Source organism: Zingiber officinale, chromosome 9B, assembly GCF_018446385.1.
Source record: "Zingiber officinale cultivar Zhangliang chromosome 9B, Zo_v1.1, whole genome shotgun sequence".
In the NCBI taxonomy this organism is placed as follows: Eukaryota; Viridiplantae; Streptophyta; class Magnoliopsida; order Zingiberales; family Zingiberaceae; genus Zingiber; species Zingiber officinale.
This window is the reverse complement of record NC_056003.1, coordinates 103,870,084-104,014,262: the sequence shown is the minus strand read 5'-3', so window position 1 is coordinate 104,014,262 and position 144,179 is coordinate 103,870,084. Positions and strand designations below refer to the sequence as shown.

Genomic DNA, 144,179 nt, shown 5'->3' with positions numbered 1-144,179 from the left:
GATGCAAGCGGAGCCGAAATTGGAGGCCAGGAGAGAAAGTCAACAAAATGTTGACTTTTCCCTTCGGGGCGCTCGGAGCAGTTCGGGCGCCCGTAACCCTTCCGAGCGCCTGGAACCCAAGTTTTAGCCATTTCGACGTGGTCTTTGACTGTTGCATCGGGGATAGGTTTTTATCTCACTCTAGGCGCTTGGAAGGGCATGGAATCCTTCCAGGTGCCCCGACCAAGGCTATAAATACAACCTTGGTCCCAAAAGCTGTAAAATACGGTACCCAAATAATAATTAAATAATAAGGTTATTTAACAAATAATTTTATTGGAATTTTTAGAAATTTTCTGGGATTTAATTGGAGCTCGTATGACATAATCAAAGGGGATGCATTACTGGGCTTGAGAAAAGTCTGTTTTAGAATACCCGTAAGTAGGAGTTAATTGAGGAATGAATCTAGGGTTTAATTAGAAAATCCCTAAGTTATAAAAAGGGAAAATTCCCTTGCCCTAACTCCCCATACGACGCCAACTCCTTCCCGAGCCTTCATCGCGCGGCTTCCCTCTCCCTCTCGCGAGTTCCCGCAACCGAAGCCGTCGGCCTCTCCCTCTCCTCATGACGTCGAGTCCCTTCTCCCATCTCCGTCCGATCCCCTGCCACCACAAGCACGGAACGTCGGCTTCAAGCAATTAGTTGTTGATCACCAACATCATCGATTGCCCTGATCCACAGATTGGTCTTGCTAACGCCACAACAATTACTGGAAAAGGGGTTACTGCCGGATCTGAGAGAGATTGTTGAGGAAGAAAAACTGTAGGTAAGGATTTGATTACTCATATGCTGTCATATCTAAATCCTATTGTTAGGAGTAAACATATATCAATGAGTTTGAGATTATGATTTGAGGGCTGATTACCTTAGAGGAGGTGTTTGTGAGGATGTAGGAACATTTAGTTTGCTTTTAGAAAAGTAGGGGATGGGTGGAAAAGATTGTGCATTAGAGTAAGTATTGATTATTCGAATTTTGTTTTGATCTAGGTCATGCTACTTGGAATTTAGATTTAAATTAGTAAGTTTAAATGAATTTCAATAGTCTTGGTGGATGTGTAGGTATGATTTCGGTTAACAGTTAATTGCTCCGTGTAATAGGATTAAGTACTATCCTATATTTAGATTTGGACCTTGATAGTGTTCTATGTTGAAGGGTTGGATTGGATAATCAGGAATGTTAGAAGAAGGTGATGGGTTGCGAAGGAGATATGGATTAATTAGGGTTGATAATAGGGTTGACCTTAATTTGATTAATGGATTAGACTAATTGAAGTTAATCATTAATTAAGGATTAATTGATGAATGTTCGATTGGGGTTATCCCTAATTAGTTTGGGATTTGATTTACCTATTTAATTTATGTGTAATTAGCTAAATCTGTACGTTAATTAAATCCAGGGCTTTGATATTGAAGATGGATGTCTTGACATGGGATTCCTTAGCACGATCTACATATAAAGGCGGGTACTTCTTGCTTTGCTTTCTTTTAGTTCTTTGAACTGGTGCATGAACTATTTTTGGATAAGGACTATTTTACCTTGACTCCATTCTTATTTTCCTGCACTTGATACTTCCACATGATCTTTGAGAAACTCGTTTCCATATCTATGCAGTCTCTTGTCGTTGTCCATGATCAGTAGCAGATACTAGATACCATGTCTGTATGCTTTGATTGTTTTTTTATTTATATATTATGTTGAGCATGCTGGCTTCATGTAGCATACCTGTTTCTGCTTATATATATATGATGACAGTTGCATTGTTTGCATCATGTCATTGCATGCATGCCGCATCCTCGGTCACTCGAGAGAGTGGTAGCTGGAGTTGATGTCGCTTGTCCTGTCATGCCGCACTCGGCCACTTGTGTGAGTGGTAGCTGGAGTACGAGCAGCAGGGACCCTATCGCAGATGTAGCTAGTTAGCTACTATGCAACTGTCCCCTCGGCCACTCGTGTGAGTGGTAGCTGGAGTGGTGACCCGGCCTCTCGACCATACAGGGGTCATGGTGCGGAGAGGTGGGCGGGAGTGACCATCCGTGCATACGCTGTTTATTATTATATTTGTTTTGGCTGCTGCTGTCTATATATGCTGTTATTGCTTACTTACTGCTGTTGTTCGCATATGCTGATGTGCTTGTGTTGAGATATATTCTCGTTGCCGATGTTTAGTCATTGGAAATTTGTATATACCTTGCTTATTATCTCTGTAGTTATGAGCAGTACTGTAGCAGATTAGTACCAGTTCTAACCTACTATACCTAGCCTAGGATATGGTTTCAGGTATGAGCAGTTGTTTTGGTTCTTTTGTAGTATCTGCAATTTCTGTATGAGACTGTATACTCTTGGCTCACTTCCTAGTTATAGGTTATGTTCATGCACTATCTCTTTCCTTACCCGCTGAGTTCCAATACTCACCACCCCGCAAAATGATTTTCTTTCGCCAGGTAACAGGTAGATGAGTCATGGATGCTTGGAGAGTCCCAGCTGCCAGTCCCACGACACACTCGAGGATACTTTCTCTTTTCTGATTTTGGTTGCTAACGCTATTTATGTTTTGGTTTTGTGAACTTGGTATTGTATGCTTCGATATGGATTTTGGAGTCCCGTATGGTGGTTGCAGGAAATTTGGTTAGTGATTTTGTCGGTCATACAGTTGTTTTCTTTTTTGTGATTTCCGCTGCGTTTACATCCAGCCGTGTAGGCTGAGTATTTTTCGTTCTGTCTTCCGCTGTGTGTTTCTATTTTGTTCCAGCCGTTTAGGCTGATGGTTGTAGATGGTGGTTATGTGTTATTTCATTTTGTCCAGCCGGGTAGGCTGAGTATATTAAACTGCGTGTTCTGTTGTTTATATTTTTTTTCCAGCCGAGTGTGGCTGATGTATATTTTGTATGTAGTAATGTTTCAAATTGCCACCCGTACAGGGGAGATGTTGCCAAAATTTCTTCGGACAGGGACTCCTCCGGGGCGTGACAAAAGCTATGAACAACAAGAAATAGTGCAACAACACTTGTAGATGTTTTCTGTTTTGTTTAGCTTTCTTTTTCTGTGCATTCATTGTTGTAAGAGGCTTCTCCTCCTGAAGGAGATTCTTAGTACAATTCAACTTCCTTGGATTAACAACCTTCCCGATTGTAACCAAGTAAATCTGTGAGCCTCGTCTTTTTAGTTTATCTCTTATTTTTTTTATGCAAGTGTTTGTTTAAGTTATAAGCCTAGGAAGGTATTTTTGTTTGTTTTGTGCAAGGGCTATTCACCCTCTCTAGCCGACCGCTAAGGGTCCTAACACTTGAGTCTCTAACCTAGTGGGTTGACACAATTGAAATGGTATCATACATGAAAATATGACATTGGAGTCATATTTTATGAAAAATAGTTTTTGATGTATAGATTCCATATAAACTAATACTAGGGATACATTATGATTTAGTATGGACGATACATCAAGAGGAAGTCAAAACTAGGACTTTAGGTCAAGGTTTAATTGAACTATTTAGCTAGTTTTGAATTTTATGTCAATCTTGGGATCTATGATAAATATATTTATATATATATTTTTTCCAAGTGGACATGGATAAAATAGATCTTTCTACAAAATTTAAGATTTTTTGGAGGTCTATAGAATTTCTGATGCATTTCTGAAGTTGGGTCAGAAAGACTGATTTTTGTTGAAATAAAGTATCAGTCGACTGGTGTAGTTACCAGTCGACTGGTAACAGTATTTTTAAGCACAAAAGGTCTTTGTAAGCTCATTTTGATGAGGGTAGTCGACTGGAGTCAATGGCAGTCGACTGATAAAGGCTGGAAGTGTTTTTCAACATTAGAAAGTAACCAAAAGGATGATAAACATGTATCTAATCTTATAAGGGATTAATACATGATGTTTATGGTCATTAGAGATTAAAGAGTCCAATAATTGAGTTATTATCGGAGCTCTTTTTGATATATGGCAAAGGGGAAGAAGTGTTTGGTTTAAGTGGGAAACCTATACACCTTTGCAAGAAATCCTAGCTCAAGAGTGAGCTTAGGTGAAGGGGGAGTGATTGCTCATTTATTAGCAAAGGGGAAGAAGTTTACCTTTGCAAGAAATCCTAGCTCAAGGGGGAGCTTAGGTAAAGGGGGAGCCTAAGGATTTAGGTTCCATTATTTATGCATGGGTTGATTTGCATATTTATTTGCATATGTATTGCTATATTGTTTCCCTAACTTAGACGGGTTGCCAAACATCAAAAATGGAGAGATTGTTGGAGCAATCCAGGTACCCTAGGTTTTGATGTTTAGGCAAAGGTTTAAGTTAGTTTTATTATTATATTTGATATGCATTATGAGTGTGCAGGATACAGGTACAACAAGGAAAGTCCAAGGGTGAGTCTTGGCGGTGAAGTCCAAGCATGTAGTCTTGGCAACGTAAGTCCAAGTGTGACTTGGCAATGGATGAAGTCCCAGAGGTATAACCTCTTGGCAAAGGAAGATCTGACAATAATGACAAGGCCGATGGAAGCTCCAGAAGGCAAACCGTGAAGGATGGGGAGGCATCCGAGGGATGCAAGGCTGATGGAGGAGGCTAGAAGGCTAGGTCTAGGTTATGTAGGCAAGGACTAGTGTATAAGAGAATGTACTCAGGGTAAAATTCCAGTATGTACTATAGCAGCACTGTAGCGTTACTGTAGCAATCGACTGGTGTTTTCATCGGTCGACTGGTAGCCGACCGTTGGCTTGTAACGGTCGAATTTTACTTAGAACCAGTCGACTGGTGGTTGTACCAATCGACTGGTGGCGGGAAATACGGCTAGGTGTTTCCTCCTGAGCTCTATTTAAGAGAGCTCAGGCTGCTTGGCTATGGTTGACAAAAATAGAGGTGGTTAACCCCTATTAGAGTCTCCAAAGTACTCTTGTGTGCCTAGCATACTTGTGTGAGTTTGTGGCAAGGTTTCTCCACCCACAAGGAGCTACGTGAGCTAGCCGGAGATTTTCCGGGGAGTCATCCACCGACTGATCGGGATCGCCCACCTTACGGACAACCATGTAGTAGGAGTTTTATCTCCGAACCACGTTAAATCAACAGCTTAGGTTTGCTTTCTCTTGTTAGTATTTGTTCTTGTATTCCGCTGTGCATACTAACTATTGTAGGAAGCAAATGTTGGGTGAACCGCTATTCACCCCCTCTAGTGGACGTCAAGGTCCCAACATATTCTTCCGTAGGACCTCATCCTTTAAATGTACCGAACCCATCAACTCCCTTCTCGTGTCATCCTTCTCGCTGGCTACATCTTCCGCTCGACTTCTTATGTTCCTAAACTCCTGCACACTTAGACAAAAGGATCAAATACACAAGACCTAACTTAACCTAGTTAATCACAGCAAAACTAACCTGAGGTATTTACAATCTTCCCTTTTTTGATGTACATCAACTCAAGTTAAGTTAGGGTTAAACTTGTTGGGATCGTTGGGCCGGCTAAAAAGGGGGTTGAATAACCCTGCACAAATAAAAGAGAAAATACCCTTCTCGGACTTTTAAAAGAACACTTGTGTAAATGAAATAAAGAAAGAAACTAAAACAACGAGGCTCAAAGATTTGACTTGGTTACAACCGGGGAGGTTGTTAATCCAAGGAATGGATCACACTAAGTATCTCCTTCAGGCGGAGAGGCCTCTTACAGCAGTGAAAGCACAGAAATGAGTAGCTAAACTAAAAGAAGAGCGCAGAAGTGTTGTAATGCTAATTTCTTGTTGATTGAAAAGCTTTTGGACCAAGGCTTTATTTATAGCCTTGGTCGGGGTGCCTGGAGGGTTCCAAACGTCTAGAAGGGGATAAAACTTTATCCCCTTCGCAACGAATCACGGTCAAATGTGATCTGGTCAAAGTCGCATTCCGAGCGCCCGGACCCTTAATGTCAACATTGTTGACTTTTTCGGCCCGGACCGTTTGCTCCAGTTCTGCTCACCTCGATCCAGATCTACGGCTCCGGCTCCGCTCACTTGGGTGATTTCGACCAACCGAAATAAGGCTCACCCGAACCCAATTTCAGCCTTCTCGAGCAACCTTCTGCTCCGGCTTCTCGTCCCTCGAAAACGCTGAGCGCTTCCTTCTTGTCCGCCTGCGTACTCTTCCACAACACTTCGTCCCTCAGACGCACCGAGCCCATCGGCTCTCTCGTGTGCCGTCCTTCTGGCTAGCTCGTCTTTTGCTCGACTTCTTGTGTTCCTAAGGTCTTGCACACTTAGACACAAGGTTAAAACACCACAGGACCTAACATAACTTGGTTGATCACATCAAAATAACCTTGGAATTCCAACAATCTCTCCCTTTTTGATGTGAGCAACCCAAGTTAAGCTAGGGTAAAGAGACATAAAGTTAAAATAATATTTTCTGCAATAAAGTATAAAAAATAAAAAAGTTGAAATCTACCTCCCCTAGACTTAATCTTTTCCTTCTCCCCCTTTGATCACATAAAAATGGGGTACTAAAAAAAATGTAAGGGTAGAAAATTTTGAAATAACTCTATCAAATTTTGAAAATTTTGATAATACTAAAAAATTTTCTAAGTAAAAAATTTCAAGCAAAAAAATATTTTTGGCTAACTATTTAAATTTAAAAATATTTTTTGAGAAATTTTGCTAAGTTTTTGCAAGCAAAAATATTTTTGAGAATTTTCTAAAAAATTCAAGCCGAAAAATTTTCTAAGTAAAAAAATCTAAGTTAGACTTTTTTGCAAAATATTTTTGAGACATTTCCAAGTAAGAAAAACATTTAAATTTTTTTAAAAACATTAACTAATCCTAATTTAATGCTTTATCAGTTAGTTAATTAAACATTTTATTTCAATATTTTGGCTTCCATGCTGTGACAAGGCACTAGGCATTCTTGGTTATTGGATCATCAACCACTTCTCGACAAAGCCTCATTCAGAAATTAAACGTTTAATTTTCTTGCTGAAAGCACTAAGTCTAAATTAAGGTTCAAGTTAAACAAGACTTCGGAACCCAATACCTTCCAACCAACTGGATTAATTAGGTATTTCTTAGGAACATATTTCTTTGAAATATTTCTGATTTGTTCCTTATTATATCTAAAATACCAATTTAAATTATTGAATTTTCTAAAACTTGTATTAGATGAGCATGCATAAATTTTTTAATTATTTATTTCTTTTTGCAAAATCTCATTTTCAATTTTTATTTTGTCAAATTCTTCTAGTCGACAAGATTTTGCTAGAATTATTTTCAAATTTCTAATTTTTTTTCCAATTTGCAACAATTTTTAGTTAATAGTTTAACAAATTTAAATAATTTTTCGGGAGAAAGAGATCGTACTTGACTTACCTTGTCGATCTCGTTATTCGTGGCTCCCCCTGAACTGCTACTTTCTTCCGACATAGCTCCCCCTTCATCGATGCTCATTTCGAACGAGCTTGAATCGTTGTAACGCCCGAAAAATTCTCAAAACTATTTTAGAAATATTCTATGATTTTTCTGGAATTTTAGGATATTTTTATGGAATTTTTAGAATAGCGGAAGTAGCAAAAATAAATAGAAAACGAAAATAGCTTACGCGGGAATTGAACCCGAGACCTATTGGGTCCTATGACTTATGGTGAACCATGGTAACCAAGTGAACCCAGCAGGGTCGTACTAAAAGGAAAGGGAAGCAATTAAATTTATATTCAAGTTGGGCCGAGATTACCACTTAATATAAATAGGGAGGAATTAAGTGAAGAGTTATTTTTCTTTTAACGTGACTTTTATCCTCCTCACCCTAGGTTCCGCCGACCCCTCTCCCTTCCTCTTCTTCTCTCGGCGCCAACCACAAGCCAAGGCTAGGGTTCCGTCCCCTAGGCTAGGAGCACCTCCCGGCAACACAAAAGCACGAGGACGCTTCCCTCCGCGAGAAGAACGCATAGGCGCGAGAAGATCGTCGTAAGGATCGTCTCCTCCGGAGATCTAGCGATTAGAACCGTAAGAAAAATCCGAACAGGAGGTAAGAAACCCCTCACCTGCAGTATAAGTAGCTCTCGTGTGAATTTCATGTATTAGTTTAGTAATACGTAGACTACCGACACAGAGGATGTGAATTAGCGCATACCAAGTGTTCGATTGAAATTGTTTAGCACAGAAAAATGCAACCTAGGCATTTTAGTGGCTTAGATAAATGCAATAGAAGCATTTCATAGCTTATTGAGTCTTGCTCCAGTTTTACAGGACTAGATGTCCAATGGGTGGGCTCCCACAGTCGCCTCTAGGTTTAGATAACCTAGTTCTAGGTTTAGACAACCTAGTAAAAGCAAGACGAGAACTTATTAGCTTATGTTCAATATTTTACTTTCTCAATGGCACTGTACTGGATTAGATATCCATTGGGTTGGGCTCCCACAGTCGTCCCTAGGTTCAGATAACCTAGTAACCCTACTAATTCGGGACTTGCAAACCCGAGTCTAGTTAGGGATGCGCGCATAGCACGTACAGATGTCGGGCCCATCAGCAGCATGATTATTATTTTCATCTATTATATATGAAGTTTTTTTTTAACTCTCACAAAATAGTTAGTGAAATCAGTATAGCTTTAGCATTTGCTAGAATTAGCTCAGTTCATGCTTCAGTTCAGATTACTCTTATGATTATGTATGATAGCTCTATGTTCCGTTTTTATTACACATGCTTTAGATGATAGCATGTCATGACTAGCTTTGATTTCTATGTATGATAGCATGCCATGTTTTAGTCTAAACAGTACATATTTCAAATAGCATGTTTTAAAAGCATACTGCATCGAAAGCATGTTTTTTTTGTGAGGTAGATGGTTTCTTACTAAGCGAAATCTTACAGATACTTTTTCCTTATACTGCAGATAGAGGTAAAGGAAAAATGGACTAGTGGAGGCTGGAGGGCAATGCGATGAAGATGTGTGTGGATGGAACTTGGAACAAAGATCTTAGGGAATCGCAGCGAACCTTGTTTTGGACATTTATGAACTTAGCATTTCTTATTACGCTACTTTTACTCATTTAAGTGTGTGCATGCATGGAGTAATAGAAACTCTGCTTAGATTGTTAGTAAACCTGTTTAGAATGCTAGCTGATTATTATTAGAATATTTTCTAGTCATTTTAGAACTTGTAATGTGATTGAGGCACGAAACAGTGCTGAAATCATAGCTTAGCTGCAAAATCAGAAACCCCAATCGATCGGCTGATCGATTGGGCAATTTGTTCCGCGAACAGTAGGCTTCTAGATTGATCAGCCGATCGATCCAGCAATTTCTGTCGCTAACAGAGAGCTTCGGGATCGATCGCTGGATCGATTGACCAGACTGGATCGGTCAACAGATCGATCCAGAAGATTACCCCGAGCACAGTAGCGTGCTGGATCGATCACTGGATCGATCCAACCCAGGTCCCGCATACAGTAGCCGGCTGAATCGATCACTGGATAGATTCAACCATTCCAATCGATCTGTGGATCGATTGGGAGGCCTGAGATTTGCTGGGAAGCCTTTAGTTCAGTTCCTTGACCATGGGGGAGGTAAAATATGTCATGAATAGTTAGATTACACCCCTTAGCACGTGTAGAACCAAGAAATGATAATAGTTTAGCAAAGTTTTAATTAGTACAGCTTCAGCACTTAGATTTAATGATGGTCATGGAATAGTTAGCACAGCATAATGTGACGGTCCGACCTTGCAGCCTAGTCAGTAGAAGGCGGGTTGTTACAATCGTAGTCCTCGTCTTGATGACTTGCCATTAATGCAAGTCCAGAGAATGCCTCAACTTCCGATTCAGACGACATATCATCCCACGTCGCTTTTAGTGTCTTGAACTTGTTTGTTTGGACAAACTTCTTTCCTTTGTCCTTGTCCTTGTTCCTTAGCTTGGGGCAGTTATCTTTGACATGCCCTTCTTCATTGCAGTGGTAGCACCTAATCGTCCTTTTTTTTTCTACCCTGTGGGTGGTTAGTTTTACTTGAATTAAACAACTTTTTAAAGCGCCTTACCATCATTATCATTTCCTCGTCGTCGTCGAGAGAAGATTCTGACTCATGTTCGTCTCTCGATGCCTTGAGGGCGATGTTGTGCTTCGACTCCTTCGTACCTGCACATCTCGATTCATGCACTTCAAATGTAGAAAATAATTCTTCTAAGGTAATAGTTTCTAAGTCCTTAGAGATATAAAAAGTATCTACTAGTGAAACCCATTTCGTATTCCTAGGGAATGCATTTAAGGTGTACGTTAGTAAATCTCGGTTATTTACCTTTTCTCCGAGATTCGATAGTCCGGTGATGAGCTCCTTAATCCTCGAGTGAAGATGTGCAATTGTTTCATCTTCTTTAAATCGCAGGTTGGTAAGCTGGTTGTGAAGTAAGTCCCGTCTCGCGAGCTTGGCTTCGGACATCCCTTCATGTAGCTCAAGGAACTTCTCCCAAAGCTCCTTTACTGAGTCGTAGTTACCGATTCGGTTGATTTCTTGTGGCGGAAGGACGCTCAGCAGATGGAACTCTGCCTTTCCATTATCTTCTAGGTATTGTTAGGAAAATGTTAGGGAGATGATTTTTAGTTATTTATTTATTTTGTTTGCTTGCTCGAGGCGTGCAAGAATAAGTGTGGGGGAATTTGATAACCATAATTTGGTCATAATGTTTTGATTCATAAATGTATGCTTTTATGATCTTCTCATAGGTTTAACTCATATTTACATCACATTTCATGAATTTCATTTATTCTTGGACTTAATTACAAACTATCTCATTATTGTGATATTTGATGCTTATATTCGAATATGATCTTTGTAGGATCAAAAGGGCCAAGGATTTGATTATATCATACCAAATTTGGGCTCAAATCTAGGGCTAATTGAGGAGATTGAGCTCTGAAATAATCTGGACCGTCCATCTAAGATCTGGTAGGATCTAAGCCATTCATCATTATCAGACTCATCGAACTTAAGGGGAAGTAGATATGGACCTTTGATGAAGATCAGTGCCCTTGGATCAGATTTTAAGAGACTTTTCACTGTTGATCAAGATCTAAATTGTTCTAGTTGTCCGATCAAATCTAGTTCAATTGAGAAGCTACAATATTTACTGTGCTTCGTCCACAGTAGCAGGTGTTTGGAATTTGGCGTGATCGCGTCCTCTTCTTGAGGCGATCCCACAGCCCCAATCCACCTTCCACCGCCGGCGAGCAAGAGAGGTCAAGGATGTCCCTTCCTCCGGTCATCATCCACCTGTCACCAGCCGGTGACGCCACTTCAACCATTTGATTTCCAACTCAATTGCGGCTTCAAGTGAGGGAGAAGAGGTGGAGAAGGCGGAGGAAATCAATGATTTGAATTGATCCCTTAACTTTCCAACCGACGATCTTATTCCTTCCTCGAAGCTCTATGACCATCTGAATGGACAGGAGTGTTTGCTCTGCTCCATTCCTCTGATTTCTTTTCCATTGTCGCCAATCGCATTTGCCAGATCCAGAGATCATCTGATTGGATCGGTTCTTCGTCGATTGCAAGATTTTGACATCTTTGTCAAGATTAGTGAGTGCTTGGGGATTCCCAACTCACCTTGGTTATTATTTTTCTCCTCTGATTTCTTCATCTATGTTCTTGCAATTTCTAGCCATGTTTATGTTTGCTTTACTATTTAGTTTTATAGACTTGAATTAGTTTAGTTAGATAGAGTTTTAGATCTTTTTCCTTGTTTGTAGCTCATCTGAATGCTTGTTAGCTCCATTGATGGAGATCTGGATTTGAATTTGTAGTTCATGTTCTATTGGATTTAATTGCAGCAACTTGGTTGATTTAATTCTTTTATGCATTTGAATTTGAATATGATTGAGGTTGATTTAGTTTGTTGTTCTCCTATTTGTGCCCTTTTACATTTGAATTCTTGCTTAGTTAGTTAATTGCAGTGGCTTAATGATGATCCTTGTTTAGATTAGATCCATATCTTCATTAGTTAAGGTTAGATTAGATCACTTGTCTTCTTTCATTTCTATGATTTGGATTGCAATTGCAGTGTAGGTTGTTTGAATCCTTGTTAATTGCATGTCTTTAGATTCCTTTCTTAGTTATAACTCATTACATAATAAACTCATTAGAATCTCAAAATCTAATCCTCATTCATAAATAAATTGATCCTAGGTTTATCATGAATCCACTACATTACATTCCTTGAGAGAGACGATCGGGTCATTCCCTATGCTTTATTAGCTTAGAGGGGTTCAGTGATTATTTGATACCAATTCACTATAAATTGCCCATTATCACTCATCGTCTTGTTCCGTCTCACTTTCTGATTCCTGTCTGGATTCTATCAGCGCAAGGTAGTTATGATGCTTCTGATCTTTGATGTCCGATTCTTCAGAAGACGACTTGTCCCAAGTCACTTTGAGTGTCTTCTTTCTTTTGATTGTCTTGGGTTTGTCCTCTTTTATTTTTGGACACTCATGCTTGTAGTGTCCTTTCTTGTTACACCCGTAACATGTGATCTTTGCCTTCGCGTTGTTTGATTTGATCATCTTTTGTAGGTCGTTCTTCGTGAAGTTGTTCTTCCTTCTAATGAGCATCTTTCTAACCATATTCACTAGTTGTTCTTCGTTGACTTCTGAGACAGATTTAGATTATGGCTTCAGTTTGTTCTTGTTCTTGACTGCTTTTGAGGAACTTGCAAAAACTGCAATATCTTTCTCGACCTGCTTTGAGTTAGTCTGTTTGTGGAGTTCAAGTTCACAAAATAGCGCATCTAATTTTAATTTATTTAAGTTTCTCGAAACTTTATAGGCATCTACTATAGATGTCCATAGTGCATTTCGAGGAAAAGAGTTCAAGACATACCTGATTACATCTCTGTTCTCTAGTTGATGACTGATTAGGTGGAGCCTGCTCAGAATATCCTTGATTCTTGCGTGTGGCTGAGTAGTTATTTCTCCATCTTATATTTTAATGTTAAACAAATTATTTAATAATAAGTCACACTTCGTTACCTTGGCATCACTTGTGCTTTCGTGCAGTTCGATCAGTTTATCCTAGAGCTCCTTGGCGTTCTTGAATGGGTCGACCCAATTCAGTTCTTCCTTATTAAGTCCGCACTGAATTGTGTTTGTTGCCTTCGAGTCGATCTGGGCATTTTTCTTGTATTTCGGATTTTATCTTTTTGGGTCGATCGGTACTTTTATTGCTTCATCTATCGCTGACATGTATCCTCGTTGTATGGTAAACCATTGATCGATGTCAGTCTTTAGGTACACTTTCATCCGCTTTTTTCAATATGAGAAGTCATCCTCGTTGAAGAGCGGTGGACGAACTGTGATATATCCTTCAGTTTGGGTCATTTAAAGATAGAACCTTGCACACAAAAAAAAGAGAAAGAAATCCCAAGACTAGGTCTTGGATTAGAAGTGTGGGGGATAATAAAGGTATTACAGCTCGATTGGTGTTGCACCAATTCAGAGTATTTTGTAATGAAAAAAACTTGTCGAAAGAAGTAATTGTACCAATTTGGCCTGCCTAATTGGTGGTTGCACCAATTCAGAGCCAACCTGACTTTGATATCACTTGTTAGATTGTAAAGACACTATAGGGGGGTGAATAGCTTTCACTGATTTTTCAGAAAATTGAGAGTAAGTAGTGGATAAAAAGATAGCGAGAAAGAAGCTAGAAGGAAGAAGACAAGCACGCGCTAACACAAGTAATTTTTACCTGGTTCGGAGCCTTTGACGACTCCTACTCCAAGGCTCGCACTCGTTGAGTGCTTTCGTTAGATAATTCACTAATTGTTCAAAAAGTTACAATAATTAAGTACAAGAACTATAATGAAAGGTTACTAACAATGGAGAAAGCTAAGTAAAGCTTTATGTCGATTGTCAGTGGAGCGTTGCAGCGTCATAGGAGCTTTTTTGCAGTAGCGCACAGGAACAAAAGTTATAGTAGATGTTGTTCTAAAGCTACTGGTCGAAGGCCTTTGTATAGGTTCATTCCGGGCACCTGGACCGTTGCTGATGCGACAATCTCTCGTCGAAACTTGATTTGTCAAGTTTATCCACATCCGGGCGTCTGGACCCCCTCCGAACGCTTGGACCATTGACGTGGGTTCGACCAGTCATCACGCTCCAACTCAGCTTCTAGATGACTTTTCTGGTCGGAGCGCTTGGACCAGCTTCGGGTGCCTGCCTAGGCTGGCCTGGCATAGCTGGTCCAGGCACCCGGACCATCTCCAAGAGCTTGGACGGTCCGAGCTCTTGGATCGCTCCAAGCTCCCGGACACCCTCTTTTCTCTTTTTTTTTTCTGCAACAAGGTTAGCACACAAGTAATAATAGGAAAAAGGAAAAGTGACAATTTAACAGTCTCCTGACTATCCGATCTTGACCTTCGGTTTCATTGAAACTCCTGGGTTGGATTGATGGCTACTATTCCCTCGATTGAGAACGCATCCTCACTAGATGTCTCTTCCAAGTGCTTACCTCTTACTTACCACTGCAGTTGCTTGACTTGCCTTTGACCCACCAAGTCTTTCCGCCAGTTGTCAGGTCTATAGATCTAACTAGATTTCAGCCGATTGTTAGGTCCCGCGGATCCAACCGGACATCCCACCAGATATATTTGGACTTCGCACTAGCTATCAGGTCTCGTAGACCTAGCTAGATTTCAACCTGGTATCAGGTCTTTCAGACTCATCAACTTCTGTACACTTGGTAAAGTAATTAGACCATAAATACTCTAACTTTAACCCACTTATCATTAATCAAAACATGAGTTAGATCATTAGTGTAAATTGCATCAATAGCTAGGATTTCCACTGCCTAGTTCCCGACTAGGTCTTCACTGCCTAGCTCCATTGAACTTTCACTTCCTAGTTCCCAACTAAGTCTTCACTGCCTAGTTCCCAACTAGGTCTTCACTGCCTAGTTCCCAACTAGGTCTTCATTACCTAGTTCCCAATTAGATCTTCACTACCTAGCCTTACTGGGACTTCTACTGCCTAATTCTCAACTAGGTCTTCATTGCTTAGCCCCACTAAGACTTTCGTTTACCAAGTGTGATCCTTCTTGACTTACTTAGCTTTTCATCTTGCTTAACCTCAATTAGAGCTAGTCACTCGGTAGACTTCTACTCTGTCTAACCTCTAATTAGGACTTTTCCTAATCAATTTGGTCTTCCCTTGATCTACTTGACTTCTCTCACATATTGTTAAACATTGAAACTCAAGTTTGAGCCAACTCGAGCTTAGTTAAACTGGTCAACTTTGACCTGAGGATGATTGTACTAACACTACATAGTCGATCGTGATTAGATAATATTTATTTAAAATGTAGTGGTCGTTATGTAATCCGCTTAGTTTGTTTTGTTGGTTAAACCTAGGAAAACGTATCGGTTCCACTGTACAAAAATTTTTGTACAAGTGTCGAACCTTTCCTTAAATAACCTATTATGTTCTTTAGAAGTTAAATAAGGAATCACAGACGGAACTTAACATCATTGATTCCAAATTTAACTTATCTGTTCTTAATGGTTTAGATTTGAATCGCAAGCGGAACTTAACACTATTGATTCAAATCTACCTAGGTTATTAATTCCATAAATATTAATTTCCAAAATTAGCTTCCAGGACTGCATGGCGAGGCACATGGCCTTCTTGGATATGGGAGCAACCACCACCGCCTAGGCAAAGCCTTTTAAGGAAAGCTAATATTTATTTCCTTAAATAACTCTAGGTTAACCAAAAGGAACAATCGAATTACAAGTTCGAAAAAGAAGAAAACACAAACTCGAAAAACTATTTCGAAAAACTAGATCTAATTGCCTCTTGTATTTAGAATTCTTACAAAGAGAAAAACTAGCATGATGCGGAAAACAATTGCTAATTATACCTTCTCTTTGTAAGCTAATGACCTCAAGATCTTCTGCCGTATTCCTCGCCTCGCCTTGGACGTCGTGTGGGCGACGATCCTCCAAGATGAACACCACCCAAAAGCTTCCTCCTTCTTCTTCTAAAATCCGGCCACCACCACCACCAAGGAGAAGAGAGCAAAGGGAGAGGAAGAAGGGAGAGGGTCGGCCACACCAAGAGATCACCCAAGCAAAAGAATAAGAGTTGTGTCTCATGAAGCTCCCTCACCCTTTCTTTTATATTACTTGTCCAAGGTAAATAAGGAAAAACATTTTACAAAAAATAAAATTATCCAAGAGTTTTTCCTTTTTTCTTTTTATTTTTCCTTTTCTTTCCTCTTGATTGAATCAATCACCAATCAATGGTTGAGATCAATCCTATTTGGTTTAGGATTGGGATTGGTCGGCCCCTTGCTTAGACACCAAGCAAGGTGGCCGACCACCATATTTAGGAAAGAAAAATAATAATTTTTATAAAATTTTACAAGAAGAAAACTCTTATAAAATTTTACAAGCTCTCTTTCCTAGAGTTAAAAAAGGAAAGTTTCTAAAAATTAAAACCATGTTTTAAAATTTAAAAACTCTCTTATAAAATTTCCTTTTTTAACATGGTGATAGAAAATTTAAATTTTAAAACTTCTTTTCCCTTTTTTTCTTAAACCATGAGGATGGTTAAAAAAGGAAAGTTTTAAAATCTTTTAAACTCTCTATTTAAACATGTGACCTAATTCAAATAAGGAAAGTTTTAAAAATTAAAATCTCTCTTTTAAAACTTATAGTTTTCTACAAAGAGAATATTTTAAAAATTCAAAACACCCCTCCTATTTGAATTAATCTTGGCCGGCCCCTACAAGCTTGGTCACCAAGCTATAGGGCCGGCCCCTATAAGAGGAAGTGGCTGGCCATTGCTTGGTCACCAAGCAATGGTCCGGCCCCCTTCTTGGACACCAAAAAGAGCCTTACATTTGGATGAACTTGAGGCTATAATGAGGCTACGATAGGGACCTAGAGGAGAAATTGGTTTTGGCCTTCCGATGAGCTTGAGTATCCCGTGTTCGCCCCGAACACACAACTCAAGTTCATCGATAATAACTCATTCCACTAGAGAGTTATTACCGCACTACCGCACCAATCCCAAATTACATTATGGGCTCCTTCTTATCATGAGTGTGTTAGTCTCCCTGTGTTTAAGATTACGAATGTCCACTAATTAAGTAAGTTACTAACAACTCACTTAATTAATATCTAGCTCCAAGAATAGTACCACTCAACTTTATTGTCATGTCGGACTAGGTCCACCTGCAGGGTTTAACATGGCAATCCTTATGAGCTCCTCTTGGGGACATTCTCAACCTAGATAACTAGGACACAGATTCCTTCTATAATCAACAATACACACTATAAGTAATATCATTTCCCAACTTATCGGGTATATTGATTTATCGAGCTAAACCTCACCCTTTGATAAGTCAAAGAAATAAATATTAAATATATGTGCTTGTTATTATATTAGGATTAAGAGCACACACTTCCATAATAACTAAGGTCTAGTTCTTTAACTAAGTCAGTACAAAAAGAACATACCTAAATGATCCTACTCAATACACTTAAACTGTATTAGTGTAATTTATTAGTCAAGATAAACTAATACTTAATTACACTACGACTATTCTGATGGTTTGTTCCTTTCCATCTTAGTCGCGAGCAACTGTTTATAATTTATAGAGAACCGACAACATGATCTTCTGAGTGTGACACCACACTCCATGTTATCTACTATATAAATTAATTGAACAATTACATTTAACAAATAAATGCAGATATTGGCCAATGTGATTCTTTTATTTCAACAAATAAATGTTTACAAAAGCTAGGCTTTTAGTATACACTCTAACATGTTTTACTCATTGAAAATATTATTTTAATAGGCTATCACTCTACAATAAACAAAATCAATATAAGATAATGATAGTATTATTGAACCTAGCAACTAACTATTACAACACTGTTACATAACAAGTACCTGCTAGCTTCTATATAATCTATCGTGATCATATAATACGTATTTGAAATATAGTGGATGTCATGGAGTTTTGTTAGTTTATTTTACTCATGTAAAATATTTATTTTAACCAGGCTATCACTCTCTAATAAATAAAATCAACATAAGATAATGATATCATTGTAGAAGCTAGCAACTACCTGCTAATTTTTACATAGTTAATCATGATAAAATAAGGTTTATTTGAAATATAATGAGTATTATAATGTTTAGTAAATAAGTTTAAGATCTAATCATACACATAGTTTTGGTGCAGGGTGCACCAGAATCGAACCTGAGTTTTGATGTTGTCAAAGTTTTAAGTTAAGTCTTATTGGGATCTAATAAGTTATCTGAGTGTGCAGGTTGTTTACTCAACCAAGAAAGTCCTAGTTAGAGGCTAGGTAATAAAGACTTAGCAGATCGTGGAACCCAGGTGAAAAGTTCAAGTGGGTCGAAAGGATTCGACACTTGGAAGAGAAGCTCGATAGGTTTGGAGGATTGTAGATAGAGGGAAAGTCCTAAGTGTTGGTGCAGTTAGCACTAACGATTTAACCCAGGTTTTGATGAATGACAAATAGGTTAAGTTGGGTTTATTGTTGATCTAACACTCTGATCGAGTGTGCAGGATAAGTCCAGACAGGTCGACGGGCTAACCGGATGTCTGGCACGAAGCCCAGCTAGGTCGACGGGCTGACCGGATAGCTGGCACGAAGTCCAAGCAGGTCGACGGGCTGACCGGACGCTTAGGCACGAAGCCCAGCTAGGTCGACGGGCTGACCGGATAGCTGGCACGAAGTCCAGACGGGTCGACGGGCTGACTGGACGTCTGGAGGGGAGTGACTGCGAGGACGCGTTCCCAGGAAGGGAACATTAGGCGTCGATCCTGCTTAGATCCATTTCGGATATCTAAGTCGAGATCGTGACTAGATTCCGATCTCGGAAAGACGGAATCTAAGTCTTACTCTTTTCTTGTTAAATCATATTACTTTAGTTGTGCTAACAATCTGTTTTGCAGAATATATATTTGCCTCGACTAACTCTGCTTTTGCAGAAAGGAAGTTCGAAATAGAGGTCCCAAGGCCGGAAGGATCCGGCGCCCGAGGTGAATTTTATCCAGCCGAGTCGTCGCCACGTGGAGTTCACCGATTAAACCCGCCACGTCGCACTAGGGCGCCAGGGATCTAGGCGCCGAGCAAGATATAAAAGAAGCCCTGTGGGTGGAGCTCAATAACAATGAGAACTCTTCGATCGCTTGCTCACGCTTCTACGCCCAACGACGCTAACAAAGCTCGACAAAGTGCTCCTTCTTCTTTGGTTAACTTTCTTGTCAGTATCACTTTATTTCCATTAGCATTTCGTACCTTAATTTGTAATAGTATTTCAATTGCTAGTGAATTGCTCAACGAAAGTACTCAAGGAGTACGGGCCTCGAGTAGGTCACAGGCTTCGAACGAAGTAAAAACACCTTGTTCATTTGCCTAAGTTTTTATTCCGTCGCGCTTAACTCTTATTAACGCGATTTTTGAATCGATATTCACCCCCTCTATCGACGCTTCACGATCCAACAAGTGGTATCGGAGCAGGTACGATTTGATGCAACCACCAATCGACAGGGGTGAAAAATTAATCCTTTTTTTCGATTTTCGCTTTTCGTTAATTTCAAACTGATTTATTACTTTTAAATTTTTCTCGTTGCAATTAAATCTAAATTGGTGCAACACCAATTTAGATACTTCTATTATTTTTTCTTCTTCCAGACTACTAATCCAAGACCAAGTCTTGGGATTTTTGTTTTTCTTTTCTTTCTTCTGTGCGCAGGACTAAAATGTCTCGACCTCCATTCTTCAACGGGACGATTTTCCGTATTGGAAGAAGCGCATGGAGGTTTACCTCAAAACAGACTTCGACCAGTGGATGAGCGTTACGAGACCCTATAAAATTCCGGCGGACAACTCCGGAATATACTGGATCCTGAAGACTGGATTTGAAGAAAAGGCGTCAATAGAAAATAAAGTGATCAACACTCTATAGTGCGGATTAACAAGAGAAGAACTGAGCAGTCGGTCCACACAACAACGCTAAAGAGCTGTGGGAATTGCACGAGGGAACGAGCGACGCCAAGGTAACAAAACGAGACCTGCTTTTAAATAAAATTCTTAATATAAAAATGCAGGAAGGTGAAACGGAAAATCAGCTCCACGCGAGGATCAAGGACATCCTCAACGGGCTTCATGCGATAGGCCACCAGATGGAAAATAGAGACTTAATAAGGTACGCATTAAATGCTTTTCCACGTAATAGTTTATGGGCATCAATTGTAGATGCCTACAAAATTTCTAAAAATCTTTCTAAGTTAAAATTAGACGAGCTTTTCTGTGAATTAGAATTACATGAACAAACTAATGCTGGAGCCAAAAAAGGTATAGCTTTATTTGCAGGTTCCTCCAAAGAAAAGAAGAGCAGGCCTGAATATGAAGAAGATTCCGACCAAGACTCCGAAGACGAAGAACACCTGGTGAACTTGGTAAGAAAAATATTCACCAGGAGAAAAAGGAGCTTCAGCAAAAAGGACCTTCAAAAGATCAGTTCTCCCTCAGAACAAAAGAACGTGACTTACTTCGGCTGCAATAAAAAGGGACACTACAAGAACGAATGCCCAAAACTGAAGTTCGACAAACCGAAGCCAACCAAAAAGAAGGCTCTCAAAGCAACGTGGGACGACTCCTCGGACTCCACAAGTTAAACCAAAACTCCATAATTAAAAATCCAATTTCATCTCACAAAATCATAGGATTCCCTGATTGATAATATAGATCGGGTGAGATGAATAAGGCTTAAATTTGTTTAAATAAAATTTTAATTTTAAACTTAAAAATTAATTTCAAAATTTTAATTTCAAACTTAAAAATTAATTTCAAAATTTAAATTTTAAACTTAAAAATTAATCTCAAAATTTTAATTTTAAACTTAAAAATTAATTTCAAAATTTTAATTTTAAACTTAAAAATTAATCTCAAAATTTTAATTTTAAACTTAAAAATTAATCTCAAAATTTTAATTTTAAACTTAAAAATTAATCTCAAAATTTTAATTTTAAACTTAAAAATTAATCTCAAAATTTTAATTTCAAACTTAAAAATTAATTTCAAAATTTTAATTTTTAACTTAAAAATTAATTTCAAAATTTCAATTTCAAACTTAAAAATTAATGTCAAAACTTTAAACTTAAAATTAACTTAAATAACGCCTGCTCAAAAATAAAAAGACTAACTTTAAATCCTACTTACTGTAGGAAACCAAGTGGATTTTAGACAGTGGTTGCTCCAAACATATGACTGGAGATCACACCAAGTTCACTCAACTCACTTACAAAAGCTTAGGAACAGTTGCCTTTGGAAACAACAGCAAACTCAAGGTAATTGGTATAGGTAATATTGAATTAAAAATAGACTTTATAATTACAAATGTTTTACTTGTTGAAAATTTTAAATATAATCTTCTGAGTATAAGTCAATTATGTGATACTAGGTATAAGGTTAAATTTCTATCCACAGAGTGTTTAATCAAACATCTAGATAATCCTACCATAAGCCTAAAAGGTTTTAGAAAAGACAACATCTATGCCATCAACTTAACCACTTCTTCCATTAAGTGTTATTTAACACAAAAAGAAGAAACATGGTTATGGCATAGAAGAATGTCTCACACCAACTTTAGAAATATAAGCAAATTAAATGGATTAGTGAGAGGCTTACCAAAATTACCTAACATAGATTCAACCATATGTAATGCTTGTCAACAAGGTAAACAAACTAAATCCACTCACAAACCAATAAATCAGCCACAAACCAACTCAATATTAGAACTTCTACACTTAGATCTTTTTGACTCCCATGGAGTCAAATCCATAAATGGAAACTTATACTGTTTAGTCATAATAGATGCTTATTCTAGGTTTACTTGGGTAAAATTCTTAAAACATAAAGACGAAACTTTTGAAATCTTTACAAACTTTTGCAAACAGATTGAAAATGAAAAAAATCTTAAAATTAAAAGAATTAGGAGTGACAATGAGGGAGAATTTAAAAATCATAATTTTAACAAATTCTGTCTTGAAAATGGCTACCATCACGAATTTTCATGTCCTAAAACCCCCCAACAAAATGGAATTATAGAAAGAAAAAATAGAATAACATTAAATAAAAGACATAATAAAACCTTCTTTGAAATATTTTATAACAAACAACCTAACATAAAATATTTTAAAGTATTTGGGTGTCCAACCTTCATCCTAAATACTAGAGAACATTTAGGAAAATTCACCTCTAAAGTAGAAAATGGAATTTTTGTAGGATATTCTCTAAACAGTAGGGGTTACAGAATATATAATAAAATTACGCTAAAAATCAAGGAAACCACAAATGTAAAATTTGAAGAAACCCAAGGACAAACTCAACTTCAACCTACTGAAATTAATAATTCTGAAGAAACCAATCAATCCCTAGACTATGAAGAAGATGAACACACTCAAGAAAATGAACCCCCTAGAACTATAAGAGTAAATCCTAACCATCCAACTGATCAAATAATTGGTGACCCAAACATAAGGGTTCAAACCAGATCATCTTTTAGGAACCTGAATCAAATCTCCATGATTTCAAAAATTGAACCCAAAACTGTAGCTGAATCCCTACTTGATCCAGATTGGATCATCGCTATGCAAGAAGAACTAGCTCAATTTGAGCGTAATGAAGTTTGGGATCTAGTGCCACCACCTAAAGATAAGAAAGTAATAGAAACAAAATGGGTATTTAGAAACAAATTAAGTGAAACTGGGGAAATTACTAGGAATAAGGCTAGGCTAGTTGCCAAAGGGTTCAATCAAGTTGAAGGACTTGACTACGATGAGACTTATGCCCCAGTAGCCAGACTAGAATCCATTAGAATGTTACTAAGTTATGCAGCCCATAAGGGATTCAGACTATATCAAATGGATGTTAAGTCAGCCTTTTTCAATGGACTAATAAAAGAAGAAGTGTATGTAAGTCAACCTCCTGGGTTTGAAAATATAGAACACCCTGATTATGTCTTTAAGTTGAATAAAGCATTATATGGACTTAAACAAGCACCCAGGGCATGGTATGAAAGGCTAACATCTTACTTAACATCCAAAGGATTCAACCAAGGTCAAATTGATCCAACCTTGTTTGTTAAGTTACTAAATAACGACATATTTATAGCACAAATATATGTAGATAATATAATATTTGGTTCAACTAACTCAGACTTTTTAGAAGAATTTATTAATCTAATGGAACAAGAATTTGAAATGAGCTTAGTAGGAAAATTGACCTATTTCCTAGGATTACAAATCAAACAAACAAATGAAGGAAATTACATTTATCAACACAAATACACTAAAGAATTACTTAAAAAATTCAGAATGAAAAATACAAAAGAAATAAAAACACCCATGGCAGTAAACACAATCTTAGACAAGGACCCAAATGGAAAACCAGTAGATCTAAAGTATTATAGAAGTGCAATAGGCAGTCTACTCTACCTAACTGCAAGCCGACCTGATATCTTATTTGCAGTTAGTATGTGTGCAAGATACCAAACATGTGCTAAAGAATCCCATTTGACTCAAGTTAAAAGGATTTTTAGATATCTTAAGGGAACAACAAACGTAGGAATCTGGTATCCTAGGACTAGTGAGTTTGAATTAATAGGATATTCTGACTCAGATTATGCTGGGTGCAAATTAGACCGCAAAAGCACAAGTGGTGGATGTCAACTACTAGGCCCATCACTTGTTAGCTGGTTTAGTAGAAAGCAACATTGCGTTGCACTATCTACAACTGAGTCAGAATACATAGTCATAGGAGAATGTGTAGCCCAATTATTATGGATGATGTACACCTTAAAAGATTTTAACTTAAAAATCAAAAATGTAAAAGTCTTAATTGACAATATTAGCTCAATAAATTTAACAAAAAATCCAGTGCATCATTCAAGAACCAAACACATTGAAATCAGACACCACTTTATCAGGGATCATGTTACTAAGGGCGACATTGAGCTCAAATACGTTGAGTCCAAGTCAAACTTAGCTGACATATTCACTAAACCACTCCCTGAAAATGAATTTAGCCATTTACGTAGAAAACTAGGAATGTGCCTAATAGACTAGGAATTTTGAATTTCAAAATACTTTCAAAATTATTGCTTTCAACTTATAGGTTCAAACATGTGTCAGTTTTTAAAACCTTCCTATTTTTAGATTTTTAAATAAACTTTTAGCCTTAGACTAGTTCAAAATCCTTAGAGAACATGCACCCATAGGACTAGTTTTGAGCATCTCACCAAAACCCTAGGCTTACCTTGCTTGTGTTTGCCGAACAATAGAAAGGGGTGAGATGCATAGGCCACTTGCCTAAGACTTAAGATGCTTATTTCAGTGCATCGACATAAGTCTGGGCGTTAAAAATAAAATATCTATTAATCAAGTTAAGATTGACCTTAACTTGACTAACCAAGTGAAAGCTGCTATCTTTTGATAAGTCAGTCAGTAACTAACTGGTTAGACATTTGATTTGATGTCAGGTCCAGGGGGAGGGATCAATTAAAATTTTTCGATTTTTCACAACATTTTTATTAAAAATTTCTTAAACCTATTTTTGAAAACTAAGTTATTGAATTTCAAAATTAGATTTAACGTAGTTTTGAAAATTGAATTTAAAAATCTAGTTCTGAGAATTTGACTTTACTTAATTCTACAAAAATTAATTTTTGTAAACTAAGCGTAAGTTTATAAACTAAGTCTTTTTAAAATCTTTAATCTTTTACAAACTTAGTGTTGAAAATTAAACTTCAATCAATCTTGAAATATATTTTAAAACTTAGTTTTGAAATTTTGCTTATGTTTGAAAAGAGTTGAAACCTGTTTTAAAAAAAAAATTTCTTGAAATTTAGAACTTATTCTTAAACCTTAACCTTAGAAGCTATACTTGAAAAATTAGCTATTTTTCACAAAACTTAGCCTTTAAATCTGATTTTTTTTTTTATACATCTATTTTTTTATATAAAACTTGTCTCAAAACTTAGCTCTTTTACAAAACATAAATTACTAAGTTTAACTCCCCAGATTAACTTGACATGATTCCTTACTTTGTCTGAAGTCTGTATTTTTAATTACCTTAAGCATGCTTATTTTTGATGAATGCCAAAGGGGGAGGGTTAAGTGGGTTAAGTTAGCCAAACCAATTGAAAATACAAACTAACTTAAAAACCTCCACATAATGATGTTATCTGTTTTTTTTCTTGCAAATGTCTTCACTAACTTAACCAGGTTGTCATTCCATCAAAAAGGGGAAGATTGTTGGTGCAGTTAGCACCAACGATTTAACCCAGGTTTTGATGAATGACAAATAGGTTAAGTTAGGTTTATTGTTGATCTAACACTCTGATCGAGTGTGCAGGATAAGTCCAGACAGGTCGACGGGCTGACCGGATGTCTGGCACGAAGCCCAGCTAGGTCGACGGGCTGACCGGATAGCTGGCACGAAGTCCAAGTGTGAGATCTCGGAAAATTTAAATAAATAGGGTTATTTCAGAAATAGCCTTACAGAATTTTTCCGGAATTTTTAGAAATTTTCTGGGAATTTTTCGGAGCTCGTACGATGAGTTTTGAGGGGATTAATTTCGAGCGCGGATAAAGCCTGTTTGGGATACCCGTTTAATGGAGGAAATGTTTTATTTATAAAACATTTTCATTTTCTTTTTATTTCTCCCAAACGCCGAACCCGACCCTCCTCTTCACTGCGATTTCCTCTTCTTCCCCGACTCCCTCTCTCGGTTCCTCTCGCCGTCGCCGCCGATCGCCACAAGGTCACTGCCGGCAGGGGTCTTCTTCTCCGGAGCCTCACCAATGTTAGGGTCCATTGGCTGCTAGCGGCCTATTCTCCCTGCCCCAGCGACCGATTCTCTTTGTCTCTCTTGCGGACGGATCTGTGGCGATTGTCGACATCACCGGAGGAGCTCGTTGCCGGAGCTTGCCGGAGACCGAACCAAGAGGCTCGGATCATCCTGATCTACTATTCTCAAGTTTTCCTCGAGCTTTCCTCCCGATTCTACCGATCCTTTCTTCCCCGATTTGATGCCCTAGGTCGATCCTTTGCCATCCAATCGCCGGCTTGAAGATGCCCTAGGGTTTCGAGGGTACGCAACCGAAACACTTCTTTCCTCTTGATTCGTTGTTGGATTCTTGTTGATTCATGGGTTAGTGCCCTGTTTTGGTGTTGTTGTGATCCGATTGAATCCAGTGAGGAGGAATTCCGGGGAGGTCTTGATGAGGTGTTCTTGAGCTGTTGGGCAGAGGCTAGAAGGTGGGCTTGATCAGTCATCTGCTTGCTTGAGTCCTTCATGATCCGGTTGATTTCAGCAAGGCGGTTTCTGTGGATCCGAAGTTCTATTTCTGTGGAGTTTTTCTTTAGCTCCAGCAGCAGCTACCCTTCTTGGCAGCATCATTTCTTTGTGTGGATCAACAGGACAGTGCTAGGAATTAAGGTAAGATTAGGATGTTAGTTAGGTTGTTGCTTGATATGGTGTTGAACTTGTGATCTTCCCATCTTAATCCGATCCAAGGAGGTGAGGTTCTGTTATGTTCTTGCTGTGGTGTCTTTAGTTTCGGCAGGCACCTAATTCAACAGTAAGGATATGATCTGTGGAGTTGTTTTGGTTCCAGCAATCAACAGTGACTAAGTTTGAGGTATGTGTAGGGTAATTGTTTCATGTTGTAGGTGAATTATTCTAGATGAATTAGGTTAAGTGTCATTGGTTAGTTGATTGTGATTAGATATAATTGTTTGAATTAATCTAATGGGTTAATTAGGGTTAGGGTAATTAACCCTAATTAACTATTAGATTTAAATTAGGTAGATTGTGATTGATGTGATTAGGGTTTTGCCCTAATTTAGTTTTAGGGATTTTATTTAGCTATTCATTTGATTTAGCTAAATAAAATATATATATTGTTTGTTGACACAGGACTCTGATTCGAGACAGGCGTCTCGACGTTGGATTTGGCGTGATACTGTACCTTCTATTTGAGGCGGGTACCCTTTGACTTATCTTTTGATACTGTCTTATGATATGTATAGTTTATATATACTTACTAGTGATTGGTAGATTTAGCACTTCTCTGGATTTAGGGTTAGTTGATACCTATCACATGCTTCTACTGTTAGATGCTTTACATTAGTCTGGTTTACTTTTATCTCTTGCCATGTGTATATGTGTTTGTGGTTATGGTTACTTATAGTGCTTATCTACCCATGATTAGATGCTGGAGATACTTGTTATATATTGTTGGATTCATGTTGTTTATATCTCTGTTATATATCTGCGTTTACCTTTTTGGCACCTACGCATATGGAGGAGGATACATTCAGGTATGACATTCTGTAGCCGCATGCACCATACCGCATGATTGCATGCTGGGCGATGGACGACTCCATTATTGTTGAGCTCGTCGGCCGGCTACATGAGGGCCTGCACACAACGTGTCTACTGCATGGGTAGTGGCACAACACTCAGGGTGTGTATGGCAGATTGCTCGGTGGTGCACCGCCGGGGTGCTCATGGGTAGCACGATATAGCGGGGTTGCAGCCGGGATCCCTCCCCGTCATCGCATACCGGGAGTTGAGAGCATTGCGCTCCCTCACTATGTTTGAGGTAGGAGGATAGGTGTACTCCGACAGCATCCCGTCCACTCGGTCACTCTTCAGGGGTAGTGATGGCAGAGTGCACGGTGTCACAGCCCTACCCACGCGGTCTCACCATTGTGTGTGAGATACTGACTGGCGTCAGGGGTGACCATGTCATATTGCATCATATGCACAGATTGCATTTATTGTGATTGTTGCATATTGGATGATACATATTGGATGGATGCATATGATTGACATGCATATAGGGACATGTTATTTTCGGTCTGACGACTTTATTATCCTGATATAGGAGGTCCTGGTGAGTACAGCTTCTCCCTTTTATTTCAGTTATGCATTATTCATTACTTCAGGAGACTGTACATATATTTATTACTATTGATTATTTTCTTACTATGCATTTATTCACTATGCATATATTGTTAGGAGGCTGTATTGTAGGTCCTATGGTTTAGAGACTGTACCCTAGGATATTATTGGTAGTTATATGTTGCTGTACATATCTATTAGATTACCTGCTGAGTTCTTTGAACTCACCCGTTGTTACTATTTTTCAGGTTGAGGCCGTCAGGAGATTCCAATCGCTAGCCCCATTATCGCGAGGATTTTCGTTCGGATTATATTTTGCTTTTGCATCTTATATACTTGTATTGTGGGTTTGTATTGTGGACTTTACATTGAACATTCGGGTTTGCTACTTTTGTTTTCCGCTGCGGTTGTATTTCCATTACTTCGTGGATTTGTTTCTTCGTTGTAGTGGAGTAGGCTGTTTACATATATCTTCGAGGTTCTATACCGTCTTTCCTTATTAAACTGCGTGGATTGATCATATATTATATCTGTGTGGAATGTTGATATAAACTGCGTGGTTTATTTCTTATTTGTATTGTATTATTCCGGCCGTGTGTGGCCGAGGTATAGAGATATATGTATACTGAGCTTCATATTGTCCGCCGTACAGGGGAGATGCTGCCGAAATTTCTTCGGACAGGGACTTCCTGGGGGCGTGACAATTTTTGGTATCAGAGCTAGGCTCCGATTTCTGATTTTTGTGTGCTGGAGTTTGCGAGCGTATCTGGATTTTTGGGATTTTATCTGATACCAATTTATTTGGTATCAGAGCAAACTTTTGCGATATCTACTTGTCGGGTTTCGGATTTACGAGGCTTACTTTCGTGAGCATTTCTCGGTATTTTGGATTTGTACGGATTTCGTCGACTCACTCGTTTCGGAATTCCGAGGTATTTTTGACGAGGTTCTTTGTGGGGCTATGCAGCGACAGGACATCTCCGGACGGCAAATAGGTAAATGAGGTAATTTTATAGTTTTTATACCTGTAGTGATATCTGGGTAACATTTTGTTGACAGATATGATACATACACGTATTCTGGTACCGAGACATGATCGCCCCCAATAAGAGGACGATAGATTCTCCGGAGACAGGGTCTTCAGAGAGATCTACTCGGGTCGAGCTTGTCCGTTAGGGACAGACTCGTCAGGATATTTTAGGCACGTCGGATTAAAAGACTCCGATGGTTCCGACTTCAGAGGTACATACCTCGACTGTACCACTAGAGGTATCACCTTCAGTATACTCGGGGCACCCCCTCCAGTCGTGCCTATTACTGCGTACTTGAGGTACGAGACGAGGCAGAGATCTGGTGGGACCTGTAGCGCTCGATTATAGGCGAGCAACATATTATCTGGACGAGATTTAGGGAGGCATTGAGAGTCAGTATTTTCCTCCCGCATATCAGATGACACGTCGGCAGGATTTTCTGAGTCTTCGACAGGATAGCCGCTCAGTGATGGAGTATAATGCCGAATTTAATTAGTTGGCTAGATTCTGTCCTGAGTTGGTTGTCGAGGGCAGATCTCGTATGCTCTAGTTTGTCCAGGGACTGGAAGGGCATCTCCAGCTGAAGATTTCTGGTTTTAGTACTTCATCATTCACCGAGACACTGGATAGAGCTCTCATGATTGAGTCAGCTTATCAGAGAGTGAATGCAGACAAGAAGAGGAAGCAGACTGATCGGACTTCCGGATAGATTCAGCAGCCATAGACTACTGGACAGCAGCATCGCAATCGCACTCAGATGGGTCAGGGTACTTCTGGGTCATCTGGCCGACCCCGGAAGTCAGGACGATCTGCATCTGGATGTTCCCGGTCTTCTAAGCAGAACCGGAAATAGTCCACCGGTAACACTGCACCCGATGCGGATCACGAGATCACATCACCTCTGCAGGCACCATGAGACAGTCAGTTTGCTATTATTATAAACTGCTTGGGCACGTGAGCCGAGACTGTTCACTGAAGGCTCAGCATGTAGCTTCCGGGATTTCTGTTCCGGGAGGACAGTTTGGGTCAGTCCGGGACTCAGCGAGGTGGGCCAAAAGCTCAATCTTCGCATCGTCATCAGAGGACAGCTTCCTCTGTAGCAGCTACATATGGTATGCACAGTTAGGAACATTCCGGTGTCCTTGTGGAGAACCTCACGGTATTCCGCACTAGTGTTCTCCTGTACTATTCGTCAAAAAGAAGGATGGTACTCTGAGGTTGTGCATCGATTATAGGGAGCTGAATGCAGTGACTATCAGAAATAAGTACCCCTTGCCACGGATTGAGGATTTATTTGATCAGCTTAGAGATACATCAGTGTATTCTAAGATCGATCTGCAGTCTGGATATCATCAGCTGAGAGTAGAGATTCTGATATTCAGAAGATATCATTTCGCACCAGATACCGACATTACGAGTTTTTGGTAATGCCACTTGGGCTTACCAATGCTCCTGCAGTATTTATGGATCTGATGAACCGTACCTATCTGGAGTACCTAGATCAGTTTGTTATTGTGTTTATCGATGACATATTGATCTATTCACGTTCCGAAGAGGAACATGCGCAGCACCTTCGCATAGTCTTGGAGACTCTTCGACGACATCATCTGTATGCGAAGTTCAGCAAGTGTGCATTTTGGCTTCCCTCAGTTGGTTTTCTAGGACACGTGGTGTCTAGCCGAGGTATTTCTGTGGATCCTCAGAAGATCGAGGCTATCACCAGTTGGGAGCAGCCGAAGTCAGTCCAGGAGATTCGCAGTTCTTGGGCTTGGCTGGATATTACCGACGATTCGTTGAGGGTTTCTCCAGCATTGCTATGCCATTGACACGTCTGACTAGGAAAGACGTGAAGTTCACGTGGTCAGAGGCTTGCGAGACCAGCTTCCAGGAGCTGAAGCGGAGATTAGTATCAGCACCAGTTTTGGTTTTACCTTCTGGTGATGACGGGTTCGTACTTTACACAGACGCATCTCTTCAGGGCTTGGGCGCTGTTTTGATGCAGCACGGTAGGGTAGTCTCTTATGCTTCTCGTCAGTTGAAGGAGCATGAGAAGAACTACCCAGTACATGATTTAGAGCTAGCCGCTATTATCTTTGCTTTGAAGATTTGGCGACATCATCTTTATGGTATTACTTTTGAGATTCTTACTGATCATAAGAGTCTCAAATATATTTGCACCAAGAAGGAACTCAATCTCCGACAGAGGAGATGGATGGAGTTCCTGAAGGATTATGATTGTACTATTAGCTACCATCCGGGTAAAGCTAATGTGGTTGCTGATGCACTCGTGGACTTTAGCTGGGACAAGTCATCTGATCCGAGCGGACTTGATTGGGATTTTCCGAGTTGGGCCTTGAGGAGCATGGACAGGAGCAGGTATTCTTGTTACCATGGTTGCTCGATCGTCGATTAGGATGAGGATTCGAGAGGCCCGTGCCGAGATCGGCATTCTGATTCATTAGCGGCGGATAGCTTGGACGTGACCGAGTTTACGAGATGTCGGGGTATTGTTTATTTCGAGGCGATTATGTGTACCTCGGTCTCACCGGTCATGGAGGTACTTCAGGAGGCTCATCGTTCTAGATTTGCTATCCACCGGTGGGACCCGTATGTATCGTGATTTGAGGCGTTCCTATTGGTGGAGCGAAGAAAGACATCGCGGAGTTTGTAGCCAGATGTCTTGTCTGTCAGCAGGTGAAGGCTGAGCACCAGAGACTTGCTGGTTTACTTCAGAGGATCCCTATTCCAGAGTGGAAGTGGGAGCATATTACTATGGACTTCGTGGTAGGATTGCCTAGGACTCGACGAGGCCATGATGCGATTTGGGTAATCGTTGACCGATTAACCAAATCCGCACACTTTTTAGCGATCCGGAAGACTGATTCTCTGGATCGATTAGCTGAGTTATACTGTCGAGAGATTATCAAATTGCATGGAGTTCCGTTGAGCATTATATCTGATAGAGACCCGCGGTTTACGTCCCGGTTTTGGCAGAGTCTGCAGCAGGCCTTGGGCACACAGCTTCGTTTCAGTACGGCATTCCATCCGCAGACAGATGGGCAGTCCGAGCGGACTATTCAGACATTGGAGGACTTGCTGAGGTCTTGTGTCATGGACTTCGGAGGCAGTTGGGAGGACCATCTGCCATTAGTGGAGTTCGCCTACAACAACAACTATCATTCGGCTATCCAGATGGCACCGTTTGAGGCGTTGTATGGTAGGCCTTGCCGGACACCCATCCTCTGGGAAGAGGTTGGGGAGGCTCAGTCGGTAGGACCTCAGAGAGCTCAGCAGGATGCAGAGTTAGTTCGCACTATCAGACGGAGGATGTTAGAGGCTCAGGACTGTCAGAAGAGTTATGCTGATCGGCGACGGAGACCCCTGGAGTTCTCTATTGGTGATCATGTATTTCTTAGAGTTTCACCCATGAAAGGGGTGAAGAGATTTGGTCTTCGAGGTAAGCTAGCTCCACGATATATTGGGTCATTCCAAATCTTGGAGAGGATTGGAGCAGTAGCTTACTGTCTGGCGCTACCACCATCTCTAGCCGGCATTCATGATGTATTCAATGTATCTATGCTGAGGAGATACATATCCGATCCGGCACATATTCTGTCGGATATATCAGTTCCTATTCAGGCGGACGTTACTTACAAGGAGGTTCCAGTACGGATTCTAGATCATAGAGAGCGTCAGTTGCGGAACAAGACTGTCCGGCTGGTTAAAATCGGATGACAACATCATTCTGACGAGGAGGCTACTTGGGAGCTGGAGGATACGATTCGAGCTCGATACCCTCATCTCTTTACTTGAGGTATGTGGGTTAGAGTTTCTTTCGGCATTTATACTGTTTGGTTATATTATCGTGTTGGCTGTTGGTTATAGCGAAATTTGGGGACCAAATTTTTATTAGTAGGGGAGGATGTGAGATCTCGGAAAATTTAAATAAATAGGGTTATTTCAGAAATAGCCTTACAGAATTTTTCCGGAATTTTTAGAAATTTTCTGGGAATTTTTCGGAGCTCGTACGACGAGTTTTGAGGGGATTAATTTCGAACGCGGATAAAGCCGGTTTGGGATACCCGTTTAATGGAGGAAATGTTTTATTTATAAAACATTTTCATTTTCTTTTTATTTCTCCCAAACGCCGAACCCGACCCTCCTCTTCACTGCGATTTCCTCTTCTTCCCCGACTCCCTCTCTCGGTTCCTCTCGCCGTCGCCGCCGATCGCCACAAGGTCACTGCCGGCAGGGGTCTTCTTCTCCGGAGCCTCACCAATGTTAGGGTCCATTGGCTGCTAGCGGCCTATTCTCCCTGCCCCAGCGACCGATTCTCTTTGTCTCTCTTGCGGACGGATCTGTGGCGATTGTCGACATCACCGGAGGAGCTCGTTGCCGGAGCTTGCCGTAGACCGAACCAAGAGGCTCGGATCATCCTGATCTACTATTCTCAAGTTTTCCTCGAGCTTTCCTCCCGATTCTACCGATCCTTTCTTCCCCGATTTGATGCCCTAGGTCGATCCTTTGCCATCCAATCGCCGGCTTGAAGATGCCCTAGGGTTTCGAGGGTACGCAACCGAAACACTTCTTTCCTCTTGATTCGTTGTTGGATTCTTGTTGATTCATGGGTTAGTGCCCTGTTTTGGTGTTGTTGTGATCCGATTGAATCCAGTGAGGAGGAATTCCGGGGAGGTCTTGATGAGGTGTTCTTGAGCTGTTGGGCAGAGGCTAGAAGGTGGGCTTGATCAGTCATCTGCTTGCTTGAGTCCTTCATGATCCGGTTGATTTCAGCAAGGCGGTTTCTGTGGATCCGAAGTTCTATTTCTGTGGAGTTTTTCTTTAGCTCCAGCAGCAGCTACCCTTCTTGGCAGCATCATTTCTTTGTGTGGATCAACAGGACAGTGCTAGGAATTGAGGTAAGATTAGGATGTTAGTTAGGTTGTTGCTTGATATGGTGTTGAACTTGTGATCTTCCCATCTTAATCCGATCCAAGGAGGTGAGGTTCTGTTATGTTCTTGCTGTGGTGTCTTTAGTTTCGGCAGGCACCTAATTCAACAGTAAGGATATGATCTGTGGAGTTGTTTTGGTTCCAGCAATCAACAGTGACTAAGTTTGAGGTATGTGTAGGGTAATTGTTTCATGTTGTAGGTGAATTATTCTAGATGAATTAGGTTAAGTGTCAGTGGTTAGTTGATTGTGATTAGATATAATTGTTTGAATTAATCTAATGGGTTAATTAGGGTTAGGGTAATTAACCCTAATTAACTATTAGATTTAAATTAGGTAGATTGTGATTGATGTGATTAGGGTTTTGCCCTAATTTAGTTTTAGGGATTTTATTTAGCTATTCATTTGATTTAGCTAAATAAAATATATATATTGTTTGTTGACACAGGACTCTAATTCGAGACAGGCGTCTCGACGTTGGATTTGGCGTGATACTGTACCTTCTATTTGAGGCGGGTACCCTTTGACTTATCTTTTGATACTGTCTTATGATATGTATAGTTTATATATACTTACTAGTGATTGGTAGATTTAGCACTTCTCTGGATTTAGGGTTAGTTGATACCTATCACATGCTTCTACTGTTAGATGCTTTACATTAGTCTGGTTTACTTTTATCTCTTGCCATGTGTATATGTGTTTGTGGTTATGGTTACTTATAGTGCTTATCTACCCATGATTAGATGCTGGAGATACTTGTTATATATTGTTGGATTCATGTTGTTTATATCTCTGTTATATATCTGCGTTTACCTTTTTGGCACCTACGCATATGGAGGAGGATACATTCAGGTATGACATTCTGTAGCCGCATGCACCATACCGCATGATTGCATGCTGGGCGATGGACGACTCCATTATTGTTGAGCTCGTCGGCCGGCTACAGTAGTGACACAGCACTCAGGGTGTGTATGACAGGTTGCTCGGTGGTGCACCGCCGGGGTGCTCTTGGGTAGCACGACACAGCGGGGTTGCAGCCGGGATCCCTCCCCGTCATCGCGTACCGGGAGTTGAGAGCATTGCGCTCCCTCACTATGTTTGAGGTAGGAGGATAGGTGTACTCGACGATCCCGTCCACTCGGTCACTCTTGAGGGTAGTGATGGCGAGTGCTGTGTCACCCTACCCACGCGGTCTCACCATTGTGTGTGAGATCACTGGCGTCGGGGTGACCATGTCATATTGCATCATATGCATGATTGCATTTATTGTGATTGTTGCATATTGGATGATGCACTTGGGTATTGCATATGATTGACATGCATCTAGGATACATCATGTATTTGTTCGACTATCTTTATCTGTATGTCCACACTCATTCGCCCAAGCCTCGCAGGTGAGTACAGTTTATTTCGGTTATGCATTTCTTATTATTCTTCTTTGTAAAGCAGTACATATCGTTACTCATTCTGATTTATTCACTATGCATACCGTTATATTGTTAGGAGGCATCTTTGTAGGTCCTATGGTTTAGGAGACTGTACCCTAGGATATTACTGGTAGTTATATGTTTTTGTACATATCTATTAGATTACCTGAGTTCTTTGAACTCACCCGTTGTTACTGTTTTTCAGGTTGAGGCCGTCGAGTCGCTAGCCCCATTATCGCGAGGATTTTCTGTGTCGGATTATATTTTACTTTTGCATCTTATATACTTGTATTGTGGGTTTGTATTGTGGACTTTACATTGAACATTCGGGTTTGCTACTTTTGTTTTCCGCTGCGGTTGTATTTCCATTACTTCGTGGATTTGTTTCTTCGTTGTAGTGGAGTAGACTGTTTACATATATCTTCAAGGTTCTATACCGTCTTTCCTTATTAAACTGCGTGGATTGATCATATATTATATCTGTGTGGAATGTTAATATAAACTGCGTGGTTTGTTTCTTATTTGTATTGTATTATTCCGGCCGTGTGTGGCCGAGGTATAGAGATATATGTATACTGAGCTTCATATTGTCCGCCGTACAGGGGAGATGCTGCCGAAATTTCTTCGGACAGGGACTACCTGGGGGCGTGACACCAAGCGGGTCGACGGGCTGACCGGATGCTTAGGCACGAAGCCCAGCTAGGTCGACGGGCTGACTGGATAGCTGGCACGAAGTTCAGACGGGTCGACGGGCTGATCGGACGTCTGGCAGGTAAGTGAAGTAAGTCACTGGATGGGAGTGACTGCGAGGACGCGTTCCCAGGAAGGGAACATTAGGCGTCGATCCGGCTTAGATCCATTTCGGATATCTAAGTCGAGATCGTGACTAGATTCCGATCTCGGAAAGACGGAATCTAAGTCTTACTCTTTTCTTGTTAAATCATATTACTTTAGTTGTGCTAACAATCTATTTTGCAGAATATATATTTGCCTCGGACTAACTCTGTTTTGCAGGAAAGGAAGTTTCTGGAAATAGGAGGTCCGGGCGCCCGGAGGTGAATTTTATCCAGGCCGAGTCGTCGCCACGTGGAGTTCACTGATTAGACCTGCCACGTCGCACCAGGGCGCCCAGAAGGGATCCAGGCGCCCGGAGTAGCATATAAAAGAAGCCCCAGGGGTGGAGCTTCAATAATAACTGAGAACTCTTCAACTACTTGCTCTACTGCTCTACGCTCCTGCGACGCTAACAAAGCTCCGACAAAGTGCTCCTTCTTCTTTGGTTAACTTTCTTGTCGGTATCACTTTATTTCCATTAGCATTTCTGTACCTTAATTTGTAATAGTATTTCGAATTGCTAGTGAATTGCTCAACGAAAGTACTCAAGGAGTACGGGCCTTCGAGTAGGAGTCGTCACAGGCTCTGAACGAAGTAAAAAAACACCTTGTTCAGTTTGCCTAAGTTTTTTTATTATTCCGCTGCGCTTAACTCTTATTAACGTGATTTTTTCAAATCGATATTCACCCCCCCCCCCTCTATCGACGTTTCACGATCCAACACTAAGTAGCCAATCCAAGGCTAAGCGGTAAAGTCCAAACATGACTGGAGGACCATGTTTGGCAAGTAGGTTGAGGTAAGCAAATAGAGGAGCGATAGTGAGGTCGTGTTCCTGAAAGGAACAACCTAAGGTCGTTGATCCAACTGAAGAAACCGGGAAGGTTTTCAAGTTGAGATCAAGACAGTTCTACTGTCTAATACTCTTCATGCATTAAATATAGTATTACTGCGCTAACCTTTGTTTGCAGGATTATATTTTCTAACATTGTTTTGCAGATCCGGCCTGATCGATTGACCAAACGCAAGGATCGGTCGACCGAACCATCTTGACTCAGATCAGAGATCAGTTTAGACCAAAGCAGATCACGTTTCGATCTAAACTTGATTAGTCGACCGAACCAAAGGATCAGTTGACCAAACCCTGATGACTCAGCACAAATCAGATCAAGCCAAAGCAAAGAAGGAAGTTAGGCTGATGGGTCGACTGAATCAGAGGATAGGTTGACCGAAAGATCATCACATTTTAATGGGCATTAAGTGCGAATCTCGACGAATAGGGAATTTCTCTGTTTAGTCGACCGAATAAAGGGATCGGTCGACCAAACCATTAAACATCATTAATGCTGAGGATTAGATCTCAGCGAAGAAGGAACCAAACCCGTGGATCGGTCGACCGAACGTTGGTAAATTTTATAAAACGTGCTCGAGGTCTGAGGCTTAGCAACCAAGCAAGAAATCTATTCGAAGTTCTTCTCTGTGCAAGCTGCTATTCGTGCTACGACTACTCATCTTCATAAGCAAGCTACTACTTCAAGAGGTGCCGACCGAGCTTCAACTTTTTATATACTGTAGGTACAATTTTATATTGCTCGCATTGTACTTAATTTAAGTAAGATAGTAGGTTGTTACTATCTTACTCATCTACTTGTACGCATTGCTTCTTTCCAAGATTTTCAGAGAGAAGAGTTTTAGTGAATTGCCTAACGGTGCAATCAAGGATCGCGGGTCTTGGAGTAGGAGTCGACCTAGGTTCCGAACCAAGTAACCAAACGAGTCTTTTACTTTCCGCTGTATATTCTGATTGTCTTTAAAATACGAAAATAAAAGTTTTTAAAGTGCGATATTCACCCCCCTCTATTACACTCTTTCGATCCTATAATTGGTATCATAGCAAGTTTGCTCTGAAATTACTTAACCGTTTTTCGAGTAATTTTTAAAAACTTTTTCTTTTTCTTTAAAAGTTTTTTTTTACTCTTAAGTAATACTTTTTATTCTTTATCTCGCACTACGAATCCCAAGACGAGAGTCTTGGAAATATTTTTTCCTTTATTTCTTTGATTGCAAGGATGTCAAATTCCAACCAAGAAGGATACAACACTGTCCACCCTCCACTATTCAAAGGAGAAAATTTCAGCTACTGGAAGAACAGAATGGAGTGTTACCTCAAGTCCGATATCAAACTCGAGTTACCATACTCAAAGGATACACTCTCCCAACGATAGATGGAAAGCCGGTAGAACCAGAAGACTGGACACCTTCGATGATCAAGAAGGCGCAACTAAATTGTAAAGCGATCAACACCATTCAGTGTGGCCTAACGATGGAGGAGCTAAATCGAGTCGGACCCTATGAAGATGCAAAACAACTCTGGGACCATCTAGTAAAGCTACGCGAAGGAACCGACGAATCTAAGGTAAACAAAAGAGATTTGTTATTAAATAACTTATTTAACATTAAAATGCTTCCTGGAGAGACGACTAAGCAACTACATGCTCGGTTAAAAGATATTCTCAACGACCTACATCTAATCAAACATAACTTGGAGAACTGCGACACGATAGGTACGCATTAAATGCTTTCCCGAGAAACACCTTGTGGGCATCAATAATAGATGCATACAAGGTTTCAAGGGATTTTTCAATTCTTAAATTGAATGAATTATTTTGTGAATTAGAATTGCATGAACAATCTAACCTGGGCCAAAAAGAGAAAGGTATTACTTTGTATGCAGGATCAAGCAAAGAAACCAAGACTAGAACTAAAAAGGAACAAGAAAGTGAGTCTGACTTGGACTCAACCAATGAAGAGGAGCTAGTCAACATGGTCCGAAAGCTACTAATAAGAAAGAAGTTCAAAAGGAGTACTAAGAAGACACCAATCAACCAGATGCAAAACAAATCAGAAATGATTTGTTATGGATGCCAAATCGGAAAGAAGAAAAACCAAAATCAACAAGAAGGAAGAAGACCCTTAAGGCAACATGGGATGAGTTATCCTCCGAAGAGTTCGATGCGGAAGAGCGAAAGCACTCGAGCCATCTTGCCTTTATGGCAAGATATGAAGATTCTGATTTCGATTCCGAGGAAGAGTACGAGTCCGAAGCTGACATCGAGTCTGAGAGAAACCACAGATCTGCATTTGTTTCCGAAGGTCCCAATATGGTAACGATTTATTCCAAGTCAAATTTAATTAAAATAGTTAAATGTTTGTTTAAAAAATTGTCAAAATTTGAAAAACAAAATAACTTGCTACTTAAGGAAATAGACCACCTTAAGAAGCAAGTTAACTTAAGTGACTCGACTAACCAAGTTCAAGTTGGAACTTCAACTCAAGTTACAAAACTTGAGGAAGAAAATTCCAACTTGAAAGGACAAGTCGAGTGATTCAAGAAAACGTTGAAAAATTTTGAACTGAGATCCAAATGTCTAAATATGGTACTTGGGTCGCAACGAGCTGTGTACAACAAATCAGGACTTGGCTATAAAACAAACAAACCATATCTGTCCTTAATTAGCCAAAATGTTAGAAGTTAAGTCCAAGTATAGGTTCCAATAAAATGTTTAACCAAACCAATCAAACCAAACCTATACTTGATTCCTAAGAGTCAAATCCATTACTTAGATAGATCATATCTAAGCTATGACTCAAGGGGAGCAAATAGAAAAATGGTTCAACCAACTTAATCAATCTACTATACATGATTAGGAGTAGGTTTAGTTTTTCTACTTAGTTTAGAATGGTTAGTTAAAAAGGTTTACCAAACCCTAATAACATAGCATCGGAATGGATTAGAATGATAGTATATCAAGGAAGCTTTGTCGAAGGCATGTCTAGGCTGAATCCTGAATATTCTACCTGGTGCACTATACGTAGTGGATCTGACCGAAGCTATCCCCAGTCAAACATGGGCTAGTTAGGCCAAAACTTAGTATTAAGTTTTTTGGGCAGAACTATTTTGGAAAGTATTCAACAAGGGGTCCACCATTGATATACAAGAATACCATATGCCTCGCCACTCAACTGAAAACTTATCCTTAGAAAGCTTACTTAATTACCCCAAAGCTAAGTTTGAATCTAACATCGGTTGAACAACATTTTTATAGGCTTCTCAATTGATCTAAATCGAAACAACTTTAACTTAACTTGAATTATTAAAACTTAATTAAAATTATTTTAAAACTTAATTAAAAATTATTTTAAAACTTAATTAAAATTATTTTAAAAACTTAATTAAAAATTATTTTAAAAACTTAATTAAAATTATTTTAAAACTTAATTAAAATTATTTTAAACAAACATAAATTAAACTTTAAACTTTAAACTTTATCCAAATTTAATTTAATTCCTAAAACCATGTATAAATAAACCTATATTCAAACTTAAAACTTAAAACTTAAATCTTAAAATACAACCTAATAACTAAACTCACAACATTTGAAAATCCTTTAACCAAACTTTGATTTAACTCATGCGTTTTGTGTAGGAATTTAAAGATCTGGATAAATGGATCTTAGATAGCGGCTGCTCCGGACATATGACTAGGGACCAGCACAAATTCACCAATATTAAGTTCAAAAACCTAGGATCGGTTGCCTTTGGAAACAACGACAAGCTAAAAGTAATTGGTACAAATGAAATTCAATTACAATCAGATATATCAATTAAAAAGGTTCTACTTGTTGAACATTTTAATTATAACTTTCTTAGTATAAGTCAATTATGCGATTCTGGATTTCAAGTTAAATTTTTATCTTCTGAATATCTAATAAGTTACACTGAATCAATCAATATATTGCTAAAAGGATTTAGAGATAAAAATATTTACTCGATTAATCTACCAAAAACATTACCTAAGTGCTTTTAACACATTATGAAGAAACATGGTTGTGGCATAGGAGATTAGCTCACACCCATATTAGGAATTTACTAAAATTAAACAAAAATGGATTAGTTAAAGTACTACCAAAATTACGAAATCCTGAAAATAAAATATGTAATCTTTGTTAACAAGGAAAACAAATTAAATCAACCCATAAATTAACTAATCAAAATAGAACTAATAAAATACTTGAATTATTACATTTAGACTTATTGACTCTCATGGAATAAAATCATTAAATGGAAGTCTTTACTGCTTAGTAATAAGAGATAACTATTCTAAATATACTTGGGTTAAATTCTTAACTCATAAATATGAAACTTTTGAAATATTTAGTAATTTCTACAAATAAATAGAAAATGAAAAAGAAATAAAAATTAAGAAAATTAGGAGTAATAATGGTGGAGAATTCAAGAATCAAAATTTTACAAACTTTTGCTTAGAAAATGGTTATCATTATGAATTTTCATGCCCAAAGACTTCACAACAAAATGGTCTAGTAGAATATAAAAATAGAACTTTTCAAGAAGCTACAAGAACAATGTTAAATGAATATAATTTACCTAAATATTTTTGGGCTGAAGCTATTAATACAGCTTATTATGTCCAAAATAGAATTATAATTAACAAATTTTTAAATAAAACATCTTATGAGATTTATTTTAATAAAATTCCAAACATAAAATATTTTAAAGTATTTGGATGTAATGTACATATTTTAAACCTTAAAGATTACTTAGGAAAATTCACCTCAAAAACTCAACAAGGAATTTTTATTAGTTATTCATCTACAAGTAGAGCCTATAGAGTTTACAATAAATCTACCTTAACAATTGAAGAAACCACTAATGTAACTTTTGATGAAAATATTAATAATATCACAACTAATAATCAACATAGTTCTATAAATCAAGAATAAGAAAAAGAACAATTAACACAAACTAAACAGCCTGAAAAATCTAACTCATGTATAATAAAATCAAACTCTAATCATCCAATTGAACAAATCATAGGTAATCCCAAATTAAAGGTTCAAACCAGATCAACCTTTAGGAACTTAAGCCAAATAGCACTAATATCTAAAATTGAACCTAAAATCGTAAATGATGCATTGTCAGAACCCAACTGGATAATTGCAATGTAAGAAGAGTTAGGTCAATTTTAAAAAAAAATCAAGTTTGGGATCTGGTACCTCCACCAAAAGGAAAGACAGTTATTGACACCAAATGGGTATTTAGGAATAAGTTAGATGATCAAGGAGAAATCATAAGGAATAAAGCCCGACTAGTTGTCAAAGTGTTTAGTCAAGTAGAAGGACTAAATTATGACGAGACTTATGGCCCGGTAGCTAGACTTGAATTAATTAGGATGTTGCTAGCCTATGCAACATACAAAGGATTCAAATTATATCAAATGGATGTTAAATCCATATTCCTAAATGGACAAATTAAAGAAGAAGTCTATGTAAGTCAACCACCGAGTTTTGAAGATCTAGAAATCCTAAACTATGTCTTTAAGCTCAAAAAGGCATTATACGGATTAAAACAAGCACCTAAGGCTTGGTGTAAAAGATTGTCTAGCTTTCTAAATTCAAAAGGGTTTAAGGAGGGTCAAATTGACCCTATACTTTTTATAAAAACCCTTAATTCTGATATTTTCATAGTCTAGGTTTATGTCGACGACATAGTGTTTGGGTCAACAAATTCAAAATTCTTAAAAGAATTTATAACTTTAATGAAAATTGAATTTGAAATGAGTTTAGTTGGAGAGTTAAATTATTTCTTAGGACTTCAAATTAAATAAACTAAAGAAAGCAACTATATGCATCAAACTAAATACAAAAAAGATCTACTTAGAAAATTTGATTTGGAAAACTCAAAAGAACTAAAAACACCTATGGCTAGTAACATTAATCTACATAGTGACCCAAATGGTAAATTAGTTGACTTAAGACATCATAGAAGCATGATAGGTAGCCTATTATACTTAACTATAAGCAGACCTGACATATTATTTGTAGTAAGTATGTGTGCTCACTATCAAACATGCGCAAAAGAGTCTCATCTATCATATGTTAAAAGAATAATAAAATATCTAAAAGGAACCATTAATGTAGGAATGTGGTATCCTAGATCATCACATTTTGAATTAGTTGGCTATTCTGATTCAGATTATGCTGGATGTAAGTTAGATAGAAAGAGTACGAGTGGAGGATGTCAACTACTAGGACCTTCTTTAGTTAGTTGGTTTAGTAGAAAGTAACATTGTGTTGTCTTATCTACTACTGAAGCCGAATACATAGCAATGGGCGAATGTGTAGCTCAATTTCTATAGATGTCCCATACCTTAAAAGATTTTAATTTAGATTATAAAAATGTAAAAACCTATATTGATAACATAAGTTCTATAAATCTAACTAAAAATCCAATACACCACTCTAGAACTAAACACATAGAAGTTAAACATTATTTCGTTAGGGATCATGTCGCTAAAGGAAATATTGAACTTAACTATATTGACTCAAAATCTAACCTAGCTGACTTATTTACCAAACCTTTACCTGAAACTGAATTTAGTAACTTAAGAAGACAATTAGAAATGTGTTTTATAGAATAGGTTTCTTTTTCACTTAACATATTTTTAAAATTATTACTTAGTAGTTTTTCAAAATTATTTTCAAAATTTCCCCTTTCAAAATTGTTTTAAAACTGATTTCAAAATATTTTATCTTTTTGGAGTAGTTTAGGTCTTTCCCGTAGAATTGCATGATCCTATAGTTTTAGCAGCCAACATCTCACAAGTATAATAGGATTCCTTGCTTGTAAAACTTAGAATGGGTGAGATGCTTAGGACTTAGCTTAAGATTTCAGATGCTTATATCAGTACATCGCTATAAATATGGGCTTTAAACAACATATATCGATCAATTTGAATTAACTAACTAGTAACAAACTAGTAATATCTAAACGCTCAAATTGACCAACCCGAATAAAAACTTCTATCTTATGGTAGTTAGTGTTGTACAAAGGTTGGATATTTCATCATAAGGACTATTTTTTTAGTTTTCATATCATGCTTAGACTTTAGGTGAGATCAATTTTAGGGGGAGTTCCAAATTTATTTTTCAATTTTCAAAATTACTTATCTTTAAACCATTTTTAAAATTTCCTTTCAAAATGTTTATCTTACAAATTTTTCTTAGATTTTTCTAAATGAAATCCTTAGTACTTATTTTTCATATTTGTGTCTTTCAAAATATTTGTGCCTTTCTTAAAATTTTTCAAAATTTTGCTTTTCCTATATGTTTCTTAGCTTTACAATTTTTTTAAAAAAATTTTGCCTTTCAAAACTTTTTCAAACTTTCCCTTCAGAAATTTTTTTAACTCTTCAACAATTTGTCTCAAAATTTAAAAAATTTTCTCTTCATTTTTAGAATATTCTCTATATTTTCAAAATGTTTGTTTGTTTCCCCTAATTTTTGATGTGTGTCAAAGGGGGAGAGATAGTAAAATCAGGGGGAGTTATTTAACTCAAAGGGAGAGTTAAGTAAAAAATGCTTGTTTACTTTTGCATATATAAACTTAACTATGAACCTGGGTTTCCAAACATCAAAAAAGGAGAGATTGTTGGTGCATGACATACCAGAATCGAACCTGAGTTTTAATGTTATCAAACGTTCAAGTTAAGTCTTGTTGAGATCTAACAAGTTACCTGGGTGTGCAGGTTGTTTACTCAACCGAGAAAGTTCTAGTTGGAGGCTAGGCAAGTAAAACTTAGTAGATCGTGGAACCCAGGTGAAAAGTCCAAGTGGGTCGAAAGGATTCGACACTTGGCAGAGAAGCTCGATAGGTTTGGAGGACCGTAGATTGAGGAAAGTTGTGGGTAGTCGATCCAAGGCTAAGCGTAAAGTCCAACATGTCTGGAGAACCATGTTTGGTAGGTAGGTTGAGGTAAGAAACTGAAAGAGCGACAGTGAGGTTGTGTTCCTAAAGGAACAACCTAAGGTCGCTGATCTAACTGAAGAAATTGTGAAGGTTTCCAAATTGAGATCAAGACAGTTCTACTATCTAATACTCTTCATGCATTAAATATAGTATTACTGTGCTAACCTTTATTTTGCAGGATTATATTGTCTAACATTGTTTTGCAGATCTGACCTGATCGGTCGATCGAACGCAGGGATCGGTCGACCAAACCAGCTTGACTCAGATCAGAGATCAGTTTAGACCAAAGCAGAGCACGTTCCAATCTAAGCTTGATCGGTCGACCGAACCAAAGGATCGGTTGACCAAACCCTGACGACTCAACACAAATTAGATCAAGCCAAAGCAAAGAAGGAAGTCAGGATGATCGATCGACTGAACCAGAGGATAGGTTGACCGAAAAATCATCACATTTTAATGGACATTAAGTGTGAATCTCGACGAATAGGGAATTTCTCTGTTCGGTCGACCGAATAAAGGGATCGATCAACCAAATCATTAAACATCATTAATGTCGAGGATCAGATCTCAGCAAAGAAGGAAGGGAGTGGGTTCAGTTGACCGAACCCGTGGATCGATCGACCGAACGTTGGTAAATCTTATAAAAGAGCTCGAGGTTCGAGGCTCAGCAACCAAGCAAGAAATCTGTTCGAAGTTCATCTCTGCGCAAGCTGTTGTTCGTGCTACGACTAGTCATCTTCATAAGCAAGCTACTACTTCAAGAACTATCGACCGAGCTTCAACTTTTTATATATTGTCGGTATAATTTTATATTGCTTGCATTGTACTTAATTCAAGTAAGATAGTAGGTTGTTACTATCTTACTCATCTACTTGTACGCACTGCTTCTTTCCGAGGTTTTCAGAAAGAAGATTTTTAGTGAATTGCCCAACGGTGCGATCAAGGATTGCGGGTCTTGGAGTAGGAGTCGACCTAGGCTCTGAACCAAGTAACCAAACGAGTTTTTTACTTTCTGCTGCATATTCTGATTGTCTTTAAAACACGAAAAGAAAAGTTTTTAAAGTGCGATATTCATCCCCCCCTACTCTATCGCACTCTTTCGATCCTACACATAGATAATGTGCACTTAAGTAGTTAATCTTTATTTATCCAATAAATCGGTATAAATCATAAAGTGATTACCTTAGAACATCTCTCAAATATAACAATTACTTTAATTGATTGACAAACTTTCTCTTCTTGTGACAAAACAACTCCTAATTGATTGGAACTGAACTTAATTGATTGCCTAATTGATTCTGAGCACAACTACGCTCTTGTAAAAGCTAGGACTTGCTCCAATCGATTAAGCACTCTGCCTAATCAATTGAGCTGATCGATTGCCCAAACTTAAGCTCTGATCTCAAGTTTAGGGTTTTTTGCTCAACCCTACAGCCATCCGTGACTTGTTGGAACTTCCCATTGTCTAGCATTTAGTTACCCTTGACCTGTCAGGGCTTCTTCACCATGTCCGATCAACTCTTAACCCACTTGGACTTTCCCTTACCTAGTCCCGCTAGAATTTTCGATCACCAATGTTTGATTAACCTTTAACTCACTTGAACTTTTCCATTGCCTAGCCCCATTAGTACTTCCGTTGCCTAGTTCTTAACTAGGTCTTCTATTGCCTAGCCCCACTAGAACTTCCATTGTCTAATTCCCAGCTAGGTCTTCACTGCTTAGGCCTGTTGAACTTCCATTGTCTAGTTCAAACTAGGTCTTCATTGCCTAGTTCCCAACTAGGTCTCCACTGCTTAGTTCCTAACTAGGTCTTCATTGCTTATCTCCGCCGGGACTTTTACTGCCTAGTTCTCAACTAGGTCTTCATACTTAGCTCCGCTGAGACTTCCACTACCTAGTTTCCAACCAGGTCTTCACTACCTAACCCCATTAGAACTTCCACCGTCTAATTCCCAACTAGATCTTCATTACCTAGCCCAATTAGAACTTTCGTTCACTAAGTGCGATCCTCCTTGATCCACTTGACTTTTCATCTTGCTAATCACAGCTAGGGTTAGTCACTCGGTAGATTTCTAACTTGCCTAACTTCCAATTAGGATTTTTCCTAGTCAAGTCTTCGATCTTTCCTTGATTTACTTGATTTTTTTTCACATATTGTCAAATATTGAAATTCTAGCTTGAGCTAACTCGAGCTTAGTCAAACTGGTCAATCTTCACCCAAGGACGATTACACCAATACTACACAGTCGATCATGATCAGATAATATTTATTTGAAATGTAATAGCCATTATTGTTAGTGTAGTTGACACCAATGATCAAATTTGAGTTTTGATGAATGACAAGTGGATTAAAGTTAAATGTGTTGTTAATCTAACCTGTTACCGAGTGCACAGGGTTGACTAACTTGATGGGTTAAGTGGACTAGACACCAGGCAGGAAGTCCAGATGTGGGATTTTGGTAGGGGGTCGAGATATTCGATTCCCAACAGGTTGAAGTCCGAATGTGCGATTCCGGTAGGAGATCAGGATGTTCCATTCTCGATTAGCGAAGTTTGGATGTGTGATTCCGGTAGATTGAACTTCAAGGAGATTACTTGACATTTGGTAAGTGGAGGTAAGTCACTATAGGAGAGTGACTCAGTGAGAATGCATCCCAATTGAGGGGACAATAGGCGTCAGTCTAATTTAGGTCTATTTCAAAAACCTAATTAAGACACTGACGAGATCATAGTTTTTGGGAGACAAGATCTAATTATTAAACTGCTCATTTTTATTGTGATAGCTTTGTCTACGAAGCCTATCAATCCGTCGGTGGATGAGACCCCGGAAAACCGGCTAATATGAACTCCTTCTGGGTGGAGAAACCTCGCCATAATCTCTTTTGCAACAACAATAAAGGAGTACAAGAAATAAAGCAAGAAACAATGGATAATATGAATGTAAATACACTTTACCAAGTTTGCTTGCCTTCTTCTCGTCGACTGGAGTCCGTTGATGAAGCAGCAACTTCACGGATGATGCCAACAGCAGCTGATCAACCAGTCGAGGGAAGCTCACACGAAGCTTCAGCAAAGAGGAGCTCAGCAAAGCTCAAATCGCAGTAAGGAGGAAGAGCAAGAACTAAGAGTTACTGTAGAGGCCCTCAGCATCTGATTTATATCTGCACCTGCGAAGAAGAAGACAAAGAACAACACAGAAATCTAGCCGTTGAGTCACAACGGCTAAGCCTGGACCGATCAGGCTCCATCCTGATCGGTCCAGGAGGACCCTGATCGGTCTGTGGACCGATCAGGCCCTAGGCTGATCGGTCCCCATACCGATCAACCAACTCTCTGTGAGAGTTGGCTTCGAAGCCTGATCGGTCTGTGGATCGATCAGGCTATAGGTGGATCGGTCCACAGACCGATCCCCCTACCTTTTTCTGCCTCCTGATCGTTTCCTGATCGGTCTGCAGACCGATCAGTTAACCCACAGAAACATTCTGTTTGGTTACTGATCGGTCACCAGACCGATCCAGACAATCAGAGTATCACTGGATCGGTCACCAGACCGATCCAATGCCTTAGAGCTTCCCAGCCCTAAACCCTAAAGCCTTCCCGGTCTAGAGAACGAGCTACCGAGCCCTCTCTGACCTAGTCCGGAGAACGAGCTACCGAGCCCTCTCCGACTTCCACGTTCGGTCCAGAGAACGAGCTATCGAGCCCTCTCTGACTTAGTCCGGAGAACGAGCTACCGAGCCCACTCCGACTTCACGTCCGGTCCAGAGAAACAACTCCCGAGCCCTCTCTGACCTAGTCCGGAGAACGAGCTACCGAGCCCTCTCCGACTTCGTCCGGTCCAGAGAATGAGCTCCCGAGCCCTCTTTGACCTAGTCCGGAGAACGAGCTATCGAGCCCTCTCCGACTTCGTCCGGTCTAGAGAACGAGCTCCCGAGCCCTCTCTGACTCCATCCAGTCCAGAGAACGAGCTACCGAGCCCTCTCTGACTTCATCCAGTCCAGAGAACGAGCTACCGAGCCCTCTCTGACTTCCCATGCCAAGCTTCCATACTTGGACTTTTCCCCGTGCCAAGCTCCCTGCTTGGTCTTTTCCCGTGCCAAGCTCCCTGCTTGGACTTTTCCGTGCCAAGTCTCCATACTTGGACTTTTCCATGCCAAGTCTCCATACTTGGGCTTTTCCCGTGCCAAGCTCCCTGCTTGAACTTTTCCGTGCCAAGTCTCCATACTTGGACTTTTCCGTGCCAAGTCTCCATACTTGGGCTTTTCCCGTGCCAAGCTCCCTGCTTGGACTTTTCCGTGCCAAGTCTCCATACTTGGACTTTTCCGTGCCAAGTCTCCATACTTGGACTTTTCCCGAATCAGGTCAACTCAAGTCGGGTCAACCAGGTCAACCTTGACCAAAGGTTGCACCCACAATCTCCCAAGTTTGTATTCTTGTCAAACATCAGGATACAACTTTTCTATTCTCGTCAAACATCAAAATACAACTCGAGTCAGGTCAACTCGAGTCGGGTCAACCAGGTCAACCTTGACCTAAGGTTGCACCAACAAATAGTACCCAAGGCATCTTCAAGCCATTAGAAGACACCTTGAGTACTGTTTATGGAAGACATCTTTGGGAGCTTGGAAGGCACCTTTGGTCGGATAAAATCAAACTTCATCGACGATAAGAGGTGGACTGTTCAGGATAAGACTTTATGGATTGAAGGCGTCTTCAACGCTTAATAAAAGAGCATTTCGACGAAGCCATCACACACAACTGATTTACAAGCTTCTACATGTTTATTTTAACATTCCAAGTGCTCTGACTTCTTGTTGCTGCTCTACTATGACGCTGTTGCACCCGACCACTATTGAGGAGCCGTCAAACACCGAGTCTGATTTGATCATCTATGAAGGTGTTGGGTAATGAACTTTAATATTGTACTTAAATTGTTGCTTAAAGAAAAATATAGCGTGTTACATTTTTTCGATTTTTTTATTGTACTCGATCCCCTCTTCCGATGGTTCCAGAAGAGGTATTTAGTGGATTATCCATTGATATGTCCGTGGGATCTAGGCTTGGAGTAGGAGTCGCCGAAGGCTCCGAATCAAGTAAAATCGAATGTGTGCCTTTTTACTTGTTTTCGTTTCATGTTTTTCTGCTGTGTACTTATTTTATAAAACTAAAAAAAATAGGTTTTAAAACCACATGATTCACCCTCTTTCTCACGTGCATCTCAATCCAATAGTTATGTAGTTCTCATAGTTTGTTTTACTCATTGAAAATATTATTTTAACAAACTATCACTATACAATAAATAAAATCAACATAAGATAATGATATTGTTATATAAGCTAATAACTAGCTGTTACAACACTGCTACATATTGTAACAGTATATGCTAGCTTCTATACCGTCAATCGTGATTATATAATGTTTATTTGAAATGTAATGGATGTCATAGAGTTTTGTTATTTTGTTTTACTCATGTAAAATATTTATTTTAACTAGACTATCACTCTCTAATAAATAAAATCAATGTAAGATAATGATATCGTTGTAAAAACTAATAACTAATCGTTACATATTCTTGTTAATTTTTACATAGTCAATCATGATAAAATAATATTTATTTGAAATATAATAAGTATTATAAAGTTCTCTTAGTTTGTTTTGTTTATTAAAATATTATTTTAACTAGGTTATCACTTCTCAATAAGTAAAATCAGCCCCCACGAGTTGACACAGTTGATACCTATATGAGTTGTTGTTTTAATAAGACTTGGGGTCAATTATCAACAGGTGTAAAATGTCTCGTTGGGTATTTGACTCCCCATGCACACAATCATTGTGCTAGGTCAAACGCTCCCTGTGATTTACCCTCTTTTAGAGAATATGGAGCCAACTGCTATAAGTTATAGAAGCTAGTAGCCAACTGCTATTGTTTTGCCTAGGGCGTAATTATAACCATGTGGTAGATTTGTATAATTGAGCAAAGTCGAATTTTGATAAAACTGTGAAAATACTCTTCCATATAGAGCATGCTCAGTAATGATTGGGTAATGATTTGACCTCATAGGTCATCTGAGTTGGTATGTGGTGGGATGCTTGCCACATGAGGTCGCGGGGTGGAAACTCGTGGTAGTCGGGGTGTAAATCCCCGGTCCCTGTGTAACTCACCCCACCTGTCACATGCTCGCTCAGGATGCTATGATTTATCTCCCTCGTGATGACCTTAAGTCGGGTGCGATGGGGACGCTAAGGACGAACGACTTTACCTTTTTTATCACATGCTCGGTAATGATTCCTCCCAATAATATAAGATAATCATGAGAAGAAGTGCTAGAACGATGAATTCCACTTTTTATAGAATAATAGTCAACAACTATCATCTCAATTTTAAAATTGATTTAAAAGTATTTCATATAGTTTACTTTAGTATCCGATTTGTTAGGTGTTTCACGTGAACGTCTAAGTACATACAAGACATCTGAAAGTAATTCAGATGCCCAACTGTACTCCGGTGCCTTGGGGGGCGTCCACTGGAGGTGTATAATGTAATACCCTGTTTACTTTAAACAAGATATACTTTAATTGAAAAATAAGTAATTTAGGGCCACCTTTTAAATTTAGCCCTCTTATTCGTCTTTTCTACATCTTCATTCACGGGGGGAGAGTAGACGACAAACACCTACGATGTCAGCAAGCCTGAGCCCGGATCCACACGAGCATGAGCCAATCAGGTTTCAGCCTATGACACCAGGCAAGAAGATGTGATGTCACAGATCGCAACGCAGGTTGGCATGTCCTGCCATGCGCGATGGTTAAACACGGGCTGACTGAACCGTGCTATGCTTCGCCCGCGGGCACTGGATACCTAAATTTCTAGGTCTCTAATCCAACCCAACGCCAGAAAAGAAAACCCTGGACATCGGTGGCTGAAACCGAGCCGTCTTTACCCTCGCCAAGGTAACCCTTCCCTCGCGATTCGTCTGTATCTTCGTAGATTTGTCTTCTGTTACAATATAGTCAATTCCATTGTTGGCCTCTCTATCTTCAAAAAGGCGATCTAGGGTTGCCGTCATTTTGTTTCGTGTTTTCCCCTATTTTTTTTCGTAAGTATCTAGAGTAAGAAAAAGGAAAAAAAGGGGATTTTTTTTTTTTGCTGATCGATTGCTGTGAATTTGGTGGATTTTTATTGATGCCTTTCCCTCTTTGATTGCTGTTGATCGTCTTTGAAGGAATCATGAGTAAGCGATACAGTCGAACGATCTATGTTGGCAATCTCCCTGGCGACATTCGTGAAAGAGAGGTGGAAGATCTGTTCTGCAAGGTTCGCTAGGCCTAATGACTCTCATATTATTTATTTATTTCTAATGGAACTCTCTTTTGCCTCGAGCAACTTTAAAAGCTGCATTTGTTTTTGTCTAAGAAGTACTTAAAGGAGGAAATATATTTCTTTCTTTTCTTTTCTTTTATTGTTTGATCTCATCTTACAGCCGAGCATATCTGTTTACAATAATAGAAAAAATGCTAAGAAGTCTTGTAGATGGTAGAATCTTGTTATATTGAGACGTTCTTCATTTTCAGTCTCGGAGTCTGGGAATGGTATAATGGGCATTTGGTGATGTACTATTTGCAATTTTTAGTCAATGAAGTATTGTTCTGGCTGGTTTTGCCAACAAATATAAGTCTATATTTTTAAAACACGTGTTCATGTTATTCAAATTCATGCATTTTTTACTGATGGCTATCTTCATATTTGGAGATGCAATCACATGCATCTGTTAGTTGTCATCATCTTGTAATATTTTTCTCCTGAATTCATTTGGTGGTTAATGTATGCTTCTTATCCTTTTTTTTTTCAAAATTTAAGTAATCTATTCATATTAGTACAGGTTGAATTATTATTCTTTTTTTTTTTCTATTTTTTTAAAATAAAATTCTAAGTAACACATTGTAGTATCCTAATCTTTATGCTTGCAGACTAAGATAAAATGTTATAGCTCTATAATTAAGTGAAAGGATCATTAATGTTTATCATTTTATCTTTTTTACCTTCAATCTTTTGTTTGATCTTCGGTATGGTTTTGTGCAGTATGGAACGATCATTGATGTTGATCTAAAGATTCCTCCAAGGCCTCCAGGGTATGCATTTGTTGAGGTAAGGCCCTTCTTTTGTTATTTCCAGAGAAGGACCTTTTCTGAAAAATAGCCAGTGGTGTTTGCAATCCCTTGTATTTTATATTTCATTGTCAGTGTTACTATAATCATATAATTGGAACGTTTAATCATAATAAAGTAATTAGATTCATCTTGAGTTAGCTACTAGCTTATTCTCCTAATATTAATTCTTGTAGTTTGAAGATCCTCGTGACGCTGAAGATGCTATTCGTGGCCGTGATGGATATAAATTTGATGGTCAAAGATTACGGGTGGGCATATTGACAAAAAACTGTTGTTTTCATTCTACTGTGATTATGATCTCATGCCATTATTTGTGGTCAGGTGGAACTTGCTCATGGTGGAAGGGGCCAATCTTCATCGCTTGATAAGCACAGCAGCTACAGTAGTGCAGGTCGACGTGGCGGTGTTTCCAGGCGCACAGAGTATCGTGGTGGGTATCTACATAATTCTACATGGTTACACTATTGATTATAGTTAACTTTGGTTATGGGTTTCCTTTATCATGGTTCTATGTAGTTATGGTCACTGGTTTACCCTCCTCGGCATCATGGCAAGACTTGAAGGTTTATTCACTATCTGATTGCTAATTTGTACAGTTCAGAATAAAATATAGAGAATTAAATTTGTGAACTTCTTTAGGACCATATGCGCCGAGCCGGTGATGTCTGCTTTTCTGAAGTTTTTCGTGATGGTGGTGGTGAGCTCCCCCTCCTTTATTTTACTAGCACCATTTTTTTCTTTATTTTCTCAGTAGTGTTATTTTTAAATTGTTTGCTACTTTGATTTTTTCTTACCATCTGAATTGTATATGTTGGATGGGCATTGGTGCTGCCGTGTGACCTAGAAGTCACGGGTTCGAGTCATGGAAACAACCCCTGGGTAAAGCTGCGCACAATACACCCTCCTTGGACCCTGCATTGGCGGGTGCTTCGTGCACCAGACTGCTCTTTATGGGCAATGGTGCTGCATGAGATATATTCCCTCATTAGCCTTTGGCATCTTGTTCTAATTTCATAAGGAAAAAACAATACTATCAGCAACTGAGAAAACTGGTTTTTGAAATTAGGTTCCAGAAACTTAATAGTTTTACTGATAAATTTTATTTTAATTCACAATCTCTTCTTTGGCTTTCATATTATATCTTTGATTATTTATGCTGGAGACTGATGATTTGGGAACTATCAAGGGCATGACTTCATCTCTAGTTGAAATGCTGTTTCTCTTCATTTATCTGATTATTTATGTCCAAGACCTTGGATTGTGGAATGATTTGCACTGCAATCCCTATGCAAATTATATGTACCGTATCTCTCAGTCTATTTGCTTGTAAGTTTGTCTATTTTAGAACCAAGATATGATTCATCCTCAGACAAAAGTTAATTCTGCCATGATCAACATCAAAACAGACTGAATCTTAACTTACATCCAGACATGAATCTCTTATTTTAGGTTCATATTTTATCACTTTATTCATGAAAGCATAATCATCCATGTCTAGGGTACTTCGAGTTAATTTGCTCAGATATTATACTTATGATGGTTTAGCCCTGATGTTAGTTTCACAGGATTGAATTCTTTCGTGGCATAGGAAAGAGAGGAAACTTTTCTTGGTTTTTATTATTTTTCCACTTGCTTTCTAAATTCTTACAGTTTCTTAAATATAATAATTGCAATAATTTCTTATACACATTGAACTGAATATACAGTATGTCAATTAAATTAGTTTTGCAAAATCAAGAAATAGTTGCATATTGGTTTGAGGTAACTAATGTTTTGTTTTAATGGAAAGGTTTTTTTTAAATCTAACTTACCCTTTGGGTAGTCTATCCGCGATGTCGAATCTTGGCCAAGCACCTAACTGATCACTTGCTGACCTAAATACTCACCATGGTTCCTCTGAAATAGAATTATCACCTAAGTGATCATCTTAAGATGACACTACACTATGGTTCCTTCAAAATTGAATTGGAACCTAACCAATCACCAGTTACATGAGTTGTAATACTCTTTTTATAATTTTCTGTAGGCTTGCGTTATGCTGTACTTCATACTATTGGTGTCTGGTTTTCAACCAATTCTTAGATATTGAGCCAGCTAATATTCAATTTGTGTCTTTTACAATCAAATGTTTCTTTTTAATCTAGTGCATGTTAATTATTTACTTCACCCCATGTTTTTTGTCTTTGAATTTGATAAACTACTATTAGTAAGATTCTTTTCAATACATCTTCAATACAGTTCTATTTAAGTAAAGTAGGATGTTATTAATGTAGGCTCAGTTAGTGTGTTGTATCATAATCTATCATGATCTTTACCGTGTGGGTAATTACAGTTTGTACTTAGTTTCTTAAAGCTATATTACTTAGACTAGTCCAAGTATACAAACACAATTTTCCCAAAATAGGTATATATGGACTCTTAGAAAAGATTCTAAATATATGGCACAAATGACACGAACATGACAATAATATAGCTTAAATAAATAGATTAACTAAATATATTGATATAATTTGTTAATAAATTAATTTGACAATTTCTTAGTGAACTATAATATAAGTTATAACCTATAATATAAGTTATAAGTTATATAGCCTAATTTAAGTTATATTTAAAGTTTAATTACCTAATTTACCCTAATCCCTATCCTCAACCTGAATCACTTTGTTCCTTTTCCTGTCCACACAATATCGCTTGCTATACAAGTCTCCTATCTGACATAATCTACAGGTTGAGCCCCCCTCGTCAGATTTGTTTTTTTTCATATTTGTCCCGTGTCAACACAGGTATAGGGGAGAGGAAAGGCAAGTTTGAGCAATAGAGTTGGAGGTTCTTTTTGTGTTTGTTTTGGTTGGATCATCTTCCTGCAATGACTTAATGATACTTTGGTCATTTTACAAACCTCTGCCACTTCCACCCATTGGGTCGGTTCATCTTTGGTGTGATGACTTTATGATACTTTGATCATTTTGCAAACCTCTGCCACTTTCACATATTGGTAATCGTTTTCATCATGATTTTAGCAATTGTTCTCATCTTATTTCATGTTTGGCCAGTTTTAAGATTAATTTTTTTTTATCTTGAATGGTTAAACTCTACTTACAGTTGGCTTGTTATAAAGTTTAGTGTATTTTGTTGTACATCTTTAATGCAAACAAATTGTCAATTTTTTATAACATTTATTTATGCAAGAATGTCTTTGCAGGTACTGTTGGTATTGTAGATTATACAAACTACGACGATATGAAATATGCAGTACGTTTCTGTGCTAAGTTAATTACTAATTTTTGTAAGATAGCTCACCCAAAGCGTTTTTGACCTTGTTCATAAATACAAACATTCAATTGTTTTCAAGGAATAGGTTTTTGATGATCTTTCTAGACAATGTATTTTTAAAAATAAGATTTGACTAATCATCCAAATAAATACTCATTACTTGCAGATCAAGAAGCTTGATGACTCTGAGTTTCGGAATGCATTTTCACGGGCGTATATAAGAGTATCTCATTCCAGCACTCACCTCACATTTCACTGCAGCATGTCCAAGGCCACCTTTCTTACCTTTCATTTCTTTACTTATAGGTGAAGGAGTATGATTCCAAAAGAAGCTTATCTAGGAGTCGAAGTCGTAGCCGTTCATATTCAAAAAGTGCAAGTAGCCGTAGCAGAAGGTTTGATATTATTTTATCTTTATTATAGCGACTCTTGTAACCAAAATGCAACAGAATTAATTCCTATGAAATTGTTGAGCAGCAAGTCTCCAAGGGCAAAGTCATCACGCCGTTCGTTGTCTAAATCTCGATCTAGATCTGTATCTTCTCGTTCTCACTCAGCATCTAAAGGACATTCTGTATCAAGGTACAATTGAAAAATACATAATTTGCTAAGACGCCACTACTGAAATAACAGTCTATTAGCTTACTGTGCAAGATAATTAACTAAGTTGAGTTTTGTTGATCTAGGATTTTAAATTCATCTTTTGTGCATTTATGCATTAATTGGATTTGTATTAACTCCCTAAAATGCTATCATTGTTCCCCTTAAATATTGGCTATAAGCTATTTGGTCTGTGCTTAATACTTCCCCACAACCAAGCACATCCTTAGTTTTTCTTCAGTTGGTCTAGACAATGTGAACCATGTTTACAGTCCAGCGTAGTGTTTGCATGTGTATATTTGTTTTTGGGTACCAGTTTTGTGGGAGCATATTGAACTACACCATATATGACAATAACAACCAAGCCTTTATCAATATAATCTTGTGATTTTTCGACAAATGCAATACTGTACTAAATTCACTAAAGCAAATTTTAATTAGTGAATGGAAAAAAATTTCCACCTTCCATTGTTTATATATCCTTACCTGCAATAGAAATGAGGTGGGTTTCTAGCATCCTTACTTGCAACTAATTAATTGAACTTTATTAAAATGATTAACAAAATAAATATCTTTTAAAAAAAATTACAAAAAATTTATTCAGAAAAATTTAATAATGCATATTGAATTAAAAATTATCTATTTAAGAAAATATAGTCATTGTTTACTAATACATGATTATTTTAAAATATAAAAAATAAATCATATACTGAATAATTGTGGAGTTTTGCTAAAAAATAATAATACTAATGGTTAAATTAAAAAAATATTATATAAATTTTATTTTAATCAAATAAACTATTATTAAATAATAAAATAGTTAATATTAAGAATGCATGTTAAAATATTATTCTCAATGATCAAATCAAACCTACAATTAATTGAACATCATCAGACAATATATTTAACATAATTGATAATAAAATTTAGTATGACTGAGGTGTAGAGCAGGTTGCTCTACAACATTATAAAATAAGAAAGTATAATATAGATACAACTCATATTTATTAACTCACATAGTAACATCTATATGCTTTTGCATAGTAAAGGTTTTTATTTTATTATATATATGTAAGTATTTTAATTTTTTTGCCTCATTTTTTCTTTCTAACAGCTTCTTGGCCACTACCTCTGTAATTTCTTCCATGCGTCACAGAATGTGGAGGATAAAAGGAGGATTTGCTGTGGAAGCCTGTAGATTATTCACATTTGGCTAGATATAATGAGAAGATTTAAAAAAAAAATACAATTAGCATTAGATTAATACACTTGGCTAAATAAGATTGTTTAGTCATAAAGAAGCTAACATTTTATGTGGCAATAAATAGGACACCTCTTTGCACATTCTTTTAAGTATATATATATATAGAGAGAGAGAATACAATAATTCTATTTATAATTTGCCGCCATGTAGGAGAATTTCATCAAACTATGAGGTGCACTAATAAGGTAAATTGAAAATGGAGATTTTATCAAATTAATTTGGAGGAGCAATAATAACATAAATTGAAGATGCATTGCTCTTCATGGAATTAGATAAAAGAACATGACTTGTAATTAAATAAATGGAAATAAATAAATTAAAGAGCATTACTGTATGTAATTAAATAAAAGACATGCTATTAATTTTCACTTATGCCAAAACAGTAAATGTGGAGAAAGAATTCATATATCAACTACATTATTAAATTTTATACTTTTAGCTAATGTTATTAATAAATTTGTGGCACGTTTAGAAAGTTTTAACTCTTCTCATAAATGACACATGCCAAATTTTAATTTGTTCATGTATGTAGAGGTGGCTTAAAAAATGCACTTGTCATAATATTATTAGCTATCAATCTAAAAACTTTAGTTGACAACAATATGAGAGACCATGTGGTGGATTCTCTATATATATAGATAGATAGATGGATGAAAAGTGCTGTAGTCATGTTCTTACATTTTAGCTTGTTGAATGAGCTTTACTTGTTTTCATGTTTATTTCCTATTGAGTACCTTAAATATTGATTTTCTTTGCTCATTGATTCCAGCATAAAGTATTTGTTCTTTTGTTCTCTCCTTTGGTTGAAAAAGTATTATTGGCTGGTCATGATTTTGTTGTTCTTTGTTCTTGTGGCAATAATCTTTAGTATCAGTCATGATGGAACTCTGTAAAGGTAAGACAAGATGGGCAGGCCTTCAATTGTACTGACACTGCATGTTCTTTGTAGAAGGTCTATTTTGTACGTGGTTTATTTCTACTTTGAAGGACTTGTTTAAATGGATGCTTAATGATGAGAGTCGATATCAGATTGTAACTTTTGTCACTTTTCCATGTCAGTTGTTATGTCAGTGATTGCTGCCCAGCTAGATCATCGCAATTTGAAAGTTAATTTGTTTGTTTTATAGATTTGGGCCTAAGCAGGGATCTCTGGATCGGATAATAGGATCTGGATTGGATTGGGTGCAAATGGTTGCAACTGTTTCATTGTTGTAAGGTATGCTGTTTCATAGACGATCAGTTTATGAAACCTGCAGAACATCTTGATCTTTACCAGCTACCAATAATGACCTTTTCTGATAAGTGGGCCTCTTTGGGGGCAGAGAGGAATGGTTGCAATAGCAAGCCGGATTACTCAATAAGCTAAATGGATTTGGCCCTCATTGGACAAGTGCTAGGAACAACTTTTGTCCCTCCATTTTCTCAATACTATAAGCTGCAATCAAGATTCTGGATATAGCTTTCCTTGGTACACAACAAATGATTTCCTAGTTTTTTGGATTATTGTTCTGTGCACAGGCTTCTGGTATTTTGTTTCTGGCATCTCTATATTTTATGAGAATTAATTCCTTAAAGTTTAAGCTTGTTTGTTCTGTTTCTTGATTGTAATTAGTAATCTGACACAAGAGGTTCTCAGGATTTTTGATCAGTTGTTAAGGCTGCAGTTTGAGTATTAAGTACTTTTTATGGATTTATTTTTTGCAGATCTCGATCGCGATCCAGATCTCCAGTTAATTCTGTAAGTTGGAATTACATTATTATTCATCTTCATGTTTACATTATTTCAACCGAACTGTATATCCACAGCCTGCTAATGGCAAACCTGCAAGCAAAAGCCCAGTTAAGCTTAGTCTGAACAAGAGCCAAAGTCTCTCTCGTTCTCCTTCTCCTGCGGTATTTCACCAATTCATTACTAATTGATGATGTATCTTTGTTTGCCATTTATAAGCCGTTTCGTTTGCTGTAGGTGAAATCGGATTAGAACCCTCTTTGTAAGGAACCTGCGGACATACTGATTGGAATTAGTTCAGCAGATTCAATTAGATAAAACTTCGATTCGGCATTCTTAGCACCAGCAGTACTTTTTTGGGTTGCTCCAAATTCTGTTCAATGTAGTACCCTTGTCTAAGCTGATGTATTATTGGGGGCCAAGGCTTGTGGTTGAATGATTGTGAGCTGTAGTTTGTTTGGATTATTGACTCTATAACTTCCTATCCTTTACATGACACAATTCAACATTATGACTTTAAATCCGATACATTATTGTCTTGTGACTTGGAGGTCACTAATTTTAATCGCTGGAACCATCTCTTGCAATGGAAGTTAAGGTTGTGAACAATACTCTTCTTGGTGTTGTTGTATTGATGGAAACTTTCGTGTGCACCTGCTCTTTATATAGTATGTCTTTGATTTATATATTTTGGGGTGGTGTGAATCTTCAAATTTTAATTTTCTGTTTCAAAATAAAATAATAATAACAATAATAACAACATTTTGAGCGCTTATGTTTACAGACTTAGCCGAGGTAATAATAACATTTTGAGTCCTTATGTTTACAGGCTTAGCTGAGATGGGCAGTGGTGGGTAGTTTAATATATGAGATTAAGAGGTTGAATCTCGTGGCTAATAGGGCCTTGGAATAACTCATCCCTCCCATTCGCCGGGGCTCACCTTGATTTACTGTCTCTGAGTGCCTGTACGCCAAACGGCCGAGAAGATGGATGGACAGGATTCGGGCTCAAATTGTGGACTGAGATCGAGCGGCGTATACGTCGCCTCACCTACCGCCAACCAAACCCTGGCCCAGAATATGCGATCGTAAACGAGGCGAGATCGCGACGGGAGCGGATCGGCCACCTACCAACAACCTCTCGCGAGCAGGAGCGCCGTCGGATCCGATCTCAGCGATCGCGATTCGCGATCCTCCGTCTTTCCGGTTCGTCTATAAGAATCACTGGCCGCGGTAGCCCTGAACCCTCGCATACTCGCTTTCATTTCATTTGTCTCGTAGATCTGTTCCGCTCGCGTCGGGTTCTCCGCGACAGGGAATGGCCTCCGAAGGTGTGCTACTCGGCATGGGGAATCCCCTCCTCGACATCTCCGCTGTCGTCGACGAAGAGTTTCTTAGCAGGTGATTCTGTGTGTCTTCTTTGCTGGATCTTTTCTGCGGATCGTAGCTTTTCGTCGGGGATCTGGTGAATTTGAACGTGCGCGGATCTTTTTTCTGTTTCAATGAAAACATCTAGTAGTCTTTGGCGCGTTTGTGTTGTGAACTAATAGGATTGATCTATGAAAATTATTTTTTCGATTTGATTGGTTCTTTTCTGCAATCTGGTATCGTGGTTCACTTTTGCCCCGATAATGTGATTCGACGGTAGTAGAATCTATTGCATTTTGATTTTGATTTGTTAATTTTGTTGGGAACACAGATCTGGTAGCTCCTAACATCGCTTGTTTAAAACCATATGAAATAGACGTGGATCTTTCACTCCTTTTTCCCTGAGAGTTTATTGATTTTGATCTAGAGCTTGTTTTTGAATTAGTTATTGCCGTTATGGCTGGTTTTTGAATTAGTTGTTGCCCTTAACACAGTCACCATGATCTTGATGCACCTTTCTGATGGAAGATTATGATCATTATATTCTGAAACTTTTCAAAACTTTTCATATATTATTCTTTAGTAACTGAGAGACGTCTGTTGATATCTTAGGATTCAGTCTTAATGTCGCAGCCAGATCTAATTGTTACCTTACAGCTCTAAGCTATTTTTTTTTTCTGGAGCTAAGCGGATGTTAGCTTGTAGAATTTAAACATTTTGTTTTTACAATCACTGTAGTTAAATGGCTTCGTAGCCTTGTTGGTGGATAAACAAGATTTGAACTAGTTGCCCTTTTCTTTAGCTTGTATCTCTGCCACTTGATTGCACGGATATATTTGATGAGAAGACTTACCTGTTTGTATGTTTTGTTCTTTCAGATATGACATCAAGATAAATAATGCAATTCTGGCGGAGGAAAAGCATCTGCCCATGTAGGTTTCTCTTAATATGATTGTTCAAGTATGTTCTTGGCAATGGCTTGACCTTCTGTGGATTATTTGGTTCCTTTTATTGTTGCCTAGAACACAAGTTGAATGCCAAATTTCTTTTTCTTACTGTTTGTATAATGTCATACTGGCAATTATTGTCTTTCCTTTTGTTACCATGCACTTCTATCAACCCATGATAATTGGTGTTTCATTTATTTTCTTTACTATCCATTTGATGAACCAAGATTTTTAATTTTCCTTAATTGGACCAGGTATGATGAGTTAGCTGCAAAATCTAATGTTGAATACATTGCTGGAGGTAATGCATTTCATTAGATGTCAATAATGCTAGAGGCTTTTGCATACTATCCTCATCCTTGCTAATCTATCTTTTCAGGGGCGACTCAAAATTCAATCCGGGTTGCTCAGGTAGGTATTATTGTATCATATTTGTTCATTGAAGAATATCGTGAGTGCTAACAGTGCCACTGCTGCATGGTATATAGTGGATGCTACAAATTCCTGGTGCAACAAGCTACATGGGATGCATTGGGAAGGACAAATTTGGAGAGGAAATGAAGAAAAATTCAAATGCTGCAGGTGTTAATGTAAGTCTATCCTTGGTTGCTTATTTTGCTTGCTATTTTATCATTCTTATATATGGTTCTCTGCAAGATATTCTCTTGGCTTCATTTATTAGGTTCACTATTATGAGGATGAAACTGCTCCAACTGGTACATGTGCTGTCTGTGTTGTTGGTGGTGAAAGGTGAATTCTGATTCTTCCTTCTCTTGTATATTGATTCTCATGTTTAAAACAAACCTCTTCGTTATACCATATATGTTTTATCATTTTCTAGCTGTAGGATTCCCAGAATTCTCATATAATTTGAAGTTTATGCGTACAACTTGAGTTCTAACTGTTGTACCAATTTTCCGATATAAGCACACAGAAGAAATATAGAGTGCCTTAGTGATTTGTAGAAAATTTATAGTTAGTTACTTTGATTAAGCACCGCTCTCAGATGATAGAAAATAAGTTATGTATGAAATTAGATAGTTATATTTCTCATATCAGCTAGAGTTGAAACAATAAGGCTATACAGAGACAATTATATTTAACACAGTTATTTCTGATATATAGAGATTTACAGAAGACAATGCCGTGGTATTGGTTTGGTTAACTTAATAAGAACTGAAAATAACATATTCTAAATTTTATTCAAATCTAATAGTTGAAACATGGATAGTATTCACATCAAGCATTATTAGAAATTCAGACTACATTATATAATATAAGCTCAACCGCTAGGTTTGGAGTTGCCTTATATTTTTTATAAAGGTGTCCAGTTATATTATCAGGAGGCTACATTAGCTGGGCCCCTTATGTGATTTCATTTTTTTTTATGGTTTTCTTGGGAGGTAAGGGAATGTACAAACTTTTGAGTTCTGGGTGTTTTTTTCAACACTCCAGTTTAGCCCCACATTGGATTTGGAAGTGATAGTGGTAAATTTGTTTTGCTGAAACATCATTAGTCTATTATCATTAAATTGTGCGGTTTTGGCCATATGGTTCAACCAGATCAAGTGATTAAGTTTGAGTTCCTCTCTCAGTTGGGGCAAGTGATTTCTCTTTGTGCTTATTTTCTGTTGATCTTCTTACTATTACATTCTTATTCGTGTAGATATATTTATGGGTTGATTCATGTCCAAGCAATATAAAATAATTGTTGTGGAATTGGAATAAGGGCAAATGAGATTTTGTATGGACGATGTTCCTGTCATATTAATTGGTAATTCTAGACATTTATGCCTTCTAATATGAAGGGAGGAATATTAGCTCATAATTTGATGTCTGTGGATGAGTTCCTATTTAATTTGTAAAAATTATATATTTTTTCTTCCATACTGAATTTTTCTGCAGATGTTTTAATTCTTGAGCCTTGTAACATCATGTTGATTTTTGTAGGGCACATGGCCATCTTGGAAGTTTTTTTATAACTTGTCATGTGAATGTATCTTTTTGAAGCCAACTTTATGTTTGATAAACAGGTCCCTAGTTGCTAATTTGTCTGCAGCGAATTGCTACAAAATTGAACACCTAAAGAGACCAGAGAACTGGGCTCTGGGTAAATTTCTCCTGGCTATGCCTTACTGTCATGTTTTCATGGATGCTAATTTTAAATATATCTAATGAAAATTGCTGATTCTTGTTTTAGGAGGGATACTAGTTTTGTGCGCTGTTCCCTAAACCCTTTCCTTGGCTTCTTGTAAACGTTATTCCCAATGCTATCCTCTGTCATTGTCATTTTTTCAAGCTTAACTCATCGCTTATCCTTGCCTTAGAACTTCATTCTTGAAACTCTAATCCAGCCATCCTCAGTTGTCTATGCTCGTGAACTTGTCTGGATGTATCTGTATTCAAACAAATGCTGTTCCCCAACTTTTTTTATTTTCTTCTAGTCAGAAGATTTAATTTACCCATCCTCCGGTTACTTAAAGTTTATCTACGCTATTCTTTGAAGCTGGAGATTAATTTCCCCAATTTGGAACTGGAGATTATTGCTTTCTAGAATTTCACTGTTGTTAGCAAACTTGAGTGGTTTAGTTCAAGAAGACTTAATAGTATAAATTAGATTCCAGACATAGTTGAACCAAATATTAAAAGATCCTTTCATTGACTGCTTATGAAGACTAGAAATTGCTAGTTTCTAGTTTGTTTTTGTGATATGTATTAACTTCTGTATACTTATTTCAGTTGAAAAGGCCAAGTACATTTACATTGCTGGTTTTTTCCTCACGGTGTCTCCTGATTCTATTCAACTTGTAGCTGAACATGCTGCTGCCCAAAATAAGGTAATTTATCTCTTCCTGTGTTACATTCCTAGTGTTTCCTGAAATGATTTTTTGTTTTCAAGGGATTCTATCTTTGTCAATAGGTGTTTTCAATGAACCTTTCTGCTCCTTTCATTTGTGAATTCTTCCGAGATGCTCAAGAACAGGCCTTGCCGTGAGTGTTCCAGTTGCATTATGAATATTATTTGTTATTCTTCTAATTTCTCTTTTCAAACATATTCCCTTTGAACTTCAATAAAATTTAGAGTTAATTACATAAATAAGCTGTCATAAGCCTTATCTGTCTTTTAACTTTGATCAGTTATAGCTTATAGGCTTACATGATGTAAGTGTTTCAGCTACATACATTTGTAATTTTCTTGATGATAGCAGATGGAAAGCTAATTGGGATTGTCAGTTGCCATGCTTTTACTATTTTTTTAAAATTATTCTTTTGAAAATTTCCCTTTTCTTCTGTCCTTGATTGTTCCTATCTATGCTGCTGCAGGCAGCATTTCCTTAGAGAGAAATAGGGAGGAGAGAAAAGGGGAGGAAGGAAAAATTGAGGGAGAATCAGAAGATGCAGAAAGAAATGGGGAAGAAGAAAAGGGCCAGAGAGGGAGCATAAGGAGAGAAGGTAGAGGAGAGAGAGCAAGGAGGAAGAGGTGATCAATAGTGGTGTTATTGCTGCTGCCAATGGTGGTGCCCTTGCGAGAAACAGAGGGGGGAAAGAGAGAGAATGAAGGGAATGTGATGAAGAAAGAGGGGAAGGGGAGAGGAGAGGAGAGAGGGTTGGAGGAAGAAAGATGAAGAAAAAATGTTTTTTTTTTCTGTTCCAGAATTTGATGCATGTACACAGTTTAACACTTAAATTGCTTGTGGTTGCAGCAAGCAGAAATATGTTTATAGTTTATCTGACTTATGTAATTAACCCTACTAGGTTTTTATTATTATTTTTTTAAAAATATTACTTGGGAATTTTCATGGATACTTACAATATGACTTATTACACCTGCAGATATGTGGATTATGTGTTTGGAAATGAAACCGAAGCAAGGATCTTTGCAAAAGTTCATGGTTGGGCGGTATGAATCTTTCATTCTACTTTCGCTAGCTTGTGTTGTCCTTGCTGAACCTGTTTGTGATGCAGACTGAGAATGTTGAAGAGATTGCTTTAAAGATCTCGGCGTTGCCAAAGGCATCAGGAACACACAAAAGAACTACGGTTATCACTCAAGGTTGCGATCCAGTAGTTGTTGCTGAAGATGGGAAGGTAACACTGTTTTTTCTTATGTGTAGCTCACAAAGCATAGCATCTAATCTAGTCAAACATTATTCCCAATGCAATAGGTACAAAAATGCTAATCACTAAATTTGTGTTGTTTATGACATAGAGCATTTTCTCCAGATATTGCAAAGTAAAATTTATAGAGGTTTATTACAAAAGAGAAGCTAAAATGAAAGAAATTTACCTGTGTATATATTTAAATAAATATATATAGTGTATCATTGGTTATTTAATCAATATCCTATGACTTATTGAGTACAGAGATTTTAAGATTCAAGTCTATTGACGTTTCCATTTTCTATGACCCTAACTTTAATTATGATGGTTCATTTGCCTATCAAAGAATAAAAAATTTCTCAGTAAACTAGCTAAGTCCCTAGTTCCAACTGCAGCATCTCAGAGGTGGATATTTTCTATTATTCTTTCAGTTCTACAAAAAGTACAAACTACTGTGCGGATAAAAATATGATCTGAAGAGTATTTGGCATATAAGTTCTTGCACTAGCAACGGTAGTAACTAGTTCTTTGCTAGACTTGGGCAAGACTTATAATGAAGAGATACAAATGCTACAATGTAGTAGTGATTGGTTGATAGTTATTTTCTAGACCTTGGGGAGACCATCATGAGAGACATGTTTGCCTTTGGAGGAGTTGATAACATTTTATAATTTCAAGGACTCAAACACTGGTCTAATTTCAGATTCCATGATTAGTTAATACTAGTAGCTGTTGAAAAGCATTGAAGCAGCTCCATATGATGAGTTGTAATATCTTGTGTCAGGCAAGAGGGGTGGTAAAAGTAAATATTGATTGGAAAATAATTAAAGGTTGATTGTTGTAGTTTCAATTAAATAATGTGTCTTTCGCAATTTGCGTCACAAACCAGAATCATCAACTTTATCATGCCTTCGTTTCAGAATTATCATAACTTCCCAATTGTGTTTAATGTTTTGTTATTTCCTGCATTAGTCTATTGTGATTTTTTTTGCTGTATCAGATATATTCCATCAGTCCTTGCATAGAACTCCATAACTTTTGTTTGACTGTGTGCCCATGGAGCTTGGTCTTTTCCAACTATCATTTAGTTTGTGCCCATGGAGCTTGGTCTTTTCCAACTGTCATTTAGTTTGTGCCCATGGAGCTTGGTCTTTTCCAACTGTCATTTAGTTTGTGCCCGTGGAGCTTGGTCTTTTCCGACTGTCACTTAGTTTGTGCCCATGGAGCTTGGTCTTTTCGAACTGCCATCTAGTACGTCTTGAGAATGTTTGTCCACCTTCAAAACTGATTCTTTTTTTTCTGGTTCAACTTGATATATTATTGTCACTTCTTCAAAGATTCAACTGTTTTAGTTGCTTGGGATTGTGTTGTCAAAATTTCTGTTTGGTTTGTGTAACTTGGGAGTTCTGAAAAAAAAAAAGAGAGATATAGAAAACTCTGGTTTCTCATAGTCGTATAGATGAACTCTGAAAAATAAATAAGAGAGATATATTAGCTAAATTTGTTGCATATGCAAGTTAAATACGATTGAGAATGTGATATGGTCTTTTTAATTCCTTAGTCGCTATATGCTAATCTTGATGTAAGTAAACTATCATTGATTTCTTTCATGCAATTCCTCATAGGTGAGGTCGTTCCCTGTCATCCTATTACCAAAGGAGAAACTAGTCGATACCAATGGTGCAGGTAATAATTTCTCATTGTTTAAATTCTCACTGTTTCTTGATTATTTGCAAAATCTGGCATCTGGTTTATCGCATAGGAAAATATTATATTCTTAAAATCAGATTATAGTGATCACTTCTGAATGCCTAGGGTTTCAGTATTTTCTGCGTTATTCTATGTATCACAACACTGCATTCTTAAAATGCACATCCCGGGGAAATGGTAAAAATAGCTTTTGTTTCCAAGTATTTATTGCTGCAGCATGAAAGCCGGGTGTTGTCATAATTCTGCTGCTTGCTGTGCTTGTTTACCTAAGTGTTGTAAACCCTGCCTTGGCTATCAAATTCAACTAGACTAGGAATCGGAGGCAAAACTGATCTTCTAACAATCGAGAGCACACCTGGTTGAACTAGATTTTGACCATTTTAACTGAAAAAACCAGGAAATAACAGGGCCCCTCTAGACTCTAGTTTCCTGCCCGCTTGGATTTTAAAAGCACTTGTTTGGTTGTTCGCTTGACCACTCAATTCTCAATTAATACATGGTTACTTTTGTTCTAATATATGGACGTTAATTGTGAAGGCGATGCGTTTGTTGGAGGATTCTTGTCTCAATTGGTTCAAGGAAAAAGCATCGATGATTGTGTAAGAGGTGGGTGCTACGCCGCAAATGTCATTATCCAGAGGCCAGGCTGCACTTACCCAGAGAAACCAGATTTCCAGTAAATCTACAATGAGTTGACTTGGCAGAATCAACGCCCTTGATTCAATGGGTTTGCCCTTACTCGCGTCCTTTTTGTATTCCAGAACTGCATGTCCCTTTGTTGTCGTAGAAGATGCTCTAGTTTTTCAGGCATTCCAAGTTCAAATTTTAAACTTTTCAATGGGGTTGTGTTGCATTCATTAACTCCACACATCACCCTTTGTTATTTTACTAGAATCTTTTATTTTACTGCCGTTCAATATATACTGTCTTCCATTTATGAGAAGAGTTTTCTTGAAATAATGACAAATATTATCAAAGAGATGGACTTGAAATGAACGAGTTAGCTAAGAACTACAAAACATTGGAGGAGCGAAGACACCTGATCCAACGAACAACACATAACATGTTAAGCTAAAGGTGATTTTAGAGACTTTGACGCAGCCAAACAATTTAGTATACTAAGCCCTTCGTCCGTTCCTAGTTTAAAGCAAGATTATTTCGTGGTCTAAATTCTTAAAATTCCTTATTTCACAAAATATTTATTAGATCTGACTAAAATCCATCAAAAACTGAACAGCACAGAAACAATATACTATTTTTTAACTGTATTTTCAGTAAGATGAAGAATCGTATAGGAGGGTGAATCAATCAATAAGAGTAGTTTATATATTTATTTTTAAAATTTTCATTAGATATTCTTTCTTGCATCGCGTGGATAATTCTCTGGTGTGGGTACATATAATCAAATGAGATTCTTCGTAATCATTGCATAAATATAAAATTAAATTTCATATAAATCTCAGAAAATCCTCTTGCAGCCATTATTATAATTTTTGTTTACCTACAGCAACTCCACGTGTCATTTGGTTAAGGATATTTACAACTGCAAATCAAGCAATCAAGAAAGGTTTGAACAAGAATTTTCATCACGACCATTCGATCACCATTCAACTGACAAACTATGTTTTAGTTATTGGATACCAAAGAAATTCTCGGCTCACTGATTCCCAGTGTTTCTTTGTCTGATGAACTCGCTCGACTCGTTCAATCTGAAGCCGCTTCTGCCAGTAGTCAGGACAGTTGTTTGAACGTACAAATTAGTGACAAATCTTCAGCAGCAAAGCAAACGGAGAAAGGTCGACTGAAATATACCTGTGTCTTAATAAGATGTTCAACTCGTCTAAGCGCACTGCACCTTGATATACTCCTGTCTGAAATTGAACAGTGGAACGACGTTAAGTATGTAAATCTGTTTTCTAGTATACATCTAACGAGGCAAGATAGGAGAATTTGGCAAAATGTGTACCTGTCGACAAAGAGGACATTTGGATTTACAGTTTGCAGCCTTTAAACCATCAACTATCGTCACTGATGCAGCAGAACAACAACACATGTAACATGATAGATGGTCGCAAGTGAGAGCTACAGGGTCAAAGACAGTCTCCTACGAATGACAAGGTATAGCAGGAAATAATGATCTAGCAATTTCTAAAGTTGAACAGATGATGACACTAGTTCAATGGAATGTCAAGTCGTAGAAAAGAACGTGTAGCCAACTCACCAAACAAATTGAACATGTCGAATCAATTTCGATCTTCATAGAATCGAAGAGGGTACAAGAAAGTGTTGGTTTACCCTCATCATCAAATGTAAGAAAACAGTCATCCAATAGCTCAGCCACCGAGGTGTTCTTATCTGTGCTTTGCCTCAAGTTAATGTAAAAGGCCATCAGTTCAGAGACTCATGGCGATTGAAGGACTTCAAGTCAATGCATACTCGGAGCTTTAGATCTGAATGCCTGCCCTTGCTTTGAGAAATGAATCTGCAAGGGATACCTTTGATTTAGACAGAAATTCACTGCACCTAAAATTACAAGTGAATATTTTATTTGCAGATGAGAAAGTTGAAAGCATTTTAAAATTAAACTGTGGTAAATTTATAATGTACAAAACAATGTATAATGATGTCTGATGTCGCATACCTTGTCATATTTTTTTAATATCTTCCTCATGGCAATGGAGTTTATGATACCATATGCAACTAGGTCCTTCCCTTCTTGCTTCAGTTCTCCATGACACTGCAAGGACTTACCTATAAACCACATAATATACTTCTTAAAGCCTGATGCTAAATGTAATTCAAGTAGCTTCAGAGCTCGTTGATTAAAACAACTAACTACAGTTGACATCTCATTCAATAGGGAGGGGAAGAAAGCGCCATCACAAACTACAACATAATAACACAAAGTCAAACAAAGGAAAACCAGATGAGAAGTTCTTATTATTCTACATCATAGGAAGAACTAAAATGTTGATTAAAACAATCAACAACACCTAACTTTTGATTCTTGTCAAAATTAAAAGCTTGTGAGATCTTGAATAGTTTGTCATAGTAGTAAATGTAATTTGAAGGGAAAAAAAGGAAACCCTAGGGATCAATGTACCAAAAGGTGCATCTTATCTTGCTGTATCATTTCTCGCCTACTTCTTCAGGGTGTGACAACTATTGGATAGCAGGGCTCTAAGCATAAGGCAATTAACATTATAAGACGTTGGAATATGTCATCATCATTATCACCAAGCCGTGTTAGTTTCACTATTTGGAGCTAGCTACATGGCCTAACTTTTGCAAGGACCATAAAATTCATATCTCTTAAATCACTATTTAATATTGGACTATAATTTTTCAGATATTGTGCTACATCGTGTACCTTCAAGTTTATAATTGATTCAATTTATCTAATTATAGAATATATTCATCATCTTAGAACATGCCCATACCATCTTAGCTACCCTTCTCTTATTTTATCATTTATTGGAGATTTAAGGCTATGCCTATTTGTTCAAGCCAGTAACTTAACTATTTTTCATCTCTTGTACTCATCTTAGCGTTCTTATATTTGCTAGATTAGTTTTGTATGAGTTATATTCTAACTTCTTAACATGTTGATTATGGAAAATTGTATCAAAATATCATACAAATTTTGATTTATTAAGAGGGGGAAATGCATTCGCTATTTCACTCCCAACTCTATTTTCATTCTCCTGAATTTATTCTCACTATCTTGATTTCATCCTTTCTTCCCTTGGTTATATTACTCTACTGTATTCACGTGTATGCATCAACATAGATACGATATTAAGGTGATGTTTGGTTTACGGGTTTGAGAATGAGGGAATGGATTCATTCCCAAACCTTGTTTTGATTGATGGGAATGAAATTAAAATTTTAGAATGAAACCCAAAAATTTAGGTTTTGATGAAACCCACCTCCTCTCTTGGATTTTGATGGGAATGGAAATGAGAATTAAGTTTTGGACAAAAATATCCTTAATATATTTGTTCAATTTTTCTTTCATATCACTTTTTCTCTCCTTGTTGTCTCTCATCATCCTTTCTCTCTTAATCCTATCATCACACTTTCTCTTACTCAATCTATCTCATCATACACCCTCTCTCTTTTCATTTTCTCTCATCACACGTTCTCACTCTCCATTCTCTCCCATCATACTTTCTCTCTCATCATATTTTCTCTTTTCTCATCCTCTTTTGTCATGCTCTTTCTCTCCCATCATACTCTCTTTCATCATTTTTTCTTATCACACTTCCTCTCTCATCATACGTTCTCTCTCCTCAATCTCTCCCATCAGACTCTCTCTCCCCCTCATTCTCTCTCATTATACTTTCTCTCTCCTCATCCTCTCTCATCATGCTTTCTCTCTCATCACACTCTCTTTCATCTTTTTTTCTCATCACACTTTCTCTCTCATCATAGTTTCTCTTTCCTTAATTTCTCCCATCACACACACTCTCTCTCCTCATTTTCTCTCATCACACTTTCTATCTCTTCATTCTCTCCTATCATACTTTCTCTCTCATCATATTTTCTCTCTCCCCATCTTCTCTCATCATGCTCTCAAGGCAGTACAATCTTTGTATCATTCACCACGGCCCCTTTATTAAACTTTAAAAAAAATATTCAGTATAGAAATATAAAGAAAATAATTTATCATCCGATATCTAGTATGAACAAAAGGACAAAAGGTGGTCATGAAATCTAAAAAAGAACAAGTATGATCTCAATCTGATGTCGTCATAATTTCAATTCTTTAATTCATAATCATATTTTGTTCATATATACATAGATAAACGGAATCGTTGACATTCGATTCAAAACATGCACACAAGAAGAAGGCCCGAAGAAACAAATGTCAACAATATTAAAGAAATAAGACTCGTTCTCCCCAAAAGAATCCAAGATCCCAGAAACAGATACGAAACGAAATAATTCAGAGTCCATACCTGCACAACTATCAGGGCATTTGCCGCCATCACCACCATCTCATCGGGAGTGAAACTCTCCTCTGCACCTCTTGAGGATCTTTTTCAATTTCTTCAATCCGGCAGAAGGCAACTCCTTCTCCCTCCCGCGCATGTACTCCTCGTATCGCTTACAAAACTTCATCGCTTCTCCACCCTCCGACAGCGGCGGAGCCGCCACTCTCTCTCATCGAACACGAGAAAGTTCCTCAACTGAGATCGCGTCGACTAATCTCATTAACCTTCTAATTTTAATTTCTTTCAACATTAACACAAATGGATATCCAATAAATTGTGGCACAGCGGATCTGCATATACCCGTTAACCGACATGTGCATATTTCAGAGGCCAGAATGCTCATTTGAAAAATAGGAGGGTCTGATTTGAAAAGGAAAATATCAAACAATTAATTTGTTTTCCTTGGTTGCTTGAAATGCAGGAAATTTTCGTAAAACCAGACCGATTATTTTAGATTCGGTATTAGCTGATGCAACATTTTTTTGAAATGCATACTTATTGTTATACTTCTATGTTTATGTGGTTACTTGTGTATAGTTTTTGTTTCTCAACTTATTGTTTTTTATAAGATAGTTTCGATTCCAAATTCATCGATTGTGCTCGAAACCACCTCGACCAAAACTCTTCATCTTATCAACTTCCTTGATCAATGTATATGGTAGATCAACTGAACAGTATCCCAAACGACTCGAGATGCAAATTCCTTTGACTAACTGCGAATCAAGATAGACCTAACTTGGGCTCTACTGGTCTCATTCAGGTCCGAGCCGACCGATAGAGGATGACAAACATCGATAATTCATTATAAATTTACCATAATAAATATCGAGCAAGATACAATAAAAAAAAAAATAGCTCCTCTTTTGTTTCATTACAATAGAAAACAAAATTACAGTGGTTTTATTTTGGGGGACTTGAATGGTATAACTGGATGCAAACATGGCATGGTCTCAGTTAGACTCATTCCAAGAAGACCGTCTGCGGAAAAGAAAAATATAGAATGATACGGCATGGTGAGTTTCCTTGTAATGCTGAGGCCAGACTGACCTACAAATGATACATGAACTATGGAAAGCCTATAATCACCAGAAAAAACAGCATTCATAAGATGTCTCTCAAATGCCCTTTTTAATAGATATAGTCCAAAGAAGATCTGTATCAGACTTGACTGTAATCTTCTCCGCGAGCACGATGTTTGAAGTGCTTATCAAAGAACCAAAGCTCATTCCTGTGTCGGCTGCAAGTAAACCAACACCATCAGGTCTCCACTACCATTTAGTAAGATGCTAAGAAGAAAGAAGCAATATAAAAGGCGAATAATCAAATATACTGACTCAGGTCCCACTGCAGGCCGGTGGTAGTAGTGCTGGTTGATGGCGCACCAATTGGAACCAATCCGCAATGAGGGCCTTCGGCCAATGACTGGATGTGGATCTCATGGCAATGTGTTTTTGGTAAAAGTTGGATCAAACAATCATTCGATAGAAGAACGATTCGGATGTTTGAAAACTTGTATAAGACATTGATGTTTCCAGCTTCATGGTCGAATCTTCCACCGAGAGCTCCAGCAACTAAAATGCAAAGCTAGGAAGAGCATAGTGAAATAGGGTAAACTTTGCAGAAAGTATGATGCACAAATAGAATAACGAAAAGAATTAGAGCTCTTTGAGCATGAATTAGATACTGGAATAAATTTGATGGGTCTCACTAGACTATGGAAATTCATGTACTTGTTCATGAGTATTGACGGCAAGAAGACAACTTGCCTAATGGGAATACCTCATTTGGAACTCTATGCCTATAAAGGTCAATCTAGTACCTAATTTGTAGATAGAAAAATATTTTGTTTCTTATTATATTCATTTGATAGCTATTATATATAATAGTTACCATATTTGTATATAATATTTGTTACCATATTATCTGTATATATTTGGTAATACATATAGGTGAATTAAGCAAATTTGTCAATTAGTCTAATTACAGTTTCCTAAGATAGATTCTAGTTTGTTTGTATATAAATAAGCCTATTCTTTAATAAAATATGTATTCTTTTTCTCTCAATCAACATGGTATCATAGCATTGCTATTCTCGTTTTTTTAACGCTATCGCTCTCCTATTCGTCCACAGCGTCCTATGCCGTCCACAACTTTCTCTTCCTAGATTTCTGCTGCATCTCCTATTCACGTGCTCTCCGACGAGCTCGCACTCGTCTAGCTACCTCTCACCCGACGAGCTTCACATGACAGATCAGCCGACTTTGCACTCGCGTGTTCTCAGCTGTGAGTTCGTCCCATTGCCTTCCTCCAGCAGCGCGTGCGAGACATCACGCATCCTCACAGTTCCTCACCGACGCACACTAGGGCGTGTTCCTCCTCAGCACCTGCCGGCGTGGCTCTGAAGGCGTCTTCTAAGGCGCACAATAGTGTGACATGTCTTCCACCCTTGCAAAATGACGAGTCTGCCCCTTCATCCCTTCCCTCGGATCGCGATCTGCAAATCGAATGGTCAATGATGTGGATTAGGGTCCGTGAACAGAGCAAGCATAACAACCTTCTGCTTCTCAAGCCCTAGTTTTGGTTTTGGATTGGGTGCTTCAACTCACAACTTCAACTTCAGTTCATCTTCATTGCTTCGTGGCTATTTGCTTTGCTGTCTTCCTTCATCTCTTATTTCACAAACTTTGGGATAAAATCTTATGGCTGGAAATAAATCTTATATTGAGATGGATGTTTGCCTATGATGTCTAAAATCACAGACTATAAGCTAAATAATGATGATGAGGAGGAGGGGGAGGGGGGGAATACAGAATAGGCAGCAAAAAGTAAGAAACAAAGAATGAGGACACCAAGGATTTACTTGGTTCGAAGCATGTGACGACTCCTACTCCAAGGTCTGCGATCATTGATCGCTTTTGTTGAGCAACCACTATAGTATTGAAAAATCTTTACAAGTTTAGATTACATAGTTGAAGCGTATAAGTATTGCATAAAAAGAAACTTGTTACCGACGACTTGGAGAATTTGATCTGGCGTTGTCGAATTGTTTCCGGAGCGCGCGCAGGAGCTGAAGTTGTTCTAAATGATTTGTTATTATCGAAGCTACTGGTCGAATCCCTTTTTATAGCCAAGTTGCACGTGATCCAGATCCATTGATCTTGAGATCAATGTTTGACTCGACGCTGATCGGTCGACCAATCCAGCTATTCGGTCGACCGAACCTTTTAAATCTGCCCAACTTCCATCCCAGATGCTACTGCTTCGGATAAAGTCTTCGTTTGGTTAACTGATCCCGTCGTTCGATTGACCAAACCCTCGACGCCCCTCAGCTTATCTAGTCCGATCAACCCGATTTGAAGTTTATCCACTGTTCGGTCGACTGAACCTCCCTGTTCGGTCGACCGATCCCTCAGTCTACACTTCATCGCGAGCCGAAATATGATCTTCTAGCTTAGGGGTTCGGTCGACCGATCCGGATGTTCGGTCGATCGAAAAAGGCAAAATCCGAACCTGTAAAATTGTTAGTTTCCTGCAAAACAGAGTTAAAATAATAGACAAGCAATATATAAAAAGTAACTTTGACAGCATCCGGACTGTCCGCTCCTAACTTGAGTTTCTCTGAAACTTTAGGTCGGACCGATGCCTACTATTCCTTGGGGAACGCATCCTCACCTACTCCTCTTAGGAGAAATTACTTTTTACCAGACCGATCCTCTTAGACCATCTGGACTTTTGCTCAACGTCCGAGACTTTAGGATTTCATGCTGAATATCCGATCCACGACCCGTCTAGACTTCCACCTGGTGTCCGCGACCCCCAAGATTTTCACCTAGAGTCCTCGACTTTAGGATTTCGTCCAAAGTTCTCGACCAGCCAAGACTTCGCCCAAGACCAGGACTTCGTTGCTTAACCGTAGCTAAGACTTTCCACCTGCCTAACCGTAGCTAGGACTTTCCTTTGCCTAAGATCACTTAGGACTTTCCTTTGCCTAAGATCACTTAGGACTTTCCTACACATTTAGTTCAACTTATTAGACAATAAGACAGCTTAACTTCGAACCTCTTTGCCATTATCAAAACACAGGTTCGATCGTCTGATGCTCTCTACACCAATATAAGACTGTTCATTTTTATCTATTAAGTATTGACAAAGATGGTCATTTGACTGATAACTCTCCTCAAAATGATTAGAAGCAAACATGGTTTAGAGAGGATGCTCACTTGTTCCTTCATATTAGAATTGTATTGATAGTGAGGTAATTTATTTAATTAATCATTGTGAATTTGTTAAAGAGTTAATGAATTACTTAGAATTTCTATACTACAAAGCATTTTATAGTGTGATAAAACAAGATCAACCTCCGATCAATTGTTTTATAGCATTCAAGAAGACATATGAGGAACTTAATATGATGGCCCTTTAGCCCTGATGTGAAGGTTCAACAATGACAACGAGAACAGATGGCTATCATAGCCTATATCCAACTTTAAGTCTGCTAAGTCTCTCTGGTTATAAGGTCTTCTCTTTACAAGATGTATTTAGTCGTATTCTCTGTATAGAAAATACTGCACCTATTCTGCTTAGTGGTGCTTTAGTGAGTCGCAAGACAAATTATAAGCCTGGAAGATCAACCAGCCATAGTGGAAACAAAGGAGGTAGCTCACAAGATTTTAGAACTCGAACGTCGAATTTAGGTGGTATTGTGTGCAACTACTATCGTAAACCAGAACATACTAAGTTTGATTATAGAAAGCTTAGTATAAAAATCAACAAAAACACTTGACATATATTGCATCCATTAATGATGCCTCTGATAAAATGATCCTTATGAATTTGCCAAGTTCTCAAAATATCAGGAATCACTCAAGCCTTCATCTCCTTCTGTCATTGCTATCGCTGATTCAGGTAAACAAAATGCACGTCTTCTTTCCTCATCCTTCAAATGGATCATTGATTATGGCACCATAGATCATATGATAGGTAATTCTAATCTCTTTTATACTTTTCAATCCAAAACTAACACTTCTACGATTACTTTAGCCGATGGTTCTCTGTCTTATATTCGTGGGCCGAACACAATTAATCCTACTCTTGTTCTTCCTTTGTCCTCTGTTTTACATTGACCTAATATGTCCTTTAATTTGCTCTCTATCAGTTAACTAACTCGTAATCTCAATTGTCGCATCTCATTTTTTCCAGGATCTTTTGATGAAGAAGAATTTTGGTAAAGGACATGAGTCTGGAGGCCTTTGTATTCTTGATACACTGCCCCAAATTCTTTTGTTCGCTCGAGTGTCATTTCTCATTTTGAGACTTATTGTAGGTTGGGACATCCATCTCTTTCTTTGCTCAAAAGCTTTGTTCATAATATGGTAAGGGGGTGAGTCATGTCAGTTTGTAAAATATTACCATCTTAGTTCAAGTCCTAGAATAAATAAACGTGCTACTATACCTTTTGAATTAGTTCATTATGATATTTGGGGTCCTAGTCCTATTTTGTGTAAATATGGTTTTAGGTATTTTGTTATTTTTTTGGATGATTATACTCGTGTAACTTGGTTATATTTAATAAAAAATAGTTCTAAGTTATTTCCTTTGTTTTGTGTCTTTTGTGTTTAGATTAAAATTCAGTTCAATGTGTACTTTGCAAAGTGATAATGCTAAGGAATATACATCCGGTTCATTCCCGTCTTATATGACTCAGAATGACATGCTTCATGAAACCTCTTGTGTTGATATTGCATTCTAAAATGGTGTGACTGAACGTAAAAACATACATCTTCTTGAAATTGCACGATCCCCTTTAATTCCAAATGAATGTTCCCAAACCTTTTTGGGCTGATGCAATTTCTACAGCATGTTTTCTCATTAACCACATATCATCCTCTGAGATCCCTTACAAAATCCTTTTTTATCCAATTAATCGTTGTTAACCCTAAGATATTTGGTAGCACTTGTTTTGTTTAAGATGTTTGTCCGCATATTACTAAATTAAATCCTAAATCTTTGAAGTATATCTTTCTTGATTATTCTCATCTTCAGAAAGGTTATCGGTGTTATTATACCGGCATTAGCACATATCTTATCTCAATTGATGTTATTTTCACGGAGATACACCTTATTTCCCGTCCTCACTTATTCCGACTTGTCAAAAGGACGAGGATGATTTGTTGATTATTATATTACATCCTCCGCACCCGTCTTAGAACCGGCTCCTGTCAAGCCTCCTATTATTCAAGTTTACTCAAGACATCAACCTCTTGATTCATGTCCTACACCTACTCTTCGTCATCAGATCAAGTCCCGAGCGATGATTTCTCTATTGTGTTACGTAAAGATAAACGTCACTGTACTTATCCTACTTCTTTTGTTTCTTATAATGGCTTGTTGCCTTCCTTGTGTTCTTTTATTGTTTCACTTGACTCTATCTCTATTCCTAAAATGTCTGTGATGTCATATCTCATCCTAGTTGGAAAGATACAATGATAGAGGAGATGAATACAATTCGGACTTGGTCGATCTACCTTTTGGGAAATGGGCTATTGGATGCAAATGCGTATTTGCAGTTAAGGTTAATCTAAATGGATCGGTTGCCAAATTAAAAGTTCGTCTTGTTGCTAAAGGCTATGCTCAAACCTATGGTGTGGATTATTCTAACACTTTATCTCCGGTCGCAAAGTTGACATATGTGTGATTATTTATTTCAATGGCTACTACTCATAATTAGCCGTTACATCAACTTGATATCAAGAATGCTTTTCTTCATGGTGATCTTCAGGAGGAAGTGTATATGGAGCAACCTCCTGGGTTTGTTGCTTAAGGGAGTCATGGCGAGTTTGTCGTCTTCAGAAAACTTTATATGGTTTGAAACAAAGTCCTCGTGCTTGGTTTGAAAACTTTAGTCAGGTTGTTAAAAAAGTTGGTATGATGAAGAGCAAGTCTGACCATTCTGTATTCTATAAGCAGTCAGTAGCTGGTATCATTCTATTAATTGTGTATGTGGATGATATTGTTATAATTTGGAGTGGTACTACGGAAATCTCATATCTTAAATCTTTCATTCATACTCAGTTTCATACAAAAAGACTTGGGGCACTGAAGTATTTCTTAGGTGTTGAGGTTATGAGGAGGTAAAAAAGGTATATTCCTATCTCAGAGGAAATATGTTCTCGACTTATTAACTAAGATAAGAAAATTGGGGGCAAAGCCTTGTAGTGCTCCAATGACTCAGAGCATGCATCTTATAGGAGAAGGGGAACTATTTGAACATTCGAGCTATCGAAGGTTTGTTGAGAAGTTGATTACCTTACGGTAACTCATTCGGATATTGTATATTCGGTTAGTATTTTTAATTAGTTTATGTCATCTCTAACCGTTCATCATTGGACAGCGTTAGAACAAATTTTATGTTACTTGAAGGGAGCACCCAGATAAGGTATCATATATAAAAATCATGAGCAAACTCATATTGAATGCTTTTCGAATGTAGATTGGGTAGGTTCCAAAATGGATAGAAGATCTATTTCAAGTTATTATATCTTTGTTGGAGGAAATTTAGTCTCATGGAAGAATAAAAAGCAAAACGTTCCAGTGCAGAGTTAGAATACAGGGCTATAACACAATTTGTGTGTGAGATAATGTAGATATATCGACTCTTGACTGAAGTAGGACTTAAAATTTCAGTACCAGTAAAATTATGGTGTGATAACCAAGATGCTCTTCATATTGCATCGAATTGTGTGTTTCATGAGCGAACTAAGCACATTGAAATTGATTGTCACTTTGTTCGTGAGAAAATTCAACAAAACTTGATTTCTACATGATATATGAAGACTGAAGAACTTGGGAACATCTTCACAAAAACTTAAAGTGGAGTTCAGGTTGATTATCTTTGTAACAAGTTGGGTATAATTAATGTCTATGCTCCAACTTTAGGGGGAGTATTATATATATATATAATAGTTACCATATTTGTATATAATATTTGTTACCATGTTATCTATGTATATTAGGTAATATATATAGGTCAATTAGGTAAATTTGTCAATTAGCCTAATTATAATTTCCTAACATAGATTTTAGTTTGTATATAAATATGCCTACTCTTCAATAAAATATGTATTCTTTTTCTCTCAATCAACCATAGTCATTACTTGAATATACAGCCTCATAATAAAATGCTAAAATATAAAACTACTAATGTGGGACTAATCCACTGGATTGAAAACCTTATTAATATAACACCTTTACCATTTTTGAATGATGTATTCAATTAATTGTTTTCTTGTGTGATGAATTTGCTCAAAGCAAAAGTACATAATTCTTTCATTCCTTGCCCATGGAAGACACATCTTTAGGAGTCGGAACATAAATTCATCAACATACTGGATGTTTACTAACTAATGCATCAAGTTATCAACAGATATAATAAACAAGCAGCTGATCATGGTAGCTTGTGATACATTTACAATCATCAACTAAAATATGTAGAAATAAAAAAAGAATTAGGCATGGTCGCAACTTACATTTGACTTATCTAGTTCATCCATAGATTCACAGATATGAGCAACACATTTGTGTAGATCTGTGGTGTCCTGGTCGTTTGATAAATCATCTATTGGGACACCCTACAAAAAAAAAAGAGATACTTTAATGCCATTCAGTAACATTATTTTTTAAACTTTTGCAAAGACTATGTATGCTAAACCATGCAACAGAAAAATTACAAATGAAATTATAAAATAGAATCTACATATACTATATGTATTATTTTGAATTCATAGTGCATAGTAGCTTAATAATGAGAACCGTATCATATTTATGGAATTTTTAAGAGGCATTATGTTTAGATATATTATACTCCAAATGACAAAATTGAAATATTATGTTTAACTAAAGTTTCCCATGATAAACAAAAGGTTAAGCACCTTTCAGTGACAATAAAATGTAAACAGCCATGATAGGATAACCTTAAAAGACCTACCAAGTTAATATAGAATTCCTTCACTTCTGGCCTTATTGAGTCCATGTCACCCCTAATTATGTCTGGTTTGTACCTTGGGAAGGAAATGAAAAGTGTCAGTAGCTTCATACAAGTTGAAGGAAAATAGGCAAATGTAAATATGAGATGCAGCAAATATGGCAAGAGTATATAATATTTAAAGAAGCAAAATCACTCTTCCAACCATCTGAGATTAGCACCACCAGAAACATAGTAAGTTGCCTTATTCTTGACATAGAGAACTGAGATTAGGCCATGATCTAGAACAGACAAATGGTGACAATTTACAGCCTTGGCATTGGCTCTTTCTCCTAAATTTGCCTCCTTACTTCAATATATAAATAGTAGCATGACCTGATTTTGAGGAAGTAAAGACTTAATTGGCATAAATTGAACAGCAAATTTGATTTCTGTACTCTATAAAATGAAAAGGTCTATATATTTGAAGTCACTTTTCCCTATTCACGGTCCCCCTATTCATTATCCTTACCATGAGAGTACAACAATATAATTAACATGTTTATCAACAAAATAAAAAAAAAATTCAATAGAAGGAATAACTGTTAATCCAAACAAGTAACACATAACTAAATAACAATGTCTAGTCAATATCACCAACATGATTAAATATGATTTGGTTCTTATCAAAATAAATTTACAATTTATTTCTGTATAAAGGGTTTAAGTAAGAAGTAAACGAAAAGTAAAATCAATTTAACAAGTCAATATATACATTAATACCCAGACATTAATTGATGATTTTTTTTGTTTTCACAAGTCTAGTGGTGCATGAGAAGGTTTACAATTTCATTCCAAGCTAGAGTCAGTGTCAGCCTTAGACCAGAACAATGAGTTACAGTGCCATGTCGACAAGTTGATTCATGGTGCCATAGGCAGTGACGAGGAGAGTCGAAAGGAGGAGGAGGAGAGGAAAATGAGGCTTATGGTTATTTCATCGAAACAGTGAGTCGTCTCCCACTGGGCCGAGAGGCCAAAATGGAAAAACCTTGTTTTCAACAATAGGGATTGGAATAAGTTTCACAAGTTAATGGTTTTTAGGTTCACAAGTTAATGAATCTAGTGGGTTATGAGTTGATTTATAAGTTTATATGAGTGCATAATCTTCAATGGTAGGGGGATGACAAATTCTTCTGGATTTCTTCCTATACTGAAACATGGACGAACCAGTTTATTTGTTTCATACCATGTTCTTTGAGCTAATGAGAAGATTAATTTGTTGTCAACGAGACAAATGTTGAATAAATGAATGTCATCTTATCTCTCTTTTACATCTAAACAATGTGATTTATCTTCTACCATCGCCTCAGACAGAGAAAAAGAAATGCAAAATCACGCACCTTACAAGACAGAAAACCAAATCCAAATTTTGTTCTAAAATAGCTATAGCAGTTCATCGACCAATTAATCAATACTAGGCCTAAAACGAAAAGTCCGAAAGACTTAATAATAAAACCCTAACCTGTGGCGAATTTCCATCGGGTCTACCTCAGGGAACAACTCGGGCATGCCGTCGTACACCCGATTCGCCCCTCCATCGGCGAAAACGCGGAGCCTTGCTGATCACACAAAACAACCCGAGCCCAATGTTATCAGCAACACCGACAACACCAACGAAAATCCAAGGAGAAAGAGAGGCAGGGGCGGCGAGGGGGTTGACGAGCTCACCGTGGCTCCAAAGCACAGGCGCGAACCGGGGTAGGCGCTGGTTTAGAACGACGAGAGCGTAGAAAGAGGAGGCGGCTGCGTCCGCCGGAGGGCGAAGGAAAGTGGAGGAGTGCCTCATCGCCTCCATCGTCCGCCGCGTCTCGCGAGAAGCAGGAATCAGCTGAGGCGGCCGACAATTTGTTCGATTATTTTTCTTGTTTTGGTATCGTCTAATCCATGCCGTTGACTTATTCAAATAATTCGTTTTTTTTTATGTAACGGCGATAATCAATATTTTTTTTGTTTTTACATTTTTCCTTGACGTTTAGCTTTTTATAATCTAGGTATCAGATTAATCCGGAAGTTGATCGATGTTCGCTTAATCTATTCATCAGGTAAATCTGAAAGTAAATAAATCTAGAGATAAAATGACTCCTGACATAACAGCTCAGCCGTCTTAGTAGTTTGAGTAAATGACTCCTACCATAACAGCTCAGCTAGTCAGCTGTCTTCATAATTTAAATACGACGGTCGAACTGATATTAGGACATTTCTAATAATTATAACTTTAAATATTTTTTTATGATCTTAATATATTATATTAATAATATAAAAATTTATTAAAATATTTTCAATGATTAAAATTTTAAATAAATTTTTTTATCCAATTGATAGCATGAGTTATATAATTTCATATATTACATCAATTTTGAGATATAAAAAATAAATTTAAATTTTACTGCTACGTTTAAACTATAAATTTTAAATCTCACTTATAATAATTTAAAACTTTTTATTTAAATTTTTAAATTTTATAAATCTTTCATAAATTTGATATTGGAGGAGATCGAGGGACGTAGCCAGGATTCAAAGATACCTGGGCTGACTATAATTGATATAAAAAATTAATCAATTCAAAAATACAAATAAAAGTATGTGAATATTAATTTTTCAAAAACATGACATAAAATATTTAATATTCAGTACATTTAAAAGCATAGAATAAAAATATTATTGAAGTTGTGCTCTTCGATTTTTCTTAAAATCAAACTCATTAATTATTATATCATTATCAATAGTTTTCGCTAACTCCCGTTCAATATAGATAACCATAAAATCTATTAAAAACTCTTCTTCCATCTTGTTATGAAGAGCTGTTTTAACAAGTTTCATAGCTGAAAATGCTCATTCCTTTTTTGCTGTAGAGACGGGAAGAGTTAAAACAAGACGAATCAACCTGCCAATTACATAATATACTGTATTCAATATATAAGTAAATGATATAATTATAATATATATAAACTAATAAATGAGAAAAAATTACCTGTCAATCAAATTATAACTTCCTGATTTGTTTGTTTCAATTAATCTTCGACATAATTCAGAAATAATTGATAAATTCTGAAATCTTTCATGGCCAACAATATCAATCTTATAGTGATCCAATTGCATTCTCAAGTGGTGTAAATCTTGTGTATCAAAATCAAGAGAATAGAATTTCTCAGCAAGTCGATAGATGTGATCAACATTAAAAAGCTTAAAGTTTTCTTTAGGTTCCAAAGCACAACTAAGCTTAAGAAGTTCCACTGCCTCATCCTTGAATCTACTATTAAGCTCTTCAACTTGAAAATCTATTGCAACAGTAAATACATCAAATCGATAGTGATGCTCAACTGTGATTGAATCATTTTGTTGACAAGAACAATCTGTAGCAGATTTATAACGAGCTTCCATTTGAGGTATCTCAATGTCATACTTGGCACAAACTTCTTTCACATAACTAAGTAGAATAGCAAATCCTTCTTCTCTCAAAGTATGAAGCAAAGTTTTAGTAGTTGAAACATAGTCCATTGCATTTAAATATCTAAAGATTTCTCTTGCAATGCTCGACAAAACAGATTTGTTAACCCCATTATCTTTTGCATCAAATGTAATATGAATATGAAATCAAAAGACTTCATCGCTATCAACAAACCACTAGCTTCACCACGGATGGAGTTAGAGGACCCATCATACACCATGTTTTCTAATACGGTAATCACAGAACTATACAGATCAATCATGTTACAAATTGAGTCAAAATTAGAACTCCAGCAAGTCTTTCCAGGCCGTAGTAAATTTCCAATTTGATTACATCCTCTACCAGTATCACGTTCACCAATAGCTAGCTACCATATGCGCAACTTCAGCTTTTTGAGCAGAAAGTAACTCAGCATGACGTTTAGGAGACGCATTAAAGAGATTACAAATGGAATTCAATTTTGAAAAGAATAACCAAATGGATACCTCTTTTTCAGCAGCTGCAGTTAATGCTAGTTGAAGTCGATGAGCGAAACAATGTACATAATATGCGCATGAACAATCTTTCAAGAAAAGAGCTTATAATCCATTCTAAGAGTCACGTATATTGCTAGCACCATCATATCATTGTCCCCGCCTGTTGTGGATATGCAAGTCATAACAACCAAGAGTATCAGATATTTTTTTCTTAAGTGTTGCAGCAGTTGTGTCAGTCACATGTACAATAGCAAAGAACCGCTCTCGTAAAAAACCATCAATATCCACAAATCTTAATACAATAGACATCTGCTCTTTGTTAGATGTATCTCTTGCTTCATCAACTAAAATACAGAATTTTGCATCCCCGATTTCTTTACGAATCTTAGTTCTCACTTGATTGGCAAAAATATTCAAAATATCTTTCTGAATATCTGGTGAAGTATACTTTGCATTTTTTGGAGCCTTCTCTAAGACAATGTCCCCAATATTCTCATTCATTTTTCCCATAAATTTTATCATCTCAATAAAATTTCCACGATTATTAGAAGATGGAGATTCATCATGCCCTCTAAATGTGCATGCTTGTAAAGTAAGTCATTGAATGCTTTCAATAGTTGTTGTAAGCCGTAATTTGTTCTTCTGCTTTTCTTCTGAAGATTGTGCATTCATCATTTTATCAATATGACGAGGTATATTCATCAAATTATCAAGATGTTCCATAGCATTATTGTATGGTGAAGTATTGCATCCTATATGCATCAAAAATGCACATCTATCACCATCATTAACTCGCTTCCAATATTTGAATCCATCCGTCGTAAATGCAGGATTACGAGGATGTTTATGATCAAACAAGAAGCATGGAAAACAAAATGCAGCATCTTTTGAAGGAGAATACTCTAACCAAGTAAATTTTTTAAACCAATGACTTTGAAATCGTCGATTTTGACTTCCGAATTTGGTCGGTGGATACTCATTCTTAATAGGTTGATATGACCCCATCTTAATATAAGCTCGTCTAATTTCATCCCTTTGATTAACAGGATATTTTCATATCGGAGTATGTAATCCTGGATCAGGTTTAAGAGAACTGATATCAATATCTGTTATAGGAGATTTGTTAGATTGTTGATCACTTGAATTTGATATATCAATATTGGATGAAGAATTCCCTTGACTTGTCAATGTCTGCTCTTTTGCTTTTAAAAAATAATTAATAGTTTTTCTTTTCTTCATTCCTTGAGTCTTCTGTATTAAATTGAATAAATATAGAAATTATCATTATCCAATAATAAGAAAATATCCCTTAATAACAAATCAGATACAACATAATACGAAGTCATATGTTGCTAATATCGAAACATTAATAACTAAAATAACCAAGTATATAAATAAAAGTAACCAACTTAATGATCTAATCTATATGGCATCGAATCATTTTATCTAACCGATTAAACTAAGTATTTCTTATAAATCAATTAAACTGATTAATATTTAATCATCTAATTAAATTATCTTTAATTAATTAACTAATTAATTAATTAAAATAAATTCAATTACCTAATTTGGCTGTAGTTCTCGACAGTAGGATTGGGGCTTCACTTTCTCATCCCAAACATGTTCAGACTTGAAATATGTTACTCTATAGCAACCAAACAAAATTCCTGCAACAAATGATTTTAAATGATATATCGATTCTCGAATAATTTCATATTCATCAAAGTATCTTTCTTGTACCTCAGTTCTAAAATCTTCCCTCAATACAATATGTATATCACGATCCCAAAGAGCCCAAAACAACCAATTTGCAAAATGCAATACAAGCAAATTCTGAGCCAATTCCTTTCCCAGATATTTTGCGCGTTTAGGGAGAAGGGAGAACGCATACGAGATGGGACAAGGAAAGCGGCGTCGGCGCTGGCGTAGGTTGTCACGCGACAAGTAGAGAGTTGTGTGTGTTGTAGTTGTGGGCCTGTGGCAGCGTCGTTGTGGAGGTGGCGACGTGAGATGAAGCAGTCGTTGTGGGTCTGTAGCAGCGTCATTGTGGAGGCGGTATCGTGAGATGAAGGAGTCATTGTGGAGGCGGTATCGTGAGATGAAGCAGATGTTGGCATTGTGGAGGCGGCGGCGGCGTGAGATGAAGGTAAAAAAATAGGTTTAATTTGATGAAAGCATAGGGCTAAAATTTTTTTTTTTTTGTTTTAATTGGGTGGGGCTGGAGCCCACCCTAGCCCAAGGGTGGCTCCGCCCCTGAGGAGATCAGATCCTCTGTCACCAGATTTTTATATCCTCATGTCCCTTTGTTGATCGGGCGGTCATGACATCCTCATGATTTACATTGCATCCTTGAGATGTGATTTAATCCATCCGATCAATAAAGAGACATGGGGATATAAGAATCTAGGGACAAAGGATATGATCTCATATTGGAGATGCCTTTATCCTACTTGAAAATCAAACCTAGATATGTGAATATAGCGCCTAGCTTTTACCGCTGCACTGTGAAGAGGAGAGCATTAAATTATGACTCCATTATAATTTTATGGTCATCTTCATCGTCACCCGTTGGACGGAAGAAAAAGATATTCATCTAAAGGACATCTCCTTTTAAAAAAAAAACACTAAAAGGGGATATTTTCTATAATAAAAAGGGATATTTTCTATAATTATAGGCCGTTAAAATTTAAAAATTTGTTAAAATTTTTATGGCGGTTTTCCAAACTTCGTAGATGGTTATGCGATCCATCCAAATCACATGGATGGTTTTGGGATTGTCCTAATTGCATAGCTCATGTGGATTCATTTTCCATTTTATCCTTTCCAAATATCGTGTGTGTGGTCGCGTGATTGCTCGAAGCAGGGATGGTTTAAACGAAGGTCCGAGACATCTCATTGAACCACTCACACATTTTCCTATAAAAAAATTTTGACATCGCCTCGCTCCCACTTCATCATCGAAACCGGAAACCCTATTTCACACATGTGAAATCGACCTAAATATCTACTTTTACTTCACTAATCCGCCTTCATTTAGTGTTCACTAGTTCCTTCACTAGCGTCACTCACACCTCAACCGACAAAACTGAGAATGGAAGCTCTTAGCGCTTCAACGGTGACGGCATGATTTCCCTATTATATTTGAGAGATGTCCTGAGGTAATCGTCTTAAAAGTTCTATCATTTATTTATAAATAAATTTACTATTTGAATGTACATTCTGTATATAAATGATTTAATTTTAAACTCAATTAATGAAGTTCACAATACAATACATACCATGAGAGAAAAGTGAGTATCTAATAATGTGTAATTATATACATATTGAAATCTATTGGTGCAATCGACTTCCAAAGTTTTAATATTTATTTGACAATATGTTTAATGAAGCTTGGCCAATGTGGACCTACTCAAGTGAGAAGTCTGGTCAGGTCAAGATTGACCAAATGACTAGCAAGTGGTGAGTAATCTACCAAGTGACTGCAAGTGATGAGTATTGTTGAGAGATTGTTGGTGCAATCATCTCCGGGTCAAGGTTGACCAGTTGACTAACCTCGAGTGGAGTCGAGTTTGAGTTTTGATGTTTGGACAATATGTCAAGAACAACATATTTGGACAATATATTGTGGGACATATGTAAGAGAAGTCAAGTAGGTCATGGAGGACTAGTACTTGATTGGTAAAGTCCTAACTAGAGGTTAGGCAATGGTAAAGTCCTAATTGTGATTAGGCAATTAAGTTCAAGTGGATCAAGGAGGATCACACGTTGGCAAAAGAAAGCTCTAATTGCGGTTAGGCAAAGGAAAGTTCAAGTGGATCAAGGGGACCGCATGTTAGACAAGTAAGTCTAAGTGGATCAAAGAGGATCACACGTTGGCAAAAGTAAAATCCTAACTGCAGTTAGGCAAGATGAAAATCCAAGTGGGTCAAGGAGGATCACACTTGGTGATCAGAAGTCCAACGAGAAGTTGGCAAAGTCCAAGTGGGTCAAAAGATTGACCAGACATTTGGTGAAGAAGTCCCAATAGAACATGATTAACCGGAGGTTAGGCAAGGGAACCCTAGACTTAGGTTAAGCAAGTTAGGGTTGTGCAATCGATCAAGTGATCGATTAAGTGTTGTGCTGATCAATCACTGGATAGATTGACCACACTTCTCCGTGACTCAGAGGAGTTCTCAATCGATCAGTGGATCGATTGAGTGCACTTCTCCGCGATGTACATAGGCATTCCTAATTGATTAGGTGATCGATTGAGTAGCGTCAATCGATCAGCCGATCGATTGGGAGCTAATTTTCACAAAGCACAATGAATACTATGCTAAATAGATTGGGAAGCTATGTCAATCAATTAGGAGAAGCTCACAATGAACATGGATCGGTCAGGTGATCGATTGAGCTGCGCCAGTCGATCAGGTGATCGATTAGGCACATTTTTGTCATGAAGCACAGTAGTTTCCTAGTGAGAGCGTGATCAATCAAGAGGAGTTTAATAGATTAGGTGATCAATTGTGAGGAGAAGAAAAGAGCCATTACGAGGTTTGGATGACTGGATATGCTCGGATCTCATGTGACAATCGATTGGGGGTAAGACCAATCAATTGGAAACCTTAGATCGAGATGTATAAAGGCATTTGTAAAGATTCAAACAGATCTCCTCTTCTATGCTTCTTCTCCACTCTTACCGTCAGTTCTTGGAAGATTTAAGGCAAAGTACTACTGTATTTCTAAATCTACAAGAGGTATCTACAATCTACAAGAGATCAAGCAAGGTGTTCATTGTATTGTCCATTCATTTCCTTATTGTATTTTCTTGTTGAGAGCTTGTACGAGGTTTCTCCACCTCCAGAGTGTTTCTGAGATGAAGTATTTTCATAGTGGAGAGTGTACTTTATATGGATCCTTGGATTAGTCACCTCGTTGAGGTCGATACCAAGTAAATCTGGGTGTTAGTATTGCTTCGAATGTTTTTCGCTGCAATAAATCATCGACGAAGCGATTGAAGTTAATCCCCCCCTCTAGCTCGCTAGAGTATCCTAACAAGTAGTCTACCGAGTGACTGCAAGTCCAAGCAGGTTAAGGTGACGTGATGCTTGGTAAGAGGAAAATCCTAAGGGGAGGTAACCTTAGGTAATGAGAAGTATTGGAGGAGTGAACTCCAAGCAAAGTGAAAGTCCTAATAAGTGAAAGTCCTAATAATTGAAGTTAGATTTTAGTGAGTAAAGCTAGGTAGTGAAAGCTCTGGTGAGTAAAGCCAGACAATGGAAAATTCTATGGGGGAGATAATCCTAGGTAATGAGAAGCTTTGGAGAAGTGAACTCCAAGTATGTGTGACCGAATGACGGTCGACCGGACCAATAAATTTTAGTAAACCTAAGTATAGTTTTACCAATACTATTTTGCATTATTATTATCCCCTCGGGATGGTCTAGTGGCTAATGCATGAGATGTTGCCACCATGAGGTCTGGGGTTCGAATCTCGGCAAAGCCGAGGTAAATGCCTCCCTTATGTGCTAGTCACTATTCCAAAGACTAGTACTCGCCCGTGATTTACCTCCTCTATGTTGGCCCTAGGACGGGTTGGCGGGGGCGCTGGGGGCGAGCGTATTCGCCTTTTGCCACCATTTTGCATTATTATTATTATTACTGTTGTGCAAATTTAGTATTGCAGGAAAAGTCTTAATAGATCAGATGATCAGACACTAAGCAGAGAAAGTTCAAACATATCTGGCGAACCAGATGTTTGGCAGGTGAGCTGAGGTAAGCTACTGGAGGTAATGTGGTGAGGTCGTGTCCCAATAGAGACAAAACTTAGGCGTTGATCTAACTGAAAAAACCAATGGAAGTTTCTAAGTTGAGATTATGACAGTCCTTACTATCTTAATCATAAATACTATATTTACTAATCTTGTCTTGTAGATCTATGTTCTAACTCTATTTTTCAAGATAAACTTTATATCTATTTTTGCAAGATCGTTCCATCGACGGAAAAGGTTGTTTTGTTGACAGAACCGTGAAAAACTAGAGCAGCAGGATTCAATTTAGAGTATAGATGGAATTACAGTTTTGTTGACAAATCAAGGTGATTAGTCAACTAATCGTGGATTCCAAAATTAAATCAAGATTCAAATCAGAGTACAAAAGGTAAAAAGAGATTCAGTCGATGGATCAAGGTGATCAGTTGACATAACAACATGATTTCCATGATTATACGGATCAGATCACAACAAATAAGGAAGGAACAGAGCATCAGTTGAGGGATAGGTTTATAAATTGATGGATAGGTTCAGTCAATGGAATCCTTTATCAGTCGACGGAATGTGACCTATAAAAGAGGCCCTTGAGTTCCGAGATAGATACAACTCTTTATCTCTGATCTACTTTGCTCCTACTATGACTGTTCGTGCAAGCTTTGACAACTCTACTCTGAGAAGATCTCCAACAACTGTGCTACATCTCTAATTAATTGTTATTTTTGGTAACTTTATTTTTTCTCTTGCACTTATTCTTTGAAGATAGTAGGACTATTACGATCATCATATCATACTTGTAGGATCTTGCTTCTTCGGAAGAATTATTTTAGTATTGCCCAACGAAAGCGGTCAAGGATCACAAGCCTTGGAGTAGGAGTCGGCTGGGCTCCAAACCAAGTAAAAATAATCATACCTTTAGTTTTATTTTCTTATTATTTTTGCTATAAATTTTACACTAATTTTATTTTATTTTAACGAAAAAGAAAAGATTTCAATTGAACAAGATGCACCCCCATCTCTCGTCTTTCACGATCCAACAAAATCTTCCCTAGTCGATAAATTGATGAGACTAGATATCATCGATTTTGTAAGATTAGCATGTGTTATGCTTCTTGGTTTATCCAAGCAGTCAGTTCTCACTAGCTAGAAACATTAGGATGTTGAGAGTTAACATGTGAATGCTAGTTATGGGTAACTAGTTCATTGAATGTGACTTGCTATGAGATTTCATGTAGTTCTATATATGTCAATGAAGATCTCATTGTAATTCGAGTGCAAGTTTCCTTAGACTTGAGATATTCAAGTCATTTGGTCATGAAGACTTATACTTTGACATTTTAGCAAACATCTCTTAGGAGGTGTAAGTCTGGGATAATTGAGTATAAGTTAATATGCCCGAAGGTGTTTGTATAACCCATATAGGATTCATCACTTCTTTGATAAAGGATACGTACACACTAAGACCTCTTGTCAATGTTATTATTTGTAAGTCTTTGGACAAAGCAAAACATGTCAAGAGGATGATCTTCTTAGATATGTGTTTGAGTAATTTGAATCCACAGGATAAAGTGTTGGTGTAGTTGGTACCAATGGTCAAACTTATGTTTTGATGAATGATAAATATTTAAAGTTAGGTTCTATGTGATTTGATATCTTTACCAAGTGTGTAGGAATTGACAGGTGTAGAGAACCTAACACTATGATAAAATCCAACCAGATTTGCTGGACTTGATAACTGATGGGAAATCCAAATAGGTTAAGGAGTGATCCGATATCTGGCGGAAATTTTGACTGGGTCTACAGGACTTGACAGTTGGCTGAAGTCTAGTTGAGTTTGCGGACTTGATAATTAGCAAGAAGATTTGGTGGGTCAAGAGGAAAGTCAAGAGACTACAAATGGTAAGTAAGGTAAGTCACTAGAGGAAAGTGATCCAGTGAGGATAAGTCCTAGTGGGATTATAGGCGTTGGTCCAGCTTAGATCTATTTTAGAAGTCTAAGCTGAGACCTTGACTAGATCATACTTTTAGAAAAATAAGATCTAATTAATAATTCCTTATATTTAATTATGCTAATTCTGTTTTGCAAGGTATAGTTTGTTATTTGGACTAACACTTTTTGCAGGGGTGAAAATACAAAAGTAGCCTCGAATGAACAGTGTCCAAGTCGCCTCAGAGCTACGGGGAGGTGCTTTGGAGTTGCGTGGAGGTTCCCTAGATCCAGAGCAGGCATCTTCACATGGATGAATTTTGAGGATAAAGTTCTTGCAGCAGGGGGCACCATGAAGTGCACTAGAGGCACCTCAGAGCCCTTGGAAGGCGTCCTCGAGTGGATAGAAGCAATAGTACGTGTGACTTATCATGACTGAAGCTTAAGGGATCAGATTTACACTTAGAGGCATCTCGGATGAGGTTGGAGACACCCTCAATGCTCCTTAAAAGCATTGTTCGGCTAGAATTCAACACACAACTTCCATACAAGCTACTATGACCTTTATGTTACTACATCTTTGCATTGCTGCTGTGCTACTCCATGCTACTGCTACATCTGACTACTGTTGGCAAACCGACATCAACACACGGGTTCTCAACTTTCATAATCACGTGTTGGTAAGTTTAAATTACTGTTATCTACTTTATTGTTAAGGCAGTGTAGTCTGTTACACTGTCCTTCGTTGCTATTATACTCAATTCTCTCTTTCAGTGATTCTGAAAGAGTGTCCATCGATACGATCCTAGGGATCATGGGTCTTGGAGTAAAAGTCAATGAAGGCTCCAAACCAAATAAATCGCTTATGTTTTTTCTTTTTATGTTTGTTTCTTTTATTAATTTGTTCATTTTCTATTTTCTGACGCACTTTTGTTTAAGTTTAATTTAAAACCTATTTTTTTAAAATACATGTGATTCATCCCCCACCTTTCACATGCCTCGATCCTACAAGTGATATCAGAGCCATGTTCGCTCTGAATTGGTGCAACCACCAATTGAGTAGGTTTTTTTTTGCTTTCTTTTGTTTCACTTTTTGTTTCAGTTTTAAGTTTTTCAAATATATCTGAATTAGTACAATTACCTCTTCAGATAATTTTTTCATTTCAAATTTTTTGACTGCTCGAAATTAGTGCAACACCATTCGAGCCTTATCTTTCTTTATCTCCCATACTACTATTTCAAGACCTAGTCTTAGGATCTTTCTTGTTGCTTCTTTTTGTGTGCAAAGTTCCTTTTCTAAATGGCCCAAAGTGAAGACTATAGCACTGTTCATTTATCGCTATTCAATGGAGATGATTTCTCCTAATAGAAGAGAAGAATGGAGGTGTACCTAAAGATGAATATCAAATAGTGGTTCTGCATTTGACAAGGATACACGACTCCAAAGGACAACAACAACATGATCATCCTTCCAGAAAATTAAAACTCAAAGATGAAGAAGAAGGTGTAAACTGAGTTCAAAGCTATATACACCATTCAATGTGGACTTACAAAGGAGGAGCTAAATCGGGTCGGACCATATGACACTGCGAAGGAGCTATGGGACAAGCTAGTAGAACTACATGAGAACACGACCGACTCAAAGGTAACTAAGAGATACTTACTTTTAAATAATTTATTTGATATTAAAATGTAGGATGGTGAGATCATAAGTTAGCTCCATGCTAGAATAAAGAACATCTTCAATGGTGTTCACTTGATTGGGCATTAACTCGAGAACCGTAATGTGATAAGATACACCCTCAACTCTTTTCCTTGAAACACACTGTGGACATTTATAGTTGATGCCTATAAAGTTTCAAAGAATTTATATAAACTAAAATTAGATGAGTTATTTTATGAATTAGAACTCCATGAGCAAATTAATGTCAAATAGGCTGAGAAGGGTATAGCCTTTTTTGCAAGTTTTTCAAAGGAGGGAAAGATCAAGTCCAAACCTGAGCCTGAATATGAGTCTGACCTTGATTTAGATGAAGAAGAGAAGCTTGTGAACATGATGAGAAAGTTGTTCACCATAAAGAAGGACTTCAGTAAGAAAGACCTTCAAAAGATGTTCAAGCAAAACTCCAACAAGTCAAGTATCACTTGCTATAGGTGCAATAGAAAGGGACACTATAAGCATGAGTATCCGAATCTCAAAGAAGATAAACCAATGAAATTCAAGAAGAAGAAGACCCTTAAAACAACTTGAGATAAGTCATCCTCGGAAGGAGCAGATAATGATGAACCAAAGAAGAACAACTACCTCATACTGATGGCATCCGGACCGAAATCTGAAAGTGAATCAGATCAAGATGATGAGTCCAAACATGAGTCAAGTCACATATCTGTACTCATTTCTGAAGGTTCCGATGAGGTATACCCAAATCTGTTTGCCGAGTTTTTCAAAATTATTGCATGCATGAGTAGGAAATTGTCTAGATATGAAAAACAAAATGAAATACTTTTTAAGGAAAATTATCCAAGTACCTAGATATGATACTTGGATCCCAATGAGCTGTGTATAATAGATCCGGACTCGAATATAAGTCCATCTCAACAAACAAAAATTTTATCTCACTAATAAGCCAAAAAAAACCAAACCAAAGCTTGAGTTCCAAAAGCTTGTCTAACCAAGCAAATAGGACCAAACCAATATTATATACCTAAAAATGAAATCCACTACCTAAAACCAAAATGAGATAAACTTTATAACTCAAATCTAAACTACAAATTTAACTTAAACAAATCAAATCCAAACTTAAGCTATAATCAAGTTTACTACAACTGTAGAACAAATTGACATAAACCTAAACTTAAAATAAAATCAAAGTTCAATAATTCAGGTGGAGATAACAAATTAGTTGATATTTCCAAAATAATAGTCTACTCAATTGGGTAACTAGGTCTAGACTATAAAAATAATTTGACTCTTATCCAACCATACTACCAAGATGGGGCAAGATCATAGTACTTTAGGAAAACTTGGTCTAGGGAGTCAAGTAGGGTAATGCTTATCCTTCTTGGTCTACTTAGCTAAGTGGAACTAATCAAAGCTACCCGCTGTTAGGACCGAAAAGTAGCTAGAGGGGGGGGGGGGGTGAATAGCTCTTCGCGTGCTCGTTGCTCGGCGTTGCTTGTTTCTTCAAGGATGCGCAGCGGAAATACAAAGAAACAAATACAAACACGCTAACACTTGGATTTTACTTGGTATCCACCTCTAAGGGAGGTGACTAATCCAAGGATCCACACAACGCACGCACCCTCCACTAATGAAACTCTCCTTTATGGTAACTACCAAGGGCGGAGAAGCCCTACAAGACTCAATACAAGAAGAAGAAAGGGTAGTAAAGAAATACAAGCTTACAAGCTTACAATGAGTGCACAAACCCTAACCCTAGTTTCTTCTTCTTGCTTTGATCCACCTCTTGACTTGGAAGAGCCTCCAAGAACCTTTAAGAACTGGCGATCTCGAGCTTGAGAAGAGCTATGGAGGAGCTGGTGAAGATCTGAAATGAATCTGTGAAGTGATCCCGAAGACAACGCTCGCTTGTGGCTCAAATACGACGCAACGGTCGGATCCCAATCGTTTCGATTATTCCCAATCGATCGGGGAGGCTTTGGATCGATCCACGGATCGATCCAGAGCGCCTCTGTGCTCTGGAAAAATGCCTGAATCGATCCACGGATCGATCCAGCGCTTATCGCGCGAAGCAGCAGCGTCCCAATCGATCCACTGATCGATTGGGGCCTCTGGATCGATCCACTGATCGATCCAGAGGCTTTCTATTCGCTGGGAAAGGTCTGGATCGATCCACTGATCGATCCAGAGCTTGGTTTTTGCCCAAAACCAAGTCCCAAACCTCCCAAACCAACATTCGGTCAAACTTAACCTGTTGGTACGTCATGCCTAGCATCTAGTCACTCCCTTGACCTGCTAGGACTCTCTCACCAAGTGTCCGGTCAATCCCTTTGACCCACTTGGACTTTTCTTTCATGCCAAGTATCCGGTCACTCTCTTGACCTACTTGGACTTTCACCTAGCTTCACTCACTAGGGTTTTCAATCTGCCTAGCTTCACTCACTAGGTCTTTCACCTGGCTTCACTCACCAGGATTTTCATACTGCCTAGCTTCACTCACTAGGACTTTCACCTGGCTTCACTCACCAGGATTTCCATCTGCCTAGCTTCACTCACTAGGACTTTCACCTGGCTTCACTCACCAGGATTTTCATACTGCCTAGCTTCACTCACTAGGACTTTCATACTGCCTAGCTTCACTCACTAGGACTTTCACCTGGCTTCACTCACCAGGATTTCCATCCAGTCAGGTATACCTACTTGACTCTTCTTCATTCACACTGATCAGTCCCTGATCAGAATCTCCCCATATGAACAACTGCACCTGTATTGTCCATGTGTCTTCATGTATTGTCAAACATCGAAACTTTGACCAAGACTCAAGCTTGGTCAAACCAGTCAACCTTGACCTAAGGGATATTGCACCAACAATCTCCCCCTTTTTGATGTTTGACAATACCTTTAAGTTTGGACCATTCTGAGTTAAGCTAATCCCATAGCTTTAACTCCATTCATGCCAAAGTATGAATGTTGGTTCCCTTCATTCTCCCCCTATGACCTCCCCCATAGGTAATGAAGGTCTAACTTAAACCACACATTCTCCCCCTATTGGCACACATCAACCCATCTTTGAGCACACATCAACCCGTGCCTCAATTTTGGGCACTCTTCAACAAATGCCCCATTGTTGAAAACTCTCCCCCTGAAGAGTTGATCATCGTTGTTCACAACTTCACTCGTTGTGACCAACACGATAATGAAGGACTCATTCCCTTCATTTTCAAATAATGCTCGCTTTGGAGCATTAACATGGTCTAATGACCCAAATGAAGGTCCCATACCCTTCATTTCTCCTTAACCCTACATTCTTCCTCAATGTAGACAAATGCCCATCCTTGAGCATTATCCACTTAACGGAAGGTTAACCACCTTCCAAGGTTTATGAAAAATAATTTTCATGCCTTTAAAGAGTCCCTCCCCCTAAAAACATGGTGGTAACTTCTGTCATCGCACCAACAATGACCTGGAATCCCTAAAACTTTAGGAAACCCAATTATAGAAGTTTTGAGGTTCAAATATTCAAAATCTGAAACAAACCTCAACCTAAACTTCAACTTAGCCTTCCTTAACCAATCCATCCTTGTTTTCACATGAAAACACCCTTTTTATGTATACACATGTATTTTTAGGGGTTTGGAAAGGTTATCTAGACTAAATTAGGTTTAAAGATACTGAAATCAGGCTTTCCCAGCCAAAATCAGCAACTTGGATCGATTGGAGTTGGGTTCCAATCGATTGAACCTTTCTGAATCGATCCACTGATCGATTCAGACTTCCTGGATCGATGATCGATCCAGCGAGCTTCTGCTCGCGGGAGACTTGCCTTCTGAATCGATCCACGGATCGATTCAGGCACTCCAATCGATCCATGGATCGATCGGAGCTCTGATAGTAGCTGAATTTCAAAATCAGCCGACTTCAGAAACCCCTAGAAAATTCTACAAAAATCCAAAAATCATGAAATTTCGTGTAGGCATTATTTAGGGCATATACTATCAAGGAAAAATAGTTTTCTATGAAAATACTTCATATTTTCAAAGATTGACACAAACTTGAAAACTTGCAAAAACTTTAGTGTTTTCTTCAAGTTTGTGTCTAATTATTCAATGGTGATTACTATCAAAAGATAGCCTTCACCAAGGTTTTCCAAAATCATTTTGAAGACATTTTCAAACCAATATCCCACCATGTTCCTTGGGCTTAATGCACATGACTTGTACATTAGCTTTCCCAATGATGGGAAAACACATAACTATGTGTTTTGATGAACTTAAAAACTCAAACGAATGTACTAAATCAACATCTTGAGTTTTGTTCATCATCCTAACATCTCACTTGTATTTAATGTGCACTAAAACACATACAAGTCACCTTATCGTCCTTGTGAGATGTGAGATTTTGGTTTTGCCCTATTCTAGGGATCATGCATATCTATCTAGGCATTTTAGAGATATTAGACATCCACCTAGGATGTCACTTGTTAATAAGTGTTGTTAAATGCCATTTATCTTTAATTACAAGGAATTAAACTTAATGCATGATTATGTTATGACATACATCAAAAGGAAATAATTTTTCAAAAGAAAATATCCTATAACTACATGATGTATGAATGTCATGACATGGTATTTTTTTTTTTCATAATCAAAACATGAATGCAAAAATAGACATGATGTCATGGCATATGATGGGCAAACAATCATGGCAAGGTTTAGCATAAATAAAATATACCTAGATTACCTATCTAAGTATCCTTAACCACTTAGCTAAATCAAAAAGCATAAACCCTAAATCGCCCAATTTCCTGAAGAAAATGCCAAAACCCAACTTGACATTTCTTTAATCTCTTGATTTGTTTATGCCACTTAAAAATTAAGCATATCCTTAAATGTTGGCATATTCCATTTTTCCTCAAGGGAAAAAAACGTAAATCAAGGCCCGGATTGCCTTAAATTTCTAAGAGAATACCAAAATCCCAACTTGGTATTTCTCTAGGTTTTCTTAATTTATGTCATTTAAGATAAAATCAATTTTTCACCATTAGACACATTTTACTCTTCCAAAGAGTAAATAATAATTCCATTTCATTTTCAAAGGTTAACAAAAACCTTGAAAATGCTCCTTGAGTGTCAATTTCTTCAAAGTTAGGTTAACTACCCTTCTTCTTAGAGTTGACACTCTCTAACCCATCTATGGGGTAGAGAAGATGCTCCTAGGAACCCAACACCTATTGGTGCTCCTTGGATGCTCTAGGTACTCACTAGGGATAACTTCCCTAGATACCTTCCTAATGACCTTGTTGGGCTTCTTAGAAGCCTTGGTCACATTTTCTAGGTCAACTCTAGGGATAGCCTCCCTTGTGACCTTGTTAGTGACTTTCTTAGACTTCTTAGAAGTCTTAGTCACATTTATCGCAAAAATACTCTTAGGGATGACTTCCCTAGTATTCTTGGCTTGACCACTGGACCTAGGGTTTGTTCCATAACTATATGGAATTCTATGGTACGAGGGCACATCCTTCTTAGCCTTTGGTTTGTATCCCAACCCTCTATGGCCATTGGATGGCTTTGATTTTCTTAGCCCTAGGTATTTCTCATTTTGCCCTTGTAGGATATTTTCCATCCTCTTTAGGGTCTTTTCCATTTTATCAAGTTTTGACCTCAAGACTTGATTTTCTATCATTAAATCCTTAGGTTTTAGTCCATGAGCATTTTTGTTCTTGAGCATGTATCTATTATCCTTAGTGTTCCCGCCCAAGTGTCTATCTACCTTCCTAACCTTAGGTTGGGTAGTTTTGGCATGTAGGGCCACATGCTTTTCCTTAAAGCCCTCATGCTTTCTATTCTTATGGTAAATTGCATTAAAATGATAAAAATTAGAACTATCATGCTTTTTACCATGATGTAAAGGGGTAGGCTCAATAAATGTTACCTTCTTCTTTACCTTGGAGGCTTCCCCTTGACTAATGCCTCCTTGAGCCTTGACCATCTTCTTCCCCTTGGGGCATTGAATTCGGTAATGCTCCTTTTGGTTGCACAGGAAACACACAATGTGCTCCTTGCTCCTTTTTGTTCCGGGGATGGTCTCCTTGAGCTTCTCCTTGCCTTTTTGTGCCATTTGACCCTTTTTCTTGGCCAATTTGGGGCAATTGCTCTTGTAGTGCCCATGTTCCCTACATTCAAAGCATATAATATGATTTTTATTATTAATTGAAATATTTATACCTTTGCTTGTAAGAGTGACATCTTTTCCTCCATTTGATATGAATGTAGAGGCTTCCTCTTGATCCGAAATCGATTTCCCTCCAATTGATTCATCTTGACTTGTGGAGGTGGAAGCTTCTTCATCCTCTTCTTCTCTTGACCCGGATGTGGAGGATTCTCCTCCTTCTTGATCCGGTGTCACCAAGAGTTGCTCCCCCTCAATCCTAGAGGTGGAGGCTTCATCATCTTGAATATGAAACAAGGAGTATGCTCCCTCCTTGTTTCCTTCGATGCATTCCCTTGAGGATGAAGCTTCTTCTTGGACTTCTTCTTCGGAGGTTGAGCATCTCTCAACCTTGGAGTCCTCCTCTTGGTCTTGCTCCAAAGAGTCACCCTCTCTGGATACTTCTTGCTCTTGTACAGTGGAGGGGATCTCTTCATGAAGCTTGGCCAATTTGCTCCATAAATCCTTTGCATTTTCAAATTCTCCAATTTTGCAAAGGATGGTGCTTGGCAATAAATTTACCAAAAGTTTGGTCACTTTGTCATTGGCCTCGCACCTTTGGACTTGCTCCGAGCTCCATTTGCTTTTCTTGAGAAGCTTGCCCTTGGAGTTTGTTGGAGCTTCAAATCCTTCCATTAGAGCAAACCATTGCTCTATCTCCATCATAAGAAAGTTTTCGATTCTTGATTTCCAAGAATCGAAGCTCGTGGAAGTGTATGGTGGAGCCACCCTCGTGTCGAATCCGAGCCCATCTCGGAATTCCATTGTAGAAGTTGAGCTTTTGAATTTCTTTGACTTTGACAATTTTGCTTCAACTTCTTCACCCTCTAGCTCTTCTTGTTATGCTTGACCCTTCCGGCGATGATTCCGGTGAAGAGCGGCCTCGCTCTGATACCACTTGTTAGGACCGAAAAGTAGCTAGAGGGGGGGGGGGGGTGAATAGCTCTTCGCGTGCTCGTTGCTCGGCGTTGCTTTTTTCTTCAAGGATGCGCAGCCGAAATACAAAGAAACAAATACAAACACGCTAACACTTGGATTTTACTTGGTATCCACCTCCAAGGGAAGTGACTAATCCAAGGATCCACACAACGCACGCACCCTCCACTAATGAAACTCTCCTTTATGGTAACTACCAAGGGCGGAGAAGCCCTACAAGACTCAATACAAGAAAAAGAAAGGGTAGTAAAGAAATACAAGCTTACAATGAGTGCACAAACCCTAACCCTAGTTTCTTCTTCTTGCTTTGATCCGCCTCTTGACTTGGAAGAGCCTCCAAGAACCTTTAAGAACTGGCGATCTCGAGCTTGAGAAGAGCTGTGGAGGAGCTGGTGAAGATCTGAAATGAATCTGTGAAGTGATCCCGAAGACAACGCTCGCCTGCGGCTCAAATACGACGCAACGGTCGGATCCCAATCGATTCGATTATTCCCAATCGATCAGGGAGGCTTTGGATCGATCCAGAGCGCCTCTGTGCTATGGAAAAATGCCTGGATCGATCCACGGATCGATCCAGCGCTTATCGCGCGAAGCAGCAGCGTCCCAATCGATCCACTGATCGATTAGGACCTCTGGATCGATCCACTGATCGATCCAGAGGCTTTCTATTCGCTGGGAAAGGTCTGGATCGATCCACTGATCGATCTAGAGCCTGGATCGATCCACTGATCGATCCAGAGCCTGGATCGATCCACTGATCGATCCAGAGCTTGGTTTTTGCCCAAAACCAAGTCCCAAACCTCCCAAACCAACATCCGGTCAAACTTAACCTGTTGGTACGTCATGCCTAGCATCTAGTCACTCCCTTGACCTGCTAGGACTCCCTCACCAAGTGTCCGGTCAATCCCTTTGACCCACTTGGACTTTTCTTTCATGCCAAGTATCCGGTCACTCTCTTGACCTACTTGGACTTTCACCTAGCTTCACTCACTAGGGTTTTCAATCTGCCTAGCTTCACTCACTAGGTCTTTCACCTGGCTTCACTCACCAGGATTTTCATACTGCCTAGCTTCACTCACTAGGACTTTCACCTGGCTTCACTCACCAGGATTTCCATCTGCCTAGCTTCACTCACTAGGACTTTCACCTGGCTTCACTCACCAGGATTTTCATACTGCCTAGCTTCACTCACTAGGAATTTCACCTGGCTTCACTCACCAGGATTTCCATACAGTCAGGTATACCTACTTGACTCTTCTTCATTCACACTGATCAGTCCCTGATCAGAATCTCCCCATATGAACAACTGCACCTGCATTGTCCATGTGTCTTCATGTATTGTCAAACATCGAAACTATGACCAAGACTCAAGCTTGGTCAAACCAGTCAACCTTGACCTAAGGGATATTGCACCAACACCCGCCACATCCTAGACTAGTTAGACCATGATTTCTTAGAAAGTCAATTAAATGAATAATTTCATTAAAAGGCTTTGTCTTAGAAAGTGGTCGTTGTTGTGATACCCAAGAAGGCCCCTGTGCCTCGCTACTACCTAGAACCTAATTTCTGAAATGCACATTTAATTAACTGACGATTAAACTTGAATCTAATGCAAAGTCATATCATCTTCAAAACTTACATAACTCATCTCACAAAACTATAGGAATACCTTGGTTGAACAATTAGACCGGTGAGATGATTAAGTTAAATAAATTCAAATTAAAATCAAAATTAAATTAAATTAAAGTTAAAATCAAAATCAAAATTAAATTAAATGTAATTAAAACTTAAACTTAATTCAAGCTTAAAATTTAAAAACTTAAACATTGTTGAACTTAATTAAATCAAAACTTAATCTTGACTCCTACCTTTTGTAGGATTCTAAGTAGATCTTGGATAGTGGTTACTCTAGATATATGACTGGAGATCACACTAAATACATCAAACTAATACTCAAGAGCTTAGGAGCAATTATCTTTGGAAAGAATGACAAACTTAAGATAATTGGAATAGGTAACATCGAACTTGAATCAAATTTTATTATTAGGAAAGTACTACTTATTGAAAACTTTATCAATTTACTTAGCATTAGTCAATTATGTGATACCGGATATAAGATTAGATTTTTGTCATCTGAATGTTTGATTAAGCACGCAAATAATCCTAACATTAGACTTAAGGGATTCCAACATAACAACATTTATGTAATCAACCAAACCATCTCCTCATTTAAGTATCACTTAACACAAAAAGAGTAAACCTGGCTATGACATAGAAGACTATTCCACATTTACTTTAGGAATATCACATAATTAAATGACTTAGTTAGAGGTTTACCCAAATTACCTAACCTTGAGCCAAGAATTTGTAATACTTGCCAACAAGGAAAACAACCAAATCAACTCACAAACTGACTAATCAAACTCAAACTAATTCTATACTAGAATTACTACATTTAGATCTATTTGATTCACATGGAATTAAATCAATAAATAATAGCCTATATTGCTTATTAATAATTGATGATTATTTAAGATTTACTTGGATAAAATTCCTAAGAGACAAAGATGAAACGTTTGAAACACTTAGTAATTTTTGTAAACAAACAGAAAATGAAAAAGACTTAAAAATCAAAAGAATTAAGAGTGATAATGGTGGGGAGTTTAAAAACTATAGGTTTATAAAATTTTACTTAGAAAATAGCTATCACTAGGAATTTTCATGTGTTAAAATACCTCAACAAAATGTAGTAGTTGAAAGGAAAAATAAGGCCCTACAAGAAGCCACCAGGACAATGCTTAATGAATACCAACTACTCAAATACCACTGGGTAGAAGCTATAAGTACAGCTTGCTATGCCCAAAATAGAATAAAATTTTATAAAATACATAATAATGCTTCCTATGAAATTTATTATAATAAAAAACCTAACATTAATTATTTTAAAGTATTTGGATGTAATATCTATATTTTAAATACAAGAGAACACTTAGAAAAATTTACATCAAAAATTGAAAATGGAACCATTGTAGGGTACTTACTAAATAGTAGAGCCTACCGAGTTTATAACAAAAGTACCCTAAGAATTGAAGAAATAACATATATAAAATTTAATGAAACCTCTAATCCTAAAGAACCTACCAAAATCAAATCCAATTTGAACCAATAGACATTGTTAGATTTAGCTCTGATCATAGTGAAACCCTAAATCAAATGGAAGAACAAGAAAATAAACTAACTCACCCAAATGAAAATCAAAAAAATACAAATTGAGTCTAGAACAATAAGAGTTAGTTAGACCATCCAATTAATCAAATAATAGGTGACCCAAACCTAAGGGTTCAAACTAGATCATCATTTAGAAACCTAAGTCAAATAGCTTTAATTTCTAAGATTGAACCCAAAACTGTAGAAGAATCCTTACTTGACCCAGACTAGATCATAGCCATGCAAGAAGAATTGACCCAATTTAAAAGAAATAAAGTTTAGGACTTAGTACCATTATCCAAAGGCAAAAAATTCATAGAAACAAAATGAATTTTTAGAAACAAACTAAATGAAAAGGGAAAATTATTAGAAACAAAGCTAGGTTAGTAGCTAAAGGGTTTAGTCAAGTAAAGGAACTTGACTATGATGAAATCTATGCTCCAGTAGCTAGATTTGAGTCTATTAGGATGTTACTAAGCTATGTAGCCCATAAAGGATTTAAACATTACCAAATGGATATAAAATCAATTTTCCTAAATGGGCTAATTAAGGAAGAAGTTTATGTAGGTCAATCACCTGGGTTTAAAACTTAGACTATCCTGACCACGTCTTTAAATTAAGGAAATCCTTATATGGTCTAAACAAGTACCTAGGGCATACATGAAAGATTATCCACCTACCTAATATCTAAAGGGTTTAATCAAGGATGAGTTGACTCGGCCCTTTTCGTAAAGATCCTTGAGTCAGATATTTTTATATCTCAAGTCTACATAGATGATATAATCTTTAGTTCAACTAACTCAGAATTTTTACAAGAATTCACAACCTTAATAGAACACGAATTTGAAATGAGTCTAGTAGGTAAACTAACATTTTTCTTAGATCTACAAATTAAATAAACCAATGAAGGAAATTATGTATATCAACAAAAATTGTAACGACCCGCCTCCTACTGACTAGGTTGCGAGGCCGATCGTTACATAATGCTGTGCTAAATTACTATTGCGGAAAATCTGGATTGATTAAAATTTTACTAAACTGATTACTGTAAACTGAACTTAATATTCTAGGTGTACCTAGGAGTCGTACACATGCTAGGGGAGATATTCTATGCCTCTCAGATGCCCTGCTAGCTATAATCAGACATTTCAATCGATCCATGGGTCGATTGGGCTGTCGGATCGATCCAGTGATCGATCCAGCTTGATACTGGCACGGAAAGAAGCTCTGGATCGGTCGGCTGACCGATCCATAAGCTGTATGGCTTCTGTGCGTGGCTGGATCGGTCTACCGACCGATCCAGTGGCTCACTGATCGGTCGGCTGACCGATCAGTGAGCTTCTGTGCTCTCTGTTCGCGTCTGGATCGATCGGCTGACAGATCCATACAGACGCTAACTCTCTGTTTGCATCTGGATCGGTCGGCTGACCGATCAGTGAGCTTCTGAACTCTCTGTTCGCGTCTGGATCGGTCGGCTGACCGATCCATAACAGACGCGAACTCTCTGTTCGCGACTGGATCGGTCAGCTGACCGATCCAGTAGCACAACCCACTTCTGATCGATCTGTAGACCGATCTGGGTCTCTGATTTCGAATCAGAGCCCCTGATTTCAGCACTTGTTCGTGCCAAAATCTCACATTTCACTTATACAATCCGTAGAATAAATTCTAATGACATAAAGCTAGCATTCTAAACTGGATATAAAGCATGGTTTACTAGTTCGTAGCATTTAACAATTAAAAGTGCGTGAAAATAGAAATACTAAAGGTTCAATTGTTTAAGCTTGCTAGATCCCCTAAGGATCTTTTATTCCAAGTTCCTGCCACACACACCATCTCTGCATTGAACTCCAGCTTCCTCTGCTAATCCATTTTCCCTTTACCTTTATCTGCAGTATAAGGAAAAAGTATCTGTAAGCTTAAGGCTTAGTAAGAAACCATCTACCTCACTAAAACATGCAACGATGCAAACATGTTTTAAAGAATGCTATTTAAAAACATGAACTGAGTTTGTTAAAGCATGGCATACTGAAATCACATGGCATAAACACTGAAACATAGCATGCATAATAAATCTAAGCATGGAGCTAACTCATAGTATCAACTAGGAGAACTAACTGAAACTGAAACTGAAACTAGTTAAAACTGATCTTAACTATGATCACGTAACTAGATTATGAGTTTTGGAAGCTATTATCGTAATAAGTGAAAATAGTAATCATGCTGCTGTTGGGCCCGGCAACTGTACTTTGCTGTGCGCGCATCCCTAACTAGACCCGGGTTTGCAAGTCCCGAATTTAGTAGGGTTACTAGGTTATCTGAACCTAGGGACGACTGTGGGAGCCCAACCCAAAGGACATCTGGTCCAGTACAGTGCCTACTGAAAATAAAATACTGGATATAGCTACTAATTGCTTATTTTGTTGTGTTCTAGGTTATCTGAACCCAGAGCTAGGTTATCTAAACCTAGAGGTGACTGTGGGAGCCCACCCATTGGACCGTAGTCCCATGAAAGCTGTAATAAGGCTGACTAAGCTATCTTAAATGCTCCCATTGCATTTTCTGAGCTATCAAAAATGCCTAAGTTACATTTTTCTAAGCTAACCATTTAATCGAACACCTAGTGTGCTTTAACTCTCCTCTCTATTAGGGAGACTACCTTTAGGCACCCGACAACATCAAAACCTCCAACTGAAGGGGGTAAAGACGTGTCCGGCCCATCCAAAGGCACTCATTAAATCCCTAAACCTGCGAGGAGGGTTAAATGCACCCCTTTGTGTCGAAAAAAACTGCATATAACTGAACTAATGCATAGAAAACCAAACGGAAGCTACTTATACTGTAGGTGAGGGGTTTCTTACCTCGTGCTCGAAGTTTCTTACGATTCTAATCGCCGGTTTTCCGGTGGAGACGATCCTTTCGACGATCTTCTCGCGTCCACGCGTTCCTCTCGCGGAGGGGAGCGTCCTCGTGTCCGAGATGTCACCGGAAGGAACCCTTTGGACCCTTGGGGCGGAACCCTAGGTTCCCTTGTGGTTGGCGCCGAGAGAAAGAGAGGAGAAGGAAAGGTTCGGCGGTGAGGGTTTGAGGAGAGGAAAATCACGATCCAAATAACCCTTCACTCATTTATTTCATATTTATATTAAGTGGTAATTTCCGCCCAAACCTAACATAAATATTATTGAATCCCTTTCCTTTCAGCACGGCCCTGCTGGGTTCAACTGGTTACTAGCATTATCCCTTAAACCATAGGTCTCGAGTTCGATTCCCGCTTAGGCCGTTTTCGTTTTCTGTTTATTTTTGCTACTTCCGCTATTCCAAAAATTCCAGAAAAATATCCTAAAATTCTAGAAAAATACTAGGATATTTCTAAAATAATTTTGAGAATTTCCGGGCGTTACAAAATATACCCCAAAGAACTACTTAAAAAATTTAGAATGGAAAATGCTAAAGAAATAAAAAACCCCAATGACAACCAACACAACATTAGATAGTGATCCAAATGGAAAACTAGTAGACTTAACATATTATAGAAGTATCATAGGTAGTTTGTCATACTTAACTGCAAGCCAACCTGATATTCTATTTGTAGTTAGTATGTGTGCTAGATATCAAACATGTCATAAGGAATCTCATCTAACAAAAGTAAAAAGGATCTTTAGATATCTAAAAAATATGTTGGTGTGGGAAGCATAAGAAGATCAAACCTGTATTTTGATAATGGTAAAGGGTTCAACGTTAAGTTGTCTTGTTATCTAACAAGTGTAATTGAGCTTGTAGAAAAGTCCTAAGTATTTTTAGGCAAAAGTTCTAGTGGATTCTAGGCAAGTGGAAAATCCTAGGGGGAGGTAATCCTAGGTCCTAGGGGGTGGTAACCCTAGGTTATGGAAAACCCTAGGGGGAGGTAACCTAGGTCCTAGGGGGTGGTAACCCCTAGGTTATGGAAAGCCTTAGGGGGAGGTAACCCTAGGTCATAGAGGGTGGTAACTCTAGGTGGAAAGTCTTAGCGGGTCGTGCACTTTGAGTGAAATCCTAGAGTTGAGAACTCTAAGTGAAAATCCTAGTGGTCGCGGACCAGGTGAAAGTCTGAATGGGTCACGGAACGGCCGTCCGGCATGAATACCTGAAATCTCGAGTGCTGAGCAAAAGTTCAGTCGGTCCGGAGGATCAGTCTAGCAACAGGTAACTTCTCCTAAGAGGAGTAGGTGAGGATGTGTTCCCCTTGAGAGAACAGTAGGCGTCGGTTCGACCTAGGGTTTCTGGAGGAAATTTGAAAATCAGAACCGGACAATCCGGAGGTTGTCAAAAGTTATTCTTTCATATTGATTAATTATTTGTTATTTTTCTAATTTTGTTTTGCAGGAGACTAACACTATTTGCAAGGTTAGATTCGGCCTTGATCGGTCAACCGAACGTCCGACTCAGTCGATTGAACCCTCAAACAAAAGGATTAGATTTCTAGCGAGCTGATCGAGTTCAACCAAGGGATCAGTCAACCAAACCTGAGGTTCAGTCGACCGAACAGTGGATAGGCATCGACGTGGTTAAGCCGAGTTGATCGGACCAGATGAACTGGGGATCAGTCGACTGAACGACGAGATTGGTCGACCAAACAATGAGATCTGTGGATCGAACAAAGACTTCTATCCGAGCAGTAGAATCAGACGAGAATCTAGGCCGATTTGGGCAGGATCGGTCAACCGATCTGGGGGATTAGTCGACTGATTAGAGTTGGGTCAAATCTAATCCCGAGATAAGTAGATATGGATCAGGTCTGAGGTGGCTATAAAAAGAGGGTCTCGACAAGCACTTCGAACAAGACACTCAAAACATTCTTCTTATGTGCGCGCTACTACAGAACGACTCAACAACGCCTAACTGCTGCTCCGACAATCGACGATCAACTATTTATTCTTTGTTGTCGGTAAATCTAGTTTTCATTATTACACTTGTACTAACACACCAAGGATTTACTTGATTTGGAGCCTGTGATAATTCCTACTCCAAGGCTCGCGATCGTTTATCGCCTTCGTTGGACAACCACTATAGTATCGAAAAATCTTTGCAAGTATTGATTATAAAGATGAAGTGTACAAGTATTGCATAAAATAAAACTAGTTACCGATAACTTGGAGAAATTGATCTTCTGACTTGATCATCGTCGGAGCAGCGTTTAGACGTTTTCGGAGTGCGTGCAAGAGCTTAAGTTGTTTTGAAAGAATATTTGTTTGTCTATCTTTGAAGTTGCTGGTTGAACCCCATTTTATATCTGAGCTAGACCTGATCTAAATCCACTGATCTTAGGATCAGTCTTTGACTCGACGTTGATTGGTCGACCAATCCTCCCTGATCGGTTGACCAAACCTTCTGCATCTACCCAGCTTCACGTCCAGATATTGCCGCTTCAGATAAAGCCTTCATTCGATCGATCGATCCCACAGTTTAGTTGACTAATCCTACTATCCTTGCTGACTTATTTGGTCCAATCAACCTGGTTTGATCAAGTCGTTGCTTATCCACTGTTTGGTCGGCTGAACCCGAGGTTCAGTCGACGGATCCCTTGGTCGAACCAGATCAAGTCACTACTTATCTGATCTTTTTGCTTGAGGGTTTGGTCGATCGATCTGGACATTCGGTCGATCGAACAGGGCAAAATCTGAACCTGTAAAATTGTTAATTTCCTATAAAAAAAAGAGTTAGAATAAAAGACATATAACATATAAATATAAGTTTTGACAGCTTTCAAACTGTCCGGTCCTAACTTTGAGTTTCGGTAAAACTCTAGGTCGAACTGACACCTACTATTCCCTCTTCAGGGAACGCGTTCTCACCTGCTCCTCTCAGAAGAGTTTACCTTTTGTCAGACTGGTCCTCCAGACAGTATGAACTTTTACTTAGCGTCCGAGACTCCAGGACTTCATGTTGAATGTCCGCTCCACGACCCGTCCAGACTTCCACCTAGTGTCCGCGACCCCTAGGATTTTCACCTAGAGTCCTCGACTCTAGGATTTCGTCCAAAGCTCTCGACTCGCCAAGACTTCACCCAGTCCCCCGAACCAGGACTTTATTGCCTAACCGCAGCTAGGGTTTTTCATAACCTAGGGTTACCACCCCCTAAGACCTAGGGTTATCTCCCCCTAGGGTTTTCCACCTGCCTAGAATCCACTAAAACTTTTGCCTGAAAACACGTAGCACTTTCCTGCAAGCTCAGTCACACTTGTTAGATCACAAGACATCTTAACTTTTGAACTCTTTGTCATTATCAAAACTCATGTTCGTTCGTTTGGTGCTCCCTGCACCAACAATTATTTCATTGCATCAATATAAGTCTGGATGTTAAATACCATAATATATTTATCAAGTTAGGTAATCTTCTAAGTGAATAACTAGCTGGATAAATCTACTTAACTTGACTAACCAAGTGAATACTACTATCTTCTGATAATTAGTTAGTAACTAAAGGTTAAACATTTAAGGATAAATTTGTAGATGATTATTTTTAAAATAATATCATATTGAGGGGGAGGATTTGTTTTTGAAATATATTCTTTATGAATAAAGATGTTTTGAAAAATATTTGTATTTTTTTTTTTGCAAAATACTTAAAGTTTATTTTACACTTGAAATGCTTTGCAAAATACTTGAAATTTATTTTTGAAAAATATTTTGAAATACTTTGAAATCTATTTTGCAAATTATTTAAAAATACTTGAAAAATATTTTAAGAGATGTTTTCAAAAATAATTGAATTTTTTTTTTTGAAAATTACTTTGAATATATTTCAAAACTACTTGAAAATTTCTTTAGAAAACATTGTTTTCAAAAATTTCCTAAAAACAAATATCATTTGAAAATTGTTAATTGGAAAGCTCTTTTGAAAATTGTTTTGAAATTCACTTTGAAAAGTTTGTTGAAAATTACTTTGAAAAACTTCTTTGAAAATACTTGAAAAATATTTTGCAAAGACCAATGTTTAAAAATTTTATGAAAAATACTTGCAAAATGTTTTGAAAACAATTGCAAACTCTCCCTAAATAGACCTGAAAACCTTTACTAGTTTACATGATGTATTTACTTAATTTATACTTTTGGTACAACTTACTTATATGTCTATTTTTGATGAATGCCAAAGGAGGAGGATAAGAGTTTAAAATTAGAAAAATAAAAAAACATAACCCACAAATAACATTTAAAGAGAACAACATAATTTTAATTATTTTGTCATACATGCTAGTGTTGTTCTTTATTCTTGTTCAAATATTTTTCTAACTCTAACTCGGATTATCATTGTATCAAAAAGGGAGAGATTGTTGATGTAGTTGATACCAATGGTCAAACTTATATTTTGATGAATAATAAATGATTAAAGTTATGTTCTGTGTGATCTGATATCCTTACCAAGTATGTAGAAATTGACGAGTCTAGAGGACCTGACACCAGGTAGAAATCTAGCTAGGTATGTTGGATTTGATAGCAATCAACCTCCAAGGTTTTAATGTCTGACAAATATGTTTAAGTAAGTTTAATAGAGCTTGATCATGGGAAGTCCTAGTCGTGGCTAGGCAAGGGTGGGAAGTCAACCGAGTAATTAGTCCTAACTGTGGTTAGGCAAGGGAAGTCCTAGTTGTAGACTAGGGAAGGGAAATCTTGGTAGATCGTGAAAGCTAGGTGGATTCGATAGGTCTGGAGGACCTGATCTGGGTAGCCGAATACTGAGTCCTAGTTATAGGCTAAGGAAGGGAAATCTCGGTAGATCGTGGAAGTTAGGTGGATAGGTCTGAAGGACCTGATCCCTGTGTAGCCGAATACTGAGTCTTGGTGAGTGAAGCCAGTGTAGGTGCAGCGGAGGCCGACAAGAGGGGGGTGAATTGCTTCTGAAAAAATTAAAACGATACCCTCCTCGGATCTTTCAACTCAAAAGTAAAGAAACTATAATAAAATTAATAGCAGAAATAAAAGGAGACAGAAATTAACTTGGTTACAACTAAGAGGGTTGTTAATCCAGGGCAGTAAGAAAAGCACAGTAAGAAAACTCCTTTGCTGAAGGCGGAGAAGCCTTTTACACACTTAAAATGCTCACTAGTTGCTAGGAAGTACTACAGAATTGATTGCTTGAGTTATTGTTTCTTTCCTAGCTCCAGGGACCTTTATATAGCTCTTGGAAAGTCTATCCCGAGGGTTGAATGCGCCTCTATAAGTCTTGAAGGCGCCTCCATGACTTTTGACTGGATAAAACTCTATCCGTGCTTGAACGGCTCTTTTGACCAGGCTTGAGGCGCCTTAAACAAACTTGGAGGCGCCTCAAATGTTTGAGGCGCCTCCAAGCTTGATTGAGGCGCCTCAAAGGTTTGAGGCACCTCAAATACTGCTTGAGGCGCCTTGAGCTGTTTTTCAGCACATCTTCTCCTTTGCTTTGACTTCCGAAGCTTCACTTGGTTGGGTGATTGCAGCCAATCGAAATAGGGCTCACCCGAACCCAATTTCCGGCCTTCTCCTCGAGCAGTCTTCCGTCCAGCTTCTCGTCCCTCAAACGCCGCGCACATTCTTCTCGTCCACCGGAGTACTCTTCCGCAGCTCTCTCATCCTTTGGACGCACCGAGCTCGTCGGCTCCCTTCCCGTGTCGTCTTCTCGTTAGTTGCGTCTTCCGCTCGACTTCCTGCGCTCCTAAGCTCCTGCACACTCAAACACAAAGATCAAACACAAAGCAGGACTTAACCAACTTGGTTGATCACATCAAAACACCCACAATGACCAACAATCTCCCCCTTTTTGATGTGCATCAACCCAAGTTCAAGTTAGGCTAAAAATAGACACAAAACAGTAATTTTAAAGGAAATTGCTAAACTAGCATGTTAAGCATTAGTTTGCAATAAATAAAATTGCAACTACTAAATTAAGAGTTAACCAAAAAAAATTCTCTCCTCTCTAAACTTGTACCTATCTCTCCCCCTTTAATCACAGCAAAAAGCGGGGTAACAGAAAAAAAATTTTAGCAAATTTTTAAGTTAGAAAAATTTGTGTAAAAGATGAAATTTCCAAAAAAAAAATTCTAAGTAAACATAATTTTTAGATTTTTTCAAAAATAATTTCTAAGTCAAAAATTAATATTTAATTTTAAAAATGTTTTAAAAAAAACTTTCAAAGCATTATTTAATTCTAGTTTAATGTTTTTTCAGAAAGTTTAATTAAATATTTTATTTCAATATTTCAGCTTCCAGGTCATGGCGAGGCACTAGACCTTCTTGGTTATTGGAGCAACAACCACTTCCTTAGATAAATCTTCATAAAGAAATTTTAACATTTAATTTTACTTCTGAAAGTCTTAATTAAATAGATTAACTTAGTACAAATTTCGGAACCCAATAGAGGTTCCTTCCTACAGGATTATTCAAAAATTTAGGGGGTACATAGTTCTTGGACACTCTTTTAAGTTGACCCTGATGGTTTCTAATGTACCAATTCAATTTTCCATAAATTTTAAATTTTGAGTTTGGATATTTATTTGTTTTTAAACATGCATCAGATTTCAATTTTTCAATTTCTAATTTTAATTTGTCATTTTCTGATTTTAGATGATCATATATTTCTAATGGGCATGCTTTTGCTAGGTTCAATTTTAATTCAACATTTTATTTTTCTAATTTGAATAAGTCTTTAGAAAGAGACTTAATAAAGCGAAAAGACTGAGTCAGGGTTAGATTGCGTACCTGACTTACCTGACTCGGTGAGGCTCCCCCTTCACTGCAGCTTTCCTCTTCTGATGCTCCTCCCCCTTCATCGATGCTCATCTTTGAGCTTGACTCTTCTTCCAGCTGATGGTTAGCTAGTAGAGCTAACCCCGAAAAGGCTTCGACGTCTGATTCGGAAGACGACGAATCTGACCAAGTGGCCTTCAGGTTCTTGTGCTTGGAGGATTCTGACTTCTTGTACTTGACCTTTTCTTTCTGCTTGTTCATTAATTTCGGGCAATCATCCTTGATGTGCCCTTCTTCGTTGCAGTTGTAGCAACGAATTGTTCTCCTTTTTCGCTCATGCTTCTGCGATCTAAATTTGTTAGATTTAAAAAACTTATTAAATCGTCTTACCATTAATGCAACCTCGTTTTCGTCGATCGAGGCTTCGGAGTCAGAACCGTTGCCTCTTGCCTTCAAAGCAATGTTCTGACTTGTCTTTTCTACTCCAATGGGCTCTGCAATTCAAGATTCGTGAAGTTCAAAAGTTGAAAATAGATTTTCTAGAGTACTTACCTCGAAGTCCTTAGAGATGTAGTACGCATCTACTATAGACGCTCATTCTTGAGTTCTCGGGAAGGCGTTGAGCGCATATCGGATCGAGTCTCGGTTTGTTACTTCTTCTCCAAGGTTGCTTAATTGCGTGATCAGTTCTTTAATCCTCGCTTGGAGTTGCGCTACCTTCTCACCTTGGTTCATCCGGAGGTTCGTCAACTGGGTCCGGAGGATGTCGCGCCTCGCTAGCTTCGCTTCGGAGGTACCTTCGTGAAGCTCCAGGAATTTTTCCCAGAGATCTTTCGCGGAGTCGTAGCTTCCGATCCGATTTACCTCCTGAGGTGGCAGAACGCTGAGCAGGTGGAACTCAGCCTTTCCGTTGGTGACAAAATCGGCTTGCTCCTTCTTGCTTCACGTATTTTCTTCTTTATCTTTTGGTGCTACATATCCATATTTAATTATTAAAAGTATATCAAATTCAGTTTTAAAAAATACTTCCATTTTTCGCTTCCATGTAGCGAAATCTCCGTCGAACTTTGGAGGATGAATATTCGCTCTGGCCATCATCTTGATCATTGTGCTTCAGTCGGCGGTTAGTCCTTCTGAGGCGGTCTGGCTTTGATACCAATTGTAGGTGCAGCGGAGGCCGACAAGAGGGGGGTGAATTGCTTCTGAAAAAATTAAAATGATACCCTCCTCGGATCTTTCAACTCAAAAGTAAAGCAACTATAATAAAATTAATAGCAGAAATAAAAGGAGATAGAAATTAACCTGGTTACAACTAAGAGGGTTGTTAATCCAGGGCAGTAAGAAAAGCGCAGTAAGAAAATTCCTTTGCTGAAGGCGGAGAAGCCTTTTACACACTTAAAATGCTCACTAGTTGCTAGGAAGTACTACAGAATTGATTGCTTGAGTTATTGTTTCTTTCCTAGCTCCAGGGGCCTTTATATAGCTCTTGGAAAGTCTATCCTGAGGGTTGAAGGCGCCTCTATAAGCCTTGAAGGCGCCTCCATGACTTTTGACTGGATAGAACTCTATCCGTGCTCGAACGGCTCTTTTGACCAGACTTAAGGCGCCTTAAACAAACTTGGAGGCGCCTCAAATGTTTGAGGCGCCTCCAAGCTTGATTGAGGTGCCTCAAAGGTTTGAGGCGTCTCAAATATTGCTTGAGGTGCCTTGAGCTGTTTTTCAGCACATCTTCTCCTTTGCTTTGACTTCCGAAGCTTCATTTGGTTGGGTGATTGCGGCCAACCGAAATAGGGCTCACCCGAACCCAATTTTCGGCCTTCTCCTCGAGCAGTCTTCCGTCCGGCTTCTCGTCCCTCGAACACCGCGCACGTTCTTCTCGTCCACCGGAGTACTCTTCCACAGCTCTCTCATCCTTCGGACGCACCGAGCCCATCGGCTCCCTTCCCATGTCGTCCTTCTTGCTAGCTGCGTCTTCCGCTCGACTTCCTGCACTCCTAAGCTCCTGCACACTCAGACATAGGAATCAAACACAAAGCAGGACCTAACCAACTTGGTTGACCATATCAAAACACCCACGGGGACCAACAGCCAGGTGGAGAAAATCCTAGGGGGTGGTAACCTTAGGTTCTGGTGAGTGAAGCCAGATGGAGAAAATCCTAGGAGGAGATAACCTTAGGTAACAAGAAGTCTTGGAGGAGTGAACTCCAAGCAAGGTTGATTGGATGATTTTCAGTCGATCGTGCGCGGTCGACCGGACTAGCGGATCTTGGTGATTCTAAGTTTAGTTTTACCATAGCATTCTGTATTACTATTATTGTTGTTGGCTAATGTAGTATTGCAGGAAAGGTCTTAGTGGATCAGGTGATCAGACACTAAGTAGAGAAAGTCCAAACAAGTCTGGAGGACCAATGTTTAGTAGGTAAGTTGAGGTAAACAATTGGAGGAGCGACAGTGAGGTCGTGCTCCTGTTAGGAACAACCTAAGGTTGCTGATCTAACTAAAGAAATCGAGAAGATTTCTAAGTTGAGATCAAGATAGTTGAACTGTCTATTATTATTACTCATGCATTTTATATATTACTGTGTTAATCTCTATTTTGCAGGATTATACTGTTTAACTCTATTTTGCAAGTTCAACCTGATCAGTCGATCGAACAGGAGGATCGATCGACCGAACTAGACTAACTCATAACAGACACAAGTTCAGACCAAACCAGAGCGAATCCGATCAGAGATTGATCGGTCGACCGAACCAAAGGATCGGTCGACCGAACCAAAGGATCGGTCGACCGAACCCTGACGATGTGGCACAGATCAGTTCAGTCAGAAGAAGAGAAGAAAGCTAAACAGATCGGTCGACCGAACCAGCAAATCGATCGACCGAACAATACCTTATCAATACAACATTAAGTGAGAATCTTGGCGAATAGGGAAACACTTTGTTCAGTCGATCGAAAAAGGTGATCGGTCGACCGAACACTTTAATAATAGTAAATGTCGAAGATCGAATCAGTGTTAGATCTCGCAAAGATGGAAGAGAGCTGGTTCGATCGACCAAACCTGGGGATCGGTTGACCGAACGTCAATGACTCCTATAAAAGAGAGCTCGAGGTTCGAGGCTAAAATAAGGATTCTGATCGATTTGAAGTTCATCTCTATACAAGCTACTCGTGCTACAAGTCTTCTACACATCTTCAAGCAAGCTACTCCTTCCGGTCGACCGAGCTTCATCTTCTACTCCTGTCGGTATAATTATTTAAAGCTTTCATTGTATTTGATTTAAAAGAAGATAGTAGTCTGTTACTATCTTTTATTTGCATTTGTACGATCTGCTTCTTTCCGAGGATTTTGAAAAGAAGGATTTTAGTGGATTGCCCATCGGTGCGGTCAAGGATCGCGGGCCTTGGAGTAGGAGTCGACTTAGGCTTCAAACCAAGTAACCGAACTGAGTCTTTTACTTTCCACTACATATTCTGATTATCTTTAAAATATGAACAGAAAAGTTTTTTTAAAGTGTGATATTCATCCCCCCCCTCTATCGCACTCATTCGATCCTACAGGTTGCTCCTCCCTTACCATCATCATGTGTCATCCTAGCATATGACCTCTTTTTGGCCTTGGAGATACTAGATTAGTATCCCAAACCTTATCTATCATTATTGGATTTTTGACTACCCAAAATATTATCTAAGCCTATAGATTCAATCTTGAATCTTTCTATGGTTTTCTCCAAACTATCAAGCTTTACCTTTAAACCTTGATTCTCCTTTTCTAGATTCCTAATTTTGGACTCTTGTTGTCCACCTTGAACATTTCTAGACCTACCTATCTTTCTAGGCATGTGCCTCCCGTTCTTGGGATTTTGCCTAGATTCTCCATTACATTCTTCTTCTTAGGTAATGAGAATCTAACTTGTTTAGGTCTATCATGCATAGGTACCTTAGGGTTAATTCCAAAATTTACTATACTTCTATCATGATACCTAAAGTCAAAATTTTCATTACTATATGATGATAATCATTATCAATCCTAGCATACATGGGAAACTAACATTTTAAATTACAATTCAAATTAGAGTATACCTTCCTTACCCTTGAAGCTCCCCCTTAACTTGAGCTTTTCTACTTCTCCCATTTCTTCAAATGCGCTAGCTTCTTGATTTCCCTCTTCTTAGGACACTTGGTATGGTAGTGACCTTTCTCTCCACACATGAAACACACAATGTACATTCTCCTCCATTCGGCTTCTTCAACCCTACAACCCATATATTAGTATCTAAAACAACTTGAGTGAGTTTAGAATTTACCTTTTTCTTACCCATTGGACACCTACTCTTGTAGTATCTCTTATCATTGCAACCGAAGCAAATGATGTGGTCCTTTGACTTAACTTCAATGGAGATGCTTGTAAGGTTGATTTCCAAGAATTCCTCTTCACTTATCTTGGATTCTTCTTTAACTCTTGAAGATGTAGATGACACTTCCTCATCTTTCTTCTCCTCGGAAGTTGAACACATGTCAACTTGTGGTTGCTCCTTCTCCACTTGAGCCACTATGTCCCTTTCCCTAGACTTTTCTTCTTCATATGTAGGCTTAGGTTCTTCACCTAGAACCATATTTACCTTGCTCCACAAATCATGGGCGCTCTCGTATTCACCTACATGACTCATCATACCATTAGGAAAAATATCAATCAAAAATGATATTACCTTTTCATTTACATTTGATTTTGAGCTTTGCTCCTTGGTCCAATAATGTGGTCGGAGACTTTTCCCTTTCTTGTCTCTTGGAACTTCAAACGACTCCTCGACAACCATCATGGTATCCCAATCCATCTCAAAGAAAGCCTCCATTTTCACCATCCAAAAGATGATATCCCATAGATTTCCCCCTCTATACTTTGGAGGAACAATCAAGCCAGTCATCCTTAGCTTCCTCGGCAGTTAGTCCAATAGAGAGCAACCTTGTTATGATACTACTTGTTGAGGATCATGGTTTGGCTAGAAGGAGTTGAATAGACGATCACCCCAAGTTGTTAACTTCCTACGATATTAGCACAACGAAAAAACAAAACAATAAGTAGAAAGCTAATCTAAAGACAAGAAGAGCAAGCAAACCACAACACATTCGTTTAACGTGGTTCAGAGATAAAGCTTCTACTCCACGATGTGTTTGTAAGGTAGACGATCCCTATGATCTTCGGTAGATCAAGCTCCGGAACTCTGGCTAGTACGAACTCCTTCTTAGTGGAGTAAACCTTGCATAACCTTGATCAATACACTGCCCACTGATCAACGCTCAAGGTAGACTACTAATAGGGGTTTTCCACTCATGTTTTGTCAACCATAACCATGCTCCAAGGGCTTGGTTATATAGGCCACAAGTGTAGGTCCCTTGGGCCACCGGCTAGAGGGGGGTGAATAGCCTGCACCAAAACAAACGCAACTTTTCTCGATCTTTTATAGCTTAGTTAAATAAAACACTTGCATAAAAAGAATTAAGAAATTAAATAAAGAAAAAGAGGCACAATCGATTTATTTGGTTATAACCGAGGAGATTATTAATCCAAGGAAGTTAATAACTCACTAAAGTCTCCTTCGGACGTTGAAGCCTCTTACAGCAGTCACAACTCAAAAATAGAAAGCTAAACTCAAACAAAACTAATCACAAGTGTTGTTTCTCTAATTTCTTATTGTATTTAGCTTCTGGGACCAGAGTTATATTTATAGCCCTGGTCGGGGCGCTGGAAGAGTTTCAAGTATCTAGAGGGGGATAAAATTTTATCCCTATCGCTACGAATCGCGTCAAACGTGATCCGGATAAAGATCCTGATCTGAGCGCCCGGACCAAGAAGGTCAACAACCTGTTGACTTTCAGTCCTGTCCCGGTTCTGCTCCCCTTGGTCCGGGTCTTCCGCTCCGGCTCCACTCGCTTGGGTGATCTCGGCCATCCGGAATAGGGTTCACCTTAACCCAACTTCCGGCCTTCGAACAAGCTTCCGCTCCGACTTCTCGTCCCTTGGAAACGTCGTGCACCTCCTTCTCATCCGCCTGCGTACTCTTCCGCAGCACCTCGTCCCTCGACCGCACCGAACCCGTCGGCTCTTTCCAATGTCATTTTTCTCGCTAGCTGCGTCTTTTGCTTGACTTCCTGTGCTCCTAAGTTACGTTACAAACCAACATGACCTAACCTAACTTTGTTGATCACATCAAAAACTACCTTGGGGTACTAATAATTTCTCCCTTTTTAATGTGAGCAACCCAAGTTAAGTTAGCACAAACCAAAAAGTAATTTGCAACTATTCAACAAAGTGCAAAAAAAATTACAAAATATTCAATTACTACCTCCCCTATACTTAATCTTCATTTCTCCCCCTTTGATTACATAAAAATGGGGTACTTAAAGATAACTTTAGAAAATCATAAAACAAGAGTCTAAGGGTAAAAAAATAAAAGTTTAATCTTAAAGAAACTTTGAGTTAAAAAAACTTTTTCTTAAACAAAACTTCTAAGTGTTAAAAAAAATTACAAGATAAATAATAAAAAAAATTTAAGCTTTTTCTGCATATTAGTGATTGATCCTGTCCGAATCGCCGAACCAACGGACGCTGGGCACGTGGCGCTCTCCTAGTCGATGACGTAGGCCCCCGTCTGGTCGCACGAGTCTCCGGCGAACCTGCACAGAAGTCGGGCCGGGAAGGGGTTCCCGGCGGCGACCCTCCGACGCTCAAGTCAGGCAAGCAGGTAGTGAAAAAGTGGCTCCCAAAGTATTAGAACGCGCGTACCTCCGGCGAAGGATGAGAGCCTTTATATAGGGCAGCGGAGAAGCGAGTGTACACATATCGAGGTGTACACGTGTTCATGGCCCATGCCCCAGTAAGGGCTTGTCAGTGAGCTTACCTGACCCATACTGCTACAATCAAAGCATGTCCTCGATGGGACAGCAGAACCTCCTGTCATAAGATTTGGAGTATGGCCTACATGTGGAACATACCCGTTGTCAGAAAAAGATGTCTTTTGTCCTTTTCCCCTCGGCTCCCGAACTAGCGTCCGGCCGGCCTGCCTCCGAGCGTCCGGCCGGCTCGCCTCCGCCTTACGTCCGATCAGGCACATACATATAACGGTCTAGGAAGATTCTCTGTGGTGTGCTTTGTGGAGACTATTAGCAGTATGCTACCTCATGTGTTCGGCCAAGCGATCCGCTCGGCTCTGTGATATTGTTCGTTGAGCGCCGGAACCCTGACTTTCGTCAGGGTGCCTTTGACCATCCACTAAATACCGACCGACCGACCGGCCGGTCAGCCCACACCTCTCCGGCCGGCCACCTGCCACTTTGACTTCCACGTGGCATTGACCCCACCGGACGGGGGTCCCCTGTTCTTACAACCGGATCACTTGCCTCCCCTTCAACTCTAGTCGAAGGAGGCGATTAGTCCGACTGACTGGACTGTTAGCCTAGTCGGGCGGCTCCTCCGTGCTAGTATCCTCCGATCGGCCTACCGCAGAAATGGCCTTAAAAATGAATCAACAATGGCATTCATCGGGTCTCCTCGTGTGCTGCGCCAATCTTCGACATTAAGGCTGAGCATGCGTTCATTAAATGCTTCGAATGGTCGAATGCCACGTGGCGTACTGCCATCATTGTACGGTGGCGGTGGCATGGTGCTTTGATGTGATCGAAGCGATTCGAAATGGACGGCACGATGCATGCTTTGATTCCCGTGACTTGGATCCAACGGTGGAGGCCGCCCGGCCTCCACCCTATAAATCCTTCCTTTCCTTCTTTCTCTTATTTGCCTCCGCGATTTCAACCCCTGCCCCCAGCGCTTGGAGCTCCGACGATACAGTTTCTGCTCTCCGACGCTCTCCGGCGCCTCTTCCTTGATCCCTTTCCTCTCTGTAAGGCTTCATAACTTTTCTTCCTCATTTCCAGTCTCTCATCCGCATTTCTTTCCCTAGTTCCAATCCTTGAAACCTCTTTTCGTTTGCTGCTATTTTTCTCCTGCCTTTTTGCCTTTTTGACTCCTTCCGATCGACCCATGGCTAGCTTTTCCCATCCCGAAGAACAGTCCCTCGGCCCATGGTACACCACCATGCAGTCCCGATTCGACCAGCACGATTTTGATATTCTGACAGACAATTTCGAAATCCCCGAAGATTTTTGAACTTCTTTTAGCCGGTCCTTCCGCTCGGCCGCACAGGCCGCCGCGCGGAGCTTTCTGTGTCTTCTGCAACTCCTTTCATCATAGATGTTTGTAATTTTTTCGGTGTGCCGCTCGGCAGTCTGGTACCCAACACCTTTCGTCTCCTCTGCGTTGTTGTTGTTTTGTTCAAGATTCACAACATCCCCCTCTGACCGGAGGTCTTCTTTTATTTCTATTACCCCAAGCAAGCCGAGCCGGGCACCTTCATGTTCCAAGCTCGGCCCGGCTTAGTCTTCTTCAACAAACTACCTACTTCCAATAAACATTGGAAGGATTATTTTTTCTACATCCGTATGCCCGATCAGGCCAACTTCCCGACCAAGTGGCAGGTCAACTTGCCCCCCACTCCTGAGCTGAAGAAATTCAAGACCCGACCGGACTACCTCCATGCTGCAAACATGCTAGCCGGTCTACGACTTGACATCAACAAGTTTCTTCACGAAGGAGTGATGTACATCTTCGGCCTGAGTCCCATACGGACTCCTCTTCCGACCGGCTTCGATAAGAACTTTACTTGGGCATTTGCTTTGATTGCTAACTGATTTCTTTTCTTTCCTTTGCAGCGGACATTGTCATGGATTCGGTCATGGCCGGCGTTTTGAAGAGAAAGGCGGCAGCGTTAGAAGCCGCGGCGGCCAAAGAGATGGAAGCGCTGGGTATCCAGCCGGTCGGATCCCATGAGGGAGAAAGCGGGACTCAGGTTGAGTCAACCGCTCCGGCTTCTCAACAGAACGTGGCCAGCGGAGCCACCCCAGCGGGGGAGCAACTGTCCCCGAGGAAGGTTCCGCTCGGGAGGAGGAGCAGCCTCTACAAAAGAGGCGCCGAGTGGAAACTCCCCTGCGCTCTGCTACCTCAGCGATACAACCATCCGAGCGGGCCACTGCAACCGCTCGAGGCAAGGCGCCAGAGGCTGAAGCCATTTCATCCAACCGGACGCCTTCTGAATGGGACGAGCCGGCTGCGCCGATTGAGGCTACTCCGGTCAGCACCCTTCCGCCCGCTCGTCGCTCGGTCCAACGCTCAACCATCCATTCCCAGTTTTCTACGCCGGCTTCTGATCCTCTTCCGACTGCCGGTCGGACGACCTCCGGTCATGGCCGCACGATTCGGGTCACTCTTCATCTCCCGACTGAAGAGCTGCTGCCAGAGGCCGACCGACCAACCGCTCCCGAGCACACCATTACCTTGAAAGGGCCCCTAGCTGAGATGTGGGCCGATGCTCGGGCGCGCATCGCGCTAATTCCCCTCCGGAACTTGGTCAATAGCCACATGCAGGAGGCCACGGGGGTAAGTTCGCTTTCTTCGAAGTTTTGTACACATTGTTTCCGATCTGCCACTAATAACTCTAATTTTCTTTTGCCAGAGATGGGTGGAGGAGATTGCAGTATCCAATCGTTTAGCCATGGTGGATGAGGAGTTAAGGCAACTGAAGGCGGCGTGCGGTCCGTCCGGCTCTCAAGGCCCATCTTACTCCGAGCTGCAGAAGGAGCTTAAGAAGGCACAAGATATGCTAGCGGTCGAACAGAAGAAAACAGCCAACCGGCTCATCATCTGGCCGAGCTCGAGCGGCAAGTCAAGTCGCTCGACCAAAAATTTACCCTGGCCACCACTCGGAAGAATACGGCCATTTCTGACTTGGAGAAGAAGAATGTGGAGGCTCGAGGCCTGGAGTTGAAGGTCAAGGAGTTGATGGAGCAGCTTGACCAAGAGAAGGTGAGCCGCTCGGCCGACGCCACCAAGCATAAGGACGAGCTGACCACTTTGCAAGAATCCCTCGCTGCAGCTCAATTAGCCTTCAAAGAGTACCAAGAGGCCGAGCCGAGTTGGGTTACTGCTCTAAGATAGGGCTACATCCGCTCGCTTGAATTCTCGGAGAAAATCTGCGAGCGGATGTACACAGCCTTCGACTTGGCTATGACCGCCACCATGACATATCTGAAGTCTAAGGGCCTTCTCCTGGAGTCCACTACTATTCCGGTCGGCGATCAGGTGGCGCTTCTGGATAACATCCCCAAGACCCTTTATGATTATATTGAGTAGTTTCTGTAATTTGGCCACTCGACTGGATATGATCCTTTTTGTAATTAGGCCGCTCGGCCTAAAGTTTTAACCTTAATGCAATGTTTCCCTCGTATTTGCTGTCTTTTTACATAACCAAAATGTGTGTTTATCCGCTCGCCCATTATTACTTCTCGTGCTCCCCAAAGGGATTTTCACAAAGTAATCATCGTGATCTCCCCGCTCGGCGAAATGTACCATGTTCCTCTTTGATAGTAGAGATCGTTTACAAAATGCCAAGTACCTTTGGATACTGGCCAATCGGAGCGTAGAGAGGGTCGAACGGTATCGAAATCGCGTGCCTCGGGACACTTGTCGTCCTTTTTATGGCTCTATTCCGCTCGGAAGATTTATAGACGCCGGCTTGTCTCTCGATATTTAACGTCGGCGCTCGACGGTCTTCCGCTCGGCCGTTTATAGACGCCGGCTCGTCTCTCGATGTTTAACGTCGGAGCTCGACGGTCTTCCGCTCGGAGGGTTTATAGACGCCGGCTCGTCTCTCGATATTTAACGTCGGCGCTCGACGGTCTTCCGCCTCGCCGCTTATAGATGCCGCCTGCCTCGATATTTAACGCCGAGCTCGGCGGTCTTCCGCCGGAGGGTTTATAGACGCCTGCCTCTCGATTTTTAACGCCGAGCTCGACGGTCTTTCGCTCGGGGGACGCCGGCTCGTCTCTCGATTTTTAACGCCGGAGCTCGGCGGTCTTCCGCCGGAGGGTTTATAGACGCCGCCTCGCCTCTCGTTTTAACGCCGGAGCTCGACGGTCTTCCGCCGAGGGTTTATAGACGCCGCCTCTCGATTTTTAACGTCGAGCTCGATGGTCTTCCGCTCGGAGGGTTTATAGACGCTCGCTCTCTCGATTTTTAACGCCGGAGCTCGACGGTCTTCCGCCGGAGGGTTTGCTCGTCTCTTGATTTTTAACGCCGGAGCTCGACGGCCTTCCTCGGAGGGTTTATAGACGCCTGCTCGTCTCTTTTAACGCCTGAGCTCGACGGTCTTCCGCCGGAGGGTTTATAGACGCCGCTCGTCTCTCGATTTTTAACGTCGGAGCTCGATGGTCTTCCGCTCGGAGGGTTTATAGACGCCGGCCTCGATTTTTAACGTCGAGCTCGATGGTCTTCCGCCGGAGGGTTTATAGACGCCTGCCTCTCGATTTTTAACGTCAGAGCTCGACGGTCTTCCGCTCGGAGGGTTTATAGACGCCGGCTCGTCTCTCGATTTTTAACGTCGGAGCTCGACGGTCTTCCGCTCGGAGGGTTTATAGACGCCGGCTCGTCTCTCGATTTTTAACGTCAGAGCTCGACGGTCTTCCACTCGGAGGGTTTATAGACGCCGGCTCGTCTCTCGATATTTAACGTCGGAGCTCGACGGTCTTCCGCTCAGAGGCTTTATAGATGTCGGCTCGTCTCTCGATATTTAACGTCGGAGCTCGACGGGCTTTTAAGCCTAATTTGGACAATGTTTACCTGGCTGAACTGCACAAGGTCTTCGGCATCGAGCCTTTGGCTCGGATAATATACCTCCGCTCGAACGATCCGGGGCCTTCGATATCGAGTGTGCGGCTTGTACAATATACCTCCGGCCGAACGGTCCGAGGCCTTCCATATCGAGCGTACGGCTCGTACAATATACCTCCGGCCGAACGGTCCGGGGCCTTCCATATCGAGCGTGTGGCTCGTACAATATACCTCCGGCCGAACGATCCGGGGCCTTCCATATCGAGCGTGCGGCTCGTACAATATACCTCCGGCCGAACGGTCCGGGGCCTTCCATATCGAGCGTGCGTCTCGTACAATATACCTCCGGTCGAACGGTCCGGGGCCTTCCATATCGAGCGTGCGGCTCGTACAATATACCTCCGGCCTAACAGTCCGGGGCCTTCCATATCGAGCGTGCGGCTCGTACAATATACCTCCGGCCGAACGGTCCGGGGCCTTCCCATCGAGCCTTGGGCTCGGTTAATACACTCCCGGCCGAGCGGCACGGGACTTCCCATCGAGCTCGGGCTCGGTTAATATGCTCCCGGCCGAGCGGCACGGGAGTTCTCGCTCGAGAAACTATACTAACAGAAAGAGAAGATAACTGAAGAACTGACCTGCCGACCAGCGGGGGATCTGACCCCATTTCTCGACTCCCGAATACCAGTGGAGTGAGGAAAATATGATATACTTGCCGAAAATCATCAAGGCTTCCTCGTCGGACCGATATCGGGGCAGGCGTTGCTCCCACTTGAGTTCCGGTCGGACCCTTATTTTGCCTCCATTTCGAAAGCTACTCCGGTAGGTCCGCTCAGCTGTGCTATCCGCTCAGCTTGAGCCTTCTGTTTCTGTTGCTCCTCGAGCTTAGCTGCTCTTGCCTCAATTAGAGCGTCGGGCTTCTCCCGGGAGAGCACCACGGTGTGAGGTCATCCAGCTTCGTCCATCTCTTCCGCTCGGATGCAGATGCGTTCCCACAGACGGTGCCAAATTGATCCTGTCCGAATCACCGAACCAACGGACGCTGGGCACGTGGCGCTCTCCTAGTCGATGACGTAGGCCCCCGTCTGGTCGCACGAGTCTCTGGCGAACCTGCACAGAAGTCAGGCTGGGAAGGGGTTCCTGGCGGCGACCCTCCGACGCTCAAGTCAGGCAAGCAGGTAGTGAAAAAGTGGCTCCCAAAGTATTAGAACGCGCGTACCTCCGGCGAAGGATGAGAGCCTTTATATAGGGCAGCGGAGAAGCGAGTGTACACATATCGAGGTGTACACGTGTTCATGGCCCATGCCCCAGTAAGGGCTTGTCAGTGAGCTTACCTGACCCATACTGCTACAATCAAAGCATGTCCTCGATGGGACAGCAGAACCCCTTGTCATAAGATTTGGAGTATGGCCTACATGTGGAACATATCCGCTGTCAGAAAAAGATGTCCTTTGTCCTTTTCCCCTCGGCTCCCGAACTAGCGTCCGGCCGGCCTGCCTCCGAGCGTCCGGCCGGCTCGCCTCCGCCTTACGTCCGATCAGGCACATACATATAACGGTCTAGGAAGATTCTCGGTGGTGTGCTTTGTGGAGACTATTAGCAGTATGCTACCTCATGTGTTCGGCCAAGCGATCCGCTCGGCTCTGTGATATTGTCCGTTGAGCGTCGGAACCCTGACTTTCGTCAGGGTGCCTTTGACCATCCACTAAATACCGGCCAGCCGCCCGGCCGGTCGGCCCACACCTCTCCGGCCGGCCACCTGCCACTTTGACTTCCACGTGGCATTGACCCCACCGGACGGGGGTCCCCTGTTCTTACAACCGGATCAGTGATGTTTTAAAAAAAATCTATTTTTGACAAACATTGAAAGTATTTTAATTAAGCGCTTATTAGTTAATCAATTAAATATTTATTTCATTAATTGGCTTCTAGGATGTGGTGAGGCACTAGGCCTTCTTGGTTATTGGAGCAATAACCACTTTCTAGATAAAGTCTCTTAAAGAAATTTAAACATTTAATTTTCTCTCTGAAAGTCCTATTAAAAAAAATTAATTTAATTTATGCAAGATTTTGAAATCTAATATAAGTTCCTTCCAACTGGGTTAATCAGAAATTTCTTAGGAATATATTTTGTTGGTAATATTCTAATTTGACCCCTATGATATCTGAGATACCACCTTAGTCCATTATAATTTCAAGTTTGTTGAACATTTGAGCATGCATTAATTTTCAAGTTTTCTACTTCTGTTCTCAATTTCTCATTTTCCGATTTTAATTTATCAAAATCTTCTAATAGATAAGATTTGTCTAAAATTAATTTTAACTCTTTATTTTCTTTTTCCAACATGCAACAGTTTTTCGATAATACTTTAACGAATTTGAATAACTTATCAGGAGGAAGAGATCATACCTGACTTACCTCGTTGATATCGTTATCCGTAGCTCCCCTTGAAGTGATGCTTTCTTTCGATGTCGCTCCCCCGTTATAGATACTTTCGATGCTCATTTTGGATGAGCTTGCTTTATTTTCGTCTTCTTTATGACTTTCCATTATCGTAAGTCCGACGATGAGTTCAATCTCTAATTCGGATGACGTTTCATCCCATGTCGCCTTTAGGTTTTTATACTTGTTTGTTTGGACGGGCTTCTTGTTCTTGCCCTTGTCCTTGTTCTTCAATTTAGAGCAGTTGTCTTTTACATGCCCTTCTTCATCGCGGTGGTAGCATCTAATCCTTCTTCTTTTTTTATCTTGCAGGTGATTAGATTTTCTAGATTTAAATAATTTTTTAAATTTATGTACCATTAGCGCCATTTCATTATCATCGAGAGAAGGTTCTGAATCTTGTTCGTCCATCTTTGTCTTAAAGGCAATGTTGTGCTTCGGCTCCTTCTTTAGATCTGCATATCTCGTTTCATGAACTTCAAAAGTTGAAAATAATTCTTTTAAGGTAGTTATTTCTAAGTCCTTGGATATATAATAAGTATCTACTAATGATGTCCATTCAGTGTTTCTAGGGAATGCATTAAGTGTGTACCTTAGTGAATCTCGGTTGTTTATCTTTTCTCCGAGATTCATGAGTCCGGTGATGAGCTCCTTGATCCTTGATTGAATGTGTGCAATAGTTTCGCCTTCCTCTAATCGAAGGTTGCTGATATGGTTTCTAAGTAGATCTCGTCTCGCGAGTTTTGCCTCCGAGGTTCCTTCGTGTAGTTTTAAGAATTTCTCCCAGAGCTCCTTGGCAGACTCATAGGCTCTAATTCGATTGGCTTCTTGTGGCGGTAATACGCTCAACAAATGGAATTCTGCTTTCCCGTTTACCACGAGGTCGGCTTGCTTCTTCCTCATCCATTGGTATTTTTCTTTACCTTCAGGTGCTACAAAACCTAATTTCATTATTAAAAGTAATTCAAAATTAGTTTTAAATAATACCTCCATTTTCTTTTTCCAGCTCGCAAATTCCCCCTCAAATTTTAGTGGGTAGATGCTCGGTCCGGCCATCTCGTGTGCTTCGTTCGACAATTAGTCTTCTTGAAACTGTTGGGCTCTAATACCACTTGTAGGTCCCTTGGGCGATCGGCTAGAAGGGGGTGAACAGCCTACACAAAAACAAACGCAACCTTTCTCGATCTTTTATAGCTTAGTTAAATAAAACACTTGCATAAAAAGAATTAAGAAATTAAATAAAGAAAAAGATGCACAATCAATTTACTTGGTTACAACCAGGAAGGTTGTTAATCCAAGGAAGTCAATAGCTCACTAAAGTCTTCTTCGGGCGGAGAAGCCTCTTACAACAATCACAGCTCAAAAATAGAAAGCTAAACTCAAATAAAACTAATCACAAGTGTTGTTTCTCTAATTTCTTGTTGTACTTACCTTCTGGGATCAGGGTTGTATTTATAGTCATGGTCAGGGCACCTGGAAGGGTTCCAGGCATATGGAGGGGGATAAAACTTTATACTCATCACTACGAATCATGTCAAACGTGATCCGGATAAAGATCCTGGTCCGGGAGCCCGGAAGGGTTCCGGGCGCCCGGAGTCCGGTGAGTCCAAGCGCCCGGACCAAGAAGGGCAACAACCTATTGAATTTTGGTCCCAGTCTTCTACTCGAGTTCCGCTCGCCTTGGTCTGTGTCTTCTACTCCGGCTCTGCTCGCTTAGGTGATCTCGGTCATCTGGAATAGGGCTCAACTAAACCCAACTTCCGACCTTCGAGCAAGCTTCCACTCCGGCTTCTCGTCCCTCGAAAATGTCGCGTGCCTCCTTCTCATCCACCCGCGTACTCTTCCGCAACACCTCATCCCTCGAACGCACCAAGCCCGTCAACTCTCTTCCATGTCGTTCTTCTTGCTAGCTGCGCCTTTTGCTCGACTTCCTGTGCTCCTAAGTTCCTGTACACTTAGACACAGTGTTAAAAACCAACAGGACCTAACCTAACTTGGTTGATCACATCAAAACTATCTTGGGGGTACTAATAACAAGCTGGACATTCTAGCTCATTTTTCGCCTACTAATCGACTGGTCTACTTACCAGTCGGCTGATTCCACTGTTGGACACAGCTAACAGCACTCTATAGAATTCATGATTCTGTCAACGGTTATCTACCAGTCAACCGCTATCCTTACCAATTGACTGATCTTCATAGCTAAAGGCACAGAAACAATCTGTACCTTGGACCAGTTGATTGGCCTTCATACTAGTCGACTGGTAAATTCTAACACTAGGATTTTTATCCCAAGTACAATCACTCATGCACTTTGTAGGATCGAGACGTGCTAGAGGGGGTGAATAGCACTCATTGCTATTTTTCATTTTTCGCAAAGCACAAAATGAAATGTAGTGGAAAATAGAAAACACAATCGCAAACACAAGTAGGATTTACTTGGTTCAGAGTTTATGATGACTCCTATTCCAAGGCCCATGATCGTTGATCACTTTCATTGGGTAACCTCTATAGATTCGGAAAGTTACAAAAATGATTACACTTTGAATATAAGTAACTTAACAAAAAAAAAATAATACCGATGACTTGGAAAGATGGATCTTTTGCATAGTCATCGTTGGTGTAGAGCTACGACGTCATAGAGATCTTTTCGGAGCAATGCGCAGAAGCTGAAGATGCTTGGAATTTGTTGTTGGTGCGGGAAGCATCCGACGATCGAACCTAAGTTTTGATAATGGCAAAGGATTCAAAGTTAAGGTGCTTTGTTGTCTGACAGCTTTTACTGAGTGTTTCAGGAAAGTCCTAACTGCAGTTAGGCAAGGCAAAACCCTAGGGGGTGGTAACCCTAGGTCATAGGGGGTGGTAACCCTATGAGGAAAGTCTTGGCAGGTCGATGGCTTCAGGCAAAAGTCCTAGGGGGTGGTAACCCTAGGTGAAAAGTCCTGGTGTCGCGAACCAGGTGAAAGTCTGAACTGGCCGGTGAAGCGGATGTTCAGCAGAAAGTCAGGAAGCATCGAGTGCCGAGCAAAAGTCCAGTCGATCTGGAGGATCAAGTATGTATCTTCCGAGTGGAGTAGGTGAGGACGCTGCCTCAGAGGGAACAGAGGGCGTCGAGTCGACCTAGGTTTCAGAGGAAACCCGGTCGACTTTGACATCAGACCGCCTATACTTTATTTATCATGTGTACTGTGCTAACTTTGTTTTGCGGGGTATGTGTTTGACTAACACATTTTCGAGAACAAAGGAGCAAGTTACAACTCGGATGAATAGTGTCCGAGGCGCCCCATGGAGCTTGGAGGCGCCTCGAGTGAAAAGCGCAACAGTCTGGAGGCGCCTTGAATGGAGCTCAAGGCGCCTTGGACCGGAGGTTGAAGGCGCCTTGGATAGGCTGAAGGCGCCTTGAACCAGATAGAGTTCGACCAGGTCAGTGCTGATCCACGCGGGTGACTCGGCTCGTTCAAGGCGCCTTGATGAACAGTATAAGGCGCCTTGAACCCTCTTTATAAGGGGTCTCGACCAGCAGCTCTCAACAACTTCTTCCAAGCGATCTTTTTGCTACAAGCTGCTCACGAGACGATCCCGAAGTGCTGCTACGAGACACCGACGACCCGGAGCTCCGAAATCTTCAGATTACGATATTGTCGTCGGTATAACTGTACTTTTTCATTATACTTAACTGTAATACTTGTACTCTTGTCGAGCTTATAGTTGTTGCACACGGAAAGCGATCAAGGATCGCGGGCCTTCGAGTAGGAGTCGTCACAGGCTCCGAACGAAGTAAATTCCCTTGTCTTTCTGTGTGTTTGTTTCTTTCCGCTGCGTTAATTACTCTACGAACATTTTACGATTCCGATAATTCGAACAAATAGCCATGAGCGCTATTCACCCCCTCTAGCGCGTCTCGATCCAACAATTGGTATCAGAGCGGGGTCATTTTGAATTGGTGCAACCACCTTTCAAAACAAATTTTTCGCAGTTTTTTTCGTTTTCGGAGTCGAATTAGAATTTAGCCTTATAGCTATATTCTAATTTCTGTTTCCCTCGAATCGACTTTTGCTCGAAGTAGGTGCAACACCACTCGAGCTCGTTTTTATTATTCTTTATTCCAGCACTACTAATCCAAGACTTAGTCTTGGAACATATTCTGTTGTTTTCCTTTGTTACATATTATAAATGGCCCAACAAGAGGGTTTCAGCACTGTACGCCCCCCGCTATTCTCCGGAGAGGATTTTGGCTACTGGAAGGGAAGAATGGAAACGTATCTAAAGATACAATTCGAAACGTGGATGATCATAAAGACGGGACTGAAACTGCCAATCGATGACGACGGCAAAACAACACCCTGCGAGAAGTGGGACGCTTCTTTAATAAAAAAGGTTGAAGCCGACGCCAAAGCTACCTGCACCCTCCAGTGTGGTCTTACCAAAGAAGAACTCAACAGAGTTGGCCCGTTCTCTTCTGCAAAGGAGCTCTGGGAAAAGCTAATCGAACTCCACGAAGGCACTGACGACACCAAGGTAAGTAAAAGAGATCTTTTACTTAATAAATTATATAATCTAAAAATGCAGGAAGGCGAAACGGCGAGTTCTCTTCACACGAGAATACAAGACATCCTTAACTCTCTTCACGGAATTGGCCAGAAGATAGAAAATCGGGACGTAATAAGGTATGCCCTAAACTCGTTTCCAAGGAATACATTGTGGGCATCAATGGTAGATGCCTACAAAGTTTCCAAGGATTTATCTTCTTTAAAACTAGATGAACTTTTTAGTGAATTTGAACTTCATGAGCACTATGCACAGCCTACCGAGAAAGGTATTGCGTTGGTTGCAGGTACAAGCCGAACCCGGGAACCGAGACCACGACGGAGAACCGAACCAGCATCGGAAGCTGAACCAGACTCTGATGATGAAGAAGGTGACATTACAACCGAGCTGGTAAATCTCGTGAAGAAGCTCTACAAGACGAAAGGATTCGACAAAAGAGATCTAAAGAAGGCAGTGAAATCAAAGGAAGGCCCACAAAATACAAAGATGAAGTTTGAAGTTACATGCTACGGGTGTAACCAAAAAGGGCACATCAAAACCAACTGCCCTAACCTGAAGGAGATTAAAAAGCAAAGAAGGAAAAAGGTCCTTAAGGCAACATGGGACGAATCTTCATCAGAGGACGACGACGACGAGCTCGAACAAACGAGTCTACTCGCATTAATGGCCCGGGACCAAGTCGTCGAATACGGATGCGAGAGCGAGTCTGAGGCAGAGTCCGAGCAAAGCCACGGATCCGTATTCGTTTCCGAAGGACCAGACCCCGCTGTAAGTATCTCCCGGTTGAACATTTTAGTTAGCTATTTATTGCGCAAATTAGCTAAGTCAAACCTGAAAGTTAAGTCACTTCTAAAGGAAGTAAGTGTCCTTAAAGAAGTGGCTAACACCAAACCCATACCTGACCAGAGTCAGACTGAATTTCCGATTCAAGTTCAAAAACTTGAGGAAGAAAATTCAAGTCTAACAAATAAGGTTAAAGATTTAGAAAATACCTTAGAACGGTTTACTTTGGGCTCCAAGAATTTGGACTTGATTCTTGGGACACAAAGAGCCGTCTACAACAGAACTGGGTTGGGATACAAAAGTAAATATAGATCTTATTTATCACTAATAAACAAACAAAGTATTAAATCAGTCCAAGCATGGGTCTCCAAGTCTAACTTGGTCAATCAAGTTGGACTTGGCCAATACTGGGTTCCGAAGGATCAAATATACTACCTCGAAAGACCATATCGAGGCCATGATCCAGGGGGAGCAAAAAGAAAAACAATCCTAAAAATTTAAAATTCTAAATTCAAAATTTAAATTAAAAATTAAAAATTAAATTCAAAATTGAAATTCAAAATTCGAAATTAAAAATTAAATTCGAAATTGAAATTAAAGTTAAATTCAAGATTCGAAATTGAAATTAAATTATGAATTCAAAACTCAAAAATAAAATAAACTTCAAAATTAAGTTAAAATTCAAAATTCGAAATTGAAATTAAAAATTAAAATTAAAATTCAAAATTCAAAATTGAAATTAAAAATTAAAGTTAAATTCAAAATTCGAAATTGAAATTAAAATTCAAAATTCGAAATTGAAATTAAAAATTAAAGTTAAATTCAAAATTCGAAATTGAAAGTCAAAATAAAATCATAAATTAAAACTCAAAATAAAGATGGAGGTTCTAGACTCGCTGGCACCCCCAACTAAACTACCCGGCAGGGTAACTGAACCTAATCTACCAGAAATGGGTAAAACAAGAGTAGATTACCCGGCAGGGTAATTAAGGTTAGATTAAAATGGACTAAGGTTAACTTGAACCACAGTACTGGTGAAGTTTTTGGATGATAGTGCGTTAGGGAAGCTTGGGCATCGCATGTCTAGGAAGATATGGTTTCGACCTGGTGCATTTGGCCAAGTGGAACTGACCGAAGCTACCCTTAAATGGATCCTAACTAGTTAGACCAAGGTTTAGTACTAAGCTCAATGGGTAGGACTATTTGGAAAACCTCGAAGGCATGGTTACTTTAATGAGTTCCTTGTGACTCACCATAGCCCAGAAGTTTATCCAAAGAATGCTTACTTGTTGAACCCAAAGCTAAACCTGAATTTAACACAAAGTTAACCCAAACCTAAAAGTTGAATTATAAATCATCTCACATCAATCATAGGATTCCCTGATTGAAAATTTAGATCGGGTGAGATGACTAAGTGATAAAATTCATTTGAAAATTATTTATAAAATCGTTTCAAAATTATTTTAAAACTCTATTTCAAAATTATTTTAAAACTCTATTTCAAAATTATTTTAAAACCAAATTTCAAAATTATTATAAAACTTAAATTTCAAAATTATTTTAAAACTTAAATTTCAAAATTATTTTATCTTAAATTTCAAAATTATTTTAAAAAAATTAAATTTCAAAATTATTTTAAAAAAAAAACTTAAATTTCAAATTTATTTTTAAAAAAAATAATAAAAATAAACTTAAATTTCAAAATTATTTAAAAAAAAAACTTAAATTTCAAAATTATTTTAAAAACTTAAATTTCAAGATTATTTTAAAAAACTTAAATTTCAAAATTATTTTTAAAACTTAAATTTCAAACTTATTTTAAAAACTTAAATTTCAAAATTATTTTAAAAACTTGAATTTCAAAATTATTTTAAAAAAAAACTTAAATTTCAAAATTATTTTAAAAAACTTAAATTTCAAAATTATTTTAAAAACTTAAATTTCAAAATTATTTTAAAAAACTTAAATTTCAAAATTATTTTAAAAACTTAAATTTCAAAATTATTTTAAAAACTTAAATTTCAAAATTATTTTATCTTAAATTTCAAAATTATTTTAAAAAACTTAAATTTCAAAATTATTTTTAAAAAAAAAAAACTTAAATTTCAAAATTATTTTAGAAAACTTAAATTTCAAAATTATTTTAAAAACTTAAATTTCAAAATCATTTTAAAACCTCTTCAAAATTTATTTAAATTAAAAAAAAAAAAAAATCGCGTGAAGCCGATCAGAGGCGCCTCCCATCAAAAGGAGGCGCCTTAGCAAGCGGCGGGAAAATTCCCGCCGCTTCATCTTAAGGCGCCTCGGATCAACCCGAGGCGCCTCCAACTTATATAAGGCGCCCTAAACCTTGGTTTAAGGCGCCTTCAACACTTTATATCAAAACGAACAGAAGCTTTTCTGTTCGTTTTCTGTCGACGCCGAGCACGCGATACTCGTGCTGTCTCCTCCCAACTAAGGCGCCCTCAACCGGTTTTTTTTCCCTCTCTACGTGACAATGCCTCCTAGGTATAATCCTAATCCCTTCCGATCAAGTTTTACTTAGAATTTTTGCTTATTTCTGTCAATTTTTGGTAAAATCGTTCAAAATAGGAAACGCCGACATGTTGATCTTAATCCAGCTAGAATTCCATCAGCAGATATCAGATTCCCGACTATACATCTTAGGGATACCTTTGCTAATTACATCTTTGAACCTATCAAGCCTAGATATGTGAACAAGACTTTTTATACCCAGTATTGTCAACCAACTATTCAAATGATAGAGCACTATCAACTGGATCAATTGGTTTACTGCACCGATACAGTAAACCAGGAGTTATGTGCACAGTTTTATCACAATCTTGAGAGGATTGATGATAATAGGTACAGCACCAGAGTTTCTGGCGTGGACATTGAGCTTACTCCCACTCTGCTACGCACCACCCTAGGACTTAGGGCTTCTGAGTCTACCTTTCTATGCTACCCCAGTAGGGATCTGCCATTTGGCGATCCTTACTCCCACATTACGTTAGATACTATCTATACGTATTTCCTCGGGGGAGAGAGACCTGCTGACTTGACTGAGTCTCTCTTCGATTCAGGACTACATGATGTATAGGGTCCTGACAAGATGTATTCTACCGATCTCATCTCGGGATGTCCCGAAGATGAGATCTTCACACTCATTCTTCTTGTATGCCCTGTGTCATCGATTTGACATCGATATTGCCCTGCATATGTTCCAGAACATTATCTGTGCATCTGGGACAGTCACCTCCAAGATAGTCCACATGCCCTATTGTCATATTCTGACACGGTTCTTTTCGACGATAGAGGGTATAGATGTGACCAGAGGAACAGTCATTCCTCTTACTATATATGATGAGCTAGGATCCCGTAGTTGTAGACTGGCCAGTGCCGATATCACAGCTGATGGAGTTCTAGCGTGGATAGGACGACCACAGCAGGCAGCTGCCCCTATCGCTCCAGCAGCCGATGATTTACCAGGCGAGGGAGAGGAGTGGGCTGATTTCTTAGCTGAGGATCTTTTCGCGGATCCCTCCCCGTCTGCCAGACCATCCACCTCGGCTGGACCTTCGACCTCTTCCTCACTCTCCGTCGAGGACAGACTAGCTCGACTCGAGGTTGAGTCCATCCAGACACGACGGATAGTTCTCTCTATTCGATCTGAGATGGCTGCCGGATTTACGTCCCTCCATGACGAGATACGACGGCTAGGTCAGCCAGCACCTGAGCAGCCCCATGATCCTCCAGCTAGTTCTCCTCGAGCAGATGATCCTACTATTTGATATGACTCTGTTATGCACTATTCTGTGGATTGTTGTCTCACTTGTTTAGACTTCCTTATTCTATGGATGTACTTATTTGCATGCTTATTCAGTTTCACAAAATCTGAGTTTACTTATCACTCATTCAAATTCTAGGTAAAATAGTTTTCAAAACTCCGATTTTGTTAGATTTCCAAAATTCGGATTAAGCCTAGGTTTTCCCCCTAGAAAACATGTTCCTCTAGCTTTAAGCCAGAGCATCTCACAAACACCTAGGTCTACCTTGCTTGTGTTTTAAAAAAAAAAAAACTTAGAATGGCGTGAGATGCATAGGGTACAGCCTGGACTCAGGAATGCTTATATTTGTGCATCAATATGAGTCTGGGCGTTAAACACATCATAATCAAGTCAAGTCTTCCAGCTCTAGCCAACTCTAACTGGACCAAATGGACTTAATTTGACTAACCATGTGAAAGCTACTGCCCTCTAGGCAATCAGCAAGTAGCTAAAGGTTAGACAATTGGGAAAAGTGTGTTTCAATTTTTTTAAGCATAATTGTACTTTAAGGTTCTAATCAAATTACCTTACCTGATTATTTTAAGGCTCTGATACTTAATCAAATTAAACTCAATAACTTAATTTGACTCATGCTTGGACTAGAAAACAAACTACTGCTACTCCCTCTGTCCTAAAACTAAATATTTTTCTTTAATATCAAAGTTTCTTCAAAATGAGTATTCAAATATTTTCAAATCTAGTCACCTTTTTATAACATTTTAAAGTTATTTTTTTTAATGACCCTCATATTTTATAACTGCTAAGCAAATCCTTTTATTGAAAATTCAAGTACTCATATTTTCAAAGTTAGTTTTAAGACTATTTTAACTAGACTTAGTTAGATTGTACTCTAAACTTAGTTACTTGGAAAAATATTTTTTCAATACAAATCATTTCGAAGCTGAGTATATAGCTAAGTATTTTCAAATTTGGCAAATTCCAAAACTCAAAAAGCTAAGTCGTTTTTGCTAAGAAGAAAATTGTTCTTTTTCCCTCTTTTGAAAATTTTCCTTCAGAAAAATACAAATCTACTCTCAAACTGGTTTATTTTTGATATATGGCAAAGGGGGAGAGTAGGTAAATTAAAGTTAAAGGAAAATTCAAAGCAGAGAGTAGGTAAATTAAAGTTAAAGGAAAATTCAAAGCAGAGAGTAGGTAAAGTAAAGTTAAATTCAAGTATTTAATAAAAGGAGGGCTTTTATTAAGGGGGAGTCTTATATTACAAAGTTAAAAGTTTCCAGCTTAACTGTTATTGCATTTGAAGTTTATTTACTTAAGCTTGGTTAACTTTATACAGTTATTACATATGTTGTTTTTTCTTAACTTTGAATTACGTGTTGCCATAATCAAAAAGGGGGAGATTGTTGGTGCGGGAAGCATCTGACGATCGAACCTAAGTTTTGATAATGGCAAAGGATTCAAAGTTAAGGTGCTTTGTTGTCTGACAGCTTTTACTGAGTATTTCAGGAAAGTCCTAACTGCAGTTAGGCAAGGCAAAACCCTAGGGGGTGGTAACCCTAGGTCATAGGGGGTGGTAACCCTATGAGGAAAGTCTTGGCTTCAGGCAAAAGTCCTAGGGGTGGTAACCCTAGGTGAAAAGTCCCGTGTCGCGAACGGTGAAAGTCCGAATCGGTGAAGCGGATGTTCACAGAAGTCCGAAGCATCGAAAGTGCCGAGCAAAAGTCCACCGATCCGGAGGATCGTCGCAACAGTAAATCTCCCGAGTGGAGTAGGTGAGGACGCCCCTAGAAGGAACAGTAGGCGTCGACCTAGGGTTTCCAGGAAACCCGAAGTCAGAATCCAGTCCAAGACTGTCTACACTTTATTTATCATGTGTACTGTGCTAACTTTGTTTGCAGTGTGTTTGGACTAACACATTTTGGAACAAAGGAGCAAGTTACAACTCGGATGAACAGTCCGAGGCGCCCCATGGAGCTTGGAGGCGCCTAGGGTGCAAAGGCTGAGCAGAAGACTCGAGGCGCCTGAATGGAGCTCAAGGCGCCTTAGACCGGAGGTTGAAGGCGCCGATGGGCTGAAGGCGCCTTGAACCAGATAGAGTTCGACCAGGTCCGTGCTAAGGCGCGTTGATTGGCTCGTTCAAGGCGCCTTGATGAACAGTATAAGGCGCCTTGAACCCTCTTTATAAGGGGTCTCGACCAGCAGCTCTCAACAACTTCTTCCAAGCGATCTTTCTGCTACAAGCTGCTCACGAGACGATCCCGAAGTGCTGCTACGAGACACCGATGACCCGGAGCTCCGAAATCTTCAGATTACGATATTGTCGTCGGTATAACTGTACTTTTTCATTATACTTAACTGTAATACTTGTACTCTTGTCGAGCTTATAGTTGTTGCCCACGGAAAGCGATCAAGGATCGCGGGCCTTCGAGTAGGAGTCTTCACAGGCTCCGAACGAAGTAAATTCCCTTGTCTTTCTGTGTGTTTGTTTCTTTCCGCTGCGTTAATTACTCTACGAACATTTTACGATTCCGATAATCGAACAAATAGCCGCGAGCGCTATTCACCCCCCCCCCCTCTAGCGCATCTCGATCCAACATTTGTTATCGAAGTTCTTGGTCGAGGCCTCCTTTTATAGTCGAGTTGAGTCTGATCCAGATCCACTAATCTCGAGATCATGTTTGACTCGACGTTGATCGGTCGACTGATTCTGCCTGAATCAGTCCATCTTCCCATCAACATTCCGCCGCTTCGGATGAGTCTTTGTTCAGTTGACCGATCCCACCATTCGATCGACCGATCTACAGGTTCGATCGATCGAACAAGGCAAAAATTTGAACCTAAACAATTGTTAGTTTCCCACAAAATAGAGTTAAAATAAAAGGCAAATAACATGTAAAGATAAGTTTTGACAGTCTTTGGACTGTCCGTCCTGACTTTGAGTTTCGCTAAAACTCAAGGTTAGACCGAGGCCTACTGTTCCCTCTTCGAGAAACATATCCTCACTTACTTTTCAGGAGAGTTTACATTTTGCCAGACTGATCCTCCAAAGTGTTTGGACTTTTACTCAGTATCTGAGACTTCAGGACTTTTCCGATGGACGTTTGATCCCCGACCCATCCAGTCTTTCACTTAGTGTTCGTGACCCTCAGGATTTTCAACTAGAGTCCTCAACTACAAGATTTCGCCTGACATCCTCGACCTAACAAGACTTTGCTCAACCCCCCAGACTAGGACTTTGTTGTCTAACCGCAGCTAAGACTTTCCACAACTTAGGGTTACCACCCTCTAGGACCTAGGGTTACCTCTCCCTAGAGTTTTCCACCTGCCTATAATCCACTAGGACTTTTGACTAAGAACACTTAGGATTTTCCTGCAAACTCAGTCATACTTGTTAGATCACAAGACATCTTAACTTTTGAACCTTTTTTCATAATCAAAACTCAGGTTCGATCGTTTGGTGTTCCCTGCACAACACACTTGTCCTCGCCAGCACAACCTTGATCTTACCCTCTAGCCTCTTCCATCACTTCGCGTCCCTCGGATGCTTCCCCATCCTTCATGCCTTATCCTTGTTGTCGGGTCTTCACCATGCCAAATCACATTTAGACTTATATTGTCAAGACTACACACTTGGACTTACACCATCAAGGCTACACACTTGGACTTCACCATGTCAAGTTACATTTAGACTTACATTGCCAAGGCGACTTACACTGCCAAGGCTACACACTTGGACTTCACCATGTTGTACCTGCATCCTGCATACTCACAAATGCATATCAAATACAACAATAAACCTAACTTAAATCTTTGCCCAAACATCAAAACCTAGGGTCATGCCGATTGTTCCAACAAATCATTACAATGATACACTATCACACATATCATTGCATATTACTGTGAATTTATAGCATCTGGCATGCCCTTTTTAAAAAAGGATAAGCTCCAATGGAAAGCGTAGCAGTATGACGTTAGCCATGTTTAGGAAGTTGATTGGAAAACTAAAGATTAAAGAGGTCCAAGTAATCGGTCTTGGGCCTTCTTCGAATAGACTTGAAAGGAGGCTTGTGATATGGTGAATAGGGAAAGGTGCTTAAGAGGGGGCCCATGGATTAATGAGCCAAAATAGGTGGCGGTTAAAGTCCTATACAAGTCAAAGCATGGGCAACTTGCCTAGTGGAATCTTCCACCAAACCGACCGGTCGGGGCCTATATAACCTATTCCCTAGGACCCCGCTCCCCACTTGGCTGATCATAGGACTCTGCTCTCTGTTCTTTCCCGATTGGTTAACGTCGATCCAACAAGCTCTCAAAGGACCTCACTCACCAGCTCTGCCAGACACTCGCAGGGCTCTACTCCTTGTTCTCTCTCGATCGACTAACGCCAATCAGACAGACTCTCAAGGAGCCCCATGTTGGTGCAATATCCCTAGGTCAAGGTTGACCTAGTTGACTAAGCTTGAGTTGGCTCAAGCTTGAGTCTCTATGTTTGAGTTTCGATGTTTGACAATACAGATAATACGTGGAGATTACAGGTGTAATCATCCGATTGGGGAGATTGCTGGAGCAATTCCTCTCTGGTTAGGGTTTGACCAGTCTGAGTTTGAAGAAGAGTCAAGTAGGTCAAGATTGGTTGGATACTTGACTGGGAAGTCCTAGTGAGTGAAGTTAGGTAGAAAGAAAAATCCTGGTAAGTGAAGCTATGTGAAAGACCTAGTGAGTGAAGCTAGGCAGTTGGAAAATCCTAGTGAGTGAAGCTAAGTGAAAGTCCTGGTGAGTGAAGCCAGGCAGGTGAAAGTTCCGGTGAGTGAACCCGGACAGTGGAAAAATCCTGGTGAGTGAAGCCAGGTGAAAATTTTAGTGGTTGAAGCTAGGTGAAAGTCCTAGTGAGTGAAGTCAGGCAGATGGGAAGTCTTAGTGAGTGAAGCTAGGCAGATTGAAAGACCTGGTGAGTGAAGCCAGACATGTGGAAATCTAGGTGGGTCAAGGTTGACCGGACACCTGGTGTTTGGAAGACCAAGTAGGTCAAAGGATTGACCGAATACTTGGTAAGAGGAAATCCAGATGGGTCAAGGATGACCGAACATCTGGTGGAAGGAAGTTCAAGTGGGTCATGGACGACCGGACACTTGGCATGAGATGGTAAGTCCAAGTGAGTCAAGGTTAACCGAACACTTGGCGTGAGGAGAAAATGTCTAGATGAGTCAAAAGTTGACCGAACTCTTAGCAGTCGTAAGTCCAATAGAGAGTTGGCATGAAACTAGGAAGTTCGGACGTAGTAAACTTCCGAATGTCATAACTTTTGACTCGGATATCGGAATGAGGTGATCTCAGATGTGAA

The 144,179-nt window shown here is 39.1% G+C and overlaps 4 protein-coding genes and 1 pseudogene across 8 annotated transcripts; 2 read left to right on the top strand and 3 right to left on the bottom strand.

Moving 5' to 3' along the window:
- Positions 1-51,849: 51,849 nt before the first annotated feature.
- LOC122022744 (serine/arginine-rich-splicing factor SR34-like) lies at positions 51,850-60,654 on the top strand. Of its 5 annotated transcripts, none has more exons than XR_006123077.1 (15): positions 51,850-52,005; positions 52,278-52,369; positions 53,135-53,200; positions 53,397-53,471; positions 53,545-53,653; positions 53,740-53,786; positions 53,863-53,920; positions 56,426-56,475; positions 56,663-56,719; positions 56,803-56,891; positions 56,974-57,078; positions 59,488-59,828; positions 60,065-60,098; positions 60,167-60,253; positions 60,327-60,347. XR_006123077.1 is itself a non-coding variant. In XM_042580837.1 (14 exons), exons 2-12 carry the CDS (start codon positions 52,283-52,285, stop codon positions 59,573-59,575), a joined length of 831 nt encoding a protein of 276 aa, XP_042436771.1. In that variant the 5' UTR covers positions 51,850-52,005; positions 52,278-52,282; the 3' UTR covers position 59,576; positions 60,065-60,098; positions 60,167-60,253. The 5 variants fall into 5 exon arrangements, 3 of the variants coding, with proteins under 3 accessions (XP_042436771.1, XP_042436769.1, XP_042436770.1); XR_006123076.1 differs by having other exon boundaries at positions 51,851-52,005; positions 59,488-59,576; positions 59,683-59,828; positions 60,065-60,253; positions 60,327-60,654; XM_042580837.1 differs by lacking the exon at positions 60,327-60,347 and having other exon boundaries at positions 59,488-59,576.
- Positions 60,655-61,322: 668 nt separating this feature from the next.
- On the top strand, positions 61,323-69,152 carry LOC122023611 (adenosine kinase 2-like). The gene is made up of 13 exons (XM_042581817.1): positions 61,323-61,490; positions 62,336-62,389; positions 62,659-62,705; positions 62,784-62,815; positions 62,893-62,994; positions 63,087-63,154; positions 64,438-64,514; positions 65,144-65,241; positions 65,325-65,395; positions 66,239-66,305; positions 66,371-66,493; positions 68,131-68,191; positions 68,753-69,152. Exons 1-13 carry the CDS (start codon positions 61,408-61,410, stop codon positions 68,893-68,895), a joined length of 1,026 nt encoding a protein of 341 aa, XP_042437751.1. The 5' UTR covers positions 61,323-61,407; the 3' UTR covers positions 68,896-69,152.
- Positions 69,153-69,695: 543 nt separating this feature from the next.
- LOC122025185 lies at positions 69,696-73,339 on the bottom strand (annotated as a pseudogene).
- Positions 73,340-74,052: 713 nt separating this feature from the next.
- On the bottom strand, positions 74,053-84,092 carry LOC122023805 (thiamine pyrophosphokinase 1-like). The gene is made up of 7 exons (XM_042582168.1): positions 83,900-84,092; positions 83,694-83,790; positions 82,196-82,268; positions 81,738-81,839; positions 74,547-74,796; positions 74,299-74,449; positions 74,053-74,190 (listed from the first exon to the last, which is right to left on the bottom strand). The coding sequence occupies exons 1-6, from the start codon at positions 84,024-84,026 to the stop codon at positions 74,328-74,330; spliced, it is 771 nt and encodes a 256-aa protein (XP_042438102.1). The 5' UTR covers positions 84,027-84,092; the 3' UTR covers positions 74,053-74,190; positions 74,299-74,327.
- Positions 84,093-85,063: 971 nt separating this feature from the next.
- Positions 85,064-86,656, bottom strand: LOC122023248. Its single transcript, XM_042581319.1, has 5 exons — positions 86,344-86,656; positions 86,165-86,241; positions 85,854-86,046; positions 85,203-85,794; positions 85,064-85,115 (listed from the first exon to the last, which is right to left on the bottom strand). Exons 1-5 carry the CDS (start codon positions 86,654-86,656, stop codon positions 85,064-85,066), a joined length of 1,227 nt encoding a protein of 408 aa, XP_042437253.1.
- Positions 86,657-144,179: the final 57,523 nt, after the last annotated feature.

Bases quoted from the DNA above. Each gene is read 5' to 3' on its own strand.
- LOC122023805 (XM_042582168.1), bottom strand. From the start codon at position 84,026: ATGGAGGCGATGAGGCACTCCTCCACTTTCCTTCGCCCTCCGGCGGAC. The intron at 81,840-82,195 runs GTAGGTCTTTTA...TTTTTTTTGTAG, and splicing joins AGGAATTCTATATTAACTTG to GGTGTCCCAATAGATGATTT. The intron at 74,450-74,546 runs GTCAGTATATTT...GTTTACTTGCAG, and splicing joins CGGCCTGCAGTGGGACCTGA to CCGACACAGGAATGAGCTTT.
- LOC122023611 (XM_042581817.1), top strand. From the start codon at position 61,408: ATGGCCTCCGAAGGTGTGCTACTCGGCATGGGGAATCCCCTCCTCGAC. The intron at 61,491-62,335 runs GTGATTCTGTGT...TTGTTCTTTCAG, and splicing joins GACGAAGAGTTTCTTAGCAG to ATATGACATCAAGATAAATA. The intron at 66,494-68,130 runs GTAACACTGTTT...AATTCCTCATAG, and splicing joins TTGTTGCTGAAGATGGGAAG to GTGAGGTCGTTCCCTGTCAT.
- LOC122023248 (XM_042581319.1), bottom strand. From the start codon at position 86,656: ATGAATGAGAATATTGGGGACATTGTCTTAGAGAAGGCTCCAAAAAAT. The intron at 85,795-85,853 runs GTTTGTTGATAG...TTGATGCAAAAG, and splicing joins CATCCGTGGTGAAGCTAGTG to ATAATGGGGTTAACAAATCT. The intron at 85,116-85,202 runs GTAATTTTTTCT...TGTAATTGGCAG, and splicing joins AGTTATAATTTGATTGACAG to GTTGATTCGTCTTGTTTTAA.
- LOC122022744 (XM_042580835.1), top strand. From the start codon at position 52,283: ATGAGTAAGCGATACAGTCGAACGATCTATGTTGGCAATCTCCCTGGC. The intron at 53,787-53,862 runs GTTTATTCACTA...GAACTTCTTTAG, and splicing joins CATCATGGCAAGACTTGAAG to GACCATATGCGCCGAGCCGG. The intron at 53,921-56,425 runs GTGAGCTCCCCC...ATGTCTTTGCAG, and splicing joins AGTTTTTCGTGATGGTGGTG to GTACTGTTGGTATTGTAGAT.